Raw genomic sequence first — 144,179 nt, forward strand, 5'->3', positions numbered from 1 at the left:
GTGTAGTTGGCTGTGGACTGCCCAATTCTCTCTAGAGTCTTCCTTTAAGAGACAGAATGGCAAAAGCAGTCAGTGTACCCCTTGGGTCAAACCACCTCCCTGAATTGGGTATAATATAATGCAGAAGTCCTGGCTTGCTTAGCATGCAGGAAAGCCATGAATTCTAGCATCACTAACTGCAAATACAACCCCCCTTGCCCCCCAGCTCCAGTCCTCCTCTGATAAATACATTGGTTGCTTCAAAGGGCTTTAAAATTAAACTGCTCCGAGGACCTCAATTGGTTTTATGAGACAGGGTTTCTTTGTGTAACCCTGGCTGTCCTGGAACTTTTACTCTGTAGACCAGGCTAGCCTCAAAACTCACAGAGATCCACCTGCCTCTGCCTCCCAAATGCTGAGATTAAAGGTGTGTGCCACTACTGCCTGGTTTGAGGACCTGAAATAAAATAAAAGGTACTTTAGGACAATGTTTGGTAGAAAAAAAGATTTGAGAATTCTGGGCCAACTGCTTTCATTAAATGGCATAAAATGCCTTATTTTGTATTGGAACTATGATATAAAAATTGAATATTCTGCACTGTTTGCTGACATCTGGAGCCTTAGATGGAAGGTCAAGAGAGGGTCAAGAGAGGGAACGAAACATGTATTATTGTGAAATTATTTGGATTCCTAGCTATGTTAATTAGTTGATGCTTCCATATGCAACACGAGGACAACATAAAGACTCCAAAACGTTACCAGGTGGACATATCAATATTTATTGAAATACTGGAAAAAAATCCACTTTCATTGAGAAATTCATGGCAAGAACCGACATGACAATGTGTATATTTCACTGATACAGTAAGAAGACGTCAACAAGGTACCAACTCTACACTCTGAAGACTGCATGGATTCAAGTCCAAGGCAGCTGCGGAAGAGCCACCATCCAAAGACTCAAGACATCACAGACTGTCTCTTCACAGAGACCAACTACGGGAAACCCAGCTCAGTTGAAGACCTTTCCCTCTTGAGTCTGCCTTTATTAGGAACCCTAGAAATCAATAAAGCAGTTGGCTAAGTTACAAACTGGGCTACCAACTGACATCCGATAACTGCAGGGCACCACCTACACTCCTGCTCAAGCTGCTTCTGTCCTTGGTATGGATGTGACTGTTGCCTGTTTCTCTAACCATTCTCAGGGTGAAAGCTACTCGGTGAACGACAAACCAGTATTTGACAACTTTTAGGTTTAATGTTGGGTAGGGGAGCACTAGATATGTAAAATAGGGAAACATGGATTTTTTGTCTTCAATGTCAAAACCCTCCAAACAGCCATCCTTCTAGTCACATTGACACCCAAGATAGAGCTCTCCCATTAGCCACTGGCATCTGCACCTTCTCCGTGTGCCTTTAACCAACTTGGGTTTTTCAGTGGGAGGAACAGCCATATCTCTGTCTGGTTTAATGCTTTGGATCTGAGCTTTCATTAATGACTTTCCTCCTCCTTAGAGTAACGAGGATAACACTGAGAGTCAATCCCAACACAGCTAGTGTGAGTCCCTCCCGTGGGTGGATATTACAGGCGATTCATAAATGTAATAAAATAATCTTTTTTTAAAAAACACACTGAAGTAATAAACTAATATCTTTGGTATACAACTTACAATGTTTGGAAAGGAAAACCAGGCAAGACTCTTTTTATTGTTAAAATGTCTTAAAAACAAGAAAAAGCTATTAAGTCACATGATTTACAATGGATATTAAATAAGATACAGAAAGATTATGGGAATTTCAGGACATGTGATCAAATGGATGGTTTTAATCATTAAGACCCTTCTATACCCCTGAACTATGTTTCACTAACTTGAAGACATGCTATAGTAAACACATATATTTGGTTTCTTTAGTCTTGGCTCTATCTTATACAAAGGGGAACCCAAGGAACAATAAATTAACATTGTAATTGTCTATAGTTGAAACTATTATGATATACAATATAAATAAAACTATTCCAAAGCCAGAAACAAAGGGACTGGGAGATTTTTTTTTTTAATACAGTTTCTACAAGTGATTGTGCTGCTGGTAATCTTAACAAATTATAGAGGAAATGAGAGTCCCATTCTTGATTTTAGTGTCTCACGACATACAATAATTAAACTGTTAAAAATAATTAAAGAAACGACTGCTTCTACTATCTTGTATTATCAAGAGTCCCTCCCCCCAGCTCCTCCCAGGACCTAAAGAATGTAAACACTATATTTTGACTTTAAAGTATTAATACTTTATTTTCAACAAAACGTTGATCCACATCTGCACAGTTCCCTTTCAGGACCAGGAAGTAAGGCAAGGTTTCCATGCCTGTGGCATCGCATGCTAATACTGACAGCACTGTTTGGAGACTTTGTTTGCTATCTCTGCCCTCCAGTATTTTGTTCTATAGCAGACTTTGGTCTATGACTATGAGAGGCCAGTATCTTCCACTTCCCCTTTGTAGGAGGACTGGCTTTCCTGTCTTCCCAGGCCATACGCTTTTGCATCCCCAGTTTAGGGGATGCTCAAGTTACAACTGGGATGAACCTTGCTTGAGTCAATCATCTTTGCAGCCCAACCATTCTTTCATTTGGCAATGCTCAAACTGCTTTGACTTTCCAGCTACTTAGACTGTGACTATTTGACATCCAGCAAAAGATGTCTAGTGGTTTATTTTTGAGTGAACTACAAACCTTGATGACTAAACAGATGGATGTATACTAACATAAGCCTCTTGGCCAAAAATTTTTATGAAACCATGCCAAAGCCACATTTCAACAACAACAGCAGAAACAAGATCTAACTTGCTTGTTGGGAGTATTGGCTTAGATTTGTTTGATTTCCCTTAATATTAAGTAATGTTTATATAGAAGAGGGATACTGCCTGTTTTTTTTTTTTTAATTACAAACACACGACAAAACAAACTTCAGAACATATTTAAAACGGCAAGCTGACATATTTATATATTGTTCTTATTAGCTGTTGGCAGGTCTAAGACACAGACATTCAGAAATCATGGTTTAGTGGAGCTACTACTGGGTGTGGCTGAATACAAGTCCTTAACATAGCTTCAGGGCTCACAGGTCAGAAGGCATAGGGCCTTCTGGGGGGATGGAGGGGCTGCCGGGGCTCAGCCCATGTATTCTTGAGTTGTTCAGCTTCACCATGGAGTAATTCTGGACAAGTCCAATTAATAACACAGATCAATTGCTGAATTTCTTAATAGAAGATTAGTTTAAATATACAAGGATTGTTTCGTCCATTTTCATTCTGCTGTGGTATTGGTCTCCACCTGTAAGTTCAATCCATCCCATTATGAATCCTTTGGGGATATGCAGCCTTTGATTCACAGTTTACAGTACAAATACCCTGATATATCATTTATTTGCTATTCATTATTATGCTTTCAAAATTCAGTGTCTTTAAACCAAGTTTGTAATTAGCATTGCTTGGAGCAGTTCAGAGCATTGTTTGTCTTCCTTCCTCCTCCTCCTCTTCTTCTCCCTCCAGTCTCTGTCCCTAGAGCAAGGGTCTAGGGGTGGGAACTTAGGCTCTTTTGGCGTGCAGCATTTCAATGAGAAGGTTATTGTAGGGCACATCCCCATTCACGTGCTTGTAGTACAGGTAGTCTTCTGCCTGTTTGCTGATTGCCCGGATTTCTGGTAGTCGAAGAAGCAGTTGTCCAAATTTCTCAGTTTGTTGTGGGTAGTTGCAAAGTGTGTAGTCCAGCAGGGCAGCATTGACCTGCTCTTGGACGCCTTCCACCAGCTGGAAGTTCTCAAGATTCTTGACATCTGCATTAAAAAAAACAAAGGACAAGATTTCATTTTGGTGTATTTTTCTTTTTCTATTTCTGTTTACTAAAGCAATGTTCAGTGCACAGGGGTTCAGTGCACAATATTCCTCTTGATATAAAGTATATTTTCTATGTTGAATATTCAGTAGGCCCCATTCTACCAAGCTTCCAGGAAAAAGGATCGCAAAAAAGCCTTTGCAAGACTGTCTTGTTGAAATTCTGCATATACTTCAAATCAATTAGACACCAATGGATTTTGAGCAAGGTCAACTCTTCTTATATCTTACAAAAGGAAAGGCTTGAGGATTCTTAAAGTAGAGGGATCATAATATATTGCCAGCAAATGAGTCCCTAGAGAAAGACCTATCTTAAACCAGTATATTACACAATTCATATAATTCTGTATTAATTTTTCTGACCCAAGGTGAAATCTGTGTCCAGGGTGTGATGTAGTTAATTCTAATAAAAAGTGACAGGGTTCTTGTTTCTGTTTGACATTTTCTAAATGATTCTGAAAGCCTTTGACTTGTCTAGCCTATGCTAATGAACCATCTGGTACACTCCAGTGACTGCCAAGTGAAGATTCGCCACTGGAAACTATCTCAAATATATATCTCGGTGACTAATGATCTTTATCAAATGGAAAGCCGTGTCCTCTAGGCAGAGGAGAAGCCAGGGCGCCTGCTGCCCTTTAACCTCGCTGTGCTTTCATACATCTGACTCTTTTTTTTCTCCTGGTCCTGGGTCACAGGCATGAAGAAGCTGGACACGGGCAATTCATCCTGCCTAACTCCCAGCATCCAATTTTAAGACATCTGCCCTTGAGGTCCTTCGACATATTGGATAAGAAAGAGAGACACAGTGTCACAAAAGTCAGATGCTCGGGCAAACCCACGCAGATGACAGCAAGGGAAAGATGGGGCTTTACTTCCGGAGTTTATTTATGTTCGTCATGTAACTTTTATTTAGAGTGTGTATAGAAGCTGCTGGAAAAAAAATACACAGATGTGTTTATAGATATTCCTGCTTAGAGAGTACACAAAGCCACCTTCATCCTTTGGCTTTTCTGACAAAAATGAACAAGACTCTGAAGTGAACCAAATACCATAAGATTAGTGAAGGGTTAAATGTCCTAGATGAAAAGCAACTGTTGCCATAGTAACTCATACCCAATAGTTTAGGCACTGTTACATTAGCCTGTGTCATACCTGCCTGTGCTCCTCTTGCCTGTCTCTCAGGGAGTCTACAATAAGGTCCCTTACATGTGCTGCTGAAATGCTTTCAGGGGGGTTGAATGTTTACGCTTGTACTAAGCAGCGTCTATTAACAAGTCTCTGGTCGGGATTCAAACCAATGAGGAGGAAGTGGTAAGAAGTAAATACATCAACTGAGAGAGAGAAAGTCTTAGTTCAGAGTGAGAGAGATAGACGGGGCTGGGTGTGTGTGTGTGTGTGTGTGTGTGTGTGTGTGTGTGTGTGTGTGTGTTCAAAAGTACGTGGTTGTTTACTGAGTGGGACAGATGGTCCCATGCTACATAGAAGCACTGTACCCTTTGTGGGTACACTTTACACACATAGCAGTTTGCAGTTTCCATCATATGTGAAATATTTTTAAAGTGGGCTTAAAAGACTTATAAAACAGTTACCAATGTCCATGATCTAGTATTCGGCTTGGTTCAAAATTACCAAACGTAAATGAGCAGGAAGACTTTCAGTAGGTGAAGCCTGGTGGTTCATGCCTTTAATCCCACACTCAGGAGGCAAAGGCAGGCGGATCTCTAAGTTAGAGGCCAGCCTTGTCTACAGTGTGAATCCCACACATGCAGGACTGACTACACAGAGAAACCCTGTCTCAAAAACAGAACCAACCCACCCCCCCGCCCAATATATACATATGAAGTGGGATAAAGTCACATGACAGTGACAGATGTGCTGAGGAAGAAAAGCTGACAGCAAAGACTACTAAGGAGGATGTAGGGATTTGAACAATATGAAATAGAAGAGTAGACTTTTGGAAAAGTTGTTTCAAAAACAATTACAAAGCAGATTATCCGTATACTATTCTAAACTGAACAGATTTAAAACACTGGTCCACATGGGTAGTCTTTGAAAAGTTCAAAACGTTTCGCATTATTTTGGCCAAATATACATTCTCCCTTCAATCATCAGGGTAGAATTCATATGACTAAATTACCCCCTAAGCTGCTGGAATAAATGTAGCATTAAGTATATAATACAGTGTATGCTGTTAACTGTCCCAAAGACAGCATCTCAGTCAAGGCTGGTGGCAAAGCTCCTTAAACTATAAGATTGGGGGAGTCGGAGGGAGACAAACTGAGGAGAGCCAGGTATGGTGGCCCACGTGATCATCTCGCTACCCCAGAAACAGGCCTGTGAGTCCTATTCAGGCCTGCGGGACATGGGAAGCATGCGAGGGGAAGAGAAAAGAAGGCCGCGATGATTGGCTGGCTCTTGTTTGTTCGGTCGTTGCGCTCTTGCCTGCATGGAGCACCCTCCCTCCATCTATTATAGGAAACTGTCCGTTTCCCTATAGACCCGTTTCCCTACAGAGACTTCAAGCTTCTGCAGAGAGGACCACACATTAGTCAAGGCACCCTCAGAAGATACACTGATTACTGTTCTTTTCCACTGTTGGTGAATTTTCACAAGACTGATTGACTGTAATCATGAAATGTCCCCTTTTATGATCCTGCGAACCAATATGCTTTTTCAATTAGAAATTCAAAATTTTTTGAAAAATTTTACACATACACAATAGATTTTTTTTTTAAAACTGCATAGTGTTTCCCTTATCAAATCTCACTGTGGTTTGGTTTTGTGGTCCAAATAGAGACTTGCTTTTCACGTTTTACCCATGAGGGCTTCCCTTCCCTGGTCGGTGTGGCACGCATGAGAAGCATGGCTGCAGTCTCATGGGAGTTGTAATGGTTCCCTCAGGTCCTATGTCTCATGGATTTCTGGGCCTGAAAGATAAACCTTGTTTTTTTTTGTTTTTGTTTTTGTTTTTCCAACCAATCTAAATGGTCCAGAGACGAGCTAACGAGGACTAAAAAGGAACAGAAAGGTAATGCCAAAATATAGGTAAAATAACACCTCTCTCCAGGAAACCTGGGATTTCCTGTGATGTATTCTGACATCAACCACTGAGTTAGTTTTTACACAAGTTCCTGTCTTTTCACAAACATTTAAAAATGCCATCAATTTAAATGGACAAGTACCCAGACTTGCAGTACGGATCGCCCAGAACACACTGGTGTGAAACATCTGGATTGCACATCAAACCACAGCTGGAGGAAAAGAATGACCCAGGCCAGAACCCCCCCACCCCCAGCTCAATGGCGTTTTACACCTGACCTCAAGCACCTTGCATTTGGCAGTCTGCACTCATTTGGAATTTACATAGCCTTCATCCTCACACAATTGGAAAACAAAAACAAAAAGGAAACACTAGTTATTACGAATTCTGCGGTAGAGACTGTGTGTAAACAGACAGAGGCCTTCCCCCAAACCTTTCTTACAGCCTTTAAAATTTGATGATTGCAAGAGCATTTTGCGTTCCCTCTAAGTATCAATGTCTCCTCAGTAAGACTTTATTCACTCGGGGACTAATTACCAACTTTCTCTGTGTAGCGCATTATGATAAGCTCACAGTGGGGCGCTCAGATTTTTTTTCCAGCCTTATTGAGAAGTAAACCCTTAGGCTTTCTTGAATACATTACTGCACTGACTTCTGTCACTGGCAGGATTCTGCCCTCTCTGAAGATGAACCCTTGGCCTCCCTGGTCACTGTCACAGGAGGGCCAGCGACCTTGCTGTTGCATTCACGTTCAAATATGGGTCTTTCACTGAGCCAGGGGTCTGGCGGGGGAACAGGACTAGGTATCTTTTCCTGAGATACACCCGGTCTTTTAGAGAAAACTGAGGGAAAGAGGGGAAAGAGGGATGGCTTTTCCTTGAAGCTTGGAGAGGGATAACAGGCTATAATATATAGGTATTGTCATGGGCTTTGTCTGAAGAAGGGCTTTTTCTTTTTATGGGAGGGAAAAGAACTTTCTGTAAGAAAGTTTTAAAAGTATTTTAAGGGGATACATTTGAATAATTTGTATAAATAATTCCATAATAACTTTTGGAGGTTGGTCAGGAAACTTATATGAACAAAATTCAGTGATAAAAGTAGGGTTGGGGAGGGAAGAGGTAGGGAGAGGAGAGGAGTTGAATCTTTGGTGCAGTTGCCTAAAATCAAACTCTGTTCTGGGTTTCCAATAAACCCTGAGACTCAAGATTTCAAATTCATCCCTATAACCCCTCTACCATGAAATTATAATATGCATATTAAGCCGAGAGCCACTTTCACCCACTAGAACAATTCAATGTCTTTAGTAAATTAGTAACAAGAATCATAACCCTTTGGAGGGGCTGCTCTTAAAACCATGTCCACCAGTGGTTTGCGACACCTTAGGGGTTGAATAACTGTTTCACAGGAGATGCTTAAGGCCATCAAAAAACAGATAAAATTTACATTCTGAATCATAGCAGTAGCAAAATTACAGTTAAGAAGTAGCAAAGAGAATGCATTCATGGTTTGACTCACCACAACACGAGGAACCATATTAAAAGGGTCACAGCATCAGGAAGGCTGAGAATGACCGGTACACAAACTGCTTGAACTATTTACATTTGGAGAAACACAGGCTCTTACAACTGTTGACCTTTCTCTGCAAAACATCCCAGCAACTCTTCCTATGGTGCTTTGCCCATGTACAGTGGCACTGTTAGGAGGTGTGGCCTTATTGTAGGAAGTGCAGCCTTGTTAGAGGAAGTGTGTCAGTGTCAGGGTGGGTTTTTAGGCTCCTAAGCTCAAGTTCTGCCCAGTATGCAAGGAGAGAGTCAGTCTTCCTGCAGCTCGATCAAGTTGTTGAACTCTCAGCTCCTCTAGCACCATGTCTGCTTGAACGCTTGATGATAACGGACTGAACCTCTGAACATGTAAGCCAGCCTTAATGAAACGTTGTCCTTACAAGAGTTGCCTTGGTCATGGTGTCTTTTCACAACAATGGGAACCCTAACTGAGACACTTCCCTTTCCAAACACATGATGCGTGAATTTAACTCATTCAGAAGAACCTGAGCCAGATACTGAAGATACAGGAACAGCAGTTCCTGTTGTAAGTGGCTCATTGAATGTGATACAGAGGAGCAGTGGGACCTTACAGCCACTCTGGATGGGCTACGTCAAGGTTTTTTTGGTAGAGGTAAGGCCTAAAGAATTTTTGAATGATGGGACACAAGCCCAGGTTCTCTGGAAGATCCAGTCAGTGCTCTCAACTACTGAGCCCTCTCTCTAGCCCACTTGTTTTAAAAGGCGAGTAGAGAAGGTGAGTGGAGAACTAAGCAATAGATGGATGGAATGCCAGGCACATAGAGTCCCGTAGACAAAACCTCTGAACAGGACAGAAGGAGGCCATCCTCGGAATAACACTCGCCTGACCATTTCCCCTTAGGCGTTTGTTTTACGGTCAGTCTTCAGGGAAAAGGGGAGATTTTGGGGGTCTCCTCAATGACAAGAGAGGTTTTCAGACCATTTGATCACATGGTCCAATTTGAGATCAACAAAACCAATGACAACAGTGCTCTAATGCAATCTTCCTAACGAGCCCCAGTAACAAGTTACTCAGCTCCCCAGAGCCAGCTTTTCCGTGTACAAACCACGAATAGCTTCCACATTTCAAGGGGTCCTTTAAAAGTCGAACAGTCCTTTTCAAGTCAGTGTTGCTTCTACTGTTCAGATCCCACATGGAGGCCGAGCTTCCAGAAACACCTGGAAAGTGGGTGTGGTCTTCTTCAGCCTCAACCAACCTGGCCCCTTCCCCTGTGATTGTCTTCTCAGGAGCAAACATTAGAATCTCTGATGTTTCACTTTCCAAAATTAAAGTAAGGCAGAAGTACTTACAGCTTCCATTTTTCAATAAAAAAAAAAAAAAAAATCTCAAGAGGGTAGAAATGGCTCACTGGTTAAGAGCACTGGTGGCTCTTCCAGAGGTCCTGAGCTCAATTCCCAGCACTCACATGGCAGCTCGAAACTATCTTGGGATCTGATGTCCCTTTTCTTGTGTGTATGGAGCAATGCACGCAGACAGAGCACCTATGTACTTTTGATCACTCAAAGGAAACATTGACAGATCTTAGAAGTTTCAGATGGCAACTTTCATCCACCCTTTCCACATTTTTTTAGGTCAGAGCCCCACTGGATACAAACACACAGGGCTCAAGGAACATGGATATATATGGAGAATGTCCCTTGCATCCGTGTCTTAACTTCCGACAATCTTATACAAAAAGTACACTAGAAAGTACACGGGGTGGCTCAGTTAGCTACAGGGCCTGTTGCCTGTGGTGAGAAATGGCTCACCTATGAGAATACCTGGTCCCCAGTTGGTGGCGCTGTTGGGGATGTTGGCGGAAGTACATCAATGGGGGTGGGCTTTGAAGTTTATGAACCTATTCTCTTTTTTTCCTTTTTTTTCTTTTCTCTTTTTTTTTCCAGAGCTGGGGACCAAACCCAGGGCCTTGCGCTTAAGCGCTCTACCACTGAGCCAAATCCCCAACCCTTTATGAACCTATCCTATCCTATCCTATCCTATCCTATCCTATCCTATCCTATCCTATCCTATCCTATCCTATCCTATCCTATCCTATCCTATCCTATCCTATCCTATCCTATCCTATCCTATCCTATCCTATCCTATCCTATCCTATCCTATTCTATTCTATTCTATTCCCCCTCCTCTTTTTGGTCAGGGGTTAGCTGCCGCTGTCCTTCCACACTGGATTCACTGTAGGTTTTGTTTCACATAGAATTGTTCCCTAACAGCAAGCAAGCAACAGACCCCAACTCCACTGTGGACTGTGCTGTGTGGGGAAACAGAGTCAATCAGGAGTCTTGCTGGGTGCTCTGTCTGAGTGCAGTTTCTGTCTTCCACGTGGGACGTTCTACTTTACCATGCTTAGAGTCATCACTGGCTCTGTCGACGCCCATGCTGGAGACTGCCAAATAAACTTGGCTTCGGGCATAGTTATGTCCTCCCCACCCAGATCCTAGGGAGCGTCTTAAGTTCCTAGCGTTTACAACTCAGCCCAGTCTCCCCTGTTCTAAACCTGTATTGTGCTGGACTCACAGAAATCCATCCAATTACAGGTGTCTGGCTTGACTACAAGTCTGAGATGGAAAGAATTCACACCACCAAGTCCTCCTGTTGGTTCTGCTTCCTAATTATGTCTCCAATCTATCCTTTGCTCTGTCACGGCCCTAACGTGCCTTTATTGCTTCGGCAACCCCTTTAACTACTCTCAATTCTTCCAATGCTGCCTGCCTCCAGTCCATTTTCTTCAGGACAGTCAGAAGGATGGCTTTAAATGGGAATCTGATTGTGCGCTCGAAATTCTCTGATGGCTTGCCACTGCCCTTGGGCTACCGATTAAAGACATTTACCTCTCCAGTCTGATCTCACCCCTCTTACCAACTGTTTTCAGACGGGCCTGGGCCTGTGCTGGCCCCACTAACAGACCTTCATTCCTTCACCTTCGTTCGGGTAACTGGTCTTGATCCCCAGGCTCGGAGCAGACACCGCTGTCCATGACTGACTCCGTGACATCCCATTTGCCCATTAGGTGTTCCATGGTCATTTGTGTGTTAGTTACAGGACAGCAACACGAGAGGCTCCAGCCTAAGATGATGTCTCTGGGTCTCTGCCTTTGTCAAGTTAAACAATATGCCTGTATATTTATTTCATACACACTGGCCTGTGCTATCCCCTTGCTTGTGTTGCGTTAAGCTTTATTCTGCGTTCGATCTACTAGTCCTTGGCTCATTCTTGCCTTTGCTGCTAGACACGTTCTCTTGGGAGGAGGCAGCCTTCGGCCTCCCTCATATTTCTTATTTCATACACAGCACCGTCCCATACACAGCGCTGTATTATTTTACTTGATAACTTCTATTAGCTCCCAAGAAGATGAAATTAAAAAAAAAATCACTGGGATGGGAATTTACTGAGCACCCTTTTTGCAAGACAGCAGTGCCAACTACTGCTTTGTCAAACTCAAAAGTAATTTAGGGTCTAGAACACAGCTCCTATAGTTTATCTCTAGAGAAAGGACAGCCTGATTAAAAATTGTAGAAATTAAGCTATATGAAAAGAGGAAAAGAACATTTGTTTTAATGTGTGAAGTGAATGTGAACATCTTCTAGAACAACTATTTTGGGCTTATTGGGGATACCTTATCAGGTGACACAGATCATTTAAAAATATGAGATAGGGTCCTATCAATATAGTCTAGGCTGATCTGGAATTCATAATCCTCAGGCTCGGCATCCACACTATGTGCCTAATTATAAACCTAGTTATGTACCTAGAAACATTTTAACTTCCAAAATCCTCAGGGACCAAAACCACAGAAGAAAGCTGAGACATGGTGCTGTAATTTAAGGCCAGCAAACACACTCCATGGAGTGTTGTTGGCTTGTGCAGGTCAGGTGACAGGGACAACAGCTACCTACACATTCGTGGACAGGATGAGGTCCCTGGAAGGGAACTGACTGTTTTGAACCAAGAAACAGAGTTTAAAGGAGGCATTATTACTTCATGTCTTTCGGTGTCCTTAAACTTCAAAGAAAACTGTGTTGTGAAACAGACTTAACGATGTTTGATAAAATGGCAGGGCACACGTGAGCATCAGAAATGTAGCTGCCATGTCTGGTCTTGGGAGTCACAATCCCTGTATCCTTTCATGGAAAACATCTGTCCCTCCAGAGTAGGAGACAGCCACAGTCACAGCCCTACCACACCTCCATTCTTACAGTCACATCCTGAAACAGTTTTGAGCTATGCATTTGCTTTGATTTCCATTCAGGAACTTCGGTGGCTTTTTGCAAAGTTTTCTTCTTCTCTAGAATAAGATATGAGGTTCGGTTTGTTCAGGTGGCGAGTCAGGACTATGAATAAACCAAGGCGATCATATGAAAGAGAATTAAACAGGCAGATCCAAGTGGGGATATATTAAGCCAAATTTAAGCTCCAGTTGGGGAGTTTAGCCTGTACTAGATGTCGGGTTTGCCTCGGGATAAATTCAGCTTCCTAGCTAATCGAATGAGGAAAACTGCCTCAGGTATGATGAAATTTACAAGAGAGCGCTGTTGAACAGTTCTTGTTAAAAAAATATTAGCTTAAAGGCATTCTTATCGTCTTTGGGATGAAGACCGTATTTGCATTTAATTATCTGACTTCAAACTTTTATGAACCTGGATCAAATATTAGGTTAGCCAATTAAAATATTATTTTGGCTGCATGCGGCTATCAGCCCAATTCTGTTCAACTTGCTAGCTTTGGTAGTACTTTGCAAACAGCATCAACTTTCAGAGATTATGTCTAGGAAAGGAAGGAGGAAAGGCAACATTTGAGAGCATAGCATGCACTGAGCAGACAAGGGTGCTACGCTGAGAGTAAGTAGGTGATTTTTAACATTTCTCTATATTATAACGAGTCTGGGAGACAAAAGATGGAGTCTTCTAGATTCTTCTACCCATTCAATCAATACTCCTTCATAATTCAGCATTCTACAGAAATCCCTTCCTTTGAAACACAAGTCTGTCTACAGGATGCTCTACAATTTGGGTTGCCAGAGCTGCTTATTGTCTCTGCCACCCACACAAGGCTGCTCAAAGCCTGATCGGGCAGTGGTTCCTCTCGGAGGGCAGGGTGGGAGACCATGTCAGACAGAACGTGTGCAAGGATGATGGGAAGGGAGGAAGAAACCACAGGAAAAAGAGGCTCCCAAGAGTCCCAGATTACTTGTTTTAAAGGTCCTTTAAAAGGGCAATGAGGAAAGACCGCATACCACATTATGCAAACCATTGTGCAACTCATGAGCTGCGCCTCACTGCCAGGTGTTGACTGTGTCAAAAAGAAACATCCTGCTCAGGACAGGGAGATACCAGAAAGACAGATGCAGCTTCCTCTGTCCTCTGTGTCCTGCCCAGCAACAGACCTCTGGGTGATGTACGTCCATGTCAATGACTTTGCAATGGTTTGTCTTCTGAGGTACGTGGAGAGTGTGGTTCTTTCTAAGTACAGGAGAGCCACACTTCCTGTACCCTTTCACATCAATAGAAGTGGGAAACCTAGTATTGTACACTTGCCATTTCAAAGAATACTTATCACTTAAAAAAAAAATAACAGGGGGGTTGGGGATTTAGCTCAGTGGTAGAGCGCTTGCCTAGCAAGCGCAAGGCCCTGGGTTCGGTCCCCAGCTCCGGGAAAAAGCAAAAAGAAAAAAAAACAGAGCTTCCAGGGACTAAGCCACTACCTAAAGACTATACATGGACTGACCCTGGACTCTAACCTCATAGGTAGCAATGAATATCCTAGTAAGAGCACCAGTGGAAGGGGAAGCCCTGGGGCCTGCTAAGACTGAACCCCCAGTGAACTAGACTATGCGGGGAGGGTGGCAATGGGGGGAGGTTTGGGAGGGGAACACCCATAAGGAAGGGGAGGGGGGAGGGTGATGTTTGTCCGGAAACCGGGAAAGGGAATAACACTTGAAATGTATATAAGAAATACTCAAGTTAATAAAAAAAAATAAAAAAAGAAAAAAAAAAAAGAAAAAAAAATAGCAGGTCAAGATAAACCAAAGCAAGGTGTGCATGCCTTTCATCTGAGCACTTGGGAAGTGAGTTCAAGGCCAGCCTGGACTCCATAGGGAATTATAATACAGTCTAGAGTCTCATGGTGAGATCCTGTCCCCATAAAAACACCCCTTATCCCAATACACAAAGCAAAAACCCATGTAACAAGAGAATTTCTTCTTCAAACAGCAGGATGTCCTATTAAGGGGTCACCAGTTAAGGACGACCAATCTGAACCCCACTATTTAAATAATAGGTATCAGTTTTATTTTTTGTTGGGACACTCTGGGTTCTGAAGATCCTACTTGGGAGAAATAAATTCAGCTTCAACCAGCAGAACTGGAAACATCAGGGGATTAAGAGATTCACTGTGTAATTTGGCCTACGCATTTATACAATACTGGCTTTCTGAGAAAGAAAAGTTTTCTTTAAACAACAGCCAAAGCCTTTCCATCCATTTTATAATTTTTTAATACTCCCACAACCCTGCTCTTATTGTTTCTTAGAAAGAGACAACAGATGATTAATTATTGATTATTTGATGTGGATGAATGTTTTGTGTGCCTGTCTGTGGACCTGTGTATGCAGTGCTCACAGAGGCCAGAAGGGGGCGTCTGATGCCCGGAGACTGAAATTACAAGGTTTGTGGGTGCAAGGAACCAAACCCTTGCTTAACATTTACATGTCTGGTTTCCATTAGTAGAACCCAGAAAGCGCTGGCTTGAGGTTACAGAAATGGCGGTTCTTTAATATTTATAGTGTACATTTAATATTAACGTGCATATTTGGGTTTTGGTTGCCAAGTTGAAAAGTTCTGTTTTAGTGGGGCTTTGCTTGGGACGCTGTTTCCATTTGTCCCAGATAATACCCGACAATCCGTACACTTCTGTAGTGGAGGGCCCGGGAGAACTGGCATTATGGACGAAGAGCTATGCAGCCAGGGTTTCAGTAGTTTCTGAAGCTAAAATAAAAGCTGCCTTTTAAGACTTAGATGCACGTTTTACTTGTTATTATATCATTTCCCTTAGCTTATTAAAATTCTGCTCAGTATGACAGAGGTTGAAAATAAGAAAAAAAATTATCCAGAAAGCCAATACTTAGCTGGAATTATTTGGCTTGAAGAATTAAGATAGGGTCTTTGGGGTAGGGTGCTAAAAGAAGGGAAAAAAAAAAAAAAAGAAAACTGGTTACCTAACAAGCTCGTTAAATCCAAATACTTATCTTGGTTTTGGACACAACTTAAATTAATAATTCATTCATTTGCTCATGGATTTGTGTTTCTCTGTGAAAGACAGAAAATCTATAGCACCAATCTGTTTCGTATTTGTGTGATCATATAGCGGAGATCGAGCGGGGAAATTAGGGAGTTCCAGGAGCTTGTCGTCCGCCAAGGAAAGTGATCCTCCTCTATGATTTTAGAAGTGCAAATAGATTCCGCTAAGATGGTGATCATGATATATTTTATATCTGATAATGTCGTTTAAAAACCATGCTTTTTTACAGCTCAGTTTTCTCATCTTTAAAAACAAAACAACAAAAGTCCACTAAAGACTACAATACCTGAGTCAAAAGACAGCAGCCCTTCTCCCTGCAGTGCTGCCTGTATGAACAACCGTCTCCACTGGCTCACCCAGTTCTCTCCTAGGAAACCACAGCCTTAGAAAGCTGGTAAATCCACCTTCTTCCAGCCAGTAGCCCCCACGGAAGAGTGGAAGAGTGTTACTGAGCGTCTCTGACCCTTCCACTAGCCTTCCGTGAGAGGGAGGGAACAGGTCCCCCAGACGCTCACTCTGCTTAGGCTGCCACTGTGGAACCACAATCTCATAGGACCTCATGTTTAAAGATAAGACAACCCATACAGTCTTCCCAGGAGCTTCATGGGGGAATCGCTGACGATATGGTTTGCATGTGTAACCAAGAACACAATCTATTCCAGGCCAAATCTGAGTGCAAAGCCATAGTAGAAAGAGTGTGAGTGGGGGTTGGGGATTTAGCTCAGTGGTAGAGCGCTTGCCTAGCACGGTCCCCAGCTCCGGAAAAAAATTTTTTTCAATTGAAGTGGTCGAAAGTTTTGTGCTTACAATTCATTCACTAATTTTAATTCAGCAACCAGTATTTCACACCTCTTGGTGTTAGTACTATCTGATTGAATGCTTAAGACAAGTATTTCTTCTAACATTGGTTAATGACAAAGCTGGGCCTAGAGCCCTGACCCACTATATTCTAAGCTCCACTCTCTGTGTCCCATCTCTGTCTTGCTCTGTGTTACCAGTTTTTGGTGTTGAGTGGAGATGAATTGCACATCCTGTCACTTCTTGGTTGCAGAGTTAGACCCATAGACCTTCTGAAGCTCAAACTGCACCCCCTCCATGGGTAGAGGTGGGTACTTGAGTTCCGAAGAAGGGGGTCGGTCAGATTCCCTGGAGCTGGAGTCTCAGACAGTAGTGAGTAGTTTTGGGTACATTGCCTGCTGGTGATCAACTAGTTCTCAGATGCTTAGCCAGAGCAGCCAGAAGTCCCTACTGATGAGATTTTTCTGCCTTCAAGTAGTGGGCAACTGGGGCATACGTGGTGTCCTTTCCCTGGGAGTGAACCTTTCTCCTCGTTGGGTGGGGGTGAGCGAGGGCTAGTTACTGCACAGGCTGCCTGCAGGTTTCCCCTGCAGGGCTAGACACAGTCAGAAGAGGGTGCCTGGCCCAGACCTGACCCTTTCCCAACTGTGTCCAGGACAAGGGCAGTTGGGTATTTAAGACAGTATTAACATCAGAAACGTGGGGCCAGCCACAGACACTCTACACAAGCACACTGAAAGCACATACACACATGCACGGCGCCAGCACACACGGATGGCTCTGAAGGGCACGGAGGATCTGGGAGTCGCTTCTGGACATTGACGCTCAAAAGTAAAAAGAACGCTTGTGAGAGGAGAAAAGACCCGAGGTCAGTTCTTCAATAATTTACTAAAATATAACATTAATTCATGAACTTGACTAGATCATAGGATAGTGTTTATGTGGACACAAGTAAAGAAATGCTGACCTGTGCCTCCTATTTTTTTCCCTAATTGGGAAGAAAATTCAAATCTTATGTGACTAATTAAAGAAACCATAAGCAGAGCAGCCCTTGCTCGATGTGCATGTTTGGTCATGCTACGAACATACTTTCCCTTCTTCCTCTCTTCCCTTCTTTCTTTCTAAATTCACTCATTCACCATTGCTCAATTCTTTATATACTCACAATTTCTGCCTAAGAAATCTTTCAATGATCTCTGTTTAAAACGTGCTAAATACCTACTTTGTGTATATACATATACACAAATAAGTATCTGTATGTATGAATGCATGTATATATGTATGTAACTGGCAATGCCTCTGTCAGGGAGCCAGGTGGGTCAGTGGCACAGCTGCTGTCATTCTGGGTTTCCCCACCAGTGTTGACCCCACAGAGCTCAGAACAGCCAACCTGGAAAGTCCCTGCTGTCTGGAGCATCCTGCTCCTTTCCTGCTGGAGTCTGCTCCCTCTGACCTTGGGCACTGAACTGGCTGAAACCATAGCAAACACTCTCCTGGGGAGCTGGGGAAAAAGCGCTCCCTTTAACCCAGCTCAGGATCCATCCCTCAGGCTGTACTAAAAGCCTAGGTGCTGTCTAGGGGAAGTATGGGGCAGGCAGAGATTCACTGAGCATCTGAATGGTGCTCACACACCTCTCCAATTGTCTTTAGAATGAGCAGATTAAAAGCAGGTTTATTAAGCTGGGGGCTGGGGGGTGGGGTGGCTCAGAGATGGCATTTGGGCTCTTTAGTGTTCCCCAGCACATACACCAAGTGGCTCAAGGCTATCTGCTACTCTGATATATTCTTTTGGACTACACAGAAACTCATATGACATGCATACACACAAAGTATAAAAAAAGTTTAAGGTACTTAACAATAGTACCTTAATGAGGTACTAGAGTAGGCCAGCTGGAGCAGCAAGCTGCTATAGTCCTAAAGGGAAAAAGTAGGGGAGAGAGAGAGAGGGAGAAAGGGAGGGAGGGAGGGAGAGAGAGAGAGAGAACAAGAACACAAGCGCACACCCTTTGTGTTATAAGGTTACAGGTTCCAAGTCCATGTCTGGGAAGGGAAAATTTAACCTTGCTGATGTCACTATTGCTAACTAGCTTAGGTAATGAAGTGCTTCTTCCCAGAAGTGGGTGCAGAAGGAGGGGGTGGGGGGCATGTTGCTGGCTTCCCCAGATCTCTGTTAAAACCACCAAGGGCCAACACAAGGATCTCTCTGCACAATCCCTGCAGAACACCAAGCACTCAGTGCTAATCTATGGCACTGTCCCCAGGAGTTGGGAAGGCTATGAAAGAAAACAGGCTATCTGTGCAGTCCATTGCTGACACGATTCCTCTCACCCCCTCAAGACAAAACAGAGAGAAATCAAACCATTTGCTTAGACTCATCAATATTTCAAAATGGCCCCCTCGGGGAGATTGATCTGCTCCTCAAGGTCTAGGTTTGTTAATAGGTTTTATATCTTTGGATGCTGCTGAGATATTTCAAAAAGTATTTTATAGTTTTAAGATTCTCTCTCTCTCTCTCTCTCTCTCTCTCTCTCTCTCTCTCTCTCTCTCTCTCTCCTCTCTCGACAGGGTTTCTCTTTGTAGCCCAGGCTGGCCTCTAAACTCAGAGATCTGCCTGCCTCTGCCTCCCAAACCCTGGGATTAAAGGTGTGCACCATCGTCACCATAATTCTTAAAACACAGATTTGCTCTCTTGCTAAATATATGTAAATATATATAAAAGTCCTCAAGATGAAAATACACCGGGGTTTGAAATTGAGTGGTGACCATGGCTGATGACAGCTACTTCTGTGGACTGGTACTCTGTGGAAGTGATGTTTGGAGATGGGGTCTTTATAGGTTTTATGATTTCACATGGATCAGAACCAGGACTCCTTAGAATTGCTTTGCCAGTCTCTGGGAGTGTGGCCCAAATTAAGGCTGAAGTTCTGGAGAAGGCTAGGGCCTCTGACAGCCCCCAGAGGACCTGCCTTCAAGGAAATGTGTTTTAGTCTCTAGCCATGTGCTCTCTGGGAGTTCAATGTGATCCAAAGACAATCAACGCTTTTCTTTTGCAAACATGCATTCACAAAGAGAATGAAACTTTGCTTAAGACCTGGGTAACTTAGCTCAGTAGTTCTGAGGCCTGCCCAGTCCTTGCCTGGGTGTTGAGAACGTAATAGCCAATGGTCACTAACCTAGTACTGACCTCAGACAATCACAGAACAGAACGCACAGCGACTGAACTTTACACTCAACTTGGAATGCTTGTTTTCCTTGGATAAAAGGGTTAAATATCTGTCCATTCCCTTCATAGAATTCTATGCTTCCATTTAGAAGACACACACACACACGAATTCATGTGTGTGTGTATGTGTGTGTGTGTGTGTGTGTGTGTGTGTGTGTGTGCGCATGTGCCATATTTATAAAATCTGAATGCTTAGAATCCTCTAAGTTGATCTTTCTCATTCGATCTGGAAAGAACAGTAGTGCTCAAGCTTCTTCCATTGGTGAGTATCTAACAAGGTATGCTCTAGCAGACTGGGGCTCTTGACTTGATGTACGCAGTAATGAAAGCTAGCTATTGATTTTTCTGTAGCTGCTTGTAACTATTATAGTTGATACATCAATAGAAAAGGAAAGCACAATGTTTCACAGGAGGCAGAAAATCGCAGAATACATGGTGCTCTGACAGTAAATCACCGCATAATCCTAAGAATTGATAGATGGCTCCTGCTAACGTGAAACCCGGGGCTCTCTCTGAAAAGACCGTCCTATTATCGCCCAATACTTCCTACCAGACTGACTGTCCAGAATGGCACAAAAGGACTCGAGACAATGTTTCATCTGATAAAGCTTTTTCTCTTCCTTACTCAGGGCGGGTGGGGTGGGCTAGTGAGCAGTTCTGGGGCCATTTTCCCCATTTTCCGCTCTCAATTCCTAGAACTGAGATGGTGCAGACTAATTTCTCCAAGAAAGCTTTGAGGCTAATTTCTGAGAACGGTCAACAATGTTGAGAACAAGCAAGAAAAACAAACAACAGTTTGGTGCATCCCTGATGCTCAAGGGAGGTGGATAAAACAGATTCCGGAACAGAAAAGATGTATACGCTCAGCTTTTGTCTTCAAAAAAGGTACCAAGAACTACTGCAGCTCTTAATGGACCTGGGGGAAGTCTTGGGGCATGAGGAAGGCCTGTGTTTAAACTGGAGAGAGCTATGATCCTCTCCCCTACTGCCCACGCTCAACACTACCAAATCTTTGTGCCATTCACACACACAACAAACATCCAGACCTATGCGGTGGCTTTAGTGGTTAAGCCATCTCCCTTGCATCTTGTAACCAGCCCATTAATTACCAGAGCTCTGAGCGTTGCCTGAAGCTTCCCCATCACCTGTATTAATTATTTAACAAGGAGTCATATTTTTAAGTGGTGCTGATAACCATCTAAGATGCTCAACCGTGATGGCATGGAACATTAAATATGGATGGCGCTCACTGGAGTCTAAGAGTTGCTTGTCTCTACACCAGGTGGATGCCATAAAAAAGGAACAAGGATGGCCTGCCCATTAACTCCTCTACGGACGGCATGGATGTTTGTTCCTTCTAGCAGGCATCCACCAAGGGAGGCAGAAGAGGGTTGGGAGGTTTTCAAGCTTGCCTTGGTTGGTTTCGTCAACAGTCTCAAGACTGAATGGAAAAGGAGGTGGTGAGGAGGCAGGGGTGGGAGGAAGTGGGGGATGGGAAGGAAGAACAGAGGGTGACAATGTATTTTTCATACTTTGTTATGGCTTCTATTCAATTCCCATTCATTTAGCCACTTCCCCATTCACTCGCCATCTACAGGCTGTGTGAACTCCTCTACTGTGCACTCATCGTGGGCATTATGAACTTCAGACAAGTGACAGGCACAATGATAGGATAACTCTGATAGAGCAAATGCTACATGAAGCTCAATTGGGGGGGGGGGGCTGGCTTCAAGGAAATCAAGCAGATGTCTGTGAAGAAGTAACATGTGGGTCCTAAGCGATGGCCAGGAGCTCACAATGTGGAAATAAATGTATGCTGAAGCTCTATAGGGGCAGCTATTAGTACCGAAGAGCTCCAGGGTGTGGGTTCTTGACCTGTGACATGAGTAACCGTGCTATGGCTTTGCTGAGAGCTGCCAGGGTGCTGCAAGCGGGGCTCCCTTTCCTCCTCTACTTTGGGGTGTGTTAAGTGTGAGCAACACACAGATGTGACAACAGCTGTCGAGTGCTTTCTTTCAAGGAGCCATGATACAGTGTCTTTTCTGGGGTCATAAGCACAATAGAAAGAAGCTTCTTTTTAAATATTTTTTATATTATATATTTGTATCTATATTTCATCTAATATAAGAGTCCTACCACAGACAAAGGACCCCAGATGCAAATTCTAAAGACACAGCTCACCGCTGATCTTTGGGACAGCATAGGCAGGGGTGGGGAGGAAGCTCCTAGTATCCCACCCATGGCTGCAGCTGATCCTGTTCGTCCATAATCCCTCCTGAGAGGGCCACACAGCACTAGTGTAGCTAGAGACAAGGAGGAAAGGAAGACGTGAAGGAGAGGACGAAAGGATAGAAAATGCCCAGAGATCAATTGTCATAATTATTCACTGAGATATACAGAGGGAAGGCCATTCACAAATAGATGATGTTAACAACCTAGATGGTTTTGTTTGTTTTTGAGAAGTGTCCCACCATATAACCCAGGGTGACCAAGTGCTCAAAATCCTCCTGCTTCAGCCTTCTGAGCTGTGGCATCCCAGGGTCACCAGGGCCACTAGGCAGGACTTGTGGCTTTTAAAAAATGTCTCCCCTATCAGCTTGCAATTCTTCTATCACCCCAATTCAGAACCCCCCTCCCTCCCTTCTCCCTGGACATCTCCACTCATTCTCTACTCAACAGTTACACCCCCCCCCCCCTTTTTGGAGTTTCTTTTTGTTTGGACGAACATGACGATTAACTACTTAGTTACTGATTTTGTTTTTGTAGTGAATTTAATCCCTATTTAATTGCATGCTGGACACCTACTGAATATTCAATGGTCGTTTTGCTGACTTGTTCCTATGTCTTATAAGCTATTATAAAGCTTGTTTTAGAACAAGCAGTTCTCTTAGAATAATTTTTACAAAGATTTTATTGGTAATTATCTGTACATGTGTATCTGTCTGTCTGCCTGCCTGTCTGTCTGTCTGTGAGTGTGTGTGTGTAAACACAGGCACCTTGGAGGTCAGAGGCAGCAGGTGTATTGCTGGAGTTACAGACACCATGAGCTATGCTATGTGGGTTCTGGACAGAGCTCAGGCGCCCAACAGGCCTTAGAGCCTCTTCACCACTAAGCCATCTCTCTGGCTTCAAATTTGTCAAGGACTGAGAATATTGGGAGATTTGTTGAGATCCAACCCCATCTGGCCTGCTAGTCTAGAAACTAAGAACCCCAGAGACCTGAAGAATGACCAGGAAGAGTGGCCACCCTTGTGATTTGCACATGGTATCATCTGGAATTTATTTCCAACTTAATTTTATTTTATGTTTAATGACCACAAATAACCCTTTCTTGTTAGTCGAATAAACATGCCTTAGGTTGCCTGAAAAAAGACTAGAAGTAAAGAATGATGCCTGGTTGACTGGTACCCATGGATGCTTTTTGTGAAGGCTATTAAAAAAAAAAAATCACAGCTGGGGCTGGAGAGATGGCTCAGAGGTTAAGAGCACTGACTGCTCTTCCAGAGGTCCTGAGTTCAATTCCCAGCAACCACATGGTGGCTCACAACTATCTGTAATGGGATCCGATGCCCACTTCTGATCTGTGTCTGAAGACAGCTACAGTGGACTCATATACATAATTAAAGAATTCATTTAAAAAAAAATCACAGCTGTTATCTCAGTGAAAAACAGCCCTGTAACTACCTCCTTAGCCAGACTCCTACAGCAGTCACAGCTAAGGAACGGGAGCTGCAGGCTCTGATGTCATTCTGTTTGGAGTGTTAAGGACACGTCAGTTGCCTTAGGAGGATCTTTAGAAACCAATGCAAAACATAAAGATGGGTCATTGGCTGTGGGTGTAGCACAGTGACTGTTATGCTTTACCTGGTATGCACAAGGCCCTTGCCTGGACTCAGTGTGCTTGTGTATGTAAATGCTAAAATTGTATGACTCTTAGCTAACGCTTAGTAAATTTGTTAATATTTAATTATCTGGTATCTTGCATGTAGTGATCTTTCATATTTAGTTGTTGTTGTGCATACACATGATGTGGAAGTCAGAGGACAATTTTTTTCACCATCCTGTGTCCCGGGGTTTGAACTCATGTTATTAGGCTTGGCAGCAAGCCTCCTTACCGGCTGAGCCAGCTCAGATACCAACCATTTTTTATAAGTAGACATTTTGAAAACCAAAGTTATATTTGGCAATGAATCTCTGGTAACTACAGATAATTTAATGTAGTTTACTTGGTATAATTATCCTATAAAGCTATCTCTTGTGAAGCTTAAGCCTCTTGGGTGCCTGTGCCTAAATGTTTGAAAGCAAGTAAGATGTCTACCTCTGTGGCAGTCTGAGACCTGCCTGAGAACATGAATGGTACGGGATTTCTAGAAGACAGAACAGAAACCAACTCCAGGGTTTAAAGACTTGGCAGAAGTTCCTCAGATTGCTGGGTTGGTTAGGGTTGGTGTGCTTTTAATCACCTACAAATCCAGGTGCATGGGGAGTCTAAGCCTGTCTTTCAAAGGTATCTCCATTCAGATGCACATACCCCAAACAGACACACACATTAAAAAAACATATGTAGAACTATCATTCAATAATAGTAAGAGCCTACCACAAAAAAGCATTAAAATGATCAGAATGATGGTAGTGAATAGAACTCGACACTTGACAAAATATATTGTATTACACAAGCCAAAAACTTCCAAAAATTAACTAAATATCACGCTACAAAAGGAGTCTCCCTGACATGTGGCCTGTGATTTACATTCCAGAAAAGAAAGCATGGCCAAACTGGTATTTGCTTAGAAATTAAAAGCCCACTGCTTGAGAAACTGTGGATTTTTAAACGCCCCAAAGAGCAGAATAGAGACATAAAATATTTGTAGGCAAATATAGTCCCACAAAAGAGGGCCACTTGGGTTATGAGCCACACAGGCTCTGGCATAGACTCTTGTGTGAGTGGCGCCCCCTACAGGTTCTGAAGAGTGACACACATGACTTCCTGAACACCATGGTCTCTGCAGATACAATTATGGTTGTGCCAAGAAGCAACTTTCAGGCTAGAGAGACGGCTCAGTGGTTAAGAGCATTAACTGCTCTTCCAGAGGTTCTGAGTTCAATTCCCAGCAACCACATGGTGGCTCACAACCATCTGTAATGAGATCCGATGCCCTCTTCTGGTGTGTCTGAGAGAGCAATAATGTACTTAAATATGATAAATAAATCTTTAAAAAAAAAGAAGCAACTTTCAAGACCCGATTCCTTGCATAAAAGAATAATAGATCAAGAGAATTTCAACTAAAGAATTTACCTAAAATGAGAACAAGTTAGTAAAAAAGGGGACTCTATTGAAATAGAAAGAAAAAAAAAAGGAAGGCTGCTTATCTTCAAAGACAACAATGTATTTCTTCAAAAGCAACAATGTATTTTCTTCTTTACCTTCTAGATAAACAAAACTGTTCATACTAATTCCTGAGGTTTGGGAATTATTCTTGTAAGAGGTAGAGCTATATTCACAGCTCCAAAATAGCATTACATAACCAACAACATAATATAAGTAATATGGGAAAAGACAAATATGTATTCATGTTTGTCTTCATTTTTGAACTGTTATAAAGTCCACATTAAACTACAGAAAAGTCATTTCAGATAATAAGGGAATCAGGTACACGTTTTTTTTCGCTTAAAAATATTCAGTGTGTGATGAATATTAACTAATGAGAAGGTGACAAGGAAAGCCATTGCCCTGTAACAAACTATAGGAAGTTGCTAGAATAGCGTAACCAACAGACCACACAGCTTCCCCAAAGGCTGTCAGCGAACTCCCACCCACTGAAAAGAAACCATGTTCATGAATGACAGGATTTCATTTCGGAGAAGTAAATCACGTTCCCAAAAATCAATTCCTAAACGCAACTAAATTCCCACTAAAAACTCACCTTAATTGTCTGGGGAGTAACGACCCAAACATACAGTTTATATGGAACAATGAAGACCACTTTTGAAATGCGACCGATAAACCAGTTTTTAACATTGAGCCTAAGGAGCTGGGCACATGGTGCACACTTTTAATCACAGTACAGAGGAAGCAGAGCCAGATAGGTCTCTGTAAGCTTGAGTCCAACCATAGTAAGTTCTAGGACTGCTAAAGATAAATAGAAATCTTCTTAAGAAGGACTAAAACACACTGAAATTTACTTTGAAATAACCAAAATGGTCGATGGCATAAGAAAAATTGAGAAAGAGACCTATGTACACACACACACACACACACACACACACACACACACACACACACACACAAAATTTTGAATATATAAAAGACACAACTTTTAAAAACAAGAAAGTAGTAAGTAGTATTGGGACAATTAGCTACCTATAAGAAAAATAAAATCTCATGTACTACACACTCACACAGAGAGACAGAGACAGAGAGAGAGAGAGAGAGAGAGAGAGAGAGAGAGAGAGGGAGAAAGAGAAAGTCTGAGCATTGTAATGGTCTAAATATGAAACATACATCTTCATTTTGACTATAGTGTTCCTATCTTTCAAAAGTAAAATATAGAAAATCCACTCCAAATGACTGGTAAACGCGCTTTTACTTAAAAAATACTTAGCTATGTGTTTATTAACTAATTGGAAGATATCATGGGGAAGGATGGTATGATAAACAAATATCACACACACACACACACACACACACACACACACACACACACACACACTTTAAAGGTTGAGAAGGACTTCCTAACAAAAAAACAAACAGCAAGAATCACACAGGAAAATGATTCATCCATCCCTGTATCCTTAGAAGAGGGGAGGGCCCTGGGATGAGTAAAGAAAGCATTTCCCACAAATCAAAACAACCCTGAGATTTCACCTCACACCAGTGAGAATGGCTAAGATCAAAAACTACAGCAACAGCACATGCTGGCGAGGATGTGGAGAAAGAGGAACACTCCTCCATTGTTGGTGGGATTGCAGACTGGTACAACCACTCTGGAAATGAGTTTGGAGATTCCTCAGAAAATAGGACATTGCACTACCTGAGGACCCAGCTATACCTCTCTTGGGCATGTACCCAAAAGATGCTCTAACATACAACAAAGACACGTGCTCCACTATGTTCATTTATTTATAATAGCCAGAAGCTGGAAAGAACCCAGATGCCCTTCAACAGAGGAATGGATACAGAAAATGTGGTACATCTACACAATGGAATATTACTCAGCTATCAAAAACAATGACTTTATGAAATTCATAGGCAAATGGATGGAACTGGAAAATATCATCCTGAGTGAGGTAACCCAATCACAGAAAAACACACATGGTATGCACTCATTGATAAGTGGATATTAGCCCAAATGCTTGAATTACCCTAGATGCACAGAACACATGAAACTCAAGAGGGATGACCAAAATGCAAATGCTTCACTCCTTCTTTAAAAGGGGAACAAGAATACCCTTGTCAGGCAATAGGGAGGCAAAGTTTAGAACAGAGGCTGAAGGAACACCCATTCAGAGCCTGCCCCACATGTGGCCCATACATATACAGCCACCAAAGTAGACAAGATGGATGAAGCAAAGAAGTGCAGGCCATCAGGAGCCGGATGTAGATCTCTCCTGAGAGACACAGCCAGAATATGGCAAATACAGAGGTGAATGCTAGTCACAAACCACTGAACTGAGAACAGGTCCCCCGTTGAAGCAATCAGAAAGGACTGAAAGAGCTGAAGGGGCTTGGGACCCCATATGAACAACAATGCCAACCAACCAGAGCTTCCAGGGACTAAGCCACTACCTAAAGACTATACATGGACTGACCCTGGACTCTGACCTCATAGGTAGCAATGAATAGCCTAGTAAGAGCACCAGTGGAAGGGGAGGCCCTTGGTCCTGCCAAGACTGAACCCCCAGTGAAAGTGATTGTTGGGGGGAGGGCAGTAATTGGGGGAGGGTGGGGAGGGGAACACCACTATAGGAGGGGGGGATTTAGGGCGAGGTTGGCCTGGAAACCGGGAAAGGGAATAACAATTGAAACGTAAATAAGAAAAGCCCAATTTAATAAAGATGGAGGAAAAAAAAAAAGCATTTCCCAATGGGCTAATGACATGAGCAGACAGTTCAGAAGACGGGCAGAAAGACGTTCAAAGTCATTTTATAGTCACAAGTACAAATTCTGAATGACAGCTCACACTAATAAACCATAATAAATAAGATTGTTGGTTTTGACATGAGGTAACAGGAGCTTATTTACTCTGGTACAGCCAACTTGAATGAAATGAAAATAACTGCCCAATAATATATTGGAGAGATATGGAGAGAAATGGTTCCTGGAGAAAGAATCGCCAGATTATGGCACTCGTCAGATAATGGAATAACAAACATGGCAGTAGTGGTGGCCTAGGTTTTCCCCAAATTCCAAAGATTCTCAAATCAGACAGAACTCTGGAAAATGCACCACGGTGTTTTTAAATGCTAAATGCAGTCTTCTTTTGTAAGAGAAGAATAAGCTGCAGCAGCTAGCTACCTCATTGAGAGAGGAATTTCCTTGAAGTTATAATTAGAAACGATACTGTTACAGTACCCAGGGGCCCAGGCCCGCTGATCCGCACTGCCCTGGCCTGGTGCCAGCACATGTGGCTAGTCCATTTACCTCAGAATTCTTTGTGGCCAACAACAACAGCTTATTTTCTCTTCGTTTTAGGAGAAATCGCTAATTACTAAAACTCTTTCCGGTCTTTCTTTTATTTTCCGGTTCTTCAAGTTTTTGATCAAGAGCAACCCAGACTGTGACCACTGACCCTTCTGCTCATAACTATTTGTCAAGATGGGACCAGAGGCAGGTGACCAGCATAAAACATCCTGCATCTACAGTACTTCTCTGACTTTGCGGTGATCAAACTGGCAAGCCTTCCCTAGACTGGGACACAGAGAACAAGGAAGTCTGAAAGCTGCCAGGTGGGCTGCAGCAGAGTAAGGGTAAAGGCAAGGAACTGGCCATTTAACATTTAACATTTTACTCAGCTTCCGCTTTCAAGCAGGGTCTAGAAAGATTTCCTCCAGGTTCCTGACTGGTCTACTTTAGAATGAATTACCATTGTCTTGACAAGCGTTGAGATGACCCTTATGGTTTCCTTAATCGATTAACCAGAAAACCAGTGGGGAGATCTGCAGAAATCTGGCCTTTGGTGTCTTAATGTGTGCACAACTCAGTTCTGCTACTTACTACGTGGGTGATTTTTATGTTGGGTGGCCTTCCCTGCTCTCAGGGGAAAGATGGCATTAAAAATATCGCATGAAACACAGCTTAACTTGCGGTGCTGCTCAGAAACAATGAGTGCAAACTTCACTGTCCACAGTTGATGGTAAGTAAGATGGCCAATCGCAAATGAACTGGCCAACTAAGCCACCATTGCTTTCTAATATGAGGGGCATCACCAGGAATGATGCTGGGTGCTCAAATACAGAGTGAAGTCCAAGCTGGCACTCCGGCTGTGGGGCACACGAAACAACTACAATAGAAAATGATAAGTGGAACGCTGTCAAAGAAGCAACACAAAATCCGACGGAGAAATGAATGAAGGATGAAGCTTACACCCACAGCAGAGGTTACAGAGCCTACAGCAGAGGTTCTGGTGTCTGACGTTTGATAACTAAGGAAGCTGTCACTCAGGATGAACCACGGTGTCACTCACAGGAAAGATGATCAGCCCCACCTCCCTGTACCCCGGGTGCTTGGCTTCTAGACAGTAGGACCAAGATCTCAGATTTTGAAGTTCGTCTCTTTGACAATAAAGGTATCTTAAAACATGCACAAGTTTGCTTGTTTATGTGTTGATCTAATGATTAGCAGGGTGTCATGCAGACCAGGCTGGGATTGTGGTGAGACAACACTATGTCTGGCTCACAAGTTCACATGGTACCCTCTACTCTTCACTTTGCCTCTCTCTGCATGGCACCTTGAATCTGATACGGATATGAAGGAAGCATTTAACGTTATGCTTGAAAGCTCTTGCACACAGTGCCACTGGGAAAGAGGGCATGCTGTTTTAGGGTTTCCTTAACTTTTGTTCGAGAAAAAAAGCTAAGTTTTCTAACAGGCTTTGTTTCCCTTAAAAAGGACAGACTCTATAGGACTTAATAGCTTGGGCTTCCTATATGAAACCTTCATACTTTATGTGTTTGAGACCAGTAATTTCCATTTAACTGGTCTTAGAGGCTATGCACCAGCAGATCTAAAAAACTGTGGCCCTTTTAAGCAGCTCAAGAGATCTAAAGGACATTGACATTTGTGGAAAATAGAAGAGCCACACTGAAGAATTGCAGGTCCTAGCATTCTCCGAGGAGCAGGTGTGGGGTCAGGATGCTTTTCTGCTGGCGGTCCATCATGGAGGACCTGCACTACAGTGAGAACTTTGTTGGACCTTGGTTCGCTTTGAGGGAGTATGGTAGATGGATTAAGAAAATGGCTGGAGCTGGCATCTTCTGACAAATTTAAGAATATAAAAGTGAGAATAGGGGCTGGAGAGATGGCTCAGCAGTTAAGAGCGCTCATTGGTTACTCTTCCAGAGGACCAGTGTTCAAATCCCAGCACCCACATGGCAGTTCACTCCTGTCTTTAACTCCAGTTCCAGGGCCTTAGACACATCTCACACAGACATGCACGCAGGCAAAACACCAATAAAGCCTTCAATTAGTGCATAGAAGTGGTTAAAAATGGGGGCGTGCAAGTGAGTTTTAAAAGACCAATTACGTTAGTACGAGAGAGACTTTTACCCCTTTTATCTGTGTACAGAAGGTTATTTCTAGCAAGGCTTTTCATGGTAAGCAGCCTTTCCATGCAGACTATTCGCTAACCGGAACACAGATGAATTTAGAAATAATCCAGACTTATTGACAAAATTTCCAGACATCTTGCTAAGTTCTTCATAAATGGTATTTAAACTTCATGATGCTTTACTGTTCCGAATTTACAGATATGGAACACTGACATAGCTCCCCAATATACACCAGAGAAAGAGCCTAATTTCAAGCATGCAGATCTTACCACCAGGCCACACCATCCTCCTAGTGAGAAGGATCCTCCCTTTCCAAGTGCCTCCTTTGTGGCCAAATCACAAAGCTTTCCCACATGTGGTAGAGGGTGATGACAGCAGGTGTGCAGTCAAGAACCCAGCCTGGACATTAGCCTCTTGGATGTGGGGCTTTGGACACAGCATATAAAATAACTTAAATGTTATGTGATAGGCAAAGCTCAACGTTAAATGTCAAGGACACTTCCTAAACAGCTAGGTGGCTGCAGAGGCTGGAGGGAACAGACGATTATATAACAATGTATATGTATTTCACCTCTACTCTCAAACTGATTTGATTTTTTTGATGTTATGTGTACCTCACTAAAAGTTTAAAATGGAACTAAGCCTAGGGGGTTGTGGGTCAGACAGTGTGAGGCTCTCACCTCTCAGAGACTGGGTAGTACGTGGGAGAGGGGGCTTCTAGTGAGTTCTCTGAAAAGCAACTGTCCTTGTCTGTAATGGAGTCATGCCAAAGCCAGTAACGTGTCTCCAAAAGCAGTTATACAGGTTTCTCACTCAAACTCCTCGTGTAGAGAAAGGAAGATCAGATTCTGAGACACGGGACCTTGTCTTGAAAGAAAAAGAAAGATAACTTCCAAAAAGGTTAAATCAAAATTAAAAGCCTGTGTGCATATAAACCACAGGGGGAAAGATGGAAAGATAAACTTAAAATACAGGTATTTCTGATAAGAGCCTAAGAATTATTTCTCTTAGGATAAATATCAGAAAGAAAGGGTTATTTCAGACAAGCTATCACTGCTTCTACACGCAAAATGGACACACGGCGGAACTGCAGTCATTCATACTTGGTTAGGCGGAATTGCCCCAATCTGAGCTCAACACTGGATCACATAGAAAACACACGCTTCCTCATGGTTTCAGCCAAGCCAGGGCAATGCAAGTGCAGATGAACACAGGAGAACTGACTGATGTCTTACAAACACAGACTACACAGAACCCACAGCTGGGTTCGACTGTAACAAACAATAATTCTGTAGCATGTACGGTGCTAGGACACGCATTGTCTCCTCAGAAGGCTTACCCATCACAATGATGGCATTTTTAGCTAGATAGCCAGAAAGCCCTGGGATATGACTATCTTCCACTTAGAGAATAAAATGTAACCTGGGTTCTACACAAGAGCAGCATTTCCCTAAATGCTCAAGTCCACTCTGTGCACCTTTCCTATGGTGGCATTCACTGCCAATCCTCACTCTACATGGATTCAGGTCCGATAACCCGTCAGCCTCAGCTTCCTTGTCCTGATATGACTGGGCAGGATCACAGGTTTGTCATGTTAGAGGTCCTAAGCTGACCTTCTAGAAGTCCACCTTTCTAGAGCCAGGGCAGATGTGCAAAATCTGGGTGGCTCAGAGGTTGGTTTGGTGAACTTCTGAGGGTGGCTGCTTCTTAGTTTTCTCAACATGATAGTTGACAAAGACCATGTCACTAACAGAGGGTGACTGGACATATGGTGTGTGGTGGGGTGGAGCATGCCTTGGTTCAGAAGGAAAGGTGACCAGAAAGTGACAGAGGAGAGTGAGCAGAGCTAATAACACAGGTGTGGACTTTGAATTATTTGCTTGGTCTATCACACTTCATTTGGAAGGGTGTCCCCAAGATCTGAAGAGTATGTCTGGATCATGTCTTTCTGCTGTCTCTAGAAAGGCCACAGCCTGCCACTCTGTGGTTGTTTAGTCTATTATGTGGATTTCAATGTTCAAAATAATGAAATGTCTTACTGTCCTAATTCGTCTTGGCATCCTGGGTTGTATGGGTCTGTTTGGAACTTAACCCTCTTACCTAGACACTGTCAGGAAGGACACAAATTTGGACTCCTCTATCAGTAAAGCAAGGGGATTCTTGAATAAATGACTCATAGGTGAGCCACTGGTTTGCCCCATTCTAGACCCAAGGGACTTGGGTCCAGAGCTCACTGTTGTGTTGTTCTGGTATGGCCCCGATGCCCACTAGCCACTTCCTGTGGGGGGTATGAACAGCGCAGCTGGCGTGACGAAGCAGGGAGAGGTGACAGCTGAGCAAAGTGCCTTCTCTCTCTATTTGTCGAGCTAGTCTCAACTGCTGTGCCAAGTCTCTGGTAAAAAAAAAAAAATTGTCTTGCTAAACAGCAGTAGTTAGCAAAGTGACAGTATTACATTAGCAACGGGACATATAAATAGGTTAGGCATAATCTACTCAGAAATATGCTGAAATGAATGCTATTTGGGCAATTATATTCTTGGGCCAACAGATAACAAACGATAATCACTTCTCCAGTGGTGGTAAATTCATATTGATTAACTTCAAACTCCAAAAGAACTCCAAAATGAATTATATCTGGTCATGGCTAAACTGCTTTGCTCACTGAGCAGGGGGGAGGGGGGGACCAAACACACAAACAAGAAAATCGCGCACACACAACACCTATTATACTGCATTTAATTAAGGCAGGCATCAGCTTTATGTGCCATTATTTGCCTCTGCCAAATCTCCATGGTATAAATATTGAACCGCGGCATCTCCTGAATGCTAATCAATCCGTTCTGAATTTCAAATGATTACATAAATTTTGGGAAGTGCTTATTTGCTGGCCTTCTCCTCAGCTGCAGACACCTCAGCAGGCGGACGGTATGAAGATATGCACAGCCATTTGACAAGTGTCTAGTGAGTGTTTGACTAAATGAGAATATCACAGACGAAAAGGGTGAAGGCTGAGTCTGCATGCTAATTTACAGGGGACCTTGGGACATTTCCTTGGATTCTTTCTGAGCAACAACAATTTAAGCAATGCGTGCGGGGAGAGATGTGAGATGAATAGACAGTATCCCTGGACTTGGTAGGCTGGGCATCAATGGACTGTGTGGTAGGATTTAGAGAAGGCCTTGATCTAGCAAACACCAGGCCAGCCTTAGGGAGGGCAGCAACCTACTGTAGAATGAATGGCAAGATTAAAAAACCTGTTAACACGTTTCACGAAACATGCAGCTTATCTCGATACTCAGCCGCAATCTGCCTAACTAACTAGTCATCTTCCTAGAGTTTTCAGTCCATTTCAAAATGGGAGTATGTGTGTGTGAATCAGTTCTCTCTTCCCACCACATGGGTCCTGGGGAAAACAGAGATTAATCAATGGGGTCAAATTCCTCAGTGGGGTTTGGAAACTGCTTTTCATCACCTGGTTTTAGTGTTGCAAAAAAAGCAAAGTGGGGAGGATTTTGTTCTTTCTTTTGTTTCTGTTGTTCTCCCTACGTATGATGGGGACACTTAGCTTCATGACAACAGAGAAACGAACCATCCCAAACCCAACAATGTGGGACTGCTTCCGGAGAGGTTTACAAGAGAAGTAAGTCTACCCTTTCTTTCTGTAACCCCTGAGTACTTCATGTGTCAAAGACACGAGGAATCTGTCCCCAATGCTAAGAGAGGGAGAACCAAGACCCTACTGTGGACCCTACACATCTCTCCTGGGTCCTTACCACACAGGAAGAGCAGGCATGAGCTGGTCCTGAGCACAGCCCAAGACAGAACAAGGCTTCCCCTCCCAACCAGACAAGCCATGACTGGCCAGTCACCAGACACCCTGCCAAGCTCTTTCCTCTCTGCAGGAGAAAACCCCTCCTCCAGATTTAGACTGTGTTGCTGATATCTGGAATTGAATTTGCACATGGAATTACAGTTGAGGCCACCACTGTGTACCTGACATTGCCCAAGAGGAGCCCTAGCCCTGTGGGTGGTGAAGTCATCCTTATCACACAAGAGCTGTGGCCAGCCTTGGAAGTATTCACAAATAAGTTTCCCTTCTGGTGCTAAAGAGGAGTCCCAGCTTAAACGCAAGTACCGCAGGCAAGCAGAAAGGAGTTCCAATTGATGGGCCATGGTTTCTTGTGTGTAAAATGACAGGGACCTTTTAAACCACATTTAATGGTTACTGGTTTCCTCTTCTCTAAGTCCCTGCTGTGTCTGATTGAGATAAGAGATTAATAGTTAATAATTAATAGTGAAATGTGCATCCCGCAGCAGTGACACACACACACACTCCTGTCTAGGAAGGTTGTACATCCCTGACTGGCTTGGGCTCAAGAGGCCAGCATCCAGTTGCTGCTGTGATTTACTACCTACGGGGAGAATCCTCACTCTCATGGTGCCCTTCAGTGGGCCCTGCTATCAAGGATACACATTGCGTTGAGACAGAGGGAAAAGTGAGCCAAGCACAAGGTCTTTATCAAAGCAGAAGCATCCGTGGCTGAAGCTCAAACAAGGAACAGAACCCATACACATCAGACACTGAAGTCTATTTGGAAACTAACCAAAGGCTAAATAGATCATACTCACCAGACAGTAAACACGTGTGATTGTATTTACTAATACAAAGTCAACAGCAGGTTGCATGAGCACTCAAGTCAGAATCCATAGATTTAGCCACCTCCTTCTTTTTCCCAAAGGGCTTCATCCATCTGAACCTTAGGGGTGTGTGCATGCGTAAGTAAAACCAGGGTAGGAGGGTAAGTGAGCCCTGGCTGTCCTAGAAGTCACTGCATAGACCAGGTAGGCCTTAAACTCAGTGATCCACCTGCTTCTGCCTTCCAAGGCCTGAGATTAAAGGTGTGCTCCACCATGCTGGGGCAACATGTCTTCCTTAGGGTCTCACTGGAAATTAAACTTAGGATTTCATGAACGCTGGGTAAGTCATGTACCATGAAGCATCTTTCCCAACACTTTGGTTTTTTTTTTTTTTTTTTAAGTATTATTGCTGTTGCTATTTGAAATACAGTTTTGTGAATCCCAAGCTGAATCCAGACGGAATTCACGATGCAGTTCTGGATGGCCTTGAACTTCTGATTCTCCTACCTCTAATTTCATAGCACTGGGATTATAAACACGTCACCATGCCCAGTTAATGCTGTGCTGGGGCTCAAATACATAGCATCCAGCTCACATTTCTGGCCCTTAAAAAGGATTTCCTTTTTTTTTTTTTAAACATTTATTTATTTATTATGTATACATCATACAGCTTTCTGCCTGCATGTATGCACCTGCAGGCCAGAAGAGGGCACCAGACCTGATTATAGATGGTTGTGAGCCACCATGTGGTTGCTGGGAATTGAACTCAGGACCTCTGGAAGAGCAGACAGTGCTCTTAACCTCTGAGCCATCTCTCCAGCCCCCAAGGATTTCCTTTTTAATTGAGACAGATTCTCATTAACTTGCGCAGGCTGGTTTAGAGCTTAATTTACAGGTCAGGAACACCATGAACTTGAGCCTAAGTAGCTGGCTGGCCTTATGAGCTTGCTGACATACCTGACTTACTTCAGGATTTTTATAACTAGTTATGAGCAGAAGCAGAGAACGACCATTAAATCGGTTTCCTTGAAACAATCATCTGGGCAGTGGTGATTCATACCTTAGTCCCAGCACTCAGGAGGCAGAGGCAGATGGATCTCTGAGTTCAAGGCCCCAGCCTGGTCTGCAGAGTGAGTTCCAGGACAGCCAAGGTTCCACAGAGAAGCTTGGTCTCGAAACACACACACACACACACACACACACACACACACACACACACACACACACACACACACACACACACACGAAATAGATGCTAAATCACACACATAATTAAGACCATTTGGCTTCCAGATGCCTGCCAAAGGCTTCAAGTGTCAAATCTTGGTGACAGTAAGCTACAATGAAGGATGTCTCTGGAGAAGAATATTCAAAGCTTTGGGTCATATGCTATCAGCAAGTGCACTGAGTCCCAAAAGTTCGAGAGACAGCAATGACACTTACGATTCAGAAACAAAGAAAAATCAACACTATCTAATTTCAGTTCATCTACATCCCCACCAACACGTTGATCATTGTCATATCTTTAACAATGCAGTAATTATTTATATAGAATTTACCCGGCATTAGGTTTACTTGATCTCGACATGATTTAAGTGTTAAGAGCAGCTATATACAGGTGTGTGAGTACTTTCCTGTTTCACTCTGCTGTGGGTAGGTTCTGGTTATGCAATCTGAAGACTGGAGTATTTAAATGGAACCAATCCCCACCCATAATTCAGCAATGGCTATTTAGGATCTGTGATAGCTATTGCAAACTTACACCAAGTTAATGTTCTAGACCACCTTCTACACTTTGTTTATTTCTACTCCGCCCATATAGATCTCATCAGTACACGTAGGCAGTGACAATGAATCTCTAGAGAGGCCAGTGCCTGTAAGAGAGGGGCACTCACTGGTCCTGGGAGCTGTTGGGCTTCAGATCTGACTCCCAGGTGGTAAAGAAGATGCTCAATTAGCTGGATATACCTTGAATCCAGTACCTGGGCAGCTGAGGCAGGCAGATCTCTTACTCTGATCTACACTGCATGTTCCAGAACATGCCAGAGCTACATTGCAAGACACTGCCGTTAAAGAAATAAAAACTAGGCTGGATGTGGTGGTGGCTCATGCCTTTAATCCCAGCAAAGGGAGGTGGACGAGGACAGCCAAGTCTACAAAGTGAGTCCAGGACAGCCAGGGCTGTTGTTACATAGAGAACCCCTGCCTCAAGAGACAAAAGAACAAAAGAAACATCAAAAAAACCAAAAGCACAAAACTAAAACATTAAATTACGGCACACATGAAGATGTGTCCTGTTAGCATCACTGATGGTGAGTGTGACTGCGTCTCTTTGGTGGCTGCTTGTGTTATCTCCTAGCACCCTAATGCTGATGGGTTCCACATAGGGTTTTCTTCTTAAAGGACGCTCTTCAGTCTCCATTTTCCTTGGAATAACTCTGTTCATAATATAAAGATATACCCTTATTTTCTAAACTGAAACGTGCCACAGGGTTGACCTTCTAGGCTATCTTTCTCCAAATCTCATGCTTGTGTTTTTTAAATTACTATTTTAAACTAGTATCTCATCTCCTATTACATTTTTTCAAATGCAGAGATTGGGAGGAAAGGCAATAAATATTTATTAAAAACCCATATCTGTCACGTAGAATGCAAGGAGCAAAATTTATATTGCATATGACTTTAAAACACACAAACCGGGTAGATAAAAAGTCCAGTTTCACTATACAGCAGCCTTTGTCTGATCTAGACAGGGGGCAGTGTAAAGGAGCCACAGCAGACAAGGTAAAAAATGCTCTCTGCTCAGCCTTACAAAGCCGCCTTACGATTTGAAAGATCCTTCAACATCACAAGGTCTGTTTTGATTAATTAAGTCATCCCAGTAATGTCATTTACTCTCGGATCCTGCAGGGGTTGTCCGGTGAGGAAGCCTTCAGGATAAAGGACCGGTGTTCAGAAGATGAGGACCAGACCTGGGGCTAAAGCAAACGGCTCTATGGAACAAGGTTCTCCCCTCGTGCTCTCTGAACCTCTAGTGATGCTCCAGCCAGGACTCTAGCAGCAGACAGGGTTAGACAACGAGCACACTGCCTCCCTGAGAATGTCTCCTAGGTCGTTTGCTGTCTAACTGGATACTATATAGTCAACATTAGAAATCTGGGATGAAGTGAAGACCCAGAAGGGGTAACTAAAGACAGGATGTTCTCCATGTGTTTTATGGGACGTAGTATTCCATCAGTGAGTTGTCTTTGCAAGTCAACCACTCCACATCTCTAACAAACCTGGAGAACAGAAACCATTAGAAGAAATAGCCGCATCTTCGAGGTTTGTTTGAAATGCACTTTTTGGCTTAATCAACATCCAATTCCTCATTACAATGACTTTGCCAAAGGCTTTGAGTTTAAAACAAAGTATGACTATGTATTTTTCTTCATGTATTTTATCAGTAACTATATTGTAGGTCCCTGCTATACACATAGCTATGTGCTTGAAGCTTGTATGTTAAAAAAAAAAAAGGGTTGGGGATTTAGCTCAGTGGTAGAGCGCTTGCCTAGGAAGCGCAAGGCCCTGGGTTCGGTCCCCAACTCCGGAAAAAAAAAAAAAAAAAAAAAGAACCAAAAAAAAATAAAAAGGCAAAATGTTAGCCTCAATGAAGGCTGCACTTACAGCAGCTGGATTACAACTGGAAGGAGACCCATCCCTTTCGTAGGCTACTCTAAGGGACTTGAGTTGACAGTTAGCCATTGCTCAGATTTGGCTATCTCCCCTCTAGGAGAGTAACTGTAATGAATGAGGTAAATAAATGTTACAAAGACCCCCAGAACTAGTGTGAGGTCAGGAAAGAGGTGCACTCATTCAGGGACAGGCGATACAAAGTCACAGGGGCATCCAGCCAGTCTTCAGGCTAAGAAAAATCTATGAGCCAAAGTATCATCTTAGCTGGAACAATTTAGGGACTTACTGCACGGAGCGTTCGACCCTCCTTAATATTCCTCACGCACAGTCTGTGGGCATCTTACTCATCTACTCGGTGTCCACAATGATGGTGAGGATATAAGCAGCTACACTTCTTCCTCTGTAAAATTTACTTCTAAAGCAGGGGCGCAAGAAACCAGCGTATAGACATTAAAACATGTGGTCAACTTGGGACATCTCTTTTCAATGGGCCTTGAGCAGTGCAAGGCAAGCCATCAATTAAATCACAATCCCAACCCCGATTTATCAGAATTCAAGGAACACATTGCAACTAGCAGAGAATGATCCTTAGGGTCACAAACAAAGATATTGAAAGACTTGATAGTTTTCATTTTTACTTCCTTTCCTGACCAGATAAACCAATCTATTCTTGGATTTGATTGGCAGTCCTGAAATCTTTTTTAGTCATATGATTTTATTTTAGTTATGTCCTTTAGTGAATGACTAGTCAGGGCTGTGTGGGGAGGTGGTTGTTTCTGGAACCAGCTTTGACTAAACTTGTCAACTACTGTTTATACAGACTAAATAAATAAATACCAGGAAAAAAATCTGAGGTCCTTATAGTCTCTGACCCTGTCACAGCTTGACAACCTCTCCTTCAGATCCCCATATTGTACAAAACTCATCTCTTTCTATGTTACCACGTCAAAGTCACATGAGCGTAAGCGGCCAGCCTGCCTTCATGCTACAATCCTTGCCTACAGAATGAGTCAGGGCGCATCCTTCTCTTCTTACACTGCATCCCTTTGGAGTTGTTGGATGATCCAAGGACAGCCCTTCCAAGGATAGGCTCTTGCCAACTTTTCAACCTGCTTCCCCCCTTCCAATCCCTCCAACTCATCCTGCCCTCCCTTTCCTTCAAACTTCTGCTCTGGCTGCACTTTTGGCTCAAAACCCTGCATGACATCATACTGCATCTTCCCTCAGAACCTATGAGGGATGGGCAATATCACCTCTCATGTGAGAACTAGGCCACAACAGCTTCTTCAACACAGCCTCGGGCCTTTATGTACTCTACTACGGCATCCATTGGTCAGGATGACTGAAGGGCCATCCTGGGCAGAGCTGGGATCTGAATGTATCTGGTTCGAAAGTAGATGGCTCAAAGTTCCTGAGGGTTTGTTGCACCTGGTGCAGGCAACAGGCTGGGCCCTGTATGATTTCCTTCTCAGTCATAGTAGAAGTTATTTGGGATCTAAAGTATCCTAGCTACTTAATATACAATAGGGTTGAAAAAAATCATTCTCCATTGTTTCCTTGGAGAAAATTAATGAAGAAAGTTTTCCACTCATAAATTGGAAACCACCTGAATTAATCACATTTTTACTACTTCTTTAAAAATGAACTTTTGACCTGCACGGATTTTTACCTGTGATCAGAAGGCATTATTTCTCTTTCTGCCTCAACAGATAACTCAGGCGGGCTCTTCCCCAGCGCCCTGTGCTTCCCCCGAAGCCACCAAACAAGGAAGTGTGGCACCGAGGCTCTGATAAACACAGTCCTACAGAAGCTAATTTGAAAGGTTCAAGGGTCGAAGGTGGTTAAGATACACCTGTCTCCTCCAGACCCACAGAGCACATATTAATTTGGAGAACAATGAAGGCAAGATAAAAGTCATGCAAATTAGGGCTAGAGAGAGGTGGCTCAATGGTTAAGAGCACTTGTTTCTCTTTTAGAGGACCAAGGCTCAATTCCCAGCACCCACATGGCAGCCCACAACCATCTGTCACTCTAGTTCCAGGCAATCGGATGTCCTTGTCTGGTCATGAGTCATGCATGTGGTGCACATACTTACATGTAGGAAAACAACCCTACACACAAGATAAAAATACATAAATCTAAGAAAATCCTTTAGGTCATATCATGTCTTACATACATACCTTCACATGTAGTCTAGCTCTATGCATTTAAAATTACCACTGGTGTAAGAGCTTAGCATTCGTTTAGTATCTCTTCTTGCATCATAAGAGATACAGACGTCCTTGAATGAAACTTTTCTGCTTGTTGTGGAAATAATAGAAAGCACCCAGGGCCCATTCCTGGCACCGGAAACCGTCGAACCCTCCCATCTATGAAACAGTTGTCTTTTTACACTTATACTAATATTTCCTCCATGTCTATCACACTTTCTAAAGCACACAAATGCATCACTCCCCTTTCAACACTGACGGCATCAGAAAAAACTATGTCTCCTCTTAAGACCTGAAGCCATCCCTTGATTAACAACAGTTGTGTGGCACTGTCAGGAGGGGTTTTGGAAGCACCGGTCCTAGTCTGGAAAGCAGGCACATCTGTTTCACTCTGTGGATTGTTTTCTTGCTTTATTCCTTCGGATGTGAATTCACAACTATCTTATAACCGAGGACTAAAGAAAAAACATATGCTTGTAAGTCTGGCTTCTTCCATTCTTTTTGTTCAAGACAAGTTGCCTCCCTCAGCCCTTCTTCCAATGAGGAATGAACAGACTTGGCAAAAAGTTTATTTAAGTTGGCTTTGTTAAGCCAACGAAATACAGAAATCAACTAAGGGACAGGCAGAAAAATCTGTTCCTTTGAAGTCGATAAAAATCCATCTCCTTAATCCTTTTTTTATTCCAAGCAGAGGTGATTTTTCTCAACTGGCTCACTGAGGGCCTTGATTTAGCTAATCCATCTTGCTTGGTTATCTTCCTACTCTGACCCCTTGCTAAAGGAGCATCTTTCCTCTTGACAACTGCCATTGTTTAAACGTGCAGAGTGGGACGTCTCCTTATAAACATGCTCCAGCTAATCCTAATAAGAGTTAAAACACAAAAATTGCCAGCCCCATTTTGGAAGGATAAAAGCAGAAGCTGGAGCACAGAACAGAAAAGACTCATAAAAATAGGAGTGTCAGAATGTCAGGATGTCCATCTGGGTACAGTGAATCCTATACCTCCACTGTGCCTTCTGTCCTCGCTTTCTGTCTCTTGCTTACCTGCCCACCAGGAAGGAAAGATTAACACTCCGAGTAAACGACTCTTGGTCTACACCCCAACCCATCTGCAGAAGATTCACGTAGGAATAAGGTGAAATCACGTTCATGTCTAGACCTCACTGCTTGGGAGGAAATACGTGACCTTTGTTAACACCCAGACATCCACTCTGTGTTAGGTTTTTTGAAAACAATGTTTGCGGAATGGACTGTGAGAAAAATAACGTCACCTACCTGAGCTGAACAGCACCAGGAACTTCAGACACACAAACTCCCGCTGATCAAACTGAAGGGAACGGAGTCTCACCACGAGCTCCTGGGCGAGGCTCAGGAGGTTGTTGAATGCGACTTCTGTGTTTGAGATGATGCTGGAGTAGTCCACCTACAACAGAAAAGTCACAACTGTGACGACCAATAGGATCAGCAGCACAAAGTTCCCAGGAGCGCACTAGGAATTTGTGGGTAGAATCTGGTTGTAGTATAGAACCAGAGGCACGGGCCAATCCTGATGGATCCAGTTCCTCGATGGAGTTTCTGTTTCTTACAGGTGTTGACAACAGCTTACCAGTCCAACTAGGGAGAGAGCTTTGCTCTTAAAAGCAGTTTGAGATACCGCCTTTAAAAGGTATCCCAACTGTTCAGATAAAAATCCCATCATCGTTAACGACTTTCATAGCAACTACTTCTTGTTGCCTTTACTTCACGAATACCTATATACTTGCTTTTCTGCAGTAAAAATATTTTCATTCGAGGTGATCATTTAAATTCCGAAGATTCAGTCAAGACAAAAATATGCCACCCGTAAGGACTGAGCCGCACAATAATTCTACATGCACGTAATAACATAGACCAACAGATGAGGAAATAATGGTTATGGTACATCTTAAGTGGCATTGTGAGACAGCTTAATATACCCATGGTTCAAGTCTGCTTGCTTGCAGATGACTAAGGTATCATGGTGTGGGGATTAAGGACTCTTTTTTAGAAACAGGAGTCACGCAATATAGCATAGCTGGCCTCAAACTCATCATGCCTCCCCGCTTCAACCTCCGCAGTGTCAATTTGCTTGACTCTACAACTATTTAGTAGCATTTTCCCTTCCTTAGAGGCTGCCACGAGGCTGCTCATTTGAGATGATTACATTTGATTCTATCCAATTGATTACCATCTCCCCCCTTTCCCTTGACACATGTCCTAATTTTTATGCAGAATAATTTCTTGATCTGGAAAGAAACCCCCAAAGTCTGTCTTCTATTTTCATTTTGTAAAATGCACTGAGAGGCTCCCATCTTTATTATTCATGGGGACATTAAGAGGTTCAATTTATAAGAACAAGTTAAGATGTTGGGGTGGCTCTCCATGGCAGTACTGACGTGGTTCCTGAACTCACAGCCTGGGAAGACCCACTCCATACCTGGCACTCCCAGCTTTGTTTTTCTGGAGAATTCTCAGGCAACCAGATGCTCTTTTAGGTGCATTTAATTTTTGCATGAGCAGCAAATTTGTCTGGGAGGCAAGTCCTCATCTGCCACTCACCCAGAGCAGACTGTATTAAATTTTTATATTTATTGACATTTCATTACCATAATTGACTGCACTTGTTTCGCTATGAGAAGGCACGGGGCTGCCTCCTATGCGTAAGAACTAGTCCCTTGAGTAGAATTTGCAATTAAAAACAAGGCAGAATGGATCTTTATATATATATATACATATATATATATTGTGTAAATATGATGAGCTGAGTTTTCAGCTTTGGCTAGAGAATACTGGGTGTAAAGAAACTGTTTTCAAGGGTGGGAAAATTATGAATCCGTGAAGGAGGACCACCCCCCCCCCCAAAGGTGTCAATCAACTTACAGAGAGAATCAACTACCATGGAAAAAGCCACCCAGTGAAGCTCCTGCTTTAAGCCTGATGCTGTCCTACTGTTCTGTATCCACCCCTGGGTGGGCACTATCCCATAATTTAATAGTCGAGCGTTCTATGAGCTCTTTCTTCCAGATTCTGTTCCTGTGGAAGGGTCAGTGTGCACGCAGCCCAAACCCTGAGGCAGGGGATCATTAAAGGGATGATGCAGAGCACCCGTCGGATTTGTGGGGGAACAACCAGCAGGCATTTTGTCACTATTCTTAAAGGGGGAGGTTCCTAGGTCAAGGAAGTTCTCACTTCAGAGGTGTGATAGCAAAGGAGTTGTTTGGCTTACAGGTTATGGTCCATCATGGAGGGAAGCCAAGGTAGGAACAGAAGCAGAGACCATGGAACAGCACTGCAAAACTGTAACTGACTCACTCAGCTTAATTATACAAAATAGGACCACCTAGTTAGGGCAAGCGCCCACAGTGGGTGGCGCTCGTCTACTTCAGCTCAGCCATGATGGAAGCAATTTCTTAACTGACCTTCTGTAGAAGTGGGCCTAGTTTGTGTCAAAATAGCCCACACAACTAGGGCAGCAGAGACAGGAGGATTGCCACAAGCTTGGGATTACATGTACGGTGAATTCTAGACCAACCAAGCAAACTTAGTGTGACTACAAATCTCGAACAACATAAATAAATATCAGTACCTTTGCTACTGGAATAACACAGACTGAACATGGTAAATACAAAACTCTGATGGGTACTAAAGCCCAGTGGGTCAGACCCTTAAGCCCCAGCAATCGTTTGATGCCTGAGGTAGAAGAAACAATAGTAGTTCAAGGGCAGCTCTGGATACTGTCTGGGCTACATGAGACCTGGTATCAAAAAACAGAACTAAAAATCAAGCCAAAACCCTGAGACCTGAAATGCCGTGCGTCTAAAACACTGCAAAGGAAAAGTTCTGTGTACATGGGCTCACTGAAAAGTACTAGACAAAACTCCCTCTGGGATATACGTGAGTACGTGTGTGTGTGTGTGTGTGTGTGTGTGTGTGTGTGTGTGTGTATGTGTGTGTGTGTGTGTGTAACTTAAATTAATTGCATATTTAGAATTGGCTCTACCTCTTTGCAATCTTAGTCTATATAACATCCAAAATCTGAAGCACTCTAACCCAAGCACTTCCAGATCAGGGGTATCACGTGATAGGACAGAGAGTCTACAGGGGCAAATGGCTCTGTGAGTAGATGACAGCAGGAAGGTCCAGTGACCTGGGTTAAATACTGACCCTTTCAAAGACAGTCGGGAAAGTCAGACACCATCTCCACCCTAAATAAGGCACCTAAATAGGCTAGAAACAGCTCCTCTCCTATTTGTGTTTATAAAGAGATGATCGTAGTAAGAATAATACTCTTAATTCAAGCTTGGTGCCAGCTGAACGTACACCGAGGATACTACATAACACACAAGTACACTGTTGCAAACGTCACGAAGTAAGCTGTAGAAAAATGAAACAGACACATAGTCTTAGTTAATGTTACTATTAAGATGAGGCCAGTTTAATTTAAATGTGTGTGAATTTTCAGCAGGTCATTGAGAGTAACTTTTTTAATAGGCAGAGTTCATTCTCCAAACATAATAGACTCTACTGAAGGTACTGCTTCCCAGGGTTATCTATTAGTGAAAGACCTGGTGTGAGACAGACCTCAAGAAATCAACTGGCATCAACACCTTCACAGCCACACATTTATTTACATTCTAATCTGAAAGCTCAAACACGCTTATTAAATGGGGGGGGGGGGGGGAGCCGCTGGGCTGGCAACATTTCTCCCAGGGATAATTTATCAAATCGCACAGTTCTGAAGGAGGATGGGTGACTCACTTCTGATAAATCACAGGCCTGCAACTTCCTTACATTTTATTGCAAACATAATTATATTTTCGTTGTTGAGTGCAGAGTTTGGACTCATTTCGGGAGCAGCTGGCCTTGTCTTTTATGTACTTAGTAAAATTAATAGATTGCTCTCTTACATGTAATCTTTATGCCATTAAATTCAAGGGGGAGACTGAAGAGACTGACTAAGCCAGTGTCCCCCTTGGATAAATTTCATTCGTCACAAAGCGAGATTGCTTTTGGTTCTAATGTTAGATAATGTTACCGTGGCTGTTAGTTAGGTACAATATGTAAATATTAGAATCTGCCCTCGAGTCTGGTACTCAATTGTTATCTGACGCATACACAGGTATATATACATGCATGTGTGTATAGCGTTTAAAATACTAGATAATAAAGAATTATCTGCCATACATAAGACAAATGCATTGCTTTGGCACTACAGAATATTAATGCTACTAATTATATATATTAATTAATACTAATTAATATATATTAATATTAATTAGTATTTACTATTTGCCTCAGAGTAATTTAATCTATACTTATCCTATCGGTGGCTGGGCATGGCGGTGCACACTCAATAGGCAGAGACAGGGAGATCTCTGTGAATTCCAGACACTGGGCCCAGAGCAGCTGGGGCCTTACAGTCCCCGGTTGTGCATGGGGCTACCACAGAGGTTATGTAATAACAACTAGACATACACTTCAAGGGAATAGGAAATTACTATCTAGGGTTCTCTTAGTGTTGAGATGTTGGCTTTGGTATTTGCCTGGGTTAGGGTTGCTATTACAGTGCTAAAACACCACGGCCAAAAGCAACTTGGGTGTGGAAGGCTTCCATTCTGATCACACGCCCTCTTCCGGAAGATCCTGGAGTGCGCCTGACTGTGCTCTGGGGCTTGCTTGCCTGCAGCACTGCTCACTGCTAAGCACATCAAAGGACAGTCGCTGCTGGTATGGGGCAGATGGAGGAGGGGACCCCCTTATGGCTATTCACTGCAGGGCCGTGTCTAACAATCCACCTCTCAGGTCTTTGATTGCCTTCCGTTTATTAAGCTACCAGAAGTACCTTTTACCCAAAAGTAAAAACATCTTCTTCACTTAAGGGTGAGTGCCAACCATGGAGCCTTGGGGAGAGTTCTGCATGCTTTATGGGCACAATGTGGCTAATTCTTCCTCCCTCAGGACATCAGCACGACCTTGCTACAATCCATCATAGAAACAAATAGACTTCCATCTGGTGTGATAATCTATGGGAGACAGGTCACGATGATGTCTCGGTGTCAACCTTGTTTAAAAGACTTACTCTTTAGTCCAGTGCCACACAACTATTTCCTATTACTATTACTGTTACAAACATTAGTCGTTATTATTGTCGTGTTGGTACCACAGTGGTCCCCACCAAACAGGCAAAGAATCTGATGCTTCAACAGTAGCATGACTTTCTCAAGATGATGCCACTGGTAAATTCTAAAGAGGGTACACAGTCTGTTCTGGCATACACAGATACACACAGACACATCTGTGTTCAAACTCAGATGCATTCATTTAACACAGGCATGCATACACATACGCACTCTTTAAAATTTCCAAACCAAAGTCAAGCAGTCAAAATGCACTCCACCTAGGTGTGCAGGCACATGCTTGTAATCTGAACAATAAGGAGGTTGAAAGAGCAGGGTTACATAGTCAACTCTCTCAAAAATCCATCTGCCCCTAGAGAAAAACACGTACCATCCCTATCTAAAGCTGTCCCTACATGTGACTAAGCAGTTGACATAATGAGGAAGAAATTTCTCCCTCTATCCCCAGTTATTTTAATATTTTACCATATATACAATACATGTGCACACATGCACACACTCTAATCTGTATATATATGCTTCTTCTGTCTCTGTCTCTGCACACCCCAACACAACCCCTAATTTTCTCCTGCTGTTTGAAAGCTCATGAGCTCTAGAAGTCTCCCCCTGTGGCTCTTTGCTTGCCTACTCTGTATTCATAGGAGCCTGGGGGTGTGCTTTTCTCCATTGCTCTACAAAGGAAGTTAAGGGCCTTCTCCTATAGTTGCCATAAATGAGAAAGCTGGGATACAAGAGCCATCACCATGCTGTTCACACAGGGGAAGCTGGGAGCATCTGTATTGTAGAAAAGGTGTGGGGAAGAGGCTAGGGAGTTCCGGCCTTTCGAGCACTGTCCGGACCGGCAGTGACTGACAGCACGAATAAGCAGTGTCGTTTTGGTTTTAAAAAAATCAGAGAGGAGGGAGGTGTGTTTTCTCTGTTCTTCAGCAGTAACTGACATCACTATAAGGGATTACTCAAGGGCAAACTAAACTAGGAATAAGAAATGTGTCTGAAGAGCTGAGATGAGAGGGCCTAATCACATTTCATTTAAGCAAATGAGTTAATTCCTGAGCTGAAGGGATGGTCAAACATACACCCTGTGTTCAGACTGAAAAACGGGTAGGTTCCTTCCAAAGACTTGGGGTACAGAATGCAAACACCAAAATGTGGAAGCCCATGAGGTCAGATAAGACTATCTTATCTAGAAAATTCTCCCCAGAGCTGCTGAGAGCCAAGACCAGACAGTGATGGAGACCATCCAATTGATCCGGTCGGCAAAAGCTTGAAATGGTGCCTGCCTTTAATTTGATTGGGAAATGTGATTTATTAATAACGCGGAGAATGGTGTGGAGACAGCCTTTCATTTTCGAATATGCACTGCTGTGCTTTCATAGCACATAAACATTTATGGCTGTGTGTTAAAAGATCACAGTGCCCCAGTGCCAGAGTCACTGAACAATGTGTAGGGGTGCCCTGGAGAGCTGTGAACGAAAGGACTGACTAAAGGACTCACAGTACACCCCGAGTTCATCACAGTACACCCCGAGTTTCTATTACCAACCAACTCATCATTTACGGGAAAGAGAGGACAAAACCAGAATTCATACAAACCCTAAGAAGTAGGAATTAAGCCCATTGTATAGCATGGGTCCTCCTTTCCCAAGATGTCTCTGCTGCTCCACGTGTTGCTCAAATGTCAGCTCAGTAAGGCTAACCACTGTGTAATCCTGAGGTCTCCCTCAAACATGTATTGGGAATATTTGCGGGCCGATATTTGTTTATTTTCTCGTTGCTCCAACATACCACAGGTTTGTGAATTCATTTATTGTCATCAACCCCCTGCTACATACAACAGTATGTTCCCAAGGACGGGAAACGTCTTCTGTTTTTACTCCCTAATATATACCAGTGCCTCTGAATAGTGGACAGCACATAGCAGGGTAACCGATAAATATTTATTTATACATTCGACAATTATAGATTCAGAAACAAACCCAGCTTTATAGCAATTTTTCTTTGACTCTAACTGCCCGAGCACTTGAAAACTGGAACTCCCATCCCTTCTCATGAGCTTGTCTCTCTTCCAGCCGAGAGCATTCCAAAGTAGCAAAGGTGCTGGGGTTGCTTGGGTCACTCGACAGTGGGGAGCACATGTTTAAGGTAAGAGACCCTGAGTTTCATCTTTAGCACAATCATCGCCATCACCAGCAGCAGCAAAACAGCAAGGACTCTCCACTTTATAAAGGAACCAAAGTGGCTAGCTGTCGTACAAATATGGCGTGTTCATAGAGAAGCTAAAGAGGTAGTGGGGGGAGAACCCACCAGTCCTAACTGCTGAGTTTCATTTCGATGTATGTAGATCTGACCCTTATACAAGACTTCTCATTCTGCAGACTGGCAGCAGCAGAAAGCTGTTTGCTTTCCCAACTCTATAACCAGAGCAGGAACCGGGGTCCCAAGTCACCATTTCTCTCCCTTGCTCCCTTTCAAAGCACAAGAATGCTTCTGACCTAGTAAAATCCCTGCTGCTTAATAAGGAGGTTTTTGTTTTTTGTTCGTTTTTGGTTGGGGACACTCACGTGTTCTCCGGTAACCAGGAAGATTGTCCCTTCCTTCCCATGTGCTACTTGCCGGTAAATGTGATCCAGGATCAAGAGCTCACTCCAGCAGTTCTGAAGCAGCTTCATTTGGTCATCAACCTGTAATTGAAAAAATAAAGAGCATGTATGTTGTTCCGCTATCTTTTTGGTTTTGCCTAATTTTCCACACAAGACGACCGACCAAAGAGCAAAGAAGAGGTCCCATCCCCTTCAGTGAGCACTCAGACGCAGACACTCACTCAGCAAATACATCTCTGCCCCTGGAAAACGCTATTTTATTTATTCAAATACTTCAGAAAATAAAACCACATATTTATTATAATCGGCGAGCTGCTAGGAAAAGGCACTCCATTAGATTGTTCTGGCTAGCGGTGCAAAAGCTATTAGTGTTTAGTTGTTTGGAGGTGCACACAGGTGCCTGAATGATCCTTAACAGACCCTGCGCTCACATACGGAAAGGTCAATACGCACCTTAGCAAGCTGCCAAACAGAAGAAGAACTAACAGGGCAGCCTGAGGGATTTCTGGAGGTTAGAGGAACTGGCACTATTGATTGATCATCAGTGTTAACTACAATTCTTAATGATGTGAGTCTCAAAAGAGAAACATCACCAAGGCTGCTTTTGCACATAGGGACAGAGCTCGACCTCACAGCACATATGAGGCTGGTCACCTGGAGAACCTGTTTCAAAATGAGACATCTGAATGCCCTGTACTAAGCGGGTTTGTTTGTTTTTATGATTTAAACAATTCTCCCCCAAACCCTCCAAACGCCATTTTCCTTGAGGTGGAGAGTGGTCAGGACTACAGTGCAGGTGACAATGGAAGTGTTGGGTCACAATGAGCATTACTCACCCTACAGAGGATTGTCTTATTCAGTAACAAAGACCTATTTATCTCACACGCCATCTATACATCTATGATACAAATGGGGAGACAATCAATTTGCCATCACAAGGATTTTTTTTTTTTTGACAGTCCATTTCTTCTCTTGTAATGTAGACCAACCAAAACCCTGGTGTGCCCAAATACAAGATCCATATGCCAGTCATGAATAGACGCTGTACTGGCTAGCAGATGTCAGGGAATGCTTAAAAACTGTCTTAGCGTTTCTGTGGTAAAACACACTGATGAAAAGCAACTCAGGGGGAAAGTGTTTGTTTATTTCTGTTTCTAGCTCCATAACAAAGTCTCACACTGAGGGAAGTCAGGGGAGGGATTAAAACTGGTGCAGAGGCCACAGAAGGGTGCAGCTTACTGGTTGTCCCCATGGCTGGCTCAGCCAGCTTTCTTATAGCATCCAGGACTGGGAGGTAGCACCACTCACAAAGGGACCCCTTCTAAACCACTAATTGGGAAAACGCCCTAGACTAGAAACTTGCCTACAGACATGGAGTCACTTTCTCAGTTGAAGTCCCCCCTCTCAAGTTGACATAGTAACTACCCAGTACAGCCTTTGCGTATTAGTTTGGCTCTGACTCGCGGAGCATACTTTTTGTTAAGTGAGCAGAACTGGAACCACCCTGCTCTCTTTTCAGATGGTCCTCACGATGGGCTCGGGGATGTTACTCTTTCTCCTTCCCCAAATCCAGGTTGTCTCCCGACTATACCAAGATGTATAGAAATTTTTTAAATAAAATTAATTCAACTCACATTATTAAAGTCGTTGGTTGGTTAGTTTTTGGTCTTAGGACAAAGTCTGACTATGTACGTAGCATGGTTGTCTCCTAAAGTGTTGGGCTTAAAACATGTGGGTGCTACCTCACCCATTTATGAAGTGAGAGGCTCTGGAGAGGTGGCACACACACGGGAGCTGGTGGCCAACTCCTATCCACATGGCTGAGACACAGTGAACATGGCCAAAATACTGGACATGGGTAAGAACAAGGACAGAATCCACGGCTTCTGGGCTCCCATCTGTGAGAGGCTAGCCCAACCACTAAGAAGCTAAGGCTTAATAAGTGAAGTAAGTTTTATTATGAACACAGGAGACATCATTGATAAGAAATCCTCTTCTAAAGGAGCATGGTAGTGCTATAAATTCTAGCACTAAAGCGGGAGAATCAAGTTTCAGGCTAGCCTGGACTAGAGAACAAGTTCAAGATAACCTGAGCTAAACAGACCTATGTGTGGTGTGCAGATGGGGGAATCTAAGGCAAATGAAGATGTCCAATGAGTTCTGTTGAGGGAAGAGTGGAATGGGGATAGAGGAAAAGCACCTCCAGAACAAGTAAAAGTCACCGGGACCTGCCTTCAGCACCCCACTCCCACCTAACCAACCCCCCAACTTCAAAATCCAGACACTGAGCTGAGTGACAGGCAAAAAAAAAAAAAAAAGTGTCTTCTATCAAAAAAACTGTACACTGCTAAGAATTCCAGAATTAGGATTTGAACCAAGGAAACTAGGAATAAATGCTTCACTGTTAAGCAGGCCCAAGTAACTGTTTTTGAGCAAGTCATTTGCTGTGTCAAAGTGTGGGGCTTGGGATAAAAGAATTAACAAGGCTAGCCCAATCCCTGTCTTTGGCCCAGCACCTAGGGGGTTTAGTTGACAGTGGGACAGCTCACGTCTCCTGAGTACCACAGGGCTTGTGAGGGGTGGGGCAGAGATGGGTGGAGGCATTGGCTGGGTACTTTATCCTCTGCCTCAGGTTAACTGCAGGTGGGGAGCTCGGTCCTGATGACCCAGCCACAGGCCTGTCATTGCACCCAGAGCAGACTACAGTTCTCTCTCTCGGATGCTAAGGGTGATTTCAGAGCAAAGTGCAGGCTGCTCCCCAGGGTTTTATTACACCCTCTCATGCTATCAGCATCTCACTTCAGATTTATCAGTCTACAGTGGTCATTTGGCTTCATTTTTTTTTTAAACGGGATATAAACGTTTGGCTATTTATTTAGCACTCTTTTCAGGGAAGCCCAAAAAAAACTGTACTTTGAGATCGTGTTTCCAGCAATGACTACCCAGGAGAACACTGTGGAGAACGTCCGGGAGGTGAGGCCAGGCAGACTTCCTGGTCCATGTGTGGGTGGGAAAAAAAAAAAAATGGAGATTTCGGCTTAACAACCAAGTCAGGTGGCTCAACTGCCTGACACTTAAGCTTTGGACGTTCTCACTCCTCTGGCTTCTTGGGACACCTGGACTCACGTGGACATGCTGACCCAGAGACACGCCCACATGTAATCAAAAATGATAAAAAATTTAAACAAGTACTGCCCATCTCACATAGAACAGAAGACATAGTTACTGTAACAGAGCTTCCCACAGTGACCCCTTGGTAAAACAAGCACAAAACTCTGACCTTCCCTAGTCCTTTAGATCAGAATGCTGAGGGTGACTTTCAAAATCTGCCCAGTTATGTCCCATCAGCCCCCACTCCTCACGCGCCCACCAACCACCTCTTTGGAAGTCGCTGCAAAAGACAACACTGTCTACTTCTACAATTAGTGTGTTGTTTCGGTTTTCCTTTTGTTTGATATTCCGTCTGTTAGTGCCATCACTTTTTCTCTGACACCAACTAAGGGTCTTCTAGACATGTCTGGCGCTTTTTTTTTTTTTCTGGAGCTGGGGACCGAACCCAGGGCCTTCCTAGGCAAGCGCTCTACCACTGAGCTAAATCCCCAACCCTTACGGATGCCCGAATCACTTCTACAGTGGTTGTTGGCTTTTCCCATGCATCTCAGGTAGCCAGCCCCATAGGCTAAGCTAGTGTCTCCTTTAACCCCTGCAAAATAAGTGATAATTTTTCAAACAGTGAAACCACCAGCCACTGTGGGGTCTCTGGTCACATGTGCCCTCCAGGTCTGCACTTGAAGCTGGCCCTTGGTAAGGATGTCTGGACTGACTAGAATTTCAAAAACCCTCCTGAGCAATCCAGCCTTCGTTTGAAGGCCACCTAAAGAGGTTTTTACACCAACGTTCGGGTTGCCTTGTTTTCCCTCATTGATCCTGTGAATGTTTTAGGAGATCTTGAAATTGGTGAGAGTTCAGCTTCACACTGGAGGTGACGTCACCTTCATGAACACAGTGAATAAAGGGGTAGGGGAAAGATGAAGGATTGGTCTCTATCTCTAGACAACAAGTGCTGGCAATTTGATATGTTTATATATTTGTGATGCACACACACATACACATATTCTGCCATTCATGTCGTAATGTTTAGTGTGGCATTTGGGGAGCCTAGGACGAAGACCAATTAGCTATCAGTCCCATTATGAGTAAACCATCTCACTGGTTAGTGGTGAGCGACAGCACCCCCATAAGCCCAGGTTATCTGCCGTAATAAAAGGCAGGGCTTATCTCAGAAACTAGCTGCTTATCAGAGAAACTATTTATATTGATAATTCAGACGAGCGTGTAAAGGGACACAGGCCCCGTATTGTTGCGAAGCGCTGCTTCCCACACCCCCAGTCTGTTAATCATTAGAAGTGTGTGAGCTTTCATGCCGAGAGGACCTGGTGAGCAAGTGAAATGTAGAGACCTTTCTCAACTCTGCATCCAAGCTCTTGAGCCTCGCTGCCCCTCTCCCTCTGAACAGCTGAGAGACGGGCCCTGCTGTCATTTCACTCTGCCTCTTGAAGAGCATTTTTCTTATAAATTTGGTCATATTCTTTCCAGGTTTTCCCACATTCTCTCCAGTCAGTTCGTGTACCTTCTTTCTACCTTCTCTCTTTGAAAAAGACCAAACCAAACCAAACCAAGCCAAACCAAGACTCCCAAACACCCCACCACACCAAAAAACCAAGACACCACATCGTAACAACCACAATGAACGAGAGCCCATTTTGACCACTAAACATGCTTGGAGTATGGTGGATACACCAGTGTCGGTCAACTGGAAAGAATGGAATTTCCCTCTCCGAGGGAGTATGAGTTGGAAAGTGTGTCTTGGTTAGGGGTAGGACGCTGTGTGCCCTTCCTTTTCTCCCCTGAGTAGGTTTTCCTAAACCACGAATCACTCCTCCATGAAAATGATCCTTCCGGGAAGACACTCTACAGAAATGGACAGGGAGTTGGGGTAGAGTAGGCTTGATCCTACTTCACTTTTAGATCAACTAGGTGTGCAGGATGACGGTAAAATGGGGGTGGATACTGTGAAGGACAGAAAACTCACAGAGAACTCACAGTCAGGAGCTGACTGGGAACCAGATGCCCAAAGGCCAGGTCTACAGGTGCCCCAGGATTACAGGAAGGCGAGCATGAGCAGGAATTTACCTTGTAGAATCTTTTTTTTTTTTTTTTAATTACTAACTTTTTATTTTAGGGAATGGGTCTCTCTTTGTAGTGCTGGCTGTAAGAGAACACACTGTGCATAGACCGGGCTAGCCTTAAACTCTCAATAGGTCTTTGCAGCCTGAGTGAACACCCCCCACCCCCGCCATGCCCAGCCCTTGGGGACTTTTTATAATAAATCCCTATCCCCATTACTCCACTGCTGTTAGAATAATTCCTGGATCCAAATATCGTATAAAATTGAAAGAAAAGGAAAGAATTTAGAAAACCCCGGCTGTTGAGATAGCCCAGTGGGTTATAGCATTTGCTGCCAAGCATGATGACCTGAGGTTCAATCGCTGGGTCCCACCAGGCAGAAGGAAACAGCAGTCTGGCCATTTGTCCTCTGACCTTTACCCTCAAAACATTCCCTCCAAAATAAACGAATAAGTACACACACACACACACACGCACACATACACACGCACGCACGCACGCAATTATCAACAGTCCTCAGCATCGCTACAAGCAATACCAGAGCACTGTTTTCTTCCCTTAAGCGAGCAAACAAACCTCTGAAGGTTGGTCACCCCCCACCCCTCCGCCATGACACGTTATTCATCTACTAAAAAGCTATTCATCTACTAAAAAGCAATGAGAAAAATCAAAATCTGCTTCCGGACGATTATCTGAGGTCTGTACAATAAACTGCTACAAAGTCCAAGAAAAAAATGATTTTGCATTAACAATGATTAAACAAGGAGTAAAACCAAAACTGAAGCGGAAGTAAGAGCTAGGAATGTTCCCTCATCAGCTGATGCAACTCGTCAGATTTATCTGATCCCAGATAAACTATAGAGAGGAGTCCTGCAGGCTAGCGACTGTGTCGCAGTTGCTCGCAGTGAATGCAAGGACCTATCGGGTAACACGGTATCGGGACCCAAGCCATCTTGGCCCTTTCTATATTTCTCCAATGGAGCAACAGTGGGGTCTCCATCAAGCCTTCCATGGAGGTGAACTCTCCCAGGAGGGAAGCAGGAGATAGCGAGCTTTAATGACATATACATAGGCCTCTCCTTTCTAATCCACACAAACTACATGGGGGAGAAGTAGGGTCTCTTCTCTTCCATTTAGGTCAAGACTGGGAATCCCCTCAAACCTAGGATTGAGACAGCGGGTTCTTATCTCCCTCTTGCTGAAATTATATAGGTAGATATTAGAATCATCTGGTTTCTACATATTGATTATCTGGACATGACCTTCTTCCACATTCCCCAGACCCTCCTGCAGGCTGATCTCCCAGCAGGGATGGCCACAGTGGCCAGCAGTTAAGGAGAGTTGCCTCTGACTATGGCAATCCGCTCTGTGCCTGTTGCTGTGCCAGCTTCTGTGTGGCTTCCATTAGGAGGCTTTCTTGTAAGGCTCCGTCCTACCCATGTCTTGTGGCTCTCTCAGGAGCACCTCATGCATGCAATACAGGCTGTACTCCCCATCTTTTCTATGGACTGTGGATTGGCCTGGGGCTTCTAAATTTCCCAGGCTTTCCTTGAATTCACTTTGGCTACTGGACATAGACCTCCTGCCTCAGCCTCCCTGGAATCTGAGATCAGACCTGTGTCATGAGACCCATCTATGTTTATACATTAAAAAAGAAAGAAGCAAAGCAAAGCTCCACATCCACAAAATCCACACGACACTTGGTGAGGCAGACTCAACGTGATTCCTGTTCTCCTAATGGGGAAACTAAGGCAGAAACACTATACAATTTTAGCAACCGGGGTCCGGTAAATTAAAGAGGCCGGATTTGAAAAGCTCGTGACTTGGTGACCGATAGCATCAATATACTATCTCTCCCAGGAATATTCACTCTTCACATGTTCCCTGAGAAGCCATTCAAAGAGCCCTGGCCCTCTGAACTGCTTGCTCCACCCAATGCTGACAAAGCCTGCAGTCTTCTCTTCAACAGAACCACTTATTTATGGTGATTTCATTTTTTTTTGTCAAATTCTTGAAATTGGGGTTGTAAACACGTTGGCCTATCAAACTGAAATGAAAATATTGACAATAATCTTTCATAACATAAGAACAGGTCAAAGCAAAATCCCCCCCCAAAGTGTAGCCATGCCATAACCTGAAGTAAAGGAGGAGAAAGGCAGTCAAGAGCTGCCTTACCCTCTCCAGTGGGCCCAACCAGTGGTGCTGGGGTGGGGAACGGAGGAGTGAACCAGCCCTCACTCAATGTCCAAGGCATACAGAGGACAGAGCCACGTGTGGGACATCACAGTTCTAGACCTTAGGCTCCCCTAAGGGAAGCACAGTCAATGTCCAACAGTGAACATTCACAATCTTGTAGAGTCCTCGGCAAGCTCGCCACATCCTCTAGGAAGGAAGGAAGCTGTCTGTGGGAGTCTGGAACTTGTCTTGAGTGAACTCTATCAGCAACAACTAACTCTTTTCGGTCCGTCTTGGGCTTCCAAAGGTAAGCGTCATTGTGCAGGCTGTCTGTGAGCCTAATGTCTTGGTTCCAAGTTGCACTTGAGCCAGGGAGTGAATGTGAGATACTAAGAGAGATATCTAGTTTTTAAAGGATGAGAATGCACAGAATACATAAAAATATTAAATATTGTTATTGAGAAGATGCCTATAAATCCCAGCAAGCCAGAGGCTCAACCTCAACTTCAGACTGGGCTACACTGGGAGATTCTTTCTAAAAGCCTATGCATGAGAGCTAAAGAGAATATCTTAGTGGTTAAGAGAGCTGACTACAGGCTGGAGAGATGGCTCAGAGCTTAAGAGCACTGACTGCTCTTCCAGAGGACCTGAATTCAAATCCCAGCAACCACATGGTGGCTCACAACCATCTGTAATGGGATCCGATGCCCTCTTCTGGTGTGTCTGAAGACAGTGACACTGTACTCATATATACAAAATAAATAAATAAAAGAAGAAAAAAAAAGAGCATTGACTGCTCTGCTCTTCCAGAAGGCCTTGGTCCAGTGCCCAGCACCCACATGGTGGCTCACAACTGTCAAACTGTATGGGATCCAATTCCCTCCTCTGGTATGAAGATATAGACAAGAGGTAGAGAAAAGACACCCAGACACATAAAATAAATCTTTAAAAAAAAAGGGACTAGTTAACCTAAAACCACTATCTTGTCTAATTATAAGCACATTCTCAATCAACAATAAAACTAAACACCACATTCTGGATAACCTGAAGACTTGATGAATGTGCAACTCGTTCTTATGTCAAGAGCTTACAAAGAACAGAACGAGACCGGTGCACAAAACAGAGCGAGCCTTCATGGCCAAGGAGCTCCGAACAGGACTGTGACCTCAGACAAAGAATTTGACAGGGCTGAACTCCAACTGTACACTGTCAAACGAGAAGCACGTAAATCAGGGGCAGACACCTAACACTCACTTACAGAGCACAGATTACGGTGCCATCTACATAAAGAGAAGAAAGAAAACTAATGGAGACACTAATTGAAATAAATAGAAAAGGCCTCAGGTGATAGAAAAGGCTGATGAATGAGTGGATGGATGTCAAGTACTTTCCTAGAGCTTTTCTTGTTGGGCAGAGAGACATCAGTGGGCGCCCAGCCTAGTTCCTGTTCTTCAGTTCGGAAATCGCCTCTGTGTAATTAAATAAGCAGGGATCTCATCTGTTTGATCTAGAAGATGACATGCAAGAAGGAAATAAATTATTCTTAAGGAGATAGGTTGCCTAGTTTTATGCCATTTTGATACAAGCTGGAGGCCTTTGGGAAAACGGAGCCTCAGCTGAGAAAATGTACACACTACACTGACCTGTGGGCAAGCCTGTGGTGCATCTTGATTAACGGTTAATATGGGAGGATCTACCTCATGGGGGTAGTGCCACCCCTGGGCTGACAGTAAGAAGGTTCCATAAGAAGGCAGGCTGAGCAAGCTATGAGAAGCAAGCTGGTGAGTAGCACTCCTCCATGGCCTCCTGCCTCTGAGTTCCTCTCTCAACTTCCCTGGATGAAGGACTGTAAAAGCTGGAATAAACTCTTCTGCAAGTTGCTTTAAAATGATTTTTAATTGAAATAAAATTAGCCCACTTTCCCCCTTCTCATTCCTCCTTCCAGCTACTCCCAGTTACACCGCTTTGATCCCATGAGTCCAAGGTCATGGCAAAGAGGATGTCAACACAACACACACACACACACACACACACACACCATGCCAACCTCCTAATCTATCTTAAGGTTTGTATGTATATGCTCTCAGGGCTGACCATTATGCGCTGGATAACCAATAAGGGGGCCCACTTATCCCTGGGAGAGACTAAATCTACTCCAAGCAAGCTACTAATTAGTTACCTCTAGTTCTCTGTCTAGGTGTGGGTCCTGTGAAGATTCCCACTTTCATGTTGGCATGCCCATTTATATTGGAATTGTTGCAAAATCACACTGGGTACATACAATATAGACATCAACAGATCAGGTGGAACATAGTCTCAACGGATTCATTTTTACATCATCTCCTGAATTTATAGCTCACAACCATGGAAATCCTATGCAAGAGGATGTGTTTTCCATTGACTTCCACTCAAGTGTCAGGAAAGCATCTGTGAATATGGCGACATCTACAAAATCTATCCTGAAGCTATGTCTGCAGGTTTTCCTTCCAGTCCGGCCTTAACAGTAAGCAAGCCTCCAGGAGAACTCCAGAGCAGAACTCGCCAGAGGAGAGCCCACCATTTAGCATCTTACATCAAGACATGAATGGAAGAAGGCACTGGCTGTCCCACTTCTCTGTGAGATAGAAAACTATAAAATTAAGGTCCTTGAGGGGACAGGGTGGAGGAGGAAGAAACAAGGTGCACTCAACAGAGCAAGCTCTGTTTCCTCTAAGGCCACTCAATAATTGTCCTTTCCAGAATACATTTCAAAGTCTTTTTATAAAAAGTGTTTAGAGGCAAACGTGTCCTTGGTCCTCCCCTTTCAGCTGGCTGCTTAAAGCAGGCAGTTAGCCAAAAAAGCTAAAAAAACAAAAACAAAACAACCCAGTGGCCTAAATATCCCTCACCAAATACACAATTAGGACCGAAGTGAAGCTACAGTCCCTAAGGTCTATTCAGTGATGGGAATTCTCTGGACACAACAATTCCTAGGAGCATTTTTCTATTGAGTTCCCCAGGGATATGCAGCAGGACTTGTTCCTTGACACAATTCAAATTCCTCTTTCAGGTCACCGTGCCAAGTGTAGGTTTGCTCTAAGTCTGAATTCAGAGGCACCCAGAAATGGGTTCGCAGAAGAGGCTGGCAACTGACCAAGAGCTCCAGGGCCAGAAGTTAGATCTCAAGGTGCAGAAAGGTTATTTCTAGGTAAACCAAAACAATTTTTGCTTTGTGAAAACATTTTCAACAGTGTATATCGGGAAATATTTATCCCAAAGCTCTAAACATAGTACATTAATATTAAATGGTTCCCATGGAAAACTCCCAGTCACTGGCAGTGTGGATTGCAATGCCCACGCCACCGCCACCACTTACCACTCAGAATGAGTGTTCACCCATAATCCTCTATGCTGAGTCACCCCCTGGTTCTGGCCCTGTGCACGGTCCGTGCTTGACAGTATTTACTCAAGACAGAAATGACCAAGTATCTTTGTTCCAATGGTTTCATTTTAAAGATGAAGAAAAATTCAAGATACATGGGCCATAATTTTGGTACATCAATGGCAGTGCCAGAATCAGAAGGGACTAGCTTTATGATCTGATTGAAGGAGGGATGGGGTTCTCCCTGGACCAGCAGAATGAAAGTGCAGAGACAGGATGAGATGAAAGGTTACATTGTCTATTTCCAAAAACCCCAAACTGTGGTACAAAGAATTACTTGATTCTTATCCCAATATATTTTAGGCAAGACCTAAATTTGATCCTCAAGTCTTTTTACTAGTAGCTTTCAAGACAAGCATAGTGAGTGGGAATTTCATTGTGTGATAGGCTGGGCAGGGTTCCACCCGCAGCCTGAAAGAAACACCTGGCCCTCGCAGGCATGGACGGTTCAGCATGTGGGTCACCTTCCTTCAAACTTTGAGTCCTTCCCTCTTGCTGAGGCTCCTGGTTTCTTGGTTCTGAGGTGATGATTTGAATAAGAATGCTCTCTTCCCCATAGGCACATACATTTCTATGCTTAGTTACTAGGGAGCTGACACTATTTGAAAGGATTAGAAGGATTAAGAGATGTGGCCTTCTAGAATACAGCAAATACAGAGGCGAATGCCAGCAGCAAACCACTGAACTGAGAATAGGACCCCCGTTGAAGGAATCAGAGAAAGAACTGGAAGAGCTTGAAGGGGCTCGAGACCCCATATGTACAACAATGCCAAGCAACCAGAGCTTCCAGGGACTAAGCCACTACCTAAAGACTATACATGGACTGACCCTGGACTCTGACCCCATAGGTAGCAATGAATATCCTAGTAAGAGCACCAGTGGAAGGGGAAGCCCTGGGTCCTGCTAAGACTGAACCCCCAGTGAACTAGACTATGGGGGGAGGGCGGCAATGGGGGGAGGGTTGGGAGGGGAACGCCCATAAGGAAGGGGAGGGGGGAGGGGGATGTTTGCCCGGAAACCGGGAAAGGGAATAACACTTGAAATGTATATAAGAAATACTCAAGTTAATTAAAAAAAAAAAAAAGAGAGAGAGATGTGGCCTTCTTGGAAGAAGTATGTTGCTGGTGGTGGTGGTCTTAAGGTTTTAAAAGCCTGTGATGCTGGCCCAGATGAATACTCTCTCTCACCCTCTATCCTGTCTCTCCCTATGACGCCTGTCTATTGATCAGGGTATAGCACTCAGGTACTGCTCCACTGTTATACAAACCATGATAATGGACCAAACTGTAAGTGGTTTCCTTTATAAGACACCTTGGTTATGGTGTTTCTTCATTTTATCAGTGAGTAAAATAGTCCCAGAATGAGTCTTCACAGAAAAGACTAGTCCTCTAAACTACAGAAGACCTATAGGCATATTCCTAGTGGCTATGCCCATGTAGCTAGGCAGAATGGAGTATGGACCCTAAGCCTCCGATTACGGGCCTAGACCTTAATTAATAGCAGTGTCACTATGATCCTGAACACACTCCTCACCAAGCACAATTTCTTACTTCTGCCAGTTAAACAAAGAAAGATCCTGTACATGCTCAAGGCAATGATTTTTACAGTCTGTTTCGATTACACCTTAAGAAGGAGGTTCATAACCTGTGGATTACAACCCCCACAGGGCTCCTACATCGGATATCCTGCCTGTCAGATATTTACATTACGATGCATAACAGTAACAAATCACAATCATGAAGTAGTAACAAAATACTACAGTCACTGGTCACCATGGCATGAGGAACTATATTAAGCTGCATTAGGAAGGCTGAGAATTACGAGTGCTTTAGCTCAATTCCAAGCTTACTCCCATTTGAAGGTAGTCTTTTCCTTTCTCACTCTTTAATAAAATCTACAGCTATTATGTTTGTTACTCAATGCAGTGAAGAAAAGAGCCCAACAAGGACTATAAGAATTTGAGCCGCAGATCCCTTGGTATATAGAAAACACACTGCAACAAAGGTAGCTAAGTAAAGTACAAGGACCGAGTCCCACCCTCCCACTACCATGTCACAAATAACTTTTCTCTTAGAGATTGGTAGGGATGGAGCCCCTGTTTCCTCACAAATATGGGGGAACTGAGCAAATTGTAGTCAGTAGAAATCTGCTTGGATGTATGGCTCCATACAAACGGGTATGGTATTTATAGAAAGAAGCTGTTTACATTTTCCATGTGCTTACACACTTACAGGAAGGATAGTGTTCTTTCAGAGACAGAGGGAGGAAGAGCTGTGTGGTTCCCAAGGGCATCTCACGAATGAGCCTTGTTTGTATGTGCTATGAATGTCAAGACAGTAACTCGGTGAAGCCATGGTTCCAATAATGTCTCAGTGATCCTAGCCATGATTCCAAGGCCAACCATATCAAGACAGCATCGTTCTACATCAGCCAGGCCGGGACTTCTGACATCTTGATATCAATTATTATCATCTCAGTGGCTCAAAGGGACTCGAGCAGAGTCACTTAAGGAGCAAACTACATCACCCTCTTTAGTGGGACCATCACTTTACAAAGGTGGTGCAGAAAAAGCAGTAAGACTTGGAATCTAGATACTTAAAGAAATTCTCCATCTTTGAGCTGGGTTTAATACATTCCTATCATTTTTCACCCTTCAGGCTTCTCTCAATGAGTATTGCACTATTCTTTCTCAAAGTTCTGATGACCAAGGACTAAGTAAGAGAGGTTGTTTTTCAAGATCTGACATTCAAAGTGGCATTTCATGGACATCTTGTAAAAAAAAAAAAAAATTGTCCGCAGAAGAAAAACCTATTATGCCAATGCCTTTTCTCTCTTAGTACTTGCTAAACAAGGAGAATATCCTAATGGTGGGAGACAGACAGCCTAAACGAGCATGAGAACATCCTCCCTGATAGAATCCTCAGGCTGTGAGCTATCCGTCTCCATTCACACACCATCCAAACAGTTCAAGGAGGGGAGTGCCAATGAGCCCTCAGATCAATATGGTGAAGTATGGAGATTGATCTCATCCTGGAGTGAGTGCATTGATGAGCTCCTCCACATGACCTTTGCTCCCTACTACAAATTAAATTCTCCCACAAACCACAATCTTGCATGGGGACCTTCAGTGTTTGTTTGCTTTTAATAAAGCACACTGCAGGCTTACCTCAAAGATGACTACAGAAAAGGTATAACCTGTCTTTACAGATGAGGAGGTCTTGAAGAATATGCCTGTAACTATGATATCATAAATACATAAGTAAAGTTATTCTTTTAAGAGTGCTACTCTTATAGGTACTACACATCTCTTGGCAGTAAAAGTCTGCTTGACTTAGTTCTATCTAGGGAGATCCAGCTGTGCTTCATGTCTGGGTTCTCAGGCCTAATTCACCTACAGCCCATCTTCTGACTTGGTGGGACTCTGTATACCTAAGAACATAAGTGGTGGGGTTGGGGATTTAGCTCAGTGGTAGAGCGCTTGCCTAGGAAGCGCAAGGCCCTGGGTTCGGTCCCCAGCTCCGGAAAAAAAAAAAAAAAAAAGAACATAAGCGGCCCAGTGTGTCCATGGTTCATGGACCACACTTTGAACAAAAATCTCCAGGAAGACGCAGCAAACCCCATGTGCGCACCTTAGGCAAAGGAATATAGATGAAGGTCATCTACTGAAGGATCAGATAGAAGGTACAATTCTTGCCAACACCTCTGAAAAAAATCAGTCAGTGTGAAGTTGGGCAGACAACATGAGGGAACTGAGCCTGGTAAGGTCCAGCTAATATTGATGCCCGTTTTTCCCGCACCCTGTGTGTTCGTGCATTTGTGCATGCGTGTGCACATGTGTGTTAGAGATAAGCCTACACTAGGGTGGTAATGATGGCCAGATTACTGAGACACTACTGGATTTCTGTTCCCTTCAGTGTCCCCCTCATTATTCTACCTACTGACTTGAACACTTTCCAAGTTGAAGTAAGGCCTGGTTAGACAAACCACCTCAGAAACCTGAATTGAATGATGGAGGTCAAATAAAATGCCAGCCCCATTAGGGTAGCCAGAAAATGCCAGACTGGGTAAAGTATATAGCCAGGCCCCATCTTAAAACACTGAACGGAAACCGGGTATAAAGTTCAATGTAGGGACAAAGCTCAAGGTCGAATCCTACTTCCACAACAAGAAAACCTAACACACAAAGAAAGAACTCTATCTGGGCTTTATAGTCAGTTGGCCTCAAACCTCCTCAGACTTTAATGCCCATGAGGTAGTAGTGGCTATCACAAAAATGATTGCTAAGTCACCATTTAAGGCACCGTTTTTCTGAAAGTCTGATCGGAAAGCAAATGATTCGCTCACATACCAAAAGGTCATCTGCCCTCTCAACTTTCCTGACCCTCCACCTCTCGGGAACCTAGAAGCTGCAGATGTAATGACATCATCACTCTGGTGGCAAATGGAATGTGTACTTTGGGAATTGCCTGGTTTAACCCTTCCTGTATTAATTTTGATAGCCCTAACTGACACAGCTCCACGGTGTAGCTCAGTTGTACAGCAAGCACTCAGCAGGTGGAAGACGTGAGTTCTTGTGTTCAAGAGTGCAAGACACCCCGAGACGAAAAGGTTGGAGGATCACCTTTCAAATCCATCACAGTCATTTCTGTACCATTACAAATGAGTTCTGGAGAGCACTGGGTTCAAAACTCTGCACTTGGGTTATGGGACAATTGGCAAGGGTTGGAGACACAGATGTGTTGAGTCTGAGAGGAAAGTCTTTATGCCTGGCCCAGATTCTGTGCAGTGGAATAGCTCCGTGGCTCCATTTTAATTGGTCAAATCAGCTTGGGTCTTGGGGAAGGAAAGGCTAGAAGATACTGATGATGCGCAGCCCAGTTGGGTGTTTTAGGTTTTTCTGTATGTGGAATGGGATGTTGTGAATAGCATGGTCATTTTCACAAAAGCAGAGCTAACTAACCTCTAGAAAGAATGTGTTGCTTGCAATAGAAGAGAGATTTCTGACGGCTAAAGAAGGGTCTAGCCAAAAACTCCAAAGGCTACCCCAGGAGCTAAAGACAGAGGCTACACAATAATGCCCCTTCAGCTACCTCAGAATTAAATGTTTGTGTGTCCCCAGTTTTAAGCTAGGCTACAGACACATATACACACAAATAAAGGCTCAGGTTTGCTGAGATGGGACCCTCCTTTACGGGAGGGCTATTATTAAATACGTTTGCCATATTGTAAGGTAATTAGCGTGCTTTTGAGTTCTAAAAAAGTTTCCGGAACTCATTCTCTCCCCGCCCTCATACCTTTCCATTAATAATAGACTTAATTATTTGGCATAAATAAGATGTGTTTGGCATACTAATAAAAGAAAGGCTAAACCACTCCGAACAATAAATGAATCACTCTGTGCTCTGGAGCCTCTTTGCATTTTCTGCCCACTTCCAGACAGGAGTTTGGTAAATTCACTGTGGGACAGATATACACACTCATCCTGAGTAAAAACTTCTCTACCCCCTCTACCCCCAGTCCCTGCCATCCCTCAGAGGTGACTAGCTGACCTTACACCAGATCCTAGAGAATCGAGAACATCATATGGATCACAAATGGATGTCATGCAGGATTTTGTGGGATTTTTGACTCTAAATGACGGCCAAATCAGGTGCCCTCTGGTCTGACAGAAGTGAATCAATCAGCTGGGTCCTGTGCCTTGGGCCACAGTCAAGCACTGGCTGAGTAGATCAAACACAGGATTTTTTAGGCTTGGATAAAGCGGATGTTTCTTGAGTATATGCAATCTACCAGGAAACTCGATTTGTGTTAAGTCATTTAATCCCCAGTAAGATCCCTGAAGGAGGTTAACAGCATGGTAACTGTGGAGGAAACCATCTGCAAGCAGCTAGGTTAGTAATGTGGAACTAGAAAAGAATGCATGAGGCCACTCCTACCCCAGGCTTCTCTTCCCACTACAGCTAGGCAGAGGCATCTATCTAGGGACACTATCTTGGGTCCTCTTGGGGGTCACTCTGGGTCCTATGCCTGACTTGAATCACAAAGTTTGATCATAGTTCTTGAAAGGAGTCCTATGATCTAACTTTCATTTTGTGTACAGGCTAAACTCTTGCTCGGCCACCTCACTGTCTCCATTGTTTTCCTCTCCTATCTCACAGCTGTGGATAACTGTGCAGATAACTGCAGGTCCTTTTTACACCAGAAATGTTTATTGCTCTTGTGTTATCAACTAACTTAGAGATGTGACTACAAAGGAATTAATACTCTGCTAATGGGTACTATTACCTATACCATGTGACCAAGTTCGCTCTAAGTTTATAAACTAGGTGCTTACAGCCAGGAGGTGGCGGCGGCACACACCTTTAGTCTCAGCACTTGGGAGGCAGGGGGATCTCTGAGTTCTAAGACAGCCAGGGCCGCACCCAAAGAGACCCTGTCTTGAAAGAAAATAAACAAAAAACAAACTGGTGTTTATCAATTAAATAATTGTTTGGGGGAGGGGGGATTCAGTGGGTAAAACGCTTGCTTCGAAGCTTGACAACTTGATCCCTGAAGCCAACATTTAAAAAAAATAAAAATAAAGGAAATACACACACACACACACACACACACACACACACACACACACACACACACACACACACACACCATTATGCACATTTGCAATCCCAGTGTCCTAAAGCAAAATGGAGGAGCTAGCTAAATACAGATCCTGCCTCTACCAGTGTTAAGGAAAACCAACTCTTGAAAGTTGTTCTCTGTTCTTCCAACCATTACCATTACACACATGGACGGGAGGCACACTGGAGAGCACGTTTCTCCTTAAAGCATTATTACTTATCTTCCCCTTTGACCTTCAGGAAATCATGCTGAATCACAGTGGCATATACCTAACATTCCAGGCACTGGGAGGCTGAGATAGAAAGATTACAAATTAAGAGGCCAGCCTGGGCTATGTGACAAAGCCCGGTCCCTGTCTCTAACCATGAATGAAGAAACAAACACCAACCAACCAGTAATAGAATGTTAACTATTGAAACAATCCCAGAGGATACACAGGCAGGAAAAATACCCCAGCTCCCCATACAGACAGCAGTGGGGCCCTATCTTAAGGTTCAGCATGGAGCAGACACAACACATCCACTGTACGAACCTCCTGGGTTAGGCCGCTTGCTAACTTAGCAAAGGGTTAAATTCATCTGGAACAATTATCTAAAAATGAAAACCCGCAGTGGCTGGTAGAGATTAAGCGTGCTCTTCAAAGCATGAGAGGAGCCTATGGAAATTGGTCCTCCTACCATGCAGGCCCCAGCATGGAAATCAGCATGATTTTTTTTTTTTTTTTGCCCTACCTTTTATATAAATAAATGAATGTACAATTAAACAAAACATTAAACCTAGAAATATAACCAGTTGGTATGGTAGATATGTATGGTATCATACAGGAGGTCCTGTGTTTAATCACTAGTAGTATAATAATAAAAAAATGTTTAAAAGCAGGGGGAAAAATCCATTAATAAATAAATGTAAAGGCCCTTTAAGGTGCACAAGACAGTGTTTTTGAGGGGTTATGTTAAGATGACAACTAATGAGGAAAGCCTGTCTGGACTAATCAATTATTCAGATCAACATTAGATGCCTATTATACACAGAAACAAGGGAATTCTGTCTCCCTGAAGTAAAGTGCTGTAACCATGAGTATAAAACACTCTGCTGGAAGACAAAGCAGCTAGCCTAAGACCCTCCCTCCAAACAGTGAGGTCACTTGGGTGTACAGTAGACACATGAAGGAATTATTCATTCTGAGCCCTTTTGTTATGTAAGGGGTAAGGGCTGGAGGGACAGACATGGGGTCTCCTATAATAACCCAGGAACCTCAGATCCACCATCTGGGACGGATGAGACCTTGAACTCGATCCTCTCATCTCCTCAAGTGTTACGGGAGTGTGCTACCTTCCTTCCACCAGCCCACACAGTGCCGAGGCTTGAACCTGGGGCTCCTGCCTGCTAGGCAAAGTAATCTACCACTGCACCCCACTTCCAGATACTCCAGATGCTCAAACACCACGAAGCATCCTTCTTGTTGTTCTTCATACAAGTTTCAGAGTTGTGTACACGAATATGGCTGCCACCTACAGAAGGCAAATACGGATCTTTTTAAAAGTTTGTGTGAGCCAGGCACCGTCGCAAGGCTTTAATCGATCCTAGCACATTTCTGTGTTTAAAGCCACTCCGTATAAACAAGGAGTTCCAGGTCAGTCGTATTACACAGTGAGACCCTGCCTTTAAGGAAAGAAGGAAGGGGGTTCGGTCCCCAGCTCCGAAAAAAAAAGAACCCCCCCCCCAAAAAAAAAAAGGAAAGAAGGAAGGAAGGGGAAGGAAGGAAAAGAAGAAGCAAAGAGAAAGAAAAGCAATGTGCATCCTCTTCTGCAAGCTGCTTCTTTCTCCTAATCCAAGAAATTTCCCTCTACAAACAGACTCTCTGGGGGAGCCTGTCCAGCACATGCTATTCCTTGCCGCCAATAAGAACTCTGCAGAAAGCAGAAAAAAAAAAAATCCAGACAATTCTTCAATAGATTCAAGTCATAGGAAAACCAGTAATAGATGCAACCAGACACCTGCTGACAAACAGTGACAAATCCCACTGACACTGCGGTGACCCCCGGTTAGTCAAGATTTAATTAAGGGGCATAATTAAGTCAGTGGAACAGAACACTAATGAGTGTTTTTTTAATATGGGTAATTACGTGTAAAAATACAGAGTGTGATGGAGACCTAAACATATCATTAAACGAACAGTATAGAATAACAAACAGAGTGTGTGAAGTTTGCCCACTCCATTGCTGTTAGAGACGAGGAGGAGGCTGAGTGGGTCTCAGGTTGAATAAAACTCAGGCTAGTTTATGTCGGCTTCACGCTGGGTGCGTTTGTTATTCTAATTTTGCAATAATAAGCAGCTCCGTGTATTAAGATCTCATTTTTTTATTCAATGAAGATTCCGTGGGCTTTGACGTCCTTTTTGCATTTGACATCTTTTTTTTTCCCCCCACAACTGCAGATGAGCAGTTAAGAGGCCATTTGCAACCGTTTGCCTCCTATGGATCAGTCTATGGAGGAAGGGGTCCCTCTGAGGAGGAGACCCACAGATGTAGGGACCTCGGGTTTTCCATGTTTGATCTCTGCCCGACGAGTCGACTTAACCCTCTTTTCCACTGACTGAAATTACCATGCCTGTCAGTCAATGCGGCTGAAGTGAAATCAGTAATTTTTGAAACCAGCAAAAGAAGCCTTTGGGTCATTTGCCCCAAAAATGTAACCACAGGATATGCTGTGATAGGAAAGCACATGTGGGTTTGGGAACTCGATTTCTACTGTGAGAACGTTATCTGTAGCACCTTGGGCTGACATGAAGTCCTCAGGAGCATGCATCCAAGCAACAAGTGGGAGCACAGGCCTTCACTACCAGCACCCATGGTCCAACTCTATACAATCGGGGATTTGGAATCTTCCATACATACTCCACTCCCCACTTAGAGACGAAGCATGATTTTCTAGCCTTCTTGCTTCTGAGCTAACCTCAGAATAGTTAAGTTGGTAACATTCAAGAGGAAAAAAGATGTTATTATTAAAAGCCAATAGCCAGATGCTGCCTCATTCTGTTAAGAATTGAACCTGATTTTTTTTTCCTTCTATCATATATTGCTGAGGGTGGAGTCAGAGCTTAGAACATGCAGGCAAGCCTCTCCCAAATTGCTGCTTCTATAGCCCTGATCTTGATTTTATACAGATAATGACCGATAAAAGTCTGGTTGGTTGGTGTGTGTGTGTGTGTGTGTGTGTGTGTGTGTGTGTGTGTGTGTGTCCCCGTCCCTCACATTCACGGATCAATTCACATTTGCTGTTCGACATCGGACTTGTCTGTTATTATTTCTTAAAAGATAAGTACTGACAAGTCCAGAACAACAGTGGAAAATGAGAATTTGTTTTTGACAAAAGTGATTGGGATTAAAAAAAGAAGAAGAAAATCCCCAGATAAAATTGTTACCTCACACAGTGAGGTGGGGGTGCACTAGACATGAGGGCAGGGTAACACAAAAAGAACCGAAGAACTTGCTTGTTTAGACAGCGAGTTTACTGAGCTCAGTTTTCCCTTAATGCTGGTCATAAAATTAAGCACTATCTCACGGAAGGCTAGGATAGCAGTTATTAGGTATTATAAAGGAAGACTTCGTATGTACACACCTCAAACCAGGTTAATAATTAATTTCAAAATACTATAAATTCAAGCCTATTAGAATTCCAAATATTTTCATGAACGTTAACCCTAAGAACTCAGGGGAGGCTCAGACTGTTTTCATTTTTATTTTTTTTAATAGCCTTACACCCTTCTGAGACACAGGTTAACCCAGCCAACTCCATTCATCTAGTGACCAGCTCAATTCATTTGTGTAGCATTAGACGTATGTGGCAAGGGCTCCACTTGGTTGGTTTACTGGGAAAATTAACGATCCTTTTCCAACCGTCCTTCCCCAAAAGCACCTTGAACTTTTTGAAGACTTTCTGTTGGTTTTTAAAGAGTAAACTTTGGTTCAGAGTTTAGGGAAGATGCCAAAGTGGTGCAGTGAAAAGCTTTTAAGCAAGTGACTTTTGGAAGCTAAAAGCTAAAGGAGCTTGTGCGTGGTGTGTGTATCATGCATCTCCTTGCTTCCTCTCTCCCCGCAAGGCCGCCCTTATCAAGTTGTGTGTGAATGAACAGAACTGTCTCTTGCCCAGCGCTTGCCTCCCGCCTCAGAAAAACCAACTACTAAAAAAATAACAACAAAATTCCCAACAGCCTGCCAAAGAGCTCGCACTTGTCTGGTTCTTACATAGGCAAGGAGAGGTTGGAGGGCTCAGCAAAATTTTTATGTAGGGGAGCAGGCCCGAGGAAAACTCACACGCCATAACCAATTGTAGACAGAGGATCATCTATCAGGAGACAAATGCGGGAACTCCAGAGTGCCTCTCCTCAAATGAAATAATATATCTTTGAAAGCCAATGCCCGTTTTAGGCCCGAGGCCCATATATCAAGCCTGAGAGGCTTGTGGAATGGCTCCAGGGCCATTAACCTTCCACCTGTTTCCCCTTGTCCTTCAGGATGAGCCCCTGCCCTTGGTTTTACTCCCGTCCCCTGTTCATCTTCCGACAGGGTGTAAATGTAAAGTAGTGGGCCTGGGAAATAACTCAAAGGCAATGGACCAGGGGCACGGTTACAAATCTCTGCCAGTGGCACTGTGACTTATGGAGGCAGTTTGTCACACATGAGCCAGGTGACCTCTGTGACATAACAGAGAAAAATATCGCCCGGGATCAAAGATGGGATTTGGAGTGTTCTAAGTAACTGCGTCCCACACGCTGAGTGGGTTATCTGGTGTCCAAGGATTTCCCCCCAGTGCCAACAACATTTCCTGGGACACTGGAAAGGTGGTCCGGGGGGTCCTTAATTGAAATCATTTCTGTCAAGTACACCTGGGCTTTTCCTGCCACGTCAGGATTAGAACTTCTGCCCTTTTGATCGCTCCTGGTGGTTGCTACAGAAGCTGGCCATAGGCAACACAGGTCCATCCATTCGCCCTTAGAGAGAACCTGAGACACTGTGAAAAATGATATGTTCTTAAAGGCTTCCACAGCCTGAGTACTTACACCCACAGTTAGGCTGTCGAGAGAAGTTTTAGTGTAGCATCTTTTTTTTTTTTTTAGGTCAAAGAACTGGTTTGGCTATTTTGAAATTCAGTGTTCACTGAAATGAGTCACACAACCAAGCTGGGGCACATGTGGGCAATCTCAGTACTCATGAGGACTGTTATTTCTAGGGTAGCCTGGGCTATATAACCAGATTTTCATCTGAAAGTGTAATTTTTATTTTACTACATATTATGTCTAAGTATTAAGAATGATAGTAGCTAAAGAATGTAATTAAACCAGGTGTGGATCCACTTTTACAAGTCTGATACTCTCCAAATGAGACTAAAAATTAGGGAAAATGTAGCACTGCCTGCCACTGGCTTTAAAAAAAAAATCAGAAAGAAAGCATCAGTGCAATTATTTCAGATATGAATATTAACTTCCAATTTGTAGTTGCTACTTAAATCATGAGTTTCCCAGGCATCTGGTGTTAAAGTTACGTCTGATGGGGTCCAGAAAAATAAACTCTTTAAAATAGTCCTCCCTAAGGTTACTGCCTCACTGGGGAGGTGGGGATTTTATTTCTATTTCTTTCTAAATTAAAAATGATTATAATATGGGTTAGAGAGACAGTTTCATGGGTTAAGCGGTGATCCGTTCTAAAAACCCAAGATTAGATCCCACCTCATACATAAGACAGCTGCCTCAGTTTACCACAAGGACTGCGGCCATAAGAAACAGCATCCGCTGTGCCTTTTATGAGGCACCACCACCCCAGAGTGCTTTCTCCTTTCCAGAGCACGTGGATACCACTGGCAGATTGCTAACACAGAAATGTCAGTGGATGAAAGAGAGCAAGGGGGCAGTGAGTGTGTGTCACTTGAAGCTTGGAAGTTGTAGGTATGCTTCTGTCTCAGCCTCCTGAGAAGATCATCATTATGAACCACCATAGGCAGGCGTAAATGTCAGTTCTTTTTTTTTTTCCCCCGGAGCTGGGGACCAAACCCGGAACCTTGCACTTGCTAAGCAAGTGCTCTACCACTGAGCTAAATCCCCAACCCCGTAAATGTCAGTTCTTAATAATTAGAAATTTCCCCCGTCTGGTCCTCAAACATCACATATATTATTCATCACATAATTGTTTATCAACTCAATGGTTAAAAATACATTTGACTGGCTACAGAGGGAGGATGGCTCTGTAGGTGATGCCTAACAACATGAATGCAATCCTGGATTCTATGGGAGAAGGAGAAAACCACACCCTGTCTGTAGCAATAATATAATCTCGAGCACACACGCACACTACCTCCTCCTCCTCCTCCTCAACCACCACCACCACCACCACCACCACCACCACCACCACCACCACCACCACCATAAACTTACTATTAAAATGTTAACTAGGGTTGACCCCCTAGCTCAGTGCAAAACATACATGAGGCCCAACTGATCCAAGGCACTAACCCAAGAAAGCAAGTCTGGAAAAGTTTAGAAAAACTGGAAATGGCTACTTAAATCTTTCACGAAACAGGAAAACACCAGTATTCTTTAGTCAGCAGCAGGATACCTTCCCTGTGGCTACCACTGGGTTTAAGGCCAAGAATGTTCTACAGTTGCACGAGAAATTATTGGCTTATGCATTTTCCCCAGAAAACTGAGTAACTGCCACCTGACATTCAGAGGTATCTGTGATCCCAAAGAATATTAATGATTACTTATGCAGAGCAGGATTTTAAAAAGCCTTAAAAAAATCTTGTTTTCTGTGTTTGAGACAGGGTCTCATTTTGTAACCTTGGCTGTCCTAGAACTGTGTAGACTAGGCTAGCCTTAAAAAGCCACAGAGATCGGCTTGCCTGTGCCATAAAAATTATCCAGCTGGAATTAAAAAAAAAAAAAAACAAAACCTGGGAGAACAAGAAAGACTTCCCAGGATATCCAGGAAACAAGCATCTGGCCAATGAGACAAGAAACCTTATGGGCATCATTTCAACCAACAGCCAGTGAAACTTTTGGTGGGATCCAGATTCCCTCTTCCTTCTGCTATATGTGCTGTGGTGGCCAATTTCCCCTTTGGCTAGTGTGAAAATGTTGGACTTTATGTCCCTTAAAATAATGTTCCTGTGATGCCAAATCCTGATGAGAAACCCAAGCATTTAAGTAGTTGCAGCCCCAGACAGCTACAGCTATGAATAAATGCTTAGTTTTCTCTGCGGATTAAAATTAGTTTGTATAAAATTAACTTTTTGATAGATATGGCTGAATCTTAGGCTTTCTTCCCACGAATGATTGTTTCTCTGTACCCTGTGGTAAGGTGTAAGGCATTTGGGGGCCCTTTTGTTCTATCAATTTCATTGCAGGCACATTTTAAATGGCGTTGTAAATGAATATCTAAATTTTAGGGATAAACACGTTTTTCTTTGAAAGTAAATTACTGGGTGCTTCAGTATATTCTACTGAGAGCCCACACCTGAACTCACGAAGAAGAGTTCTGAATTCATGCTTGACGGTTTTGAAACCGTGCCTACCGAATGTAATACTAAAATGTCCCATCTAAAGTCTGAGAAACTGTCAATTCTTATCAGACTTCTCCAGGAAAAGAAAGGCATTTAGTATTTTCAGTAAAACTCTTGAAATAGTCCTTTAAAAAAAAAGATACTTTAGTGTTATCTAACACTTTTCTTAAAAAAAAAAAAAAATTCCACCAATCCCTTCTGATCTGTGATTTAAACAAATATGGTTAGAATCCAGAAAAGAGAGAGCCCGGGCATGAATCACTGCTACATTCTTCTCCACCCACAAACAATTTCATTTGCGAGAGCTGCTACAGAGTATCGACAGTGACAACAAATGGCATTGTCCCGCGAACATCTGTTTCCGACTCCCACACTGATACTGCGGCAGGGCACTTCCGACTTAGTTGGTCTCTACAAATCGCTGAGCCACAAAGGAACTGGAAATCGCTGGTCCGACGAAGTCTTATTATTGGAACACAGGAAAACTTTATCATCATTCTGGGAAGCTCTGTGTCTTTTGAAATATTGGAACGGGGGTTATGTTAGCACACCAAACCATGCGGAAGACTACTTCTGAAGAGAGGAAAAAAATGTTTCTTGTCTATTATGTCCTTGGATGGAGGTCCTCATTCAATCTTCATAAAACGTTCTCATCCAAGCTCAACTTAAAATGGGTTGGCTGTTTAGTTACTACACTTTAAGTGTTTTGCAAAAAAAAAAAAAAAAAAAAAAAATGTGGGGGGAGAAGATGGAATACCAAAGAATTTCTAAGTCAGTATAATATACAAACACTATTGTTTCTTTACAAAAAGGAAAAAAAAATACCAAGCTATACCTTTACTTTTTTTTTTTTCCACCTAAATTTATAGTACCATGCTTACGTTTTCTAGACATGTAGTAACAAAAGGTTAATAAGGACTCAGGACCACAATCCCCTCTCCTCCTCAGCCAGTGTTTTCTTAGAAGCAAAGCAAAGAACCACGGGGGCTTGTATTCCTGCCCAGCAGCAGCAGTGACAATGGTGCTACGTTTCCATGTTGATTCCAGCCTAGCCTGTCATTAGCCTCCAGGAGGCACACTGCTATAGTAGTGCGTCTTTTTCCTGTGTGCTGTTCAGTTGTTAACAAAAAAGAGTGGGGATCTAACTTGTTCACAATGGAAATTCTAAAAGAACACTTCAACTCTCTGCATATTCCAAGGTAATCTGTGGCTTAGAACCTTGTCTCTTGGATAAAAATGGGCTCTCATCTTAAAGGAGATGTCCAGCAGAGTATGCAATTAACATTCTGGCTTCCACAGACATTTTTACCTGTTTCATTCTACCAAGACATGTTGGAGCAAATCCCACTTTCCTCTTTGGAATGCCTCTCAAGACACTCAAAGGTAGTTTTTTGACATCGGTGGATAAACATTTGCGGCAGCCAGGCAGCAGTGGTGCACGCCATTAATCCCAGAGCTTGGGAGGTAGAGGCAGGTGGATTCTCTGTTAAGTTCAAGGCCAGCCTGGGTCTACAAGTTCAGTTCTAGGGCAGCCAGGACTACACAGAGAAACTCAACAAAAAACAAACTAAATAATAAATAATGAAAATGGATGAATGTAAATATAAATAAATGCATAACATGTGTATTATATGTATATTAAATGTATAATATATGTATAATATGTATAAATGTAAAATATAAAATAATTTGCTGTAAAACCAACCGGGCTTGGTGGTACACAGGCCTTTGACCCAGTAATCAGGAAGGAGAGGTAGGGGGATCTCTGTGAATTCCAGGACAGCCCTGTCTACAAAGTGAATTCCAGGTTAGCCAAAGATGGTAAAGAGCACTGACTGCTCTTGCAGAGGTCCTGAGTTTGAATCCCAGAAACCACATGGTAGCTCACAACCATCTGTAATGAGATCTGATGCCCTCTTCTGGTGCATCTAAAAGCCAGTGTGCTTATGTATAATAAATAAATTACAAACAAACAAAAAACAAAAGAAAGAGGAAATTAGGCTCGCATCCAACCAAACAAAAACAAGGACTAGATATCCACTGGGGATAATACAAGCCCAAGGAGTGGAGTTCAGACCCTCAGAGCCTACATAAATTCGGGCTACGGTTACACCCACCTGTAATTTCAACACTCAGAAGGCAGAGGTATAGAGACCTTGAGCAAACTGGCTCGAGAGGCCAGCTAAAAAGTGAGCTCTGGCTTCAATGGAAAGATCTTGCCACAATGAATTACAGGGAGAATGATGCAGAGAGCTCCCGTTTTCAATCTCAGGTCTTCACGAGCATACGCAGACACCTAAAAGCTCATATGTGTCTACCGCCCACATGTGAATGGACATATATACATAATAAATGAGGACAAAGATATGCTTGAGTAGAATCTCAATGAGCTGAACTGCCTGAGTACAACAAACTTCTGCTGAGAAATAATTCTACTTAAAATTATTGATAATAATTATTAAAATATTACTCAATATTTTATAATAAAATTTAAAATAAAATTTAAATATTTTAAAATAGCCTTTACCAGGGTGCACCTAGCTTGTGAATAAGTGTAGATTTCTGTAAATACTACAGAATAGTTTCGATGCTGAAACACACCAGTATATTTTTTAAGAAAACAATTATTCGGTCTTTTGCTGCTACTCATGAAAACTGTTCTTGGAGATTAATTTTTCTATACTTAACTATATTCCACACTGAATTGTTTTCAAAGTATCTGAAATTTGTATTACTTTCACTTTTACAGTGCAAGAATCAATTCTCAAATAATCATGGTCATAATTAGTTAACTTTTAAGAAATCAGAAATTTCGATGAGAGTTTTAATGTTTTAGGCGAACAGAGTGGGGGAGGGATGGGGTTGGGGATTTAGCTCAGTGGTAGAGCGCTTGCCTAGGAAGCGCAAGGCCCTGGGTTCGGTCCCCAGCTCCAAAAAAAAAAAAAAAAAAAAAAAAAAAGAAAGAAAGAAAGAACCAAAAAAAAAAAAAAAGTGGGGGAGGGCGTGACTGACTCTGACTCCAGTTCCAGGGGCTCCAACCTCTGGCCTCCAGGGCTACCAGTTTCATCTAGCCATACCCGTATGCAGCCATACATGCACATATACAATTAAAAATAAAACCTTTGTAGAAAATGATAAAAGGAGTATGTGTGGTACACGGGACAATACCAGTGTAAGCTTCTACTGTTTATGATTTTAAACATGTCACTGGCTGGCCCTGAACAGACCTTTATAAAAAATAAGGGTTCACAAGTCTGTTTTTTCCTGGCTCCAACTGGGCAAAGACTAGGTGTTTTTATTCACATTATATCCTCACAGCTCTGCTTTGGGCCTGACATGTCAGGGGATTAAAAGAACCAGCAAAGCAAAACAATACAAAAAAAGTGCGTGTGTCTATATGTGTGTATATATAAATGCCTTTTGTTTTGTTTCATTTTGTTTGCTTTTGTCTTTTGAGACAGGGTCTTACTATGTAGCCCTGGCTATCCTCTAATTGGCTATGTAGAGCAGGCTAGCCTGGACAGAGATCCACCTGGTTCTGCCTCAGGAGTGTTGGGATGAAAGGTGTGCCCATATTTATAAATGTTTTAACTGAGGCCAGCAGCCGGTCAGATGAAATGTAAGATCTGGCCAGGCCTGTCTACTGTGTGCACTAACACGGTCATCGGCCCAACGTCTGATAATAGCCAAATAAGTGAATAGAAAAGCAAGCCACTGGGGCCGATTTTAGTAAGGAAGTGAGGATAACATTCTTCATCACACCTTGTGTCACCCAAAGGAAACATCAGCCTGCCAGTTTTACAAACATGCCGGGAAAAGAATTTCCTTGGCAAGGGGACAGCAGAGGGAAATGTCCTTTTCCAAGATCAATTAAGCCCCCCAATCCATGAACTTGTTCGAAGAGTTTCTTACGCCCTGGCATTCCAGGCTCGGGGAGATGTGCTTGCCTTTCTATTTTGGGCCACCTTCTTTTGTTCATACTTGCTAAGAATAGCAGCAGAGCTCTCCGTGCTATTTATAACCTTGAAAGCAGCTTGGCTTTATTCATTTATAGTTCCCGTGTTTATTGTTCCCTTACCTTTTTAGTAATTAAAAGTCTTCATCCAAGATTGTATTTAGTAACAGATCGGTTGCAAATAGCTTTTCTTTTAATATATGAAAGCCTATATTTAGAAGAAATAAAATACTTCACCCCCACATCCATATCAACTAAAAACAGTTTCTCGGGTGGTGGTGGTGGTGGTGGTGGTGGTGGTGGTGGTGGTGGTGGTGGTGGTGGGTGGGGAATAGCCTGTTTTTCTTTCTAATTTTTGCAGGAAGTGTAATGGTTTGGTCATTTGTGTTTTGATTTAGAGTCCCACTTGAGGTGGTAAATCCTACTCTCTCAACCCACCCTGACTTCTGTTTTAAATCTTAGCCTGCAACTATGTCCATCCAACTCATCATGTGTTTATTATAATCAGGGTAGAACACTGAAATGTATCTGCTACAAGACATGGTTCAGATAACATTAAATCTACAAGTCTTCTCTCATAGTGGTGGGGCCTGGGACTTCCTTCCTTCAAAAGCAGAGCCATCACAGACTCACAGGAGCCCCAGAATCCGACAGATTCCCCAGCCGCAATGACACTGTCCACCAGACTGCTTTTTGGTGAGTGGCACCATCTCTCCGTTCATCAACAATTTCGATGCCAAATGTCAAACTCCAGAAATGTACATCCCACCAGCCTGAACCAGCACTCAATGGCCACTATACTGGGCTCTGCAGCGTGGGCTGCCTGGGTCTGACTGGAGACGGTTTGCATCCTCAACAGCTTTAAGATCTCCAGGGAAAGAAAACCACTGTTCATAAACGTGAACTGCTCTGCTGCTGGGGGGTGGGGGGTGGGGGGAGGCCAGGTGGTGCTGAAGCCACGGTCAGGACAGAGAATCAGCTCTGCTTTTCACTACCTCAAAACCCACTAGAATGCACACAATGAGGGCTTTTATTTAAAATGGTCTATTGGAGTAATAGTTGGCAGTTAATTAGAGCACTCAACGGCCAAAGGCTCTCTTAACAAAATTTTCAGTTTCTCTGCTCTAATAACTGATCGAGCCAAGAGCCTCAGTCACAAGGGGAGCAGCTCTGCAATAATTTCTCCATCCTCAATACAGGGTAATTTAATGTTGGAGTTGCCCTCACTCGAAAATAATGGCTTGGGGGAAACTGTTGTTTTAAGTACCATTTTAGTATGTTTCTACCTGATATTTTATTTTGATAAAGTTAAAGGGAAATAAATACTCCCCAGCTTGGAGAGTTCTGTGAAACAGCACATCTGTGCACCAAATCCTTTCAGCTCCGGGCTCATCACTGTCTTAGGGCTTTTCCGAATTCAGCCCGAACTGGGATGAGACTCAAAGCTCTGGGGGGAAGGAAATCTACAGAAAAAGCTCATGAGATGTTTTGTGGATATTCCCGTCTCCAAAGGTGATCTGTCTGATGCATTTGATTTACAAATCAGAGAGAACATTAAACAAAGGAGTCTAAACACAAATTAATTGACTAATCGGGAATTCTCACTAGTTTACAATCTGGGTTAAGAGTACACCACCAAAGAAAGTCAACAATTTTGCAAGAGGATGTGAAGGAGGAAATGTGGATAGATCTGATGATTTATTCATGGCTTTCCATGCTTTGGAGGGAAAGAGTCTTGGTTTGTTCAGAATGGTCTCCAACTCACGGTGTAACAGGTACGCACCTCCCTGTTCTGACTTCAAAAGATGGCTCTCACCACTGCCCCTCTAAGTCTGCCGAGCACATTTCGACCGTGACTTGCAGACTCTTTCAGAATTCTCCCATTTATTTAAGAGCTTCTCACACAAGCTGACCCTCTCTTCCAGGCATCGTGCTCTTTCTCACGCATGCATTAGGTGTGGATAAGTTCACATTAAATGCCAGTAAATACACACATATTCGCTTTCAGAGCAGCGTTTTGATTCTCTGTAGTTAATTAACAACACTAAGTAGTGAGTGAAGTCTCCTGATGGCCATTTTTTTTTTTAAAACAAGTTCTTAAGATGGTGACTACTTAAAAACCAAAATCATCAGACCCTTCAACATGACTGGCTTAGACCAAGTATGGCAGCTCATAGCACTGGGGGTGGGGGAACAGGGACAAATTTCTGGAGTTTCAAGGCCAGCCTGGTTTACACAGTGACTTTCTGGCCTGGTAGGGCTACAAAGTAAGACTCTGCCTCAAAAAGCACCACACAAATGAGCTCACAGGATTTTATAGGCTGTGGTCTCTCTCTTTTATTTTTACTGTTTTTGGGTTTCAGACAGGGTTTCTCTGTGTAGCCTTTTCTGTCCTGAAACATGCTCTGTAGACCAGGCTGGCCTGGAATTCAGAGATCTGTCTGCCTCTGCCTCCCAAGTACTGGGATTAAAGGTGTGCACCATTACTGCCCAGGGTGTAGCCACCATATTAAGAACAGGAAAGCTTTCACTTCTATATTTACATCAGTCACCGCCTTGGAAATAAAAGGAACTTGAAGAACTCACTTTGTCAAATATTCCAGATGACTAAATTATTTACGTAGCCAAGAATGGCCTTGACCATCTGACTCTCCTGCCTATACAGTTTTACGTGGTGCTGGGGTTGGAACCCAGGGCTTCTTACCCTTTTAGTTTTGCTGAACTTTGAACTCTGAAGACCAAATGTTTCACCCAGATGCTTTTCAGAACCCACTTTAAAGTCCGCTACAGACCCTCTTAAAGGTATGTGCTCGTGGGTACAATTCTAGCCTTAGATGGGGAAGACAAGAACAGGCAAAAAAAAAACCAAACCAAAGTGTTGAGATTACTCGATACAAATTGAGTGTCCCTGATTCATAGCCCTAAAATCCTGAAATGCTCCAAAATTGAATTCATGTTTACACTTGGATTCTATCCCTTAAGTATGTACCTCACTATAGGAGTGCAAGCATCTCCCAACCCATAAAAAATTGAACCTCTTTAATGTTAAAGCATTTTAGCCAAGACAACCTACTATGTGATTCTTCTTAAGCACAGAAACATAAAGACCCTAATATGTTCATTATAACCTGCTTAACAATCTCAACACAGAAAACCCAACACTTTTTCTCGGATCACTATGGAAGCTGTGTCTATGTTATTACAGAGTATGAATTCTTTGCTTGTATTTTGTAGTACTAGGGATTTATGCCGGGATCTTATACCTGCTAGGCATCCCCAGCTGGTGTTTTTGGTGTTTGTGTAGAGACAAGGTTTCATCATATAACCTTGACTGGCTTGAACAAGTTCGCTTCACACTGGGATCTAACGGCCCCTGCCCCCACACTACTGGAATCAAAGGTATGTACACTACTTTAAGCCCCCAGCTTGTCTATACACTTGTCTCCAGAGTAAGGGCAGCCTAACTGTTATGTACCCAGAATCGCCAGTTTAGGTGAAATAGAAGCTGTGAAAGAATTAACACTTTAATGGTGCTGTCAATATTGCAGGTACTACAGCAAAAATCCCTTTAGCCCACAGGTACAGGGTCTTGACAGGCCCCAAGTCAATGGGAATTTGTTTGTTTGTTTGTTTTTTGTTACCACCCATCCTAGCTGGCCTAGAACTTATACGTCCTTGTAAACACTGGAATTGGACGTGCATTTAGACCAAATAGTGAAAAAACTTTTAATGAAGAAAAACTCAGTGAAGGTATATGAGGTTGCCAGTCTCTGTGGTCTCCATTTAAATCCCATTAGATGAGAATGCACAATGTTACTCAGTAAGAGTAGATTTCTAGCTTCACTCCTACACATAAGATGTGTCAGCAGGCCTGCAACTCAGAAGCAAGGTTATTACATATAACCTCAGGACCCATCACTTGCTCACACGGGCAGCCCCGAGGCGCTGTGAGAGGCCAGGATAGTGGTAAGCACAAAGTCTAATAATATTCTTACAGAACATGCCAGAGGAAGATACGGCCTGCATCCTTTCCATGAGCTTCCTAAATTGTGTCTGCTTTTGGGGTCCACATGGCTGCTGTCAATCTGCACTTTGTGGGCTGCTGGCCTTGCACCAGGTAGTCTGGCAAGAACTTTCTTCTAACCAAGTCATCAACCCGTTGGCCTGTTCTTCTGAACCCAAACACTTAGAGGTAAATCAAGTACTAAACTAAGCACTGGTCCTGTTGGAATACTGGGAGACCTAAAAAGTATAAGATTAATAAATACTCGCTGTTACCATAGAGTAATTGACTTTGGCATGTATGACATTTTTATGTTCCTCTATAATTTTGTAGCTAACTCCTAGATTTGTTTTATTTATTTATTTGTTTTGTTTATTTACAGACAGGGTTTCTCTAAGTAGCCTTGGCTATTCTGAAACTAGTTCTATAGACCAGGTTAGCCTCAAACTCAAAGAGCAGCTGCCTGCCTCTGCCTCTGACAGGATCAAGGGGGTGGTGTTAACTGCTGTTCTGGCCTGGGAGAAGACAAGACATATAAAATGTCGTATCTTACCTCTCTGTATTAGTGGAAGAAGGAAAGAAAACGGCCTTTCCAAATCAAGCCAAATGTCAAAGGATTGCAGGTAAAGTTTAGAATGAAGGTTTACAACAACCAGGGACACTTAGAGAAAAGGCCATGCCATGGTACGAGCACAAACTGTGTCAAATTTTGCTACAGGACCCAGACTGAAGAATCACATGTTAGGCTAATCCTGTACGTAGCTCAGTAGTGGGGCACTTGCCAGCACAGGCACCATGTCAGGCAGAGTTTTTATTCCTATGATAACACACCATGACCATAAGCAAGTTGTGTGTGTGTGGGGGGGGGGGGGGTAAAGGGTTTATTGCATCTTAAACTTTTGGTAACACTCTATTACTGAGGGAAATTAGGAAAGGAACTCAAGTACGTCAGGAACCTAGAGGCAGGAACTGAAGCAGAACCCACGGAGAAGCACTCTTACGGACTTGCTCCTCCCGGCTTACCCAGTCTGCTAATAGCGGCCGGGCCGCTCACTGTCCTAGGCCCTTCCGTATCAATCATTAATCAAGAAAATGTCCCCACTGGCTGGATGCGTCAAGTGCATGCCTTTAATTCCCTGTAGAGGCGGAGGGGTCTGTCTGGAAGTTTGGAAGGCAGCCTGGTCTACGCAGTCTTAGCTAACACAACTAGAGAGACCTACGAGCCAGTCTAGGGAGAGCATTTTCTCAGCTGGTTTCCTCTTGGCAAATGACTCTAGCATGTGTCAAGTTGGCCAGAAAAACTAATCTGGATGGTGCCATCCCTAGCACTAGGGTGTGGTGTGGTTAAAAAATATTTGTCATTTTAACAAGAGGTCTAAGCCTCTTGCTTCCTTGAGCTCAGAGCCAGTCTGAGAGCCAGGAGAGCACATGGCAGAGAACTACCCTTAGCCAGCCATGTCCCTGATGAATTTGAAGCCTGGTTAGTTTGTATCTTATATGGAAGGCAGTGTTAACCAGACCAGGGAGCTAATCACGGAGGTAACTGAGTGACTGAGTTCTTTCTTGTTTAGGTTTCCCCACAGCTGCAATTCAATAAGCAACGTTGTCCATGGCGATGATCAAACAATAGGTCATGTTCATCTATGACAGTCTCCGAGGGACTGACATACACTGTCAAAGGGGGGCGGGGGGATTCTGGTAGCATGTACCCCGGCTGCCTCTTGCCTCTGCAATACACCAAGGGGCATTTGCAGAGGAGCCCACCTCTTAGGGTCTTTGTGAAAGACTTGGATCCAGAGGCATGGATAGACCCACAGGTGGGTTTAGTTATACTCATTTTCTAGACTGGGAAAAATAATTAGAATAAACCAATGGCCCCTAGAAAGTAGACCTGGGCCTGCTTGTCTTGGATGTTTGGGGCAATGTTGGCCCCTGGAGTGTGTTTCCCTTACAAGTTTTCTTGCTGCTCAAGTTTTCTGTCAGAAACTGAGTCTTAACTGTCTCGTCATCTCTCAGTCCTGGCAGTCTGTCAGCTTTACCTCAAACCTGTATCCTGGGTTCACCACCCCTCCTCTTCTCTGTTCTTGGCTAAGGCGCTGTATAAATTCTCCAGTGGCATCTGGGTTCCTTGTACCCTCTTACACCTGTAGAGCCCGGTGTCCACCTGAGCAATAATATTTTAGTACAATCTGCTGACATCACGCATTGCTTAAATGTCAAGATTTTTTGCTCCATAAGTCATCCATGAGCCAGATCTTTTCAGATGCTTTTATCTACACAGAGCCATTTTCCTCTCTGCCCCTCGACAGCCACTGGCCTCCAGCATCTCTTACAAGTACTGAGTTAGTTCTTGGGGTCTTTTTGCTCTGTCTGTTCTATGCCTGGAAAACATCTTTGTTCACACTAGTTTGTTCTTGCTGTTCAGACCTTAGCTCAAGGGTCATTTCTTCTTCCTGGCCGCCTCAGAAGCGGGAGCTGGCTGCTGGCTGCCGGCCTCCTGCTGTTTGCTCTGTGCACTGACTTGTTCTGGCACTAAACATCTCCCTTGTTAGCTTTTCTATCACCAGCTTCCCTCCCTCTGGCCGGGAGCACCAATGAGAAAAAGACAGTGCCCTTGTTAATCTTGTTGACTACAGTTAAGTCCGAGTCTAGAGCAGGACTTGGGGTGCTGTGGGAATTTCATGAGCACGTGTTGAATGAATGTGTAATTCAACAGGTCTGGGGCCAGCCCCAGCAGCAAGCAATTTCTAAAAAGCCAGTGTGGTCGCTTTAGGTCCACTGGGCTAGAGACAGACCCCACCACATGTATGACACTTGGAAAGCTAATTTCGGGCCATTCAATAATTGACGATGAAACAAAAATCAATGAGTCACCTTGAGGGTTAAAAGAAAGTTTTCTGGCCAAAAAGAATGCTGTCCTGAAAATAATGTTAATATATGGCATTTCTTTAAATAAAACATGATACAAGGACTAAGACCTCAAATACCTATGTGGCACCAGTAACTAAAATTTGCCTGGAAGGAATCATACTGGAGGGGGGCGGTGCGAATAACAAAAGTAACGTTTGCACTTGCATGCATACCTTCTGTACAACAACAAAATCTAATCTAAGCAGTTCAGTAAATGCAAGCATAAAATTCAGTTTCAACCATCCTGGCAACCGGTGGCCCACACCAGTAACTCAGCACTCTTGAGACCAAGGTAAGAAGACCCCCTGAGCTCCAGACTGAGACCCTGTCTCAAAAACAAACCAAAACACACACCAAACATGACCCAAACAAACAAAACTGTGAAATTATATTAGAAGCAATGTCTAGGAGCGATTTTGCTATAACACGTGTTGAATGACTGTGCAATTCATCAGGTCTGGGGCCAGACCAGTATTTAAGAACCTTACGTTAAGGGGTTGGGGATTTAGCTCAGTGGTAGAGCGCTTGCCTAGCAAGCACAAGGCCCTGGGTTCAGTCCCCAGCTCCGAAAAAAAAGAAAAGAAAAAAAAAAAAAAAAAAAAAGAACATTACGTTAGAGGCAGGAGTAGTGGTGAACATTTAGTCCCGGTGTTTGGGACACAGGTCAGTCCTTTCTACACTGTAAGTTTTAGGACAGCCAGGGGTATGTAGTGAGAAATCAACAACAACAAAAGCAACTGTCTGTTAATGCCCCTGGGAGACTATGGCCAGTGCACCTTCCAGTATAGGACTAAGCCACACTCCCAAACGCCACACGGTCGGGACGTCTCTAGTCGTGCACCAGCTGTTCTCTGCCACCCATACCTCTGTGTCTCTGCCTTCCCATCTGGCTGCACTCCTACTCTCCCTGACCACTTCCGCCCCTCCTAGGCTGGCTTAGATGCCCTCCGAAGGGCTTGTACCGCATCTGGACAAGCTGCCAACTCTGTTTTAATCTTGGTTGGGCTAATGCAGTGTTGCTCAGGGGCTGGCTTGCTGTCTTTGGGATGACATCGCCAGCCTTGCTGCGAGCACAGGATCGTTCGCATGCCGCACGACCAAACCTGAGACTGAGACTTCAGAGTCTGTGCTCAAATGCCACCTCTATTGGGAAAGGCCCGTGTTGGGGAATAAATGGAGCCCAGGGGAACTTAGCAGGTGTTCAGTCAAGACTGCTCTTGCTGCTGTCTTCAAACACTTAGCATAGGGATTACCACACGGTAATTCTATCAGTGTGGTGAATGAGTGAATAAAGGACTTAATACACGGATCGAGCCTGGGTCACACCTACTCACTCGTAGCAGACTCTCAGGGCTAATTTGAGTGTGAGCCAACTTTATGAAAGTGCTCGCCCCTGGTGAGATAAAGGCATAATGTGTGGTTTTAATTCTTATTTACTGTGGCGTGTGTGTGTGTGTGTGTGTGTGTGTGTGTGTGTGTGTGTGTGTGTAAATTTAGCATCCATTTGAATGACATCACTCATGCCAGGCTACGCTAAACATATACTGAAAAAAAATTTTTTTTTCCTATTTCTAGTTAGCTCTCAGCTACCACGGAACATCAACATTTTAAAAGGCGTATCATCTCCCAAATGGGAGCCAGGACGATTGTTTTCACTGCAAACAGCTGATGTGTTTGAATCTACCTTAAACAGCAATATTCTTTTCCAGCATCTTCCCATCCTTAATTCCATGCCAAACAGATTCAGACTTTTTTTTCCCCCCTCGAAGCTGGAGTAAGAATCAATTAAAGAACGTAATGATCTGTTAACTAGCTAATACAGCAGTTAACATTAAGGGGCATCTCAAACCTCGGCGTTTTTAGCGGCAGAGCAGTTCTTTCATTTGCAATGTAAGATCTATAATTGAAAGAATACCGTGAGAGACGCCTTTCATCAGCTCCGTGAGTTACATTTCCTGCTTTGATAACTATACAAGGAGAATCTAAGGCACTTCAAGCTACCCAATTACATTTGATTAGCGAGTCAAAATAATGTAACAGCTTTTCATCACCCAAAGGAAAACTTTTGAAGAATTCTGTTGCCAGCGCTTCTACACAAACACTAATCTATATCATTATTTTTTTACAAGGGAAATGTAATATTTAGCAAGTTTTTTTTTTAATTAGGCAGTAAGCAAAGTCTTGTATTCATCTCAACTTTAGATCACACAAGCAAGAGACCATGAAGAGATGCGCGGGGCAAGGAAGCTTGGATAGATTTCAGAGACCACAGGATACAGTAGTCAAAATAAAACGACATGCCTTTAACACCCAACAAGCCTGAAAACAGGATATATGCACGTAAAACACAGAAGCAGAATTAGCTGGGACGCCCCCCCCCCAAACCTACGTGTGCACGACATCATCATCCACTAGCAAATAAAGGTGAAGAAGATACCTGGACAAAAGACACCAGCAGTGCAAGCTAAGAAATCACTGAGAACATATATTCTGAGATATAAATATATATTTTACACTGAGGGTAAGATACTTGCTTAATAGTAAATGAAGGGGCTGGGTCTAGCACTCATGAGGCCTTTGGAGGACAGATAGAGAAGTGGAGGGGAGGGAGGGAGGGAGGGAAGGAGGGAAGAAAGAGAGGAAGGGGGTTGGGGATTTAGCTCAGTGGTAGAGCGATTGCCTAGCAAGCGCAAAGCCCTGGGTTCGGTCCCCAGCTCCGGAAAAAAAAAGAAAAGAAAAAAAAAGAGAGGAAGGGAGGGAAGGAGGGAGGAAGAAAACAGAGAGACAGAAACAGACAGAGACACTCAGACAGACAGACAGACAGACAGGCAGGCAGGCAGGCAGGCAGGCAGAAGAGAAGGGGAGAGAGGGGAGGGAGAAGAGGAAGTAGGGAGGGAGGGAGAAGAAGAGAGGAAGGAGAGAAGCCAGAAAGTAGAGGAGGCTGGCTTCAAACTCCCATGACCCTCCTGCCTTCTGCTCCCGCGGCTGTACCATACTTAGCCAAACATGGATTTGATATCTAAGACATTTCCTTTCCATAAAATATTTTCAATTTAACCTTTAATCCTAGCACTTGATCTCTGGGGTTTAAGGCTGTCCTGGTTTACACAATTCCAGGCTAGCCAGATGTATATAGTAAAATCCCCGTCTCAAAAAGAAAGAAAAAGCTTTCAACTCATTTCATCTACTTCTCTGGGGTAAAAGGCACTTCCTGGCTCATGGTCCCGCTGTGGACTGTTAAGCCAACATGAGGCCAGTTTCTCCTAGGCTGTGAGCAGGTGAACATGAAGAATAGACACCGAGACTGAACTCTGCCTATGGCCCTCTTGTCCACAGTGAAGGGCAGGCTTTAGACCAGTGGTTCTCTACCTTCCTAATGCTGCCGCCCTTAAATACAGTTCATCAGTACTGTGGTGACCCCAGCCATAAAATTATTTCATTGCTACTTCCTATCTGTAAGTTTTCTATTGATATGAATCGTAATGTAGATATCTGATAGGCCATATATCTGATGTTTGGACCTCAGGGGCTCACAACACACAGGTGGAAAACCACAGATGAATTATATTTATATAAAGGAAGAGCTTTGTACAAAATCGGAGCTGGATCAAAATTGGGTGCAAAGTTAATCCTCAGTGACGCACAGCCCAAGGGGACATCTCTTTCAGTCTCCAGGGCAATGTGCTCTCTGAGAGGAGCCAACAGCCCAACAGCCCTGTGGACTTTAGACTTCTCATTTCTCTCCCAAAGTCTTTGGCTATCTATTCCTCTAGACCATACCTGAAGAACTCAGGCTGGAAGTGGTACCGTGTTAGAGAACTCTCACTTAGCCCTTAGGAGTCTCTGGGCTCAAACCCCAACACTGCCATCATGGTAGGCGACTCATACGGCATGTGACAATGAAAGCACAGGCAGCCATCTGTAGGACTGGATGGACATGTGGCTAAGAGAACAACGTTGGACCCTGTTGCTGTACATGGAACGGAAACCCGCTGCTGTTTGAAAACAAGAGCGCCATTTTCTTAGCACACAAAGCGATGAGCTTTTATGTACCTGTCATTCTACTTTGCTCTTACCTGTCCATTCCCTAGAAGTCACTTTCCTATGAGTGGTATGAACCCCATCATTAACACCCTGTCAGGCCTGGTGCCCACTTTTCTCTTGCTCATCAGCGGAAATGCATAGGAACCAGGAATCTACTGCACCCTCTATGGACAATGACACAGTGGAAGATTTGGAAGGAAGGTCTATCTATTACAAGGTGTAGCAGGCCTCTGGGACTATCTACTCAACTCTCCTGTCCTGTCAACCTCAAGAGACTGCCCTCCTCCACTCTCCACCCAAAAGGTGAGAACGCAGAGCCAAGGGCAGGGGGCAGAAACTATTAGGTCCCCTATCCTGTACAGTGGGGATAAGGAAACCCCCAGGCCCTGCGATTCTAAGGCAACATAAAGAATAAAGGAAGCTGAAGAGGAAGAAAGGGTTTGGATGGCTAAGAGAGTGAAATGGTGCAGACTAGGCTAGAAGCCCAGGCAGTCAGCAGGGCTTCTGACCTCCTGGCTACCCACACTCAGTCTGGCATGAGACTGACCTAGAATCAGGTTTTAGTATCAGACACTGGAGAAGCAGCCAAAATGCTGGAGGAAGTGATAGGCTGTCTGTCCTTGTGTCTGACTGGGGGTGGTGTTCTTGGGTTAGAGATGGATGTCCATAACTCAAAGAATAGTTTAAATGCCCAATTTCCATGCAGTCATTCTGTAAATGGATGTTGATCTACTTCCCAAGCTGCAGAAGAGCAAGTTGGAGCAAAGTCACTCTTTCGTTATCCCAGGATAATTGGATCTATTGCACTTTGCAGGTTCAGGGAACAAAGTCCTTCAACAGTGGGTGTCAAGTGTGAGTCATGGTTGCTGGTTTCTAGTCTGCTACCCATGGATGTATATAGCACACAGGGACCCAGGGTCTCAAAGACAGGGACTCTCATTCCTCCCCCAACCCCCAAGGAACTCGTACTAGCAGGTAGGCAATCCAGGGAGGAGCTAGTTAAGTATGTACCCTGCTGGGCAGGCCAAGCCTTGGACGAAGCAAGCACACGCACTAATTGTTATCAGCAGGCAGGCATGAACTACTTCTGAGTAGACAAACTGACAAAACCATTTCTACTGCCTATTCTGTGAGGAAATAGTACTGGCCCTGAGAGGCTGGAGAGGGAAGAGAAAGCCCACCCAGGTATTCATGAATTTAAGGGCCGCCACCCTGCTACTCCACACCTGGAACCCTCTCTGTGCCCACAGGTGTGGACCAGTTTACAAGAAAAGCTGTCTCCGGAACAGGCCCCTGTTCTCCATGCAGACACCTGTCTGTTCTGTGCAAGTGTAGTGTACGGCTCTATACTCAATTTCCTACAATGAGCTCCCTTACTTTGGAAGAAAATTAAAGAGCAATGAATTTCCATATCCTTGAGTCATGTGACAATCAATGGTCACAGTCAGGATACATTCTATAATGTTAACAGTCAGGATACATTCTATAATGGTCACAGTCAGGATATATTCTATAATGGTCACAGTCAGGATACATTCTATAATGTTAACAGTCAGGATACATTCTATAATGGTCACAGTCAGGATACATTCTATAATGGTCACAGGATACATTCTATAATGGTAACAGTCAGGATACATTCTATAATGGTAACAGTCAGGATACATTCTATAATGGTCACAGTCAGGATACATTCTATAATGGTCACAGTCAGGATACATTCTATAATGGTCACAGGATACATTCTATAATGGTAACAGTCAGGATACATTCTATAATGGTAACAGTCAGGATACATTCTATAATGGTAACAGTCAGGATACATTCTATAATGGTCACAGTCAGGATACATTCTATAATGGTCACAGTCAGGATACATTCTATAATGGTCACAGTCAGGATACATTCTATAATGGTAACAGTCAGGATACATTCTATAATGGTAACAGTCAGGATACATTCTATAATGGTAACAGTCAGGATACATTCTATAATGGTCACAGTCAGGATACATTCTATAATGGTCACAGTCAGGATACATTCTATAATGGTCACAGTCAGGATACACTCCAGTTACATTCTACAATGGTAACAGACAGGATACATTCTACAGTTTGTGAAGAACTTCATACAGTTTCGTCTTAACAGCACTACTCAAGTTTTAACTATGTATTGGCATCAGTCTTAAGGCCTTGGGTCTTACAGTTTCGTCTTAACAGCACTACTCAAGTTTTAACTATGTATTGGCATCAGTCTTAAGGCCTTGGGTCTTAATGTCGTTGTCTAAACCAGTAGTTCTCAACATTCCTAAAAGGCTTTGAGCCTTTATTACAGCCTGGTGTTGTGGTGACCCCAAACCATAAAATGATTTTGTTGCCATGTCATGACTGTTATTGCCACACCAGGCCTTGTGGGGTCTTCTAGTCCATTCCTTCCTTGTGTCCCCCACTACTCCCATTCTCCTGGAACCTCCAAGCCAATTCAGTGGACCATGCCAATTTTACCAACACATTCTTTTGACCAAAAGGACTGTTTTAAAAAACAAAAAAAACAAAAAAAACAAAAAAACCCAAATGAACAGATTTGGGTCTGAAAAGACACTGGTTAAAGCAGGGCTGCTCTTATGAGCCCCAGTTTGTGATCAAACTCCTGGTCCCCTGTCTCAGGCTTCCAGGTGCTGGCATTCATTACATGAGCTACCGTGAACTCATTATCACTATGACTAGTAATCTTAGAAGTGTGTGGAGGAACGGGTATGTGTCCTCTAGAATTAGCATCTTATGCAAACTGTGACCCAAACTTAGTTCTGTTTCTCTCTGAACAAGAAAGAAACTATAGGAAATGGGCATGGTAGGAGTCTGGAGGGGTAAGACTGGGTAGATAGGGATCCCAACACTTGAGAGGCAGAGGCAAGAGAAGGAGTTAGGCTGGTTAAAGCTAGTGTTCAAGGTTGAGGCCCACCTGAGCACCGTGAGTTCCTCTCTCAAGAAACTAAAGAAAAAGGCAGGTATTGTGTGTGATACTTCACCATGGGAAAAGGTCTATAAGCTGTCAACCTTGTGCTGTTTATAATGTGGACCAAATAAAAAAGTGCTCTTTACTACCTGACCTCGGGAAAACCATCCTGATCTCATCCCCCATAGGCGCACACCCCCCTGACAATAGCCTACCCTGTTACTCTTAGATTTCTCAGCTGTGACCTCCACACTGAGGATCTATCTCCCCATACTCAAGTAGATTGCATATAGACTAAGAGAAGGAATTTTTTGGTTGTGCAAATAAAGCCATTAAGAAGATAGAATGTTCAGAACAAGGACTTTCTTTTTCTTAAATGCGAAATGCTGGCTTTCAAGGAAGGCCGCGTGCCTATGGTTATGGCTAGTTTGATGGGCTGTGCAGACTCCCAATCTCTACAAGCTCAGGAGGTTACATGGAACTTGCAGCTTGCAAAACAAAGCAATTTAATCTCTCTCTCTCTCTCTCTCTCTCTCTCTCTCTCTCTCTCTCTCTCTCTCTCTCTCTGTGTGTGTGTATGTGTGTGCTATTTTGTTTTTGAGACAGGGTCTCTTCATGTAGCCCTAGCTATCCTGGAATTCACTATGTACATCAGGCTAGCCTTGAACTCAGAGATCCACCTGAATTACCCCACATCTGCCCTTAACTTATTTAAAACTATCTAAGAATCATTAAGAAAAGCAGATCAGGGTGGGGTCGAGAAGGGAGTTTGCTAAAACAGGGTTACAGGGAATGTGTATTATCGTAGAATTGCTCATGCGTCTGTACCCTAAGACTGATAAGCCCTGAGGAGGGGATGTTAAGTTTTATTTTAATAAAATAAGTTACCAGCGTATGGAAGCTTCAATGTGCCTTTTGTTTTGTTTTTGTTTTGTGAGACCAGGTTTTGCTATGTAAGCAAACTGGCCTATATATAGCTCACAATCCTCTTGCTTCAGACACCTTAGTGCTGGGATTATAGATGTGCACCATTGTGCCTGACAGTCTGTGGCACTGTCATGGCATCCCTGAGGAACACAGGTGTAGAGGCTAGCAATGGGGCTCACCAGGTTAAAGGTGCCTGCCATCTAAACAGCCTACCGCCCCAGTACGGGGCACACATGATAAAAGGGGAATGATTCCTGAAAGCCGCTGCGTACTCCCACGTGTGCGCACACAAAGTAGCCTTTAAAGATTCAGAAATTCACACAAAGATGAACACCATCCCTCACCACCGTCTGATGGGCATGTTCAGTTGTCCCACCAACCAACAGACCAGAGCACAAACTCCCCACAGCATAAAGCAGTGCCAAGAGCTGACCCCTCCGGTCTACAGTGAAAAGCGAAACACAGGTATTCATGCACGCACGGCACGCACGGCACGCACGGCACGCACGGCACGCACGGCACGCACGGCACGCACGGCACGCACGGCACGCACGGCACGCACGGCACGCACGGCACGCACGGCACGCACGGCACGCACGGCACGCACGGCACGCACGGCACGCACGGCACGCACGGCACGCACGGCACGCACGGCACGCACGGCACGCACGACTGAAGGCTTGTTTCCAATCTTCCCGGAAGCTGAATACCAACCAAAACAGATTGATCTGAAAGGCAGGATGCCATCCCAGCTGGCTTCCTAACTCTCCCGCTTCACAAACATGGAAGAAAATATCTCTGTTCAACTCTAGGAAAGAAGCCAGTCTCCCCTCTACCTTGGAGGATTCCCACTGTGAATCTGGATAGGGTGTTATTTATTGTATTGGCTTTTGCTGTTTTGATGAGCAACTAGCGGTAAAAGTTTTCACTTAATTGACTTTGAGAAATATAGGAAAATTAAGATTTCTTTGCCACCTTATTAATCTCTTTCTCAGATTAGCTGCACTGTACCCAGAGAAGTGAAAACAAAGGCAGGTAGGTAGGGGAACTGTGTACCTAAGGTCCTGGAACCTGGAGTATTTCCAGTAGGGACTGTACCAGTCCTGACTCCAATAGCCAGGCAAAGGCAGAAAGCCAAGTGGGAGGTGAAATGGGGAAAGACACTAGGCGGGCTCGTATGTATCCCTCCATCTATCCATCCATCCATCCATCCGTCCATCCATCCGTCCGTCCATCCATCCGTCCGTGTAGTGTATGCACACACACACACACACACACACACACACACACGGGGTGGGGGTGGTGTGGCAAGGAGAGAGGGGAGGAACTAACCTCAGTAAAGAATTGGGGATGGAAAGATGGCTCCCTGATGGAAAGCACTTCATGCAGAGGTCCCAGCACTTACCTCAGGTGGTTCACAACCACCTCTAACTCCACCTCTAGACCCCTTCTGGCCTGAATGCAACTGTATTCAAGTATTCCTCTCCTCACACAGGCACACGCATGAAAAAACACTGTCTACGTTAACATGAATCTTTTAAAGATTTCAAAAATTGGGACAGCTGCAAATGCAAGTGTATTGGTTGGGAAGGGTGAACTTTGACCTGTGGTCTGGTATTCTGGTATGGTGGCATACACAGCACCTGGGAGGCAGGTGAATCTCTATGAGGCTAAGGCCAGCCTGATCTATAGAGCCAGGGTTACATAGTGACACACACCCCCCATCCAAAAAAGGGGGGACTGCGGGATAAATGTTAAAAATAAATGCAACCCTGCTTAGAAATTTTGAAATGGATCAGAAAAAAAAAAAAAAAAAAAAAATAAATCTTAGCCCGGGCCTTTGCTGTTTTGATTTAAAGAAAACCACACTAAAACCCTGCCTTCGACATGACTGAATTCCTTTGACACAAACTCCCCAAGTCTCTGAGACCTCTTTTCCACAGAAACGCTAGTTACGAGTTTCAGTCAGGATTAATTTAGACTTTCTTCTTCCTACATGTATCAGAATCATTCATGGAGGGGAAGTTCTTCTGTATCCATTCCCAGAATCCTCTGAGGACGTCTGGTCTCATTAAAAGATCAAATAGATACTCCAGATTCGTTAGCTGTTTAACAAAGTGGGAATTATTTTCTCACTGCACTCATGGTTATGAGATGGAGATTACTGAAGTCGCAGGTGATGTAGGTAACAGGAAACGGAGCATCTTCCTTCTCTGGGGAAGACAGCGGGGCATGAGGATGTTACATTCACCATGAGCATAGCAAGTTCAGAGGGTTGTGAGCCGGATTCTAGTCCTCTTTTCTCTTTCTGCCCATCTTCTCCAGGAGAAGGAATGCACTCTCCATATACCTTGCCTCCAAGCTGAGAGGACAGAAAGAATCAGGTCTGGCCATCTGCCTAGCATGGACACGTGGAATCACGGGGCCTGAGTGCTATGGAGTGCGTGCGTGCTGAGTCTTTGCAAGGCCCAGAAGCACTAGCCAGTAGATCTCCATGAAATGGTTCCCCAGTGGCTGAAAAGAATTATTGAGGCTTTCTACAGTGAGTCATTCCCTCCCCGGGGTCGTCTGGGCTCAGGGAAAACCTGTCTTGCTGATTATGAGTGATTTAATGGCAGTGGAGATGGACTTCTGAGAACTTAGAGGTCCGCTTCAGCTTTCCTGGCAAAGGTCTGTGCTCTGGGAGTCAAAGGTCATGGTGCTTGTGTGCCTGTGTCAGTTGTCTGTCTCTCTGTGTGTCTCTGTGTCTGTGTCTGTGTGTGTGTGTGTGTGTGTGCACGTGTGTGTGTGCACATGTGTGCGCTGGGTGGGTGCATGCAGACTGAGGAGAGATACACATTAAGTCTACTTCTTTGACCCTGACTCTGAACCTCAGTTCTGCTTTCAGTAGGGGCAAGCCACATGCTTCTGTCTCACCTCCCTCATATGAAGAGTCTAGACAGAGTGCCCAGAGATAAAGTGTGTTGCTTCTGATCCCCAGAACCCATGTAAAAAGCTGAGTGGGTAACACAGTCAGCCTGCCATAGCAGAGCAGGAAGAAGAGACATAAAATCTGGAACAAACTGACCGGCCAGCCTCACTGTACTGGAATCTGGAGAAAGCCTGCCTGGGTATATAAGTTGGAGATGCATGGAAGAAAATACAGGACCACAAACACCGATCAACACACACACACACACACACACACACACACACACACACACACGGACACGTGTACATGCACTTGCACACATGCAAAGATAAATACATGTACACAAAACCATGCACACATTAAAAAAAAAGAGAAGGAGGGAAGTAGTGAGTGTTTTCTTACCACCTTTGGCTCTGAAACCTAGGCAAAATCTTGCTAGACAAAATCTAGTTAGGCCATGGGGACTGTGGGCTGTGTTTGTGCTTTTTTTCAAAATTGACAAGAATATTGATTTTTCAATGTAGATGCCATTGGTTAGGACTGAGGCCAAAGTTGTTTGTAAGAATGAGAAACCGCCTGAGGTATGCGTGTGCCCACCCCTTCCCCTTTCACCTTCCAACTATGTTTTCTATTACTCAACTTTTGATCTCAATGCGGATGCTTTGACTTGAGAGCCGTAATTCCCTTTTCACACACAGCTCACAGATAGGAAGCAAAGTGCCCACAGTCCCTTCTGTTCCCGTAAGTAGCAAAGAAAACCTTTTGACATGGTAGGAAGTGTAACTTGCCCCATGGTGTGATCAAGGGGTTGTTTGTGTAATTCCCTTATTATCTTCCAGGATCTTTCTGTCCTCTAAATGTGCCACTTGATGGACAATTTGCTGTGACACTAACAAGAAAATGACGAGTGTTCAAAGGTGACGACTCATCTTCCCTAATGAGACTTAAGAGTCACAACTTCAACACAATGAATGAAGACTATAGACCACAGGCACATCTTCTAGCCCAAGCCAGAAGAGGCAGTGAGTGGTGACAGGTAGGTGACAGCCAAGTAGACAGACCACAAAAACCTTCCCTGGAGCAATACTTCTTAAACTGCGGGTCATGTGTGATTAGTGGGTCATGAAATCAACTTATGGGTCATGACCAGAATCAAAAGCAAAATAAAGGGGTTGGGGATTTAGCTCAGTGGTAGAGCGCTTGCCTAGGAAGCGCAAGGCCCTGGGTTCAGACCCCAGCTCCGAAAAAAAGAACCAAAAAAAAAAAAAAAAAAAAAAAAAGCAAAATAAAGCGTGAAATAGATAAGACGGAAGCAGAATGAAGTCCTAGAGTAAGTCTATTAAATTTAGGTCGCAGGCAATTGTAGGAGACCTGGCTTCTTTAGGGTCTCATGTATGTGTCTGTGTCTGTGTGTCTGTGAGTGTAGGAGACCTGGCTTTAGAGTCTCGTGTGTGTGTGTGTGTGTGTGTGTGTGTGTGTGTGTCTGTGTCTGTGTGTCTGTGATTGTAGGAGACCTGGCTTTAGAGTCTCGTGTGTGTGTGTGTGTGTGTGTGTGTGTGTGTGTGTGTGTCTGTGTCTGTGTGTCTGTGTGTCTGTGATTGTAGGAGACCTGGCTTTACGGGTCTCGTGTGTGTGTGTGTGTGTGTGTCTGTGATTGTAGGAGACCTGGCTTTTCAGGTCTCTCGTGTGTGTGTGTGTGTGTGTGTGTGTGTGTGTGTGTGTGTCTGTGTCTGTGTGTCTGTGTGTGTCTGTGTCTGTGTGTATTTATGAATGTATGAGATGTGTGTCTATGTGAATGTACAGATGTGTCTGTGTCTGTGTGTGAATGTATGAGGTGTGTGTGTGTCTGTGTGTATCTGTGTGTCAATGTAGGAGATGTATGTGTCTGTATGTGTGTGTGTGTAAATGTATGAGATGTGTGTGTATGTGTATGAATGTATGATGTGTGTATGTGTGTGTGGTGTGATGTGTATGTGAATGTATGAAATGTGTATGTGTGGTGTGATGTGGTGTGTGTGAATGTGCATGTGTGTGTGTGCACATGACAACTGTGTATGAGATGTGTTTGGTATGCCATGCCAATGTAAAGAGTATTTCCAATTGTGAGTCATGCTTTAAGCTTTGCAAACTCGATCCCCCTGGAGGTGTCTTGTGCTGAATTCAGAGGACTTGCTCTGTTCTTTGACAAAGTAAATTTATACACAAGCAGAAATTCTTTCATAGCAATGCTTAAGCGACCCTTAAGTTACTTAGTTCTACTTTTGGTTCTCCTGAGTGGGCCCAGCTTTTCTGTCCCTACCTGGTACCCTGGGGTTTTTCCATTCTTACTCTTCAACTTACTCCCCATGATGACAGCCTGCCAAGCACACATTAAACAACATGGTAAATATGTCAACACCCTATTGCAAACCACGGCATTGACATTTCAAGCACATTTAAGCCCATGCCATTGGAAAGAATAGCACTCCAGAATTTAGCTGAAAGGGAAGGACATTCAAAAAACATCCAGCACTCTCTAAGTCTAACCTGTAACCAGAACCATGTATGTACCTTGTAGCATTTTCTTTTGTGCACACACACAACCATTATTTTTTTTATGGTTGATTTTTAAAACATACATCTCTTCAATTGTCTTTCTAAAAGAAATTTTATCTTTTGAGGTTTTTTTTTTTTTTTTTGAGACAGGGTCTCATTCTGTAACACAGGCTAGCCTAGAACTCACCGTGTAAATAAGCTGGCTGGCCCTGAACTCAGAGCAAGCCTCTTTTCCCAACCTGGAGAGTGTTAGGATTACGAGCCTATGCCTCCACGACAGGTGTTTTGTTTTGTTTTGCTTTTTTAAAGGAATTTTAGACAAAACCATCTTATTAGAAACTTGAGGGAAAACTATCTTTACCTCATTCAATTTTACAGTCGTCTTATACAACTAACTCATTCCTTGGCTTTTTTTTTTTCAGAGCTGGGGATCGAACCCAGGGCCTTGCGCTTCCTAGGCAAGCGCTCTACCACTGAGGTAAATCCCCAACCCCATTCCTTGGCCATTTTGAGTGTTCCTTTGCGTGTTCATCACAATACAATCAGACCATCCTGTAGCACTTGGTCCATACTGTTTCCTGGTGCCATAAAGATTATGGTGGGACAGAGCCTTTCAAACAACTAAAATAATGTAAAGAAAATACCTCCTCCAGAAGTATGTCAGACCTATATATGTTCTCATAGCTTCTGTATATGAGGTTCTCATAGCCTTCCTTGCATAACCACCTCAACACAAGCATTAGCCTCTTCAGCCCCCTCCATAGCACATGTGGAAGTTCTACAGATGAGAACGGTAACACCTGGCAACACTGACCCTGGCCTGTCACAGACGCAGCTACTGTCTCATTTATCCATCGCTTCTGCTTTCAGCGACAGCTAAAAACGCTTTCATTTTTAAAGACCTTATCTGTCCTCTTAGGGACCTAGCTATGAAGGTAAAGGCACCCAGAATGTTTTGGCTTAGCTTTTTAAAGAGTGAATGCTCTAACACAGAGTGGTTCTCTACTTACTCTGACAGCATCTGGCCCGATCTCCCTAACTCAATGCTTTCTGCTTGGCCCCTGCAGCCTGCTCTTCAGCTTCAGTCACATTTCCACGTAGCAATAAAAGGCCAGGAGAATAACCTACAGGTTACACTGTAACTGCATGCTGGTGGCATCTTATTGACCTCTTTAGATCCAGTCAGGTAATTCCACACACATACGGCTGCTTTAAGACTTCTGTGAAGAAAAACATTGTCCCTCCGCACACAGCCTCTTTACTCTCTCTGTATGTGCAGCACATTGTAATGATAACCACTAGGTTAGCAGAAGCCACAGATACTTATTGTCACCACTCCCACTATGACAACAAAAGCTTAACATTGATTTTATTTATATATATAAATGTGGTCTTTGCTCAGAATCCAAACTATTAATTTAGTCTTAAGTTTCAGGAAATAAAATAATTATGTAGTTAAACATAGATCCTTATGCAAACAAGTGCTGTATTTACAATGTACCAATCCATTTACTTAAACCACAGACAGGAGAGGAACCCAGCAGGCAAGCCCTCATTGGCCTACAATAGCAGTGAATATCCTATTTCAATCAGTTCAGAAAACAATGGTTTACCACCCTAATGTCAGAGCAAAACAAATAGTAAATAGTAAATGCCTAGTTGATACTTCTAGCCTGGACCTGAACAGTTAAATACTGGCTCCCCCCCAACCCCTTTGAAAAGCAACCTTCAAAATGACATGAATTAGCATAGTTTCTGACTTGGTCACTTTATAGTTTAGGAGCTGTTGGATGAAGCATTTCTTGAAACCACCTCTAGGTTAAAATGGATAAGTGTGTGGTACTTTAAACAAAATACCTAATGTCCTGTTAAAACACCGTCTCCCAACTAGGAGCTACAAAAGCCCTTCCAGATCAAGCTCTAACAACACTACAGGAACGGTCAGCACCCATTTCTTCTTTAGATCATACAAATAAAAGGAAAACCTATTCTTAAGCACCAAGAACGTAACTAACAGCCAGAAACCTAGGCAAAGTTTTCTTAAGAGGAGGGTTGGTCAGGATACGACATACCTTCAGTTCCCTGAAGAAGATACTACTCCTGGCCCACTCAACAATGGAGAACAGGGTCTGGTCCGCCATTTTGCACAAGAGCCCAAACGCGCTCAGCTTTTCCTGCCTGTTCCGGTTATTCTGCTCTTGCTGTAGGTAAGCCATGATTTTCGCTTGAACTTGAGGCTCATCGGGTTCACACTTCAAAAGTTCCAATATCAGATGAGGGATGCTTGCCGGGGAGCTTGTCTGGTAACCATCCATGTAGGAGTAGCCCATCATTGACTCTGGCGAGCTGGAGTAGGGGTCTGGGTACTCAGACTTGATGGCCCGATTAGGAAAGTGACCATATGGTTGGTAACCATGCAGACTGCCATGAGGTGGCATTGTCATGCTAATGGGAGAAGTGACAAAGGGACTTCTGTCATAGTCTGTCGGAGGCAAGGCTACATGGCTCAGAGGTAGGCCTTTGGAGGCAGAATGAATGTTCTGAATTGCAGAGGTCAGGTCTGAGGGCATCGCTTGGATCACCTGAGACATGGCTTCCAGCTTAAGTCCATTGGCTCGAATGAGGGCTTTCTTCTGCTGTTTCAAGGCCCTGTCTCTCTTGTACATTGGCCCGAACTTATTTCTGCCTCCTCGCATGCGGTCAGCTCTCACGGCTGTTGATTGAGAAAGGAGGGATATATAATGCATAAAGGGAGTTAGTAGCACTCTGAAAAATTAGGCATTTGAAAATGTTAACAATTGACGTGTGTGTGTGTGTGTGTGTGTGTGTGTGTGTGTGTGTGTGTGTGTGTGTGACTGTGATAGTCTACAGATATCCCAAGAAGAAAAAATGTCTTCCTTATGAATTCTTTCCTTCAAGAGGGTTGTTATCAAAAACATGATTTTGGGTACCCAAGAAAACATTAGCCCTTTGTGGACTGGAGACATTTCACAACAGATATTTAATAGTAGGGGTGAGAGTTTCCTTCTGGGTGTGACAGCTTCTAGCATACAAACTCTTGTCATGATTCTCACGGAGAGCCAAACTGTATACCTGCTGTGTGTCTGCACTAGGGCCCTTCCTTTCATCTTTTCAACCCCACTTTTCTCATAATGGCTTCCTCAATCCTAGCTATTTGGGGCTACTCTGTTATAAGGGTTAGGTGCAGGCTCTTCTGGAAAAACCCTTTTCACCTGTACTTTGTGCTGTACTGAGTACAAAATCAGAAAAGCACCGGGCATGCTTTGAATGGAAGTGGGATGAGACACGGTTAAAACAAAGTCCTTTCCAACGTTGTCCAGAGGTTCTTCTGTGCTACCATGTCCACAGCGGCATGGGACTGGGGTCAAGCTTAATAAGTTAGTCAGCAGAGTCCGCCCACAGTGGCCAATGGTAATTAGGCAGAGCCCAACCACCTCTGACGACTTGAACCCCTGCAATTGCTGGAGGTCAAGTTTTTGTGTGTTTTTTAATCTTAGGATTAACATTCACATTAAAATTTTACTATACAGGGGCTGGGGATTTAGCTCAGTGGTAGAGCGCTTACCTAGGAAGCGCAAGGCCCTGGGTTTGGTCCCCAGCTCCGGGAAAAAAAAGAACCAAAAAAAAAAAAAATTTACTATACATTCTAAGTATTCAAAATTCTCCACTGGATCATAAGTTTTCAATTTAGATAATTTATCAAATATTCTATTGTTCCATGACCACTGTTTAAGGATGGGTACAGCTATGGGCCACTCAAACACAATTAGCACAGCATGATGTTGAAGTTTCCAAAAAAATGCAATCTCTTTCCTTTCATCAAAAAAAAAAAAAATCAAATGGCATGTATGACATCTCATCATTTGTGTTTTAATGTGAATCTTCTGCGCTATTAGAACTCATCCTGTAGTTAGCGTCTGCCACTATTTGGCAACTAAAGGGACTGATGTTAAAATTAACAAAAACATCAAATTACTTCCTTTCTCAATTGCCTCCTAAGAGAAGTCCCTAGGCTAACCAAAGTGGCCACTTCTATTTGAAAAAACTTGTTAGCAATTTGGCAGAGTCATGCAAAAAACACGAATCCTTTCATGTTTTTCCCTCCATAACTCTCCCAAGAATGAGCTCTTTCTACACAGCAGAAAAGCTCAAAATAAAAAAGGAGCTTTGCGTTTCCTTGATCAAATGAAGTATAGGCTAGCAGAGTGCTGGGTGCCCGCCATATTGCATTATTTGCAGCCTGTTTAATCTGTGGGAGGCCAGCAGGTCAGGGGCTGGAAAATAGCAGCACACCATAACAGTCCCAAAGTACAAATTATTTACAGCAGTCACATATTAACTTCCCTGGCTGCCACGCTGAAGCCCGCAGCGTTCACGTGACTGCTGAAGGACCGCTCACCATTGTTACCGCTCGCTGTTATTGAGCCCATTGCTTTGCATGCTTCCTGTGTATCAAATTGTACAGATTCAGTCATTACCTTTTTCTTAAAAAAAAAACACAAAACAAAACACGTGTATGTTCTTTATGCTACTGGAAACTGAAATTCTGTGTGAGAAATTCCTGTATAAGAAATTCCTTTTCACAGCGAAAAAAACCAACTTTTCTCAAGAACCATGAAGTGCATAAATGAGACAATGGAACAAACAGGCCAACAATTTTATACACACACACACACACACACACACACACACACACACGCGCGCGCGCGCGCGCGGCATCTTTAGTTTAAAAAAATTAAGGGTGATTTTTGTTTCATTTTTCACATTTTTGTGGACAGACTTTATTTGTTCTCAGTAGAGTTGCTTCAGTTCTGTCGGTCTTTTCAATATTCAATGTATCAATGTACCCCAAACTAAAGAGATGGGGAAAGGGACAACTTTCCTGCTTCTCTTTCTCTTCCCTGGTAGACATCAGCGTGTTTCAATAGCAGGCTACTCTACAGACAAACCATAAAAATAATCTCCACCATCGTCGACAGTGCCCCGCAGTGTTTTAAAGCCCACGTCCCAGGGGACTCTTGGCAGACTCTCACCCTCCAGCTTCATTCCAACGTCGATACATTTTTTGAACCGACAGTAAGGACATCGTTTTCTCTGTGTCTTGTCAATTTGGCAGTTCTGGTTCTCTATGCACGTGTACCTTTTCTGGTTTTGGACTGTTCGCTTAAAGAAACCCTATAGGACAGAAAAAATAGTGAGACTTATGTAATAAAGTCTAACTCGCTTCTCTTGGTTCACTCTAAGGAGATCACCAGTAAGTCCTTTGATTGTGCCACTGAGCCCGATGTGGTCCTGTGGTTTGATTTCACATTTCAGCAAGACCAACCCTTAGCATCAGTGCCAGGCCTCAGTGAAGGTTTTTCTGGCCTCAGAAGAATTATATTCCTGAAGAATTACATCAATTTTGCACCACTTCGTTCCAATAGTAAGGGAAAAAAAATGCACTCCATATTGACCAATTTTTTTTTAAAAAATCTGGTTTCCTATTAACATCCATGTTCCAAGCAGAGGTAAGTCATAGAACCCTGCTGCATTGTTTTTAGGTAGTCTCATACAATTTCAGTCACAAACCATTGTAAGAACTGAATAGCAAATACCTCAGATCTTTTACAAATGTCAACAGTTGACAGTTAAAAGGAAAAGGACTTCGAGAACAAAATGGGGAAATGTTCCTAATGCCACTGGAACCCATTCAAGGGTGGGAGCTGTGTTTTAAAAGTCCAAGTAATGGAAAAGACAGGCACACAAGCAGGGCTGTGTGTGTGTGTGTGCACAAGCCACGAAGCTGGGCCACAGCACAGCCTGGGCCTGTTTACACTTAAGGAGTCCGCTCAGAAATGGTGCATGGCTCTCGAATGAGTGGCCCCTCCACTCTCCCCTACGATGGTATCCTTGCCTGAGTGAGCATACACAAAAACAATCTGAATTTGTTGTGGAAAGTGAAGGGGCATTTCCTAGCAAAGGCTTAAGTAAATGCATTCGAGTCCCTACTTTAAAGAAGATGTTGGGGGGAAATTAGTGAAAATAGAATTTAGAGGGACTATTTAGGAAAAAACCTGACAAATCCCTAAGGTCTTGGCGAGATTATTAACAGTAAAAGACACTGAATATACTCAAATCCCCTGCATTTAAATAAGTTGTATGGTACACTTATCAACATTGTTCGATTAGAAACTAAAATCTGGTTTCTGGATACCTTGATTAAAAAAAAATCTTAAAAAAAATTCTGAAAAATTATTTTCAGAATCCATCAGGATGAAATCATGCAGTCAGTTGGGAGCTCAGACCTTCATGTCTTCTGGATTTAAGAAAAAAAGTGTTCCGACTTGCAGCACAGAATTCTCTGAAGTTAAAATGTACTTGGGTTATTCTGTCACGTTTCCTTTTAAGAACTATGCTTTAAATATATCTAAGTCAAGTAAAATCAATATTTAGGACTGTTAGGAGTAAAGCCGTCCTACAGATAGAGCAGTACACCACAATAAACTATGTTAAAGCCAGGAGTCTGACAGTTTCCTCAACAGCACATGTACCTTTGCCTTTGGAACTAAATCAGACATATTTTAAGTATCAGTCTCCCTATGACACCGCCACCTCCATCCCTCACTTTTCAGTTAAAAAAAAAAAAAAAAGCTTAGGTTTAGCTTTGAAGAGTTTCCATGGTTTTGGTCAGAACCTTCTATCTTTTTAGGTAGCACAGAAAAAGCAAACCTTGCAGCTTTCACAGGTGAGGAGACCGTAATGATACCCAGATACTTTATCGCCACACACAGGACACAGCTCTTCCAGATCTTCATCATAGGAGTAATTCACCATTTTAAATTGAGACACTGAAAGAAACAAAAAAAGAGAAACGTGCACATGGGCCCTATTAATTTCCCAGCACAGGTTTTTAATGCTGTGCTGAATGAAAAGCATTGTTGGTAGTTGGTGGCCAGATATCATGAAGGTAAAATATAAAATAATGTTTACCCAACTGGTACTAAAGAAGACTACTCCAAGCAAAGGAAAACATCTTTGGGCATCAACAAACATGCACTTCATTATTATTTTTCAATTTAAAAACAATTCCAACCTTTTTTTTTTTTTTTTTTGGTTAGCATTTTAGAGTGACCACCGGTGGGTGGTTGAACAAAAGCCAACAGATCAGAGAAGAAACATGAATCGTACCCAAGTTAGCAACCTAAAATGTCTTTTAAACCTCTACTGTTCCCAAATGTCGCCTTTGCCTACATGGAGCAAAACTGGGGCTGGAAGTGACTGGCACACTCTTGAAGTGCCTTGCTGTGAGTGCACTGCTCTCCGCTAGGCTAGCAATGCTAATTTGCACATGCGGATTTGCAGAGCAGGGAAGCTGCAGAAACCTGCTTCTCAGAAGCAACTTGAACAACAGCTTGTGGCTCCCAGGGTTCAAGTCTGTTAGATTAATCAAAACATTCAGTTCCGCATTGACTGTAGTTATGTTCTGGACACTTTCATCTCCTTGCGTTTGAAAATGCCCTCCCTGTGAAAATAAAAACAAGGAAGAGGAGAGGACACCCGGAAGGGGGGCAGAAATAGGCGAGGAAAAGAAACACAGGAGGGTTTAGCAGAGTTCTGGGGCTTTGTATGTAATGAACTTCACAAGCTTCACCCACCTTAAAAGTATAAACACCTCTGAGATTGCCGGTTGAACAAAATCAGACCATGGTATCCTGACTATGACTAGGGCCACTGACGCCCTAGTCTTTGCAGCCAAAAAGATAAATTGTGCATGTAAAGGTCAGTGGCCAACAGACCCCCCCTAGGCACTATCTGATGAGACTGAAAACCCACTTCAGCGACCACCCACCCACCCCTATTTCCAAGCAGGAGGCAGAGCAGGGGTGGGGCGGCATCCGCACCCTCTTTAAACCCTTTGTGCACCCGGCTCCGGGCCCCCTTGCTCAACCCTCTGCTACCCAAAGACGCACAAACTCCAAAGACAGTTTGCTTTAAGTTAATCAGTGGCATTGCAAGGGGCGGGGCGGGGGAGGGGTACCCACAGCCTGGCAGAAGTTTCCTCAGATTTGTTTACTAAAAAGAAAATGGAGAAACTGCCCCTACCACAGAGCCAAAGTACTATGCCTCTTTATCACCCAGGTGATATCTTTATTCTTTTAAAATGAAGTTCTTTTTTTTTTTTAATTTCTCAATCTCTTAATGAGGTGTCTGCTCCGGGACACAGAGCTGTGGGCTGCAGCGTAAGTTGGTCTGAGAGCAACAGTTTGCAAAGATTTTGGGAAGAGACGCCAGCAATGTATTCCCGGGGCTCAGTAACTCAGAAATAAGGGATGCTGAGCGCACCTCTTTCCGGCGAAGCCAGCTTGTACCCCAACTACTAGAGAGAGAGGCTGAGACACTCTAAACAATCAGAACCTGGGGGTTTGGGGAAAGCTTTGGGTTGGGGGAGTTTGTTTACGGAACTCTGAAAACTCGTGACTTCTGTTTCTAGGTATGTTTCTGGGTTGAGCCGGGCTGTACTTTTTATTAAATGCGTGTTCTCTTCTGTCTCCCTGTCTCCCCCAAAAGTAACCTAACTTCACATTTAAGAGTTTCAGATTGGCAACCACTACACTCTCCGTACGCATCTCAGAGATGCCATATAGAAGGAAACACAGAAGCCCATCTTCCGGTAAAATCCGGAGAGGTGCATCTGTGAGGCCAGAGAATCATTTTTTGTCTACTCACAGAGCACCTGGGGCACCTAAATTATGATTTCGGAGGCCCAAATCCACCATGGTTTGGAAATCCCCTGCCAGAGGAAACAACCGGGTCTTGAAAAGCTGTCCTCCGTTAATCCCCTCTAAATTGGATGCTTCGCGCTGCCTGAGAATCCAGTAACGAATTTTCTTTCTGGGTTCCAGCATCCGTCAAAGTATGAATATATCCCTGGTGAGGGAGCCTACAGTGGGCAGGCAGGTGTGCTCGGTTCAGGACGCAAACTACCGCAAAGCCGCGCCAGGCTCATTCCCGTGCTGCTTTCGAGCTCAGTGCCAAGCTACCTAGGGCCGTACCGCTAGCCCCCCAGCAAAAGGCAAGCTAATGGCTTGTGGTCAGGAAGCCAAAGGGTCCTCTCAATTTTACAAAGAAAACGCTACCCGCGTTATTTCTCTCCAGTCCTCAGTACATTGTGTTTCGCTCCGCTGCGCTGTTTTTCCCGGATCCTGTCACCCTAAATGTCTGTATGGGGCAGGAAGTAGGAAAAAGCCGGTCCTCCTGCGTGGGAGGAAACTTAGTGCCCGAGGCCAGATCGCAGGAAGCAGGCCTGGGGCACTTCTCAGGAATTCCAGGTACACCTCTTAGGCCAATAAGGCTTCCTCCCCAGCAGACATGCTAAGTTAGTCTGGGGACAGAAGCCAGTAAACTTTACAACCCTACCCAAGGACTTGGAAAGACCCCAAGATCACCCAGGATATCTGACCCCACCCGCATGCCTGCCGACCCCTTTCCTGGAGCCTAAGGTGACCTTAGGTTTCCCGGGCTAGGAGCGCAGCCTACCAAGCACCATAGAGTGTAAGAGCTCTCAGTTCTCAGCACTCCTCTGACCCTTTCAAGTTTGCGCACAAGGACGGCAGGAAATTTTGGGGGGAGAATCACAAGCCGGCTGGCCTCAACATCTTGAACTCTGGTATGGCCGAAGATAGAAAAACTTTTCCTTGCATTGTTTCCACCTTGGCCCGTAGCTAAAATAAAGTTCTTAAGAGTTTTGAGTATAGAAAATACAGGAGATGGGGTTTTGGTCTTTTTCTGATGTTACCAATCAAGAATGGGGACATATATGGAATGCCCACACTCACGGCTTTGAGACCCAAGGCTCTGAGACCGAAAGGGCAATGACCAAACTCCTCATTTCGCATTATCCTGGAAGGGAATAGAGTTGGGGTAATTGGTATTTTTTGCTATGCCAGCAGTTTTGAGTTGCCTTAAAAGACTGCCGGGTCCGGCAAGGCTTTTTGGGGGTGCTCGTGCAATCGAACACCACTAACACCACCAATCGCCTTCCTTGTGATCTTCTCTTGTATATACTCTGCTATTCTAGTCAGTCTCTTCCCTCCACACGGGAGCATGTGCGTTAAGAGCTCGAACAACCTAGAACCTGTGAGCAAAGAGGAATTCCGTTCCTCAGAAAGATAATTCCACGGCACCCTTATCTTCTAGCTGCCACAGCTCCAGTTGGCTCTGAGCTTCAAGTCTCTCTACTTAATTAGAAGTGGCCAATTAGACGTTGATGAGAAAGCACCGTCCGCCTAGTTCAAGTGCCATTAACTTTTATGCTCGAGTCTAGAGAGGAGGCCGAAGCCGGCGAATCGCAAACTGCCGGCCGGGCTGCTCTAGTGCCCATGCTGCAGGAGGCTGAAGCGCGCGGGGTTAGCCTGAGGGTGTAAAAGCCAAGAGCCGGAGCGCCGAGCCACACCGCATCGCACCCCTTACCTTGCATGTTTTCCGGCATCTGCCCCTGTTCCCCATGCGATCGGACCAGTCCTGAGGCTTCCGTCTCCACTTTGGGCAGCATGACAAGGCGGCTGCGGGCGGGAATGGGGCGTCGGTGTCGGTCCGGAAGCCCAGCACCTGAACACGGGCAGCACAGATTCAACTCCAGCGGAAAGACAAGGGGTGATCAGCGTGCCCGCTCACCCACCCGCTTGCCGGAGCTGCCGGGCAGGACCTCGGAGCCCTGTCCGGTTCAGCAGCTTCAAAGCTGTCCGTGAGCTGCGCGCAGGAGATCCAGGCTACCACGCCTGACTAAGAAGACCGCTTTCAGCTGCCCAGGTCCGCTCCGCCAGGGCGGAGGCAGCGACAGCAAAAGCGCTGCTGCCCCGGACAGCGATCTGTGCGCGCCGCGCTCCGGAGGGCAGCAGAGGCGGCCGCCAGCTGCTACTGCTGCAGCGGCTGAACGGCTCCTGGACTCCTTCCCCTCCCTGCACCCGCCCTCTGGCTCAGGATCAGCAGGGGTCTCTCTCTCTCTCTTTCGCTCGCCTCACTTCTCTCCCCTCCTCTACAGTCCTCTTCTCTCCTCTCCGCCCCTTCCTCCTATCTCTCCTTCAGCTCCTTCTCTTCCGACTATCACAAGTGTGGAGTTCTGAAGTTCCAACCTCCCACTGCTCTAGGGTGGAGAGCAACCCTTTCCAGCCCGGACGGTGACAGAGCCAGGAGAGGGGAAGACCAGTTGTCGAGGGGAGGTAAGCTGGAAGGGGGGTGTCAGGGGGGGAGGTGAGAGGTGAAGACAGTGAATGGGACGCAGGTTCCGGACTCAGGTCGGACACTAGCCACTAGCCAATAAGGAAGCTTCGGCCTCGGTGCCTGCCCCAACCTCTTCACCCCGCCTTAATCTACTCCACCCCACCCTGGCCTGGGACGGGAGGGGTGAGTGGGGGATGTAAATGCTACTAGGTTTCTCAGCTATTGAGGAGCGACCTGTGTCTAAGTGAAGTGACCAGGGTGAGGGCTGAGACTGGCCATTTCAAAGAACTGAAGAAAAACAAGAAGGTCTGGAGAGTGTGGGTGTAGGTGGTCCTTGTGTGAGTGTGGGGAAGGAGACCTGTGGAGTGAACAGCCCACTTAAAACACCCAGAAGAGAAAAAGGATGTTAAGTTCATAAATGGAGGGTAGTTGGCCCCACTATCAAAGGTCCTCTCTGAATGCAGCTATCAGAGAGGCACAACTGAGTGGCTGTGCCCTAAAGACTCCAGGGGCTAAAGCTTACTTTGGGGACAGCTAAGTCACTGAGGTTTCTCTCCTTTTCCACGGAATTAGAGTAAAAGACAGCCACTTCTGCTTCCCCACGCCGCTCACCAACCCACCTTCACTGCTTCTGACAAGAACACTTGGGTCCAAGATTATCTTGGTGACTATTGAATTTTTAGTCAGAGCCGAGTTTGGACAGAACGTTCAGCCCTTGCTTTCCTTCCATATTCTACAGTCCCTTTGGTGGCCCCATGCCCCCCACCCAATCCGCACGGGGCTCAGCCTTTTTTTTAAGTTATAAAGAACCATCTGTTATGCAAGCTCTTAGGCCACTAGCCCAGCTTCATCTTTAAAGTTTTCAGATCTCATCCCAACAAGATGAAAAACATTCTTCCCAGCCTCCTGGACGCACGCAAAGCTTCGTAGCTGCGGTCTGCTGTGCGACTGGGTAATTATCAGAGTCCACCCACAAGGGGGTGGATTTGAATCTCAAAAGATCTGAATTTATTCTATTTAAATGGCACAGAGATCACATAAACTGCCCAGTCTAGTATCTAATGAATTATTTCAAATCACCGCATATACTTTTATATGAGGTAGGCTATCCACTGATGGCTAGCAGTTCAAATACATTGACTTTCTTTTTGCTTTAAAACATATACTGCAGAATCTAAATGATTTCATTTAATGTCTAGTGTTCGCAGCATCTTTAGCTTTCTAACGTGGCCTAAGCATGTCCCTTCTGGCCACAGATATTGGGAGGGGGGATCGGCCAATTAGTTTGTGTGGTGGAGCAGGCTGAATTTGCCTATATTAGTGACTATTAAAGCTCAGGCTTTCACGTTAGTATCGAGTAACAATGTCAATGCATTTTCAGTATTGCCCCTTGTTTAAGCCATCACTTTGAATTACAAATACGTTTCTTACATAGTTCAGGAAGGGAGTAAGTCCCCAGGCTCAACCCATTACTGCCCGCTTTACTTGAGAGTCCAGGCAAACTCCATCAGTTTATTTCAAAGCTTTAAGAGCAACTCCTACTCTCACTGCGGTTCTCAGGGCTCATAGTGGTCTTTATCTATCATCTTCCTACCCACCAGTCAAGAAAGGATGCAGAAACTCCAGCTTCTTGGTCTGCCCCCCCCCTTTTTTTTTTTGCAAGAAGTGGCTCCCAGAGTTGAAGAGCCTTGTGACTGTGGCTAGAAAGCTGGCCAGAACCAGAGGCTGACCCAAGGAGGTGAACTTTGCGGTTATGCTCAGTAGCACCAGCTCCTGAGCCAGAAAGGACATACTTAGGTCAAGTTAGTGGCTTTCCAGCCCAATCTGCGCACACCCCCTCTCCCAGCGCATCTTCCAAAGACAGAGTGATGAGTGCCAAAGGTCAAGTGGGGCTTTCCTTTCTCTTCCCACAGAAAAAGCCTCATAGATGAGGAGGGAGTGGGAGACAGGGAATAGGTGTCCAAGACAAGGTCTAAAAGAATCCAGCCTTTGACATTTAAGTAGTGTCCCTGGTTATCCCTGGCTTTCCCTTGCTTTGAAGATCTATCTAGCCTAGGCAGCGCCTCTGTCTAGCAGCCAACTGAAGAAGGGGCCCCAAAGGCTAGGGACCTAAAAAACAAGTTGCCTTTTTGCCTTTCACCTCCCACCTTTACCCAGCACTTGGAAGGCAGAGGCAGGAGGATCTCTCTGAGTTCTGATTCCAGCAAGGTCTATGTCAGGGGTGTAGGTAAGGTCTCTATAGTTAGTCCAGGACAATCAGTTCTACATAGTGAGACGTCTCTTTCTCCCTCCCTCTCTTACTCCCTCCATATCTCTCTCTCTCTCTCTCTCTCTCTCTCTCTCTCTCTCTCTCTCTCTCTCCCACACACACAGGGGTGGGGGTGGGGGTTCTACAGGAGCTGGGTTTTGTTGGAAATTCAAGGCCACACTCACGTTTTTCCCGGTGTTTTTCCTCAAGTTTGGGGGAGTGTGGAGTCTCTGATCCTGGTGCAGGTGCTGAAGGAGGAGTGAAGGCAACAAGCTTCCAGTCTCATTCCGAGCCTTCGGAGTGCCCCCTCCCAATGCCCTCTAGATAACCTAACACCCACTCTGGGTCCTTCACCCTCTTATTCCATTGAAGATCCCACTGAAACATAGGACCAGTTCTGTGACCTTGACTGGGTCGTGGTGTTCCGTACCCTAGAGCTATGCTGCAAGGAGAGGAGGAGGTAGGAGAAGGAGGGGGGAGGAGGGGGGAGGAGGGATGGGGAGGAGGAGGAGGAGGAGGAGGAGGAGGAGGAGGAGGAGGAGGAGGAGGAGGAGGAGGAGGAGGAGGAGGAGGAGGAACAGCTCAGGGAGTTCACCTTTCCTCTACCTGGGTTGGTTCTAGGTTCCTATAGTCTCAGATGAGGCCCAAGAGACTAAAATTTCTGGGGAAGGTGGGCGAGTTGAGATGAAAGGGGTGCAAAGGAACCTATGTGATCTAAATGCTGGAGCCAACTACAGTCAGTACGGACCCCATAACGCTTCAACTGTGACCTGGGGCGCACACATCCTAGCCTCCGTCGGAGATATCTTTTATCAAATGCTACTCTGCCTCTTTATGGAAGCACATGTAAGAATTCACCAGGGCCTTACTTCTGGCAGAGACCTAAAGTTAAGTTTCCCCTAGCTACCACGAGCATTCCGAATTTCTCTGGCACTATCCAGCAAACTTCTAGCCAACTTCTCCCTCCTCACCCCCCCCCCCCCCCGCGCCTCCTCCTTTCCAGCAAGGGTAGTCTCCCGGGTTTGCCCTTCCCGGCTTTGACTTTGTCTTCAAGTGTTGATTGACGGTTGCAATTACAAAGGATGATAGCTCGGGGAGGCTCCCGCAGCCTTGATGAGCCCGAGAAGCGCAGGCCTGGCATATTTTATCCAGCCTCGGCGTTCCCGGGGCCGTGCGCGCCCCATTCACCCAGCTGGCTGGAGCTGACGAGGTCTCGCACTCCCCACCCGCGAGGATGCAACTGAAAAGTTTTCCTCCGGTCTTCTCCCTTCCGGAGGTGGCGAACCTCTCGGTGGAGCACGCACACGGAGAATAAACCTGCCCTTGACCTGACCTAAGAAGCGCCGATCCGCCCTGCGCTCAAAACCTAGGCTGCAGCTGAGGGGAGAAAAAGTCAAACTATTCAGGACTAATTCAAGTTTCCTGAGCGCTAGAAGCACCAGTAGCAGACATTGCTTTCCCGCGCACCTGAGAAGTTTGGAGAACTTGCAAAACTTTTTATCCTGGTAAACAAAATGCAACGCATCCTCCTCCTTTCTCGCTCCCCCCCCCCCACTTTAATGTTAAAAAAAAAAAAAGCAAGCAAACAAGCAGGAAGGAAGGAAAGAAAAAGAATTGAGTAAATTTACCTTTCTGATCCTACGTATCTACTTCTACGTATCATCTACATCTGAAGCCCGAGAAGAATCCTAGATTTTTAAACTATTCTTGACCTGGCAACGATAGCCCAAGGGAAAAGAGAAACGAATTTATCAACTCCTGAAGTTCTGACTTCCCTATTTTTCCCACCCCTCCCACTTGAACATTCCATCAGGTGAAGCTGCAAAACTCAGTTGAGCCAATACTGCATTTTGCTAGCAGGGTTCTGGCGGCTGAGCTCCCCCGCCTCTCCTCCCTGGGCTCCACGCCCTCACCCGGAGCGCTTTGTTTTAAAAAGAACTGCGGGCTTTCAGCGCAGCTAAAGACAAAAAACCTCGGCGCACCTAGTAGATGAAGCTTTGCAAAACAAAACACAAACTGAAGTCATTCGAAGTCTTAAAAAAACATTTTTAAAACTCTTTGTAGTGATTGTTTCCAATAAACTCCGCAGGCACGCCGCGGGGGGTGGGGGTGGGGACATCCCCCGCCTCCGCCTCCCGGGGAGAGGGCAGGCAGCCAATCCAGGGTTTGGGGCAAACCTGCAGATTTTTAATTCTCTAAGGGAGTGTCCTAATAAATATCCCATCCCGGGTTTTACGCCTGGGAAAGAAAATGCCAGAGTAATCCCTATTTCCCTCTCTCTACTGCTGGAGCCCACCACCCTTGTCCTAAAGGAAAGGAGGGAGTTTTTGAAATTTAAGGCTCTTTGTATTTAAAGAGAACTTCATTGGGAATTTTCTTCAATCCGGGTCCCAGCTCGCCCTGCCTTGGAAGGCCCCGATCTTCAAAAGAGATCTAGTCTACAAAACCTCGGAGTGGGAAAATTATCTGGGCTAAGTAGACCAGACCAAACACCACGCGGCACTAGCAAGCCCAAGACAGTCCAGGAGCCAGTCCTCCAAGAGGTCTGTAGTGAACCGCAGTGGCAACACCTAACTTCTCGCCTCAGTAAGCCCACCTGGTCTCAATCTAGGCTAGAAATTGGCCTTTAGGGCACGGTGGGCAGGGTGCTAAACTTTATCCGCCGACTTCAGTGGGAAGTTCTTGAGCTAAGAAAAGACTTCTTTTGGGGGGAGGGGTTTCTTTCAAGACTTGGTTTCACTGTGCAGCCTTGGCTGTCCTGGTGCTTGCTCTGAAGAGCAGGCTCTGTAGACCTAGAATTTACAGAGATCCACCTGCCTCTGCCTCCGGAATGCTGGGATTAAAGGTGTGCCACCGCTGCCCCGCCCTTAATTTTTTTGTTGTTGTTGTTTGTTTTGTTTTTTTTTGTTTTTTGTTTGTTTGTTTGTTTCTGTAGATCCCACTGCTAGGATCTGAGGAAGAACCTTTCTCAGAAGAGACTACTTTGAGATTACCTTACTCTTCAGGTAAGTCAGCGATTGACTGATAGGAGATAATAAAGATTCCCCTGTGCAGCTATTTGGGTCCTCTGTCTATAAAAGGGCAACGAGGGGAGACCTAGGCTTACGGCTTACAGTAGTGTCACCCTTGAGTATGGGGACCCAAGGGAGAGGGGTAGTTAAAGGCTTCACAGTTCAGGGGTGTGGAGATCATGGCCAAACAGTTTGGAATGCTGGCTGCTTTCCTAGAGCACCCAGGTTTGATTCCCTGCACCCACAAGGCAGCTCAAAACTCCCTGTAACTCAGCTCAATCAGAGGCCCTCTTTTGGCACCAGGCACACAGAAAGACAGGCAGAACATTCATATAAGTACACTTTAAGCCTGCACCATTCAAAGTGTGTCAATGTCTCCTTTACCCAGAAGGTAATTTTCATCATCAAGAGATGATGGGATTGGGACCTGGGGGTGCTGCTTATTTGACACATCACCTTCCTGTCACGTGCAAAACCCAGAACTGGAAAAGATGAAGTATGGCCAGGTGTTGGGGGTGGAAGGGCCCAGAGAGTGGCAGCAGCCAGGTGTTTGAGCGAGCCAGGAATACCAAGATTTAGGAGGCTGCAGAACAAAAACTTGGAGTTTGAGGCTAGCATTCACTGTAAACTGAGAAGCTATCTCAAAACAGAGAGAAAGAGACACACGGGGTGGGGGGTGGGGATGGAGAGAGAGAGAGAGAGAGAGAGAGAGAGAGAGAGAGAGAGAGAGAGAGAGAACACACAAGACAAAAAGCAGTAATGCCACTCCTTGTCAAGAGCCTGGAAGGTTTTAAAAGCTAGCAGAGTGACCTTACACGGGGTCAATTCCTTGTCTAGAACCTAGCAGGGTTTAAAAGGTAGCAGAGTAACTTTTTACTCAGGTCCTTTGAGGGGATGATCTTGAGCTGGGAGGGAACAAAGACACTGTGTGTTCAGATCCCAGATCCTGAGCAAGGAATCCAGCACTTCTCCCCGAGGGAGGGAGAACTGGATTTGTCAAAACTGTTTGAAAACAAGCTTTGCCTCTCCTCTTCCCCCATAGAACAGCAGTACGGGTCCCTTTTTCTGGACCTCCCCATCGTCCTCATACTAGCTAGCATAGATGTTGTCAATGTCCTTGGCATAGTATACAGGCAGCAGCCATGTGCATTGTCACAGCGCACCCTCTAATGACCCGAGGCTAGGACCACCAGCTTCCTTCTCATCTCCGTTACAGTTACATCCACCTTTACCTCCCGGAGGTTGTTGCTGATATCTTCATTCCACCCTTGTGAATTCTAGGGGGGATTTCCATTACAGAATGCAAAGGAATACAAAGATCCACTTACAATCCTCTTTGGGGAATGGCTGACTGACTTTAAGTTACAATCCCCGAATATCAGAGAGAGGAAGGGGAGGAGGAGCAGATTTGAGATAAGCTGCTGTTGCTGGGGTTCTATTTACAGCGCAGTATGCTGACAGTCAGTGAGCTTTTGTAAAGCAAGCAAACTTTCTGAGTCCACGATTTAGTGAGAAAGTGGGTTCTGAGGGGACTTGAGAGAGATGGCTCAAAGGTAAAGAACACTCACTGTTCTTCTAAAGGACCAAGGTTCAAATCCCCAAACCCACATGGCAGTTTACAACTGTCTGGAGCCCTAGTTCTAGGGGATCTGACACCCTCACACAGACATACACAGAGAATGTATACTAATAAAATAAAAAAAATTTAAAAGAAAATTGGCTTTACAAAGTAAACTTTACAGCTGACTGTTGATCAATAACAGCTTTGTCCTCTTTCCTGTCACTTTGCCCAAGTTTGTCTTTCTGGTAGGGCCACTAAAAATAGATCCTTTAAGAGAGCAGTACCAGCCACCTTGTCCATCTTGCAAGGTTTGACACCCTCCTTCTTGATCATAACATTATCCCTAGACAGAATTGCTTACCAGACAGCTGACATTATTTGTAGTTTAAAAGTTAGATACCTTTGTTTACCAATCAAAACATAACCAAGAGATTTTTTTTTTAAGTAGAAATTTGTCTGGAGAATTTCAGAACATCTGGATTTCCCAGGCACCAGCTCTCAAGTTAATGTTGCTCATACCCCCTCTCCCCCCAGGAGGACCATGTCTCCCCCAACTCTTGAATTCCCCTGAAGCCAAATGACTCTCCCAGAGAAGTTTTCCTTCCTATTGGGTAAAGAGCAATGGAGGGTCAGACTGAGAAGTAGGAACATGTGGGTGGGGGTTGGGGCTGTGGAGCAAAAGGGTCAGTCTGACGCTTAAAGAGAGTTCATGACTGAATTCAGATCATCTTGGTCAATGGGCCAGGCAGAGGAGTCAAATCAAGGACTGAAGCCAGAATTTGTTGCACCAGGAGTCTTTTCTAGCTCCCTGGCTTCGTGGTTCAAGTCTCAAACACTTAAAACAGCTAAGCAGAGCTGGGTGTTGGAAACCTCAACTCCTCTCTTCAGGAGTCTGCCTGTAGCTTGCCATCTCCAAACTACCCAGGTTCTGAGCTCTGTAGCTACCCAAGGGTAGGCAGGGTGTCCACCTCAGTGGGCCTGCCCAGTGCAATGGAAAAAGACTCAGTGAAAGATCAGCTTTCCTTCAGGGATGGTCTCAGCCTCTTCAAGCCCCGGGTCTGAAGGTGTCTCACTGTCCTGGCTTTCAGACAGCTCAGCCCTGCCAAGGCTACCGGAGTGATCCTGGGTAAACAGATGGGAATCTGGGTGCCTATAGTTTCTTTCCAGTCACCGAGATGTGGGAACACTCTCCAAATTATCTAGAGGGCTATAAAACCAGGAGAAATATGCCTAAATACTCCTACATAGCTACTATGCTGGTGACAGGTTCTGCCCCCACGACCTCTTCTTCACCGCCCTCCTCTCTCCCTTCCTTTTTTTCCTACTCTCTCCCCCTATCCCTTTGGTAGAATTGAATGGTTATTTTGAGATCTAGCGATCTGAAGGGCTTAGGCAAGCCTGAGGTTTGGGTGTATAAGCTGGTCAAGGTCGGAAAGGCTCCTTCATACGGTTCTGGGGAGGTATGACCCCAGCAGCCCCTTGGAGGTCTATCAGTTCTAGTTCCATCTGGCCTCAGTACCAGGGGAGCCTTTGAAATACTACTGCGGTGCACTGGGTCAAAAGAGCTCGGCTCGACTGCGGTCTGCACTCCGCTAGCTACCTTGCCATCTTTAAATTCACCAGGGTGGGCTAGGGACCCAGCGAGAGCACCACGTGTGTGGTCCCAGGTCCCAGGGAGCCCTGCGCCTGTGTGAGCACTGAGCAAGCTTTTCTCCTGCATGCCGCCAGCCCGCTAGCCAGCACCCAGCGCCGTGTTGCAAAGTGAAATAAATGCTCAGCCTTTGGTGGATGCAAAGCTCACAGAGCCTCTAGTGTCCCTGCCCTCTGAAGAGCCAGGGCACTCGCTTCCCTGTGTTTTCTTTTTTGTAAGTACAGAACGTTTTTTTTTTTTTTTTTTTTGGTGAACATTTCCTCAATTGATACTTCAGGGCGTAGCTGGACCATAAAAAAAGCAATCAGTGCCTTAGGTGGAGTCAGCAGGCTGCCCCCAGAGAAAGGGACAGAGCTGGGGCCCTGATTATCCTGTTCTGAGACTGAACTGGCGATCACTGAAGACGCAAGGACCCCAGGAGAAGGGTCGACCCTGGCTCCTGTCCAGAGGAAGCAGAAGGGGCGCGTTGTAATCCTAAATTTACTAAATTTATGGTAAAAACCACCAAATTTATGGCTCTATATTGGTGTAAATGTATGTGTGTGGATGTCTATCCTTTAAAAAAGTGTGTCAGGCATGGTGGCTCACACCTATAGTTCCGGTATTATGGAGAGACAGGAGAGAGACCCCTTGTCTCTCAGGAAATCAAAAACAAAACCCAAACCTCACTCATCCCCCAAAATCAACAACAAGGAATCCCAAGATGCTTCATAGTGACTAGGTATGTAGCCCAGTGACTGAGTGCTTTCCTAGAATGTGCCCAAACATTCCACTTATGGGGAGGATATATGGTTATTTCTGTCTATAAAAGCAAGTCACAGTCACAGTCTGACTTTGTTTTTTCCTGAATGCCAAGAAACAACAAAAAAAAATTTTTTTTTCTATAGGCTTACAATGAATGAGACATCTTATGGTCCGATACCTTGAAATGTCACAGTGCTGGGAAGCTCCCTGTCAGTTTTTTGACCAATGGCTGATTGATGTTATTTGCTTGTTTCAAACTGTTCAAAATTTTACTTGGCATGGGTTGATTCAAAACGATCAGAAATTATTAAGGCTGACATAGATGATTAAAAAACTATATTTTCTGCTGGGCAGTAATGGCATGCACCTTTAATCCCAGCACTTGGGAGGCAGAGGCAGAGGCAGAGAGGCACAGAGGCAGAGAGGCAGAGAGGCGCAGAGGCAGAGGCAGAGGCAGGTGGATCTCTAAGGCCAGCCTGGTTTACAGAACGGAGTTCCAGGACAGCCAGAGCTACACACAAACCATGTCTCCAAAAACTAAGTTTTTGCCACATCGATCTAATACAATGACATCCCCAAACACCAGATACAGTAAATGATATTCATGTGTTGAACTATTCATTTGCTTCTTTCAATGTCAAGAAAAATAAATGTGTGATACTATGCGCGGGCTTATTGTGTGCTTTTAATAATCACCACAGGCAATGTACTGCATTAAAACACAAATCCACCAGGAGTAGCGCAAACAGCCAGATGCTAAGAGAGTGGCTTCCTACTTACCAATAGCTGGAAGTCCATGCTTAAGAAAGTCTTGAAAATCCCCAGTAATCGAACTAGCAGACATTCTTAGCGAAATTATTGGCAGTCCTTTGGCTTACTGCAGAAATCATTGAACGTGGGGAAGGTTGCAGCCTGTCATATTTTGTGACCTGGGGAAGGAAGCCTCAGACTACCGTAACCCTCATCTCCTTAGTGAAAGTTAAGAAAAAAAGGGGGAAAAAAACAGAATTCAGAAAGGCCCAAGCCATGCTCTCCTGGACTCTGTACTTTTTCCAGCATTCGTGACCTGCTGTAAACCATGGCTCCAGTTTCATGATGGTTTCTAATCACAAGAAAGGAAGCTTTCAATAGGCTTTGACTGGTCACATGACCCTGTGCCGGTTGATAAGAGGACCCTGTTATAAAGTGACAGCAAGAGAGATAAGAACTCTGGGCAGATAATGGCAAAGAAATGATTAACTCAGAAAAGGAGGGGTTCTTCTGCAGCCCAGAGAGTGGAAAGTTGTAAACCCAAGGGGTCAGGAGATCATACTTAGTGGATAAAAATCTCCAAACCACCTTAAGTCCACTGTAGCTTGTGACATGGCCCTTTGATGTCTTTGCTTCTGGCATGGAGAAGGACAGACACTGCTCTTCTGACCTCTGCAAATACATCTTAGATGATAACGGCGGCCGGCATTAATTCTTTAAGTGATCACTGTAGATATGATTGACACTTTGAAACTCTACAGGTAGCATTTGCAAGCTCACGGTCATTTCTTTACCATTTGACCAGTCACCTTCAAAAACAACCCCGTTTGTTTACTAGGATAGGCACTGGCTTGCTTTTGTATTGGTCATAGGGCTGGAACAGTAATTTCTTTACCTCCATAAAGTAAAACACCTTGAGGTAAAATTTGGGCCAAATGGTAAATATAGGCATTTTTCATATATCGTTCTGTATATATGAGTATGTGTGTATTTGTGGGGGGCTCACCTGTGTGTGTGTAGGGGGAGAGGGTACACTGGGTGCTTGTGCACAAGAAAACAACTTTGGGTGTTGTTTTGCTTTTTCTTTGTTTGTTTTCCCTGAAACAGAGTTTCTCTGTGTGGCCCTGGCGGTCCTGAAACTCTGTAGACCAGGCTGGGCTTGAATGCAAAGATCCCCCTGCCCCGGTCTCCAGAGTGCTGAGATTCAAGGGATTTTTAAAAGATCATAGGATGTCAAATCTTGTCAGTTATGTCTTTGCTGTTATTTCTTTGAACAACCAAACAACAGTGTGATATGCCAGAAATCTCCCTGTGTATATTTTAAAGGACACAGAAGTCTGCAAAGCAGCCTTTTTCTTAAAAATTATTTAGGACTCTGAAACATCACTGTTCATATAACAGATCTATTAGTGTTTACTATTCTAGAAGCTAAAATGGAGGAACTCAGCATAGCTAAATAAAGAGTGGAAGGGGTTGGGGATTTAGCTCAGTGGTAGAACGCTTGCCTAGCAAGAGCAAAGCCATGGGTTTGGGTTTGGTCCTCAGCTCCACAAAGAGTGGAGTACAAGTTTAGCATATGCAAATCCCTGGGCTCAGCTGGGTACAGTGTCAAACTCTGTAATTCCAGCACTCAAAGACTGAGGCAGGAGAGTGGTGCTTTGAATGCCATGCTGGGCTATAGAGCAGTAATTTCTCCAGAAGAGGACCTGGAGAGCTGGTGCTGATCTTGCTGGGGACCTGGTTTAGTTCCCAGCACTCACGTGGCAGCTCACAACCGTCTGTGACTCCCACCCCGGTGGCTCTGCACATGCTGCACACATCCACACAGAGAGAGGATTCACCCACGTAAAGTAAAAATAAATACATCTTCTTAAAAAAAAAAAAAAAGAAGCAAATGGCACAAAAAGAGGAAACTAGCTTAGAGAAACTTTAAAACATTTCAATGGAGAATACTACCAAGCCTATTATGCATCATTTGTTATACACAACTCATTTCAAATGAAAAATAATGTTTGAAAGTAAAGGCTGGAGCTGGAGAGATGGCTCAGCGGTTAGGAGCACTGACTGCTCTTGCAGAGGTCCTGAGTTCAATTCCCAGCAACCACATAGTGGCTCATAACCATCTATAAGGGACTCTGATGCCCTCTTTTGGTGTGTCTGCCGGCAGCTACAGTCTACTCATATACATAAAATAAATCTTAAAAAAAATTAAAGGACTGGACAGTGGTGGTGCACGCCTATAATCCCAACACTTGGGAAGTTCAAGGCAAGACTGGTCTACACAGGACAGTCAGGGCACCACAGTGAAACCCTGTTTCAGAAAACAAACATAATTAATAAGTATTAATAATAATAAGTAAAATAATTGGTAGGATTTTCACGAATCTTATCACTGTGTGACTTCGTGGTAACCAGCTGGCTTCCCTCATGTTTATGTTCAGTCTGAGTTGAGATGCTGTTTCCTTTCGAGTGTAATGAGGAACACTTACTGATAGGAGGGAGTATTTCTTCATTTAATTATTTTGAGATGTGGTCATGAGATACAGTCCTGGCAAACCTAATACTTACTATGTTGCCTAGGCTGGCCAGCATTATAAAGGAGTGTTATAATTGTTTTTCTTTTCTGATAATTATGGATTTTTAAAATATATATCATACCAAAATTCTACAGGTGCTTTTGTTCGTTTTTTGTTTTGTTTTGAGACACGATTTCTCTGTGTATCCTTGGCTATCCTGGAACTCACTCTGTAGACCAGGCTGGCCTCAAACTCAGAGACCCACCTGCCTCTGCCTCCTGAGTGCTGGGACTAAAGCCTGTGCCACCACCACCTGGTTCCACCAGTGGTATTTTAAAGCTTAGTGGAGACTCCGACTGTGAAACCCATCCCTGGAGTTTGTACACTGGATCAGTAAACAGCTCCTTGGGCTCTCGTATGCTTCAAACAGGTCACTGCAAGCACATCTTGTAATATCGCATGTTAGTGGCAGGAAATAGACACTTACTAGGTTTTGTAATTTTCCAGTCACTGATCATATATTAGGTAGAAATTATTTTTAAAATCCCATTGACTGATATTACTCATCTGGCCAATCCTTTTGTCCCGGGAAGGACTCAAGCACAGTGTAAGGCACACGTTTCCTGGGATCCAGTTTTCTCATTGGATAAAAGTGCCACCAGTTGTTTTCTTTGCGGTAGTAGGGTTTGTGTTTGTCGGGTTTCTGAAAATACCTTTAAATGCTCACTGGCCTGTATGCTGTTCTAGTGCGGGGGATGGAAATCATGACGTCTGCATGCTGGACAAGTGGTCTGCCACTGAATTACATCCCCAGCCTTGTTCATCGCTCTTAAAACACACAAACACAGAGGTAGGGTAGCACACACCTTTAGTCCCAGCGCTCTGGAGGCAGAGGCAGGCCAGTCTCTGAGTTTGAGGCCACCCTGGGTCTACAGAGCTAGTTCCAGGACAGCCAGGGCTACACAGAGAAACCCTGTCTTGAAAAGCCAAAAATAAAATAAAACAAATGTGCAAACAGCGGTTAGGTGCACAGCTAGAACAATCGTGTCAGTGTTTTTTCTTGGAGTCAGTCATCCCACTTTTATCATTAAATGATTTTTTTGAAGAATCTCGAAGGTCTGTGGATAATACAATCAGGGGAAATTGGAATTTTGGGGAGTTTTGTTTCTTTTTGTTTATTTGCTTGTTTGTTTGCTTGTTTTTGAGATGGGGTTTCTCTGTGTAACCAACCTGGATATCCTGGAACTCATTTTGTAGACCAGGCTGGTCCCAAATTCACAGAGACCCCACCTGTCTCTGCCTCCCGAGTACAGGGACTAACGGTGTGTACCAACACCACCCGACTGAAATTGAATTCTTAGAGCTTGGTTTGACTAGAGGTCGGATTTACTTCATGAAGCAGCTGTATTAAATGTAAATGCAAGAATACATTTTTAAGTCTTCAGAAAGCATAATTACAATTTTTATTATGTTATTTGTTATCGGTGGTGGTGGTGGTAGTGGTGGTGGTGGTGGTGTGTGTATGTGTGTGTGTGTGTGTGTGTGTGTGTGTGTGTGTGTGTGTGCGCGCGCTGGTGGGCATGCACATACCATAACATACATGTGGAGGTCAGAGGACAACACCCAGGTGTCAGTTCTCTCCTACCACCATGGGTTCCTTTACTTGTGGAATCTTCTCACTGACCCCTGGGAAGCACAATAGGTCTATTGGTTTGATATAGTTTAAAGTAAGCTCCCTGTGTTTGTGAGACAGGAGAGTGGGGAGAACAGAATCAGAGTGAAGTGGGGTATGTCATCTTTGTTGAACATTTGGTTGTTCTTCCCTCCTAGAATTCCAAAATGAAAGCTCAAGGGGACATCCCATGGATGGAAGCTTGGCCATGGACGCCATCTTTCTGAGAGTTCGAATGCTTTCTGACGTCTGTGAAACCTGACACCATGGAAGTCAGGATTTGGCTGTCACAGCTCTTGTCATGATCATTGTAAGTGTACCTCCTGCCATCGAGACTCACACCTGGGATCCCAGAACCTGGGATGCAGTAGCAAGAGGATTGCCATTAGTTTGAGGCTAGCCTGGGCTACCCACTGAACAGCATTAGATCTGCCAGTTCTAACATAGAACTGATACCAAGTCAAACAAACAACAAAATCCAAGTTCCTCCTGACCTCAGGTCAGTTAGTGAGAAGGTGTACTGGGTGAAGTTCCATCCATTCGTCTTGGAAGCGATAAACTTTAAAACTACGGTAATTTAAAGATACAAGAGGACTTGGAGTTGATGAGGTTCGAGGCCAACCAAGAAGTGACAGATGAATAGAGCAGTGGGCACATTTCTTTCCTTAATGAATATGTTCAAACCCAGGTAGCTTGGGGCTGGAGAGATGGCTCAGTGGTTAAGAGCACTGACTGTTCTTCCAGAGGTCCTGAGTTCAATTCCCAGCAACTGCATGGTGGCTCACAGTGTGATCTGATGTCCACTTCTGGTGTGGCTGAAGACAGTCACAGTGTACTCATAAAACAAATAAATCTTTTTAAAAAAAAAATCCTGGTAGCTCCGTTATTTAAATCAGAATGTCAGTGAGGCTGAAGTGCCAGTTTTAGAATTTGTAAGATTAAGGGACACCATCAGCTCTGCTTGGGAAGAAGTCAGTGTTTGTGGCTATTGTATGGCTGGTAAACAGGGAAGGGACCTTTTCTAAAGTTTTGATGGGTGAGGGTACAGAGGCAGGCAACACATTTATGTCACAGCGGGATTTGACGATGAATTTTGTTTTTGTTTTTGTTTTTTTTTTTCCGGAGCTGGGGACCGAACCCAGAGCCTTGCGCTTGCTAGGCAAGCGCTCTACCACTGAGCTAAATCCCCAACCCCGACGATGAATTTTGAAGTGTGTTTTAGTTTCTCAGTTGCCTGGGAGAGAATCTATTTCTAGGGAACTAAGGCACACGTATATACGCCTCACAGCCTTCGTCACTCTAAGCCATTCACATAGTACAGTTCTGCGTTTAAACTAAGTAGGCTAAACTAGGTGTATGTGTTCATGTGGAATCTGCCTCAACGTTTGAACATTTCTTGTAACAAAATTTCACCCACTAGTTGCCAAAGTGTCTGCCTCACACCCACAAAGCTGGCGGCACCCCTGAGCTCCCAGTGCTCATGAGGTAAAAGTAGAAGTTCACCGTCAACTGTCACTACCGAGTGAGTTTGAGATGACAGATATAGAAAAAAAAAACCATACCACACAACAGATACAGCAGTTAGTGTAGAGTTTATACCCTTTCCCTCTTTGTCCTTAGCACTTGTTACTGAAGGATTTTCATTCCATCCCTTTTCTCCCTTCATTTCAGTTGAGATGCTGGAACAGAGCGTCCAACATGCTGGATGAAGGAAGAGAAAGCAGGCGGAGGGAGAGACCCTTCTTCCTAACTTCTTCCAGGTTGGGCTGTCAAGTTTGGAAGTCTGTGTGAATTCTGGAAGGATGAATTAGAAGGGACCACGTTGTGACTGTGCTCCACGGGATGTGGAAAACATCTTGGTTACATATCCGTGGGACCTTAGGAAGGTGAGGTTTGGTTGCTATCGATGCATGGAAAGTAAGTAATTTGAAAAAGGGTGGCTCCCACCAGCGTTGGGAGCAGACAGTCCTGACCTGCGGAGCGTGCTGGCAAAGACTGTTTCTTTGAGTGTTAAGTCCTGGGCCCCAATGCAACCAATTCGGCCCATGCTGCTCACTTAGATTAAATTTACTTTTAATTCCAGTGCTGGGTATGCTAGGAAAAGGCTCTACCACTGAGCTATACTGCGGCCCATAAATAAGTATTGATTTCAAAACACTTGTTTGTTTGTGTGTGCACTGGGGACTTAACCAGAGCTTCATGCATGCCGGGCAAGTACTGTGCTATTCAGCTAATCACCAACTGGATTCCTCCCTTCCTCCCTTCCTTCCTTCTTCCCTCCCTCCCTCCCTCCATCTCTCCCTCCCTCCCTCCTTTCCTTCTTTCTTCCTTTTCTTTCTTTTTTTTTCTTTTCCTGGCTTTTTGAGACATATTTTCTCTGTGTAACACAGCCCCGGCTGTTCTAGAACTCACTTTGTAGACCAGGCTGGCCTTGAACTCACAAAGATTTGCCTGCCTTTGCCTTCGAGTGCATGTGCCACCACACCTGGCCTCATTTTCTTTTTTAAAACGGGGTCTCATGTAGCCCAGGCTGTCTTCCAAACATACGTATAGCCATGGCTAGTTTTGGACTCCTGCTCCTGCTGCCCCCACTCCCCACTGCAAATGTAGGAATTACTGGCTTGTATCAGCATGCCTTACTTTAATTATTTTGGGATAGGATCCTACTAAGTTGTCTAGGCTGGGCTTGAGCTCACTGTGGAACCCATGCCCTGAACTTTCCACCCTCTGGGGTTGGTGGGAATAAGGTGTAATGGCTACAGCACACACACCTGTTCTCCAAACTAAGATGAAAATGCAGAAGGGCCACGCGTTTCTCCATGCGTGTTCATGTGTGTAACACTCTGGAGCAGGGCGCTCTTCTCCCATACCCGCCTTAGTTTTGGAGACACAGTTTTAAAGCATTGGTGTAGTATCCAGTCACCGGACATTGTAGTCTACCAGATCCTGTTATCAGGCTGCCAGCTGCTCTAATTTCCTTGTTAAGCCATGTGGTCTGGGGAGACACATGCAACCACATGCAAACCACCTGAGTATGACACATGGCGAGACCCTGCTGGCAGGAAGGGTGGTCATGAGGCAGGGTGGTCAGCAACCTGTCATTTGGGATCAGAAAGCTTAGGACTCTGCCCTGCCTCTTCCTAGGACAAAGAAACACTTGGCCTTCGGTTTTTGTTGCTGTTGTTTATTTATTTATTTTAAAATATTTATCTATTTTAATATTATGTCCATAATGAAGACATTATATGTTTCACCTTCATCTGTCTGTCTGTCTGTCTGTCTGTCTGTCTGTCTGTCTGGAGGGAGGGATAGATGTGTGAGGGTATCAGATCCCTTGGACTGGAGTTATAGACGGTTGTAAACTGCCATATAGTTTCTGGGAATTGAACCCGTGTCCTCTGGAAGAGCAACCAGTGCTCCTAACCACTGAACCGTCTCTCTAGATCCAATGCTTGGCCTCATTAAGCCTGGAAATCCTTAGGAAGAAAACAACACAAGTGATGGAGTTCGGTGGTTGTCATGGTGAGAAGGGAACTCATGGACGGATGTGCACGGGCGGGGGGGGGGGGAGGCACGGTGTTTTGGGAGAGAGAGAAGACGATCTATCAGAACGTATTCAGATGTCACAGCATATGCAGCTGATGCCTAGTGCCCTTCCACATGTGAAGAAGGTCATCAGGTATATAGTGCCACACACCTGTGACCCAGGTATGACAGAGGCTGAGACAGGAGGGCAAAGCAGGTTTGAGGCTAGCCTAGGCATCATAATGAGACTCTGCCACATAAACAAAAGCGCTGTGTGACTTGGCATCTTAGGCGAGAACAGGCCTTAGGGAGTTGTGGAGATACACAGGTTTGCCGTTTGACCCCAATCCTAAGCAGTCACTGTTAGCACGTGCTCCCGTGCTTCCTGTAGAAGGTTCCCGGAGCTTAATAATATCACCGTGTGATTTCTTCTGCTTCTCTTTCTTGCTCCTGGCTGACAGAACACGCAACAGCACACACGCTGGCTTTCTTGCTGTGCCACCTGCCTCTGACTAAACGGTCATTGTTGGAGGGAGGTTGCAAAGGGGTGAAGAATGTCACCGGAGGGTCCCACCAGGACTTTCCCAAATGCCGCTGCTAATTTGTCAGCCTCTACCCACTTTCCCTTGAAGTTTCCTGGCATGCTGAGGCAACGTTGTATTAATGAGTTACCTTGGTCTTTTGAAGCTTATCTCTCGGGCTAATTTAATAGAAATAGAAATACTTGTACCTGGTGAGAAAGGAGCACGTTTTTCTGAAGGAGAGACTGAAGTATCGTTCACACATAGGTCAAACAACATCTGCCTAGCATTCAGCCTCAGCCACAGTCAACAAGCAACTCCCCTGGGACTCTGTGGGGGCCAACACAAAGTCACTCATAGCCTCCTGTTTTAGGAACTATTTTTCTCATTCAAGGGACAGTGTCAACATTCCCTTGTGACGAACGTGGGCATCTTCTGTAACAGCGTTCTGTCTTGAACACCTTTCTCATCCCGGTGAGCTTCGTCATTCCTGTGCTGATCGTGACTCACGTTTATAAAAAGAATACACGTTTATAAAGAACTCACGTTTATAATGGTAATGCTCTCTTCGACAACCGATTTCAGAAAGGATTTGTAAATGATTGACAGATAACTAATGACCCCAAGACTTCGCTGCCAAAATCCAAAAGGCACTTGACAATGTCATCTGAACCCATACTGCACGAGGATGTTAAAGACCAGTTAATCAGTGACAGTGGCTGTAAACTTCCTGAGTGTGTTCTTCCAGGACCACAGAGGTGTATCTATGAACTATTGTGTCTGTAAAATTATTAGACTTCCAGTGAACAATGTGCATGGACATGCCAGCCAGTCCCTTTAAGTGTGCGAGTTATCTGGGGTCACGAGGAACGAGCTCCTTATGCCACTCATTCAAACAGACAACAACAGGCCCCAGAGTTTTGCAGATATGTTAGAAGCTGCCAGCTCTTGCCAAGTCATTGCTTACCTGCACGTTCTCACCGGCACCTCTGGCTGATTCCATGTAGGACCCAGGCTAAGATTGGCATGACTTTTTTTTTTTTTTTTTTTTGGTAATGATTCCTGGCACATTACGTAAAATGGTGGAGTGGGGGGTTTGAGCGAGGAGTAATGAGTAAAGATTTTCCATCCATTCCTTATACTAACTGTGGGAAATGTAGCATCTGGCTGGAAAGATATTGGCTTTTCTTCAGTACTGTTCTGAACAGGTAAATATTACTCATTTCTGACAGCACTAATCATTAAACAGAGGCTTAGTCAGTCTTTTAGAAATCGAATGTTTGAGATGTCCCCTCAGAACAGCCTCTCCGCACAAGTTGTGCGGCATTCGCTTGTTTCTATGCTGTTTAGTACCAGAGCTTGGCAGCTCACGTCTCACCTGGAGTAATTGGAGCAAATGCTCTGTTTTGTTTCCAGTTTTTATTCTTTTAAAACGTTTAAACAAAGCCAGGTGTGACATCGCACGCCTGCAATCCAAGTACTCAGGAGGCAGAGGTAGGCGGATCTCTGAGTTCGTGGCTAGCCTGGTCTACAAAGTGAGTTCCAGGACAGCCAGGGCTGCACGGAGGAACCCTGTCTTGAAGAATCAAAAACCAAAACCAAAACCAAACCGAAAAAAATATATAAACAAAAAAATCGGAGGATCTAAGCTTTTTTTTTTCTTTTTTAAAGAGAAGAGTATCCAGAATTCGAAGTGACTTCTAAAATACAGACTATCAAGACGGATCTCAGATACTCCTGATTCTCGGGTCTGAAAGTTATATGCTGTCTAACATCATCTGACCGACAGCATGAAAACAGAGAAGCATTCAGTGTCCAGTTGTTTCTCTAGCCTGAACTACTGGATGTGGCTGAATCTGTACTAAGCCACAGAACTCAATTCTCAGTGTTTGGTCAGCACTTATGAGACATGTTTCTGGGAAGTGGTGGTACATGCTTTTAAAAACAGCACTCGGGAGGCAGAGGCAGGCAGATCTCTGAGTTCTAGAGCAGCCCTGGTTTACAGAGTGAGTTCCAGGACTGATAGGGCCTTGCAGAGAAACCCTGTTTCATTAAAACTCACCCGCAAGAGACAGACAGATGGGGACACGGACAGAGTCAGAGAGGTGTTTTTCCTTCTCAGTGATTTGTGAAATAAGAAAAATTAAAATGTTCAATAAGAGGTGAGAAAGGGAGAGTCTTAACTATCCTTCCTTGATATTGTTTCTTTCTCCATCCCTCTACTTCTCATCATTGTTGGTGCTTGAGGTAGGGTGTCTCACTTGATCACTTGAACTCACAGAGATCCACCTGGGATTAAAGGTGTGCACAAGCACACCCAGTGGAATTGTTTTCTTATAAAGCAACCTATGATGAGTCCAATGTCTATTTACTAGATATAATAGAGTAAGGATACATATTCCTATATATTATGGTTTCCAGTGTATTGGAGAAAGAATAAAACCCACAAAGATTAGGCCAGAGGTTTAATGTAATTATAGAACCTTGCCCAATGTGTTTTAGGCTCTGGGTTTAATTCTTAGCTCTCCGATAAAGAAAAAAAATAGCTTAAAAACACAGACCCTGGGGTTGGGGATTTAGCCTAGCAAGCACAAGGCCCTGGGTTCGGTCCCCAGCTCCAAAAAAAAAAAAAAAAAAAAAACAAAACCAAACAAACAAACAAACAAACAAAAAAAAAAAAAAAACCACAGACCCTGCTAGGGCCTGAAGAGGTGACTCAGTGTCAATCGCTAACAGTACCGACTGTTCTTCTAGAGAACCCAGGTTTATCCCCGGCAGGCACATGGCAGCTCAAAACCATTGTTACTCCAGCTCCAGGGGATGTGATGCCCTGTGTACCCATAAAACACACATACAACCAAAATCGCAGGGCATATTTTGTGTCTGAAGTCACAAAACCAACAAGAGTTTCCGAGTCAGTGGTGGGGACACAGCCTGTAACCCCAGCGCTCAGGGGGCCGAGACAGGAAGATCAGGAGTCCAAGGCAGGCAGCCTTAAACTGTAACACACTCATTTTTCTTCACTTTTCTTCAGCGTGGTGGTAGGTTCTCTGGTTGCTTACTCGCCAGGATGAGGATCAAGTCCGCAGCTTTGCGCATGCCAGGCGAGCACCTTCAAGTGGGCTACACCCTCAGCTCCACCCGCTCCGCCCTCGGGCGATACCACTTACTTCCAAGTTTATCTACTAAATATTTGGCGTCTCAGATTTTATCCTGGTCCTTTTGCATGATTCAGGAGGCTGCCATCTATCGGGTTTGCTTGTATTTACATAATAAAGAGGAGAGCAGGTGGTTATAGGTAAATAAAGAATTTACAACTACAAGATTTCAATGGCTGCCTCTGATGGTTGAGACTGACATTTGGAACCACCCAGGCGATAAGCCTGCAGAGGGGCTCGCCTGTGACGGGCCATTTATCTGTTTATTTAGCTAAGATTATTTAAATTAGAAGACCCACCCTAAATGTGGGCTGAACCCTCCCTCCAACTGGCAAAAAAAAAAAAAAAGTACTTCCTTTAATTTTATGTTATTTATTTATTTATTTAGTATACCTACTTGCCTTCATTGAATATTTTTATCCTGTTGCTGTGGTTACCACCACTGCTATAATTCTTCCCTGATGTGTGAACCTGGTTTCTTCAGCCATGGAGTGTAGACTGAAGGCCAGTGGCTCACCGGGAACTCTCCAAGCCTTCAACTGGGCAGCTTTCTCTTTTCTCTTTTTTTTTTAAGAGTTGAGAACCGAACCCAGGGCCTTGCGCTTGCTAGGCAAGTGCTCTACCACTGAGCTAAATCCCCGACCCCCAGCTTTCTCATTCACAGAAACCTTTTCTTGGCCTGGCTGTAGCATGATTCATCTATTGGGATGGTGGGAAGAGGACAGGAAAATGGTTCGACGTGTCTAACTCAATGATGGACACATAAACGCCCTTCCTCACGTCTCAAAAGATCGCTTCTGTTTCCAGATGTTTCCCTGCCTTGGCTCTGGCTTCTTCCACGATGTCTGTCCCACTCCTACCAAAACAAAATAAGCAAACAAAACCTCCAAATGGAACAAAGGTCTGGGACAAAAGCTCAACCTTAGGTTGTGGGCTTAGCTTGTTCAAGGTCTTGGGTCTGACCTCTAGCATTGTGAAAAATAAAATAAAGTCAAGTTAAACATCACGGTGGGACGCACCTCTGACGTAAGCCATCTGGAAGGCAGAGGCAGGCAGATCTCTGTGTGTCTGAGACAAACCTGGTCTAACATAGTTCCAGGCCAGCAAGGCTGTGTATGTAATGAGAGCTTCCCTCAGTAACAGAAGGAAAAGTTGAAAAAGGAGGAGACCGAAGGAAGAAGACACACGATGTTGACAAACAGGTTCACACAACATACCTTTAGAGCAGGCATGGTAGGCGGCTACTCAAGGCTTTCAGTGGGTTCTGTATAGCCTTTCTTTCTTTTTGGAGACTTTAATTTTTTTTTTTTTTTTGAGACAGTGCCAGTACATAATCCTCGAAGGTCGTGATACACAGGGCCCTCCTGCTTCAGCCTCCAGAGTGTGAGGATTCTACACGAGCTTCACACACCATGACACCTCAGTGTCTAAGGTTTGACTCTCTGTTGTCAGGTAGGTACCTGGCTGAGTTAAGATAAGGACTGCCTCAGTCAGTCTTCAGGGTTACCTAGGTTAGGTAAATGGCAGGAATCCTTTCCCCCTACTCATCCCTCATAACCATTAAAGGATCAGGAAAAGAGGAGGCTTGTGAGTTATTTGCTCAAGGCCAACTGGTTGGTAAGGACTGGTGTGGACCTCCTGGCTTTTCCAGTAGAGAGTCGTGGGCCAGTTGTCACAGCTCTCCACAGGCTTTTAACAGGGCTTGGGCCAGAGCTGGCTTCAGGGTTTGTCAAGTGGGTCAAGTGTGGTGTGTCAGCTCCTGTGGTAAATTGCATGGCTCTTGGTACTTCTCCTTTACCAGTTTGGCAGACAGTTATTGACGTTCTTCTAGGGCTACCAAGTGATCTGCAAAGGACAAAGTCCTGCAGTGGGGCATGACATCCATAAGGGCAGGGTGTCCTTCGAGAGATGGTGGGGAGGACCTGCCTTCTGCATACCCGGCTGAGGGTACACCAAGCTGAGGGTACACAGTGGCCATGCCCTTCTCCCTCCCACTGTGAGGCGAGGATGCTCTACGGAGCCACATCTGCCATCTGCCTCTCACTGCGTCTGAGTCACCAGTGAGCAGGTTTTGAGGACAATGAGTAGACTGGAGTGGGGGTGGGGGGGATGAGGGGAACATTAGCAAAGCTGACAAACACGACCCGATTTTATCTCTAAACAAGATGCACATCTTTCTGTCACTGAGCCACCAAACAGACGAGAGCTGAGCACTAGAGGATGATAGAGTTCTTCAGGTAAGCCGGAGCTGAGCGTGGAGGAGTGAGGGGCACGGCTGACGGTCAAGGGTTGAGCCCATGAGGTTTAGCCTGTGGCTGCCCACACCCAGTAGGAAACCTGGCTTTGGCTGAGAATACCCACGCTTTTGGAAGTGCAACTTGAGGAATGCAGTCCATTTGGGTGGGGGTAATCATGGGTTTGATGACAGAATAATTCTCTCAGACCCTGATCTTGTATGTCTTCATTCTGATACAAGGAAACTTGAAACTCCTACATAGAAGCTGCCCTGGGCAGGAGGGATAGTAACGTTTGGGGAATTTTCTTTTTGCTTTATTTAATCCATTACTAGAAAAAAAAAAACCAACAACCAAACATTTCATGTTTTTTCTTGTTCTTCCTCCCCTTTCTTTCTCCTTCCTCCTTCCTCCTCCTCCTCTTCCTCTTTTTCTTTTTAGACAGGGTCTCTCTATGTAGCACTGGCTAGCCCGGAGCTTGCTATGTAGACCAGGCTGTCACAGAGCTCTTCCTGTTTCCACCTCCTGCGTGTTGGGATTAAAGACTTGTGCCACCATGCCTCGGTTATATTCTTTCTTCAATCCAGCCCTAGGAGGGAACGCTCATAACCATGAGAGGCAGGCTTGCTTGCAGTTCCCTCCCCACAGTCAGAGGTTTAGACAGTGGCAGCTAGAGGTAAATTCCTTTAATCCCAACATTCCGCGTAGGGGCTCCAAGTCAGCTCCAAGGCCCTATCTCCGCAGTGACAAGAACAAAGATGAGTTACTGTACCAGACCCCGTTCCACCAAGTGCAACAACCTGGAAACCAAGTCTTCTCACCCTCTCACCTCACCCATTTTACTAATGAAGAACTGAGGCCCAACAGCCCGTGGCCGTGGCCCTGTGGCCCTATGCGCCTATAACCTCAGCCCTGGGGCAGGGGTGGAATGTGGGGGAGAGCTAAGGCTGAATGACTGTGAGACAGGCATGGGCATATCTTAGTGATATGCTGTCTCAAACACACACACACACACACACACACACACACACACACACACCATAGCCTGGTATCATGCCTCAAGTTTATATCTCAGCACCCCTGGCAGCAGTTGTCAGTGGCCTGGGAGTTCTGTGTCAGTGGGAACTATACAGAGTTCTGGGTCAAGCCAGGGTACACAGTGAGACCCTGTCCCAAACAAAGGAACTCAAACACAAACAGATAAAACGAAACTGAGGTGTAGAGACCATGTAACAAGCACAAGGTGGAAGGGTGGTTAAAACAGTGTGGCTCTTATTGTCACGCAAGCCCAGCAGAGCCTAAGGTCTCTTCTGGAAGCATGACCTTGGAGAAGACTGAAATTGCTAAATTTTGCCTTGTCAAATGGTTCCCTCAACCTTAGGAAAGACTGTTCTAGAATGTGAACATGTTAGACCATCAGAATGTGGCTGATTTTTTGAAAAAAATTTTTTTATTTTATGTGCATTGGCGGGTTTCACTTACATGTATGTCTGTGTGAGTGTGTTATATCCTGGATTTAAAGACAGTTGTGAGCTGCCACGTGGGTGCTGGAAATTGAATCTGGGTCTTCTAGAAGAGCAGTCAGTACTCTTAACCACTGAGCCATCTCCCCTACCCTCATCTAACAAACTTTTCTAAATTTAAGCTAGAACCTCAAGTAATTCTTAGGTCACTATCTCTGGCAAGTATGGTGCTGGGAACCCAGTGCTATTCAACTGTGTGAGGGTGAGTTATTAATCCTCACAGTTATTAACTGTAACAAAAGCCTTAGATACAATGGCAATTATGTTTGAGTTAAGTTTCTTTTCCCAGAATGCCCTGAAACACACAAGGCTTGATTTTATTTATTTACTCTAGGAAGGTTCAATTAGAAAAGACCAACCTTAATTTTTAAATGAACTGGCAACAAAATTAAGCTACTGTTAATCCCACAATTTAAAGCTATATTTGAATAAAGCTGTAATAAAATACTGTCCAGGTTGATGGACTCTCTGGCCAGATCCATCTCTGAGTTCCTAGACAATGGCCTAGTCCTGCCTTAGAAAGACAATCCCACAAGGTCCACATGTGACCAAGCAGATCAGGTGCAGATGGGTCAACCAAACTTGTTTAAGGGAGTGAAAACTGGCTTGTTATCTCCCATAAACAACAGCCTCTAGCATTTCAGGAAGTATTTGTCCTTGGGCAAGGGGCATACAGGTCAGAGGCACTTCTGTTTCGTGGATCTCTTAGGCACAGTAATTAAAACTTAAACACAACTTTGGCTCACACACTACCCTGGAGCCCATGGGAGCTCATCAGAAAGTCTGGCTACAATGAAGTAGCACTGACTTCTCTGCTGTCTGGACAGATTGGCTTTTAAAAAATTAAGACATTCACCATCTTTAAAAAAAACAAAACCTGGGGCTGGAGAGGTGGCTCAGTGGTTAGGAGCACTGACTGGTCTTCCAGAGGTCCTGAGTTCAAATCCCAGCAACCACATGGTGGCTCACAACCATCTGTAATGAGATCTGATACCCTCTTCTGGTGCGTCTGAAGACAGCTACAGTGTACTTACATATAAATAAGTAAATAAATAAATAAATATTAAAAAAAAAAACCAAAACCTGGGCTGGAGAGATGGCTCAGTGGTTAAGAGCACTGACTGCTCTTCCAGAGGTCCTGAGTTCAAGTCCTAGGAACCACATGGTGGCTCACAACCATCTGTGATGGGATCTCGTGTGTCTGAAGACAGCAACAGTGTACTCATATCATAAAATAAATAAATAAATCAGGCTGGAGAGATGGCTCAGTGTAAGAGCACTGACTGCTCCTGCAGAGGTCCTGAGTTCAAGTCCCAGCAACCACATGGTAGCTCACAACCATGTGTAATGAGATCTGATGCCCTCTTCTGGTGTGTCTGAAGACAGCTACAGTGTACTTAAATACAATAAATCTTTTAAAACGTCTCCCAACCTTAAAAAAAAAAAAAAAAAAAAAGCCCAGGCCCACACTGTTCTAAAAATAAATAAATAAATCTTTAAAAAGAAAACAAAACTATTGCATGTACTGTCGGTAGTCTATCACAAACCCACATTCCCTTCCTTGGACAAAAAAAGTCTCCTCTGCAGATCGATATCATCACCAAATGATCCAACTCCATGCTTACAACTCTGTGTATAAAGTGAACGGAGCAGTCATGTCTCTCGTTTTGCTTTTTCTTTTCTTTTATTGGGTATTTTTTCATTTACACTTTAAATGTTATCCCGTTTCCCCGTTTCTCCTCTAGAAACCTGTCATCCCATCCCCCTCCCTCTGCTTCTATGAGGGCGCTCCCCCACCCCCACCCACCCTCTACCCCCACCCCCTGACATTTTGCTTTTGTTTTTTGTTTGTTTTGTTGTTTTTAAGACAAGGTATCACTCTGTTGCCCAGGCTGCCCTGGAACTCACTATGTAGACCTCAAAATCACCCACCTCTGCCTTGGGATTAAAAGTGGGTGCCCCCAAACCCTGCACCTCTGTCCCTCTGTCATTTTCTATCCCTTTCCAACCCCTCCTCTCCCTTCCCTCCTTCTCCTTTCTCCTTTCCTTGGCTTCTTTTTGGGAGAAGATCTCCCTCTGTGCACCAGGCTGGTTTTGAAATCAGAGCGATTCTTTTGGCTCTGGGATTACGTCTGTGCTACCGTGGCCAGCTTACCTAACCCTTTCTGCTAGTTATAAGCTCAACAGAGATTTCCAAACAACACCTAAGGTTGGATTCAGAAGTCTGAAGGCATTGGGGACCTGTTTGAAATAATTCTAAGTCATAACAAAGTAGCACTTAGTCATGCCCTGAGTCGTCCTTCTTCCTAGGGTCTCCTGTTATCCAGACTCGCTGTCTGAGGTCGAACAGTTGAGACAACTTGGTTTGTTTGTGTTTGTATGTTCGTTCCGTCATCCATCATCCAAATATTATGAAAAATCAAATGACTAGACACACTATGTGACCCTACTGAGTTCCTCCATCACAGTAGGAGACAAAGATTCAGAACAAGAAAAAAGTAGGGTAGAAGAGATCAGTGTCGTTAGGGTCCAGTTTCTTGGTTCATGGGTGAATAGTCTGAGAAGTGGAAAGGCATAGAGTCTCAGTGGTGAGCAGGTTTGCAGGGACGGAGCCAGGATGACGCGGGGCCTCGGGATTCTCCGGCTGGTGTTTATTAAATGACCATCTGCTTTGTACCAGGCACCATCTCGGGCACTGGACATTTTAGGAGAAAGGTCAGCACTTCTCCTGGGGGCCATAGGAGGCCAGTGGGACCGATGCAGTGGGAGAGCAGGAGATTCAAGGTCTGCAGAAGTGGGAAGCCAGCGGTGCTTCCAGGAGCAGGAGGAGATGAGAGATCTGAGTCTAGGACTAGGAAATTGCCAAGTGCTTGTCTAAGGGACATACATATGTATACACACATACACACACACATACAAAAAATAGAGAGTAAAGGGCTGGAGAGATGACTCAGAGGCTAAGAGCTCTTCCTTTGAGAGGACCTGGTTCGGGTCCTAACACCTGTGTTGGGTGGCCCACAACCTCCTGTAACTCCAGCTCCAGGGCATTCGACCCCCTTTTCTGGCCTCCGAAGCCTCCACTACAAGTGGCATATATACACACAGACACACACACACAGACATAGATTAACATAAAAAATAATTAAATCAAATGTAGAGTTTGGTGTTGATTCTGAAGGCTGACTATTATGCTATTAATAAATGACTTCAGGTGGGCTATTTTATTTCTGAGCCTCTGTCTGTCTGTCTGTCTGTCTGTCTGTCTGTCTGTCTGTCTGTTTGCCTCCCCCCCCCCTCTCTGTGTTGTATTTTGAAAAAAAATCTCTCTACATATGCCTTGCTGGCCTTAAAGTCAAGTAGATTTCTGTCTCCCCAGTGCTGGCTGGGATTAAAGGTGTGCTCCACCATGCCTGGCATTTTATTTATTTATTTATTTATTTATTTATTTATTTATTGACAGAGTCTAGATTTGTAGCCCTGACTGACCTGGAAACTCATTATGTAGACTAGGCTAGACTCAAGTTGATAGAGATTCCCCTGCATCTGCCTCCTGGTGCTGGGATTAAAGCATGCACTACTTTGTCTGGCTGATCACTGGTTTCTTTATCCATAACATAAAGGTAGTAATTGTGCCTATGCCTCATCTTGTGAGGATTATATGATGAAAAATTAAGGCCCGACTAAGAAAAAAATGGAAATTGCCAGGTGATGGTGCCACAGGCCTTTAAACCCCAGCACTTGGGAGGCAGAGGCAGAGGCAGATGGATCTCAATGAGTTCAAGGCCAGCCTGGTCTACAGAGTGAGTTCCAGGACAGCCAGGGCCATACAGGGAATCCTTGTCCTGGAAATTACAAAAACAAACAAGCAAACCCACTCCCCAAAATGGAAATCATTATGTTCCCCTATGGCCATACCGCCTAGTTGCACCAAGGTGAAAGATTTTTACTAGAGCAAGACAAGTATTAAATATTGATTCCAATGTTATTTATTCTTCTCAAATCTACACATATTTTTTTACTATGAAAAGGAAAACAAAACCCAAACCAAACAAAACTAATTAATGCATGCTACTAGGGAAGGGGGAGCAGGAGCCACTGTTTCCATAAAGTGACAGAGCAAGACCCTGTTAGAGAGAGAGAGAGAGAGAGAGAGAGAGAGAGAGAGAGAGAGAGAGATTGATACCAAGTTAAATATCCTTTCATTTCTATTGTAATTAGTACAATACTTGTACCTTAGATTAAACTTCAGTTGTTTCTAGAAGGGGGCAAACGATTTTCTTTCTTTCCTCCTTTCTTTCTTTCTTTCTTTTTCTTTTTTTTAATTTTCAAGACAGGGTTTCTCTGTGTAGCCCTGGCTGTCCTGGAACTGGATTTGTAGACCAGGCTAGCCTTAAACTCAGAGATCCTCCTGCCTCTGCTTACAGAATGCTGGGATTAAAGCCGCGCGCCACCATGACCAGCTTGCGGACTCTTCTACAATGACCCGTCCAGTCCTTAATATTTCTATGAGACCCAATGGCCAATAATCTTAGTCAGGGCTAGATAAATATACCAACATGCAAACTTATAAAAGGGGCTGATTAGATTAACTTACACAGTCGAATTTAGACTCACTGGGTAGTCCAACCTGAGAACCGCACATCAAGGGTCTGGGGCTGAAGGACTGGAGGCTCCCTGTGGAGTGGCCAGCAGGAGTCCAGGATGAATGACTGAGAAGGTGGAGTCTACATCCACAGACAACCACAGCAGCAGTGTGCACGGGCTCTCAGGAAGCACAGAGGCCCCTGTGCCAAGAGGCTTCCTCTGGCTACCTCGCCCAGTCTGGGGCCAGCCTGTCAGAGTGTCTCCACATCCAGGGCAGGTCTTTTCTTTCTCCATTACTGCCCCAGAAGAGGTAGCCTTTAGAAATGCTCTGGAAGGCCCGCTCCGAATGTGTTTTACTAATCTAGCTGCCTTCGTATCTAATCACGCTGACAAGGAAGGTTAACTCTCCCCTGCTGGGGTAACCACTTTAACTGCTTTAGGAGACCTGCTAGCGTGCTAGCTAGCATTCTCCATGCTTTGTATTAGAAAATGTGAAGCATGAGTCTCTGAGTTTGAGGCCAGCCTGGTCTTCATAGCAAGTTTTAGGCCAGTCAGGGCTACATAGACCCAATTTCAAACAAAGAAGTAAACAAATTAAAAAAGCCACAGTTGGGGGTTGGGGATTTAGCTCAGTGGTAGAGCGCTTGCCTAGGGAGCGCAAGGCCCTGGGTTCGGTCCCCAGCTTGGGGGGGGGGGGGAAGCCACAGTTATGGGCTGGTGTTGTAGCTCAGAGCACTTGCCAAGCATGTGCAAGACCCTGGGTTCTACCCCAGCATCAAGAGGCAACCATGAAAGAAGTGCCATATTATATTATATTAAATATAATATTATATATTATATATATAATACTAAAGTGCCATATTAAATTATATTGTTGGGAACACTGAAAATGGATTTTGTTTTCTTCTTCCCAAGCCTACCCATCCTTGGGGACATTGTTTACACAGACATTTCTGAGTCAGCCGGAGGGGAAATTGGATCTGGCGTGTGGTAGACAGTTGCTCTTACAGAGGATGGTCCCTGGTGTTGAGTCAGTAAAACTTTTGCCTCAGCTTCCAGATCTAGTTTGGGAGCTAATGTCACATGATAGCTGTCAGCCACCCTTTAGAAAAACAGAAATCAATCAGACACATTGTTTGCCCCTTTGGGTTTGATGGACATGTTGTAATAAAGTCCTGAACCATCCACTGCCTCTTTATGTACCTTCTGTCTAAGGACTCGTTACTCGTGTGACCTATATCCATGCGACCACAAACAAAGGCGTTAACCATTAACCTTCAGGCCGCCTTCGGATGAAGTCACTTTATAAGGGGAGAAGTATATGGGCTTCTACTGGTTGCTAAGAGGAAGCAAGAAAGGATTCAGGCTGAAGGAAGTTTTTAAGGAACTCTAGTTGGTGGTGGGGATGCTGTTAGACCAAGTAGGGGATGTGCCTCGAGCTGACCTATTGGGTCTCAGTTGAGCTCCCATTGCAGCATCCCACCACCGAGCTTTCTGGAGTGGGTGTGACTGAGAATAGAGTCAAGTTGTGGCAATATTGTGTTCACTGGGTGATACCCTCATCCATTTCAACATGAGTATCTGCTAAGGCGACATTAATTTCTGGGTCTTGAGAAAGTCTCAAGCCACAAAGGACATATTATTTCTCAAATGGACCAAGAAGGGTATCTGAAACTTTGGCCTCCTGTGACTTAAAAGTCTCTGGATGAGTTTCTTGTCAATTTTACTATCTAGGGTTTTTGTTTCGTTTTGTGTTTGAGACAAGGCTTTCTCTGTGTAGCCCCAGCTGTCTTGGAACTCACTCCATAGACCAAGCTGGCCTTGAGCTCAGAGATCCACCTGCCACTGTCTCCGGAATGCTAGGACTAAAGGTGTGTGACACCACTACCCAGGTAATCATTTAGAATTTTAAAGTCAGGCTGGAGAGATGGCTCAGTGGTTAAGAGCACTGATTGCTCTTCCAGAGGTCTGATGCCCTCTTCTGGTGTGTCAGAAGACAGCTACTGTGTGTGTGTGTGTGTGTGTGTGTGAATACATACATATATATGTATATTTATGTATACATATAAAATAAATGAATTTTAGAATTTTAAGTCTCTTTTCTTTTATAAGATTTATTGTTCTTATTTTTATTATGTGTGTGTTGGAGGGGGTGGTATGTGCAATTTAGTACATACAGATGCCTTTGTAAGCCAGATCAGGGTCCCCAGGATTTACAGGGGGTTCTGAGTCATCTGACAGTAGTGCTGGGAACTGAACTCAAATCCTTTGCAAAACCATATATATCCAGCAGCCTATATCTATATCTATATCTATATCGATAGTACATACAACCAAGTATAGCCCAAGTAGCCCAGGTTGGACTTCAACTCACTATCTAGCTGAGGTTGCCCTTGATCCTTCTTTATCCCCCTCTCCAGTGTTGCGATTACAGGCATGCACCATGACGCCTGGCTTCCTTTTCTATTTTTAATTGAGCAACAAATCAATTGGGAATCTGGGGGTGGGTGTGTATGTGGCCAGGCCTCTAGGAAGCTGCACAATCCTGGTCATGTTTGAGTATTAATTAATTTTTTTTAACTTTATATTATTTTATGTGTCTGAGTACACTGCCACTGTCTTCAGGCACACAACAAGAGGGCATTGGATCCCATTACAGATGGTTGTGAGCCACCATGTGGTTGCTGGGAATTGAACTCAGGACCTCTGGAAGAGCAGTCAGTGCTCTCAACCACTGAGCCATCTCTCCAGCCTGATCAGGTACTAATTAACTTTATTGTTGTTTGACCGTTGTAACAGCAAAGAGTTTATTATCATTTGCAGACAAGCATAAATGCACTGCCCCACACTTGAAAGACTTTGAATAATCCTCGCCGGGTTATATCACAGCACCACCCAGCCTGTTTTATATTCCCATCTGAGTGATAATTAATATGAAATGTTTTATGTAAACAAAACCAAGAATAAACAAAGAAACAAAGACTATTGGTCCTGTTGGGATGGTGACACTGTCAGGACCCCATGTGATACATTGTCCCCAAGTCTTCTGTGAAGCCATCTGGACCTTCCTAGTTTCCATTCTCATAGCTTTTAATCTCCACATGCTGCTTTGAGTCACTTGAACTTCAGTGTTAGGAGACACTTTAGTCCACCCTCCCTGTCGATTAATTATTTTTCTGAACCTGTCTGTTGCTGGTTTCACCTACTGGCCCCAATTTTCAGGTCAGGAGATAGAAGCACAGCTGAGTTTGGGCAGTAGTTCCACGCAGGAGCCAGGAGTCAGCAAAAGCTCGCTCCCCGTTTCTCTTCCGCCTATTGCTCACTCATGAGGCAGGTCCTGGGTAATTGCTTTTAGAGTAAAAAATCACCGAGTCACAAAAAATACGAACGGCTTTTGATTCAACTATTTAATTGACTTTGTCCATGTTGGGGGAGGCTTATTTGCCCCTCCCTGAGCAGTTTTTCGTAGGATGAGCCCATTCGTTGCCATTTTGTATCATTCTTTGTTCTTCTCTACTTATAGCTGAATTCCTTAAGAAAGACCATGCCTTTTGTAAGTCTCTTAAGGAGAGGGTCCATGGGGTTGGGGATTTAGCTCAGTGGTAGAGCGCTTGCATAGCAAGCACAAGGCCCTGGGTTTGGTCCCCAGCTCCTGAGGAAAAAAAAAAAAAAAAAAAAAGGATCCGTGACCTGTAGTGTTTTGCAGTCTCTGTACATACGGGCTTTTACATGTTCTACCACCACAACTGAGCTGCTCATTGGTAATTTGGAGACCGTAATTTGGAACTTTTGGAGTATTTCTCCTGAGTATTAGTCTATATATAAATCGTTAGATCAAAGCCTCTTTCCTGGTTAGGGTTAGAGTAACACGAACACCCTTTAAAGTCAAGAGATAAGGAAGGTCTTTTGGTTCCTCCATCTTTCCTCACCCATCCTTAATGCCTGTTTTAGAAGTTATTACTTCCCACCCGTGCTTAAAAGTCAAGGGCGCGGGGTTGGGGATTTAGCTCAGTGGAAGAGCGCTTGCCTAGCGAGCGCTTGCCTAGCAAGCGCAAGGCCCTGGGTTCGGTCCCCAGCTCCGAGAAAAAAAAAAAAAAAGTCAAGGGCGCAGGATACCAGCCCATTATGCTTTGAGGCTGTCGGCGATGCACAATGGCAGATTTTTCTAGGCAGTCAACTGTCGATGGTGTCCTGCATCGAAGTACTTACT

General features: G+C 44.2%; 1 protein-coding gene and 1 long non-coding RNA gene across 6 annotated transcripts; one reads left to right on the plus strand and one right to left on the minus strand.

Annotated features, from left to right (window-relative positions):
* Positions 1-734: 734 nt before the first annotated feature.
* Nr5a2 (nuclear receptor subfamily 5, group A, member 2) lies at positions 735-120,589 on the minus strand. Of its 3 annotated transcripts, NM_021742.1 has the most exon segments (9): positions 3,402-3,807; positions 42,368-42,515; positions 49,809-49,928; positions 101,121-101,761; positions 104,103-104,244; positions 105,781-105,899; positions 109,522-109,659; positions 112,705-112,767; positions 120,267-120,420. In NM_021742.1, coding segments are annotated over 9 exon segments (1,683 nt in total). In that variant the 5' UTR covers positions 120,331-120,420; the 3' UTR covers positions 3,402-3,559.
* Positions 94,256-99,605, plus strand: LOC108352538 (uncharacterized). 3 transcript variants are annotated; one of them, XR_010057222.1, is made up of 4 exons: positions 94,256-94,517; positions 95,928-96,272; positions 97,353-97,549; positions 99,471-99,605. It is a non-coding gene; the product is annotated as an uncharacterized LOC108352538 (long non-coding RNA). The 3 variants fall into 3 exon arrangements; XR_001840829.3 differs by having other exon boundaries at positions 95,928-96,144; XR_010057223.1 differs by lacking the exon at positions 95,928-96,272.
* Positions 120,590-144,179: the final 23,590 nt, after the last annotated feature.

Source organism: Rattus norvegicus, chromosome 13, assembly GCF_036323735.1.
Source record: "Rattus norvegicus strain BN/NHsdMcwi chromosome 13, GRCr8, whole genome shotgun sequence".
Classification (NCBI taxonomy): Eukaryota; Metazoa; Chordata; class Mammalia; order Rodentia; family Muridae; genus Rattus; species Rattus norvegicus.

Excerpts from the sequence above, each read along its gene's own strand:
- Nr5a2 (XM_006249928.5), bottom strand. The coding sequence starts at position 120,330 with ATGTCTGCTAGTTCGATTACTGGGGATTTTCAAGACTTTCTTAAGCAT. Across the intron at positions 109,660-120,266 it reads GCATGGACTTCCAGCTATTG|GTGCTGGGCTTCCGGACCGA; the intron begins GTAAGTAGGAAG and ends GCCCGTGTTCAG. Across the intron at positions 3,808-42,367 it reads CCTGGTGCTGTTCAGCTCAG|ATGTCAAGAATCTTGAGAAC; the intron begins GTAGGTGACGTT and ends TTTTTAATGCAG.